The sequence below is a fragment of the Aricia agestis genome, chromosome 13, assembly GCF_905147365.1.
Source record: "Aricia agestis chromosome 13, ilAriAges1.1, whole genome shotgun sequence".
Classification (NCBI taxonomy): domain Eukaryota; kingdom Metazoa; phylum Arthropoda; class Insecta; order Lepidoptera; family Lycaenidae; genus Aricia; species Aricia agestis.
This window is the reverse complement of record NC_056418.1, coordinates 15,394,411-15,538,589: the sequence shown is the minus strand read 5'-3', so window position 1 is coordinate 15,538,589 and position 144,179 is coordinate 15,394,411. Positions and strand designations below refer to the sequence as shown.

Sequence of the window (144,179 nt, the reverse complement as noted above, 5' to 3'; positions counted from 1 at the left end):
CCTAATTTCATGTCACGTTATCGTTAATTAACGTACGCTTCCCGCGCGTGACGCGCGTGTCCCGCGTCGTGTCACCGACGCGGCACTCCGTCACGTCAGCGTCACGCGGCCCCACGCGTCCCGCGCTCGACGTAAACTTCGCGAGTTCCGGAACTCAAAAAAAAAATCACGAGTTTAAATACTCTAGAATATTTTCAGTTATATGTAACATTTTCGAGTTTTGAATTGGGACAAAAAATGTTTCGAAGTGAAAATAACTTTATCCAAACTCCGAGTTAAAATGTTATCGGGAATGAGTGAAAATGTAGTGGATGAAAATGGACAGTGAGTTGTGAAAGTAAAAAATGTACAGGTGAAGATGAGTGCGGCGGCCGCGTTCGCGCTCCTGCTGCACGTTCTGACGGAGGCGGCGACGCAAACGACGGTGCAACAGGAAGTGCAACAGACGGTGCAATATACCGTGCAACAAAACCTGCAACAGGATCTGCAACTGTCAGTCACAGTGCAACAAAGCACGAAACAGGAAGTGCAACAACCTGTTATACCGCTGACCTTGCAACACGCTGTGCCAGAATTGCAGCAAACGGTGCCAAACATGACAGTCATCACAGACATTTACCTAACAGAATCCTTGACAGAAAGGGACAAAAGAGAATCATTAATAAGCACATTCGATATATCAAAGATGTTTAAGAAGAAAACACGGATCAAAGCGGCGCCTAGTATAGCTCCTTACCAAGCTGATAAATTTTACATGGAACATCAGATAGCGTCTCTAGCTCTACTCGATGATCATCCTAATATAACATTTCGATCGCTACCATATTCGTTGGAGCTAGCCACAACACCATTGAAACCAAAAAGGCAACCCACAACAACGGCAACGACGATTGTACATACGAAACCGGTAACTCAAAATAATGTAAAAATTAGTAAAATAGTAAATAGTGATAATAAAGTTAAAAGTAAAGTAGAAAATAAAAATAAACGTGTAGACGATGCTAAGTTAGTGCCAAATAGGAACGTAACAAAAGCAAGGACAAAGAACAAGGCCTTGAGGAAGTCTAAAAGTGTGAGTGTTAGTGATAGTGTACGTGATGTGAAGCTGGCCGGGAAGAAGAAGGAGGACAACGAGAGCCTGTGGCCGGCCAAGCACGCGGCGGTGGTGGAAGGAGACATCGTACTTGGTGGCTTGATGATGGTAAGTCAGGATTACTAGTTCTGGATATTTTATAAAGTTTTCATTAGACACTTTGTTCGATACTACCAATAATTTTAGTAGTTTATACGCCACATTTTACCTTTAAGACTTTCTTGAAACAATAACTTGATACAATTATTTTAAGTTCAAATTAACCAAATTAGTCGTTCTCAATTTTCGGCAAGACATTAAAATGGTACCATATTGTACAAAATGAAAATAATATACAACATAATCCACTTCTTTTAAATTTCCCATTTATATTTTTCTGCGACAGAAACATTTTCTTTGGATACGAAAAAGAAAGAAGCGGTTTTGTGAGTTACATTCAACATAATGATGTTGTTAAAAGTACAACTGTCTCATATATCATGGTACAGCTTAAGTGACAGGTTTAGGATTCGGGCGAACAGCACAATTCTCGCTACAACAGGCGAAAAGTATATTTATCATTATTTAATGCCGCCAACTTGGAAACGTAAAATTATGAGAAACTAACAAACACCTCATATAATAATATTATAATTTGTAGTCCCTAGTTCCTTATTTCTTCAGTGGTAAACAATAAAAAATAAAACAAATTCCTTTTCGTTATAATAAATAATTAGTATCTAAGATAAGTAAATAATATAATATTGTGTTAAATCTTATTGTTTGTATAATTACTATAACGTCTCCAGTTAAGTAAAGTTTTGTCCGTGTCCTAAGACAAAAATTAATAATGAATCTCAAAGATATTTGCCACAGGAACTAATAGGAACTCTAAAGAGATAATTCAGTAATCAAATCCGTTTAGTTATTATCGTTTAGTTATTTTTATCAGGTGATTCGTTTGCTCGTTTTGTATTATAAGCCCTGAATAATCCTCGAACAAAAAGCCAATGTGGGTAACCCGAATTGCTCCAATCTGGTATGATTTATAGTAAGCCTTTATGAATCCTACGAGATTAAAACAAAAGATTAGGAAGAGGTTTTAATAATTATTTATGGATTTATTAAATCTGAAAGTTAATTCTCGTAATTACAAATGTTAGATTCGTGTTCGGCTCCAGGGTACTAAGTCAAATTGTATTCAATAATTTTGACGATGTCAAAACTGAAATGGGATTTCGTAATATTATCATACTCGTATTATGGTGTTTCCGAGGTGTAAAGTTGTATCCCATTTTTTATATCTTACTTTTTATAATAAAATATCTTAATACCTTGTGTGTGTTTCGTCTCACTCACTCGCTCGGGATTTCTTGGATGTGTGAATGCGACCGCTACTCCAAAAGTGCCGTTCCAGTGAAGACGGCAAGCAACCGCTATCGACCAAAATTACAAAAAAATCTGCCAAGTGCGAGTCATACTCGCCCTTCGTGGGTTCCGTACCGTTGTAGAGCGAAAGAAGTGGTAAATTGTGTTTTTTTTTTTTGTATAGGAGCCCCCCTTAAATATTTATTTTATTTTATTAATAATTATTAAAGTAACTACAAATGTAATTAAGGATAATGTGAAAGTTTCAAGTGCCAAGCTGTTGCCATTATTAAATACGAGCAAAAAAGGTCAAAAAAATTACGTTTATTGTATGGGAGCCCCCTCTTAAATGTATAATTTGTTGTTATAGCGGCATACATAATTTGTGAAAATTTCAGAAGTCTAGCTATAGAGGTTCTTAAAATACAGCCTGGAGACAGACAGAAAGACAGACGGGCAGACAGACGGACAGACATCGAAGTCTCAGTAAGAGGGTCCCGTTTTTACCCTTTGGGTACGGAACCCTAAAAGCCCTTTATGACCGAGGCTATAGGTTTCATAATACAAAGCAGCGGCGGCAGGGGTCGCTAGACCAATGTCAGTAGAAAATGAAATCTGCCGGCCTAATATGCACAAACGAGAAAATTTTGTCCGCATGTTTTCTCGATGTTTGATGGTTTGTCTCTTCATTTCTATTGACCTATGACATACATTTTTTCTCGTGTAGATCTGTCGTCAAAATCTATCGACATAATGTCAAAAAATGATTTTGTCACTAAGCCGATATCGACAATACAGGGTGTAACAAAAATAAGTGATAATACTTTAGGGTGTGTACGTGTTCCTTGTAGAAAGTTCAATGTACGTAACAAATGTAATGTAACACGTACACACCCTAAAGTATTATCACTTATTTTTGTTACACCCTGTATAACTACACACGAGAGTGAGAATATAATATCTCGTTGTTGTACGCGCATGCTATTCCTACTATAGTACAGTAAAGTACAGTAAAGTGGCATTTTATTAAAATTTTTGGCCTGCCACGTTGATCGGAACGGTACCTTTAGCCTGGGCGCGCACTAGCGGCCAAGCCGTGGCGGCCAGGCCACGGCGGCCATCGAGATAGATACCTTAGTATGAAACCGCCATAGACGACGCGCACCTGGCCGCAACGCGACCAGCGGCCACACTATACTTTCGATGGCCGCCGCGGCCTGGCCGCTGCGGCCTGGCCGCTAGTGCGCGCCCGGGCTTAGAAGTACCATTACTGATTTTAATAACCAGAACTGGGGTGCATGAAACTTCTGTTAGAAATTATATTTTAATTCCATTGATGGAAGTTCTATATTAATTTCAATGAAAAGCTGAAATATCAATGAGATTATTCCGCTACATTCCTTTAAATGTGGCCGTTGATTTTGTGATTTATATTCCAAAAAACTGGCGCTTTTGGCGTTCTGGCGCCTTTCTGGTCTTGGTAGCCGTGGGCTTGATTCCCGTTAAAATAAAAAACTTGAGAGGTGTCAAGGGACACCCGAATGGAACGAAGTTATTTTTTATGTTCCAAAAACCTGTGTACGCTCAAAAAAACACTAAAAAAATTTAATAAAAAACGCCATATATTGACGCCCAGGAATACTAACAACGCGTCGCTGTTTATTTTAAAAAAAATCGTTTCAAAAACGCCATCTTGTAGACGCACAGAAATACTAACTATCAACGCCCTCTGCCCCTAACATGCAGGTACTAATAAAAAAAGTGTCGAGGTCAAATCAAGGTCAAATATCGTTCTGTATAGCTTTCAGATTTACGCCGAACGCGCGATAAGGAACTTCGTTCCAATAATTTTTTGAAGGTTAGAACAATGCGGGCTGAACACAATACTGCCGAATTAGAACAGTTCTTGCCCGTGAGTTGTTTGTTGTACTGGAATATGAAAAAGCACATTTTCCAATGATGAAAACTATTTTACTTCCTTTTCCAGGTCTCAAATAAGTTCAAAACATAATTAAAATCGGCCCAGCGACTTAATCGTAAAGAGACAATGCAGAAATACAAAGATCGAATTTTTATTTCTGATATTCTTACTAAAGAAGAACATAAAATTCTCGCAACCCACGCTTATTAAAAAAAGTGTATTTTCTATATTATTATTATCACATATTATTATAATAATATAATATACTTTAAGCTCTTCTGTGTCGTATCGTCTGAGTTCAGTAATGGGACCTTATGGAAGCTCAATTTGCGATGCTGTGTCAGGGTAATCGCAATAAATTGGAGGAGAAAAATTTACGATAAGAATAATGAGTTGCTTGCGAGCGGTCGCCACAGGGTGCCCCAGGGCGTTGAAGGGCGCCGGAGGGTGCCGGGACAATGGCGAGCTGTGTCGTGATATCTTTACAACCTGTGGACTGAAAAAACTCATTATCGACTGTGTTATCATGATCAAAGCTTTGATAATCATAATGAAACTTAAAATAGTTGATATCAACGTTAACGGGTCGGGTTACGGGTTATACCTCCTGTAGACGACTCCAATCGGCCAGAACTCCTCCTTCCCGAAGGTCGGTAGATGATGCATCGGGACCCTCACCACAAAGGAGCTAAAATTCACTTTGTGGCGGGACTCCAAACGCTCGACCCTCAAGACGAAGTGGGTCTTGCTCCTGATGTAGTCCACGACCTGCTCGACCGTCGTGATGGTTGCGGATAACGAGTTTCTTCTTCTTCCTCTCCACTTTTATAAACCCGTCATCATTGCACTTTCGGTCCTTTTTGGTGATGATGATGATGAAGGGGAAAACAATTTGTAGCGAGCAAACCTCATAAAGCGACGATGGCAGTTTTATGTTGATCAGAGTGTTCCCAGTCACGATATCGATCACAATCAAACAAACAGGGACTGAGATTTTTGTCAGCTTTTTGTACTAACCCTCCTTAGAAACAGTAATGACCTCATTTTTAACCGACTTCAAAAAAGGAGGTTCTCAATTCGACACTTATGTATATGTCGCAGCCGACTGGTTTAAATAGTCGTTCAATCAAACAGCTAGCCCTTTGACTGAACAACGCCATTCAATCACACGTCTAGCTTTTAGATTGAATATTTTAGTCGCTCAAAACGTTCAACACTACAGATGATTCAAAAGCCGCCGTCTAATTGAAGTAGTTCAGCGTGCACCGCTGCAGCGCTAGGTGCGTTTTATTTACAATATGGCGTCAACTAGCAGGTGTTTGTTGGTGTTTGTGGTTGTTTTTCGGAAAGAAAGTAGTTAATAAAAGTTACAAGTGTTATTAAAGAGACAAAAATTGTGGAGGCACATACGAGTGAATTAAAATTTTAACAAATATTCGAGGATTTTGAAAATTACGGGATTATGAAATGGATGGACGCAGCCTCCCCCGAAAGGGGGGTTCGGGGGGCACAGTCCCCCGAACCCCAAAAACAAAAACAAACACAATCCAGAAAGTCCAAAAGTTGGTTAGGTTAGGTTAGAACTTAGACCACAACTCAGAGGGAGCCGAGCGAGCGTAGCGAGCGTGCTGCGGCAGCAGCCGGCGAACGGCGTCAAATAAAAGGGGGGCTCGGGGGGCGCAGCCCCCCGCTAAAACAAAAACAAACCAGTTGGCTAAGCGTCGTATAGCTGTAGTGTTGAACGTTGTAGTCAACAAGTCGACTAAAGGACGTAAAGCAGTGTGATTGAATGGCGTTGTTCAGTCAAAGGGCTAGCTGTTTGATTGAACGGCTATTTAAACCAGTCGGCTGCGACATATACACATAATTATTGATAACCTCCTTACATTTACTACTAATACATTTCCAGAACTGCCCAGTTTTCTTATATTATCTTAGTCTATATCAGCGTCTGAACAAACGTGCCAAACAAAAGTTTATGTAGGTATGTATTATCTTTGGAAGTACAAGTCCGATTTGTAATTCTTTTTCTTTTTTGTATTAGGTATGGTTCAACTTAGGGAATGCTGCAATTTTCATCAAAATCGGTTCAGTGGTTTTTGAGTTAGGGAATTTTAATTCTTAATTACATTTAATTTTGAAGTCGGTTTTAAAATATTCTTATGTGCTTGTTCCTTGAAATCATAATGAGAATAAAAAAGATACCTAAATTTACCACATCGCATTATTATACATGGGATAACAAAACAAAATGATAAAACTAGGGGTATATAATATTATGAGTCCCTTATAAACAGAGTTAACTGTTAAAGTGGAACAGTTACTTTCTTATAAATTTTACTAGCTATTTGACCGAGCTTTGCTCGGTATTCGATAAAACACGAATAAAATGACATTTTCTAAAAATGATTCCTAGCCAGATCGATTTATCGCCCCCGAAACCCCCTATATACTAAACGAGCTTTTGCCCGCGGCTTCGCTCGCGTTAAGAAGTATTATTATTGTCACCTGGCCCAGAGCAGGGACAATAAAAAGATGAGAGAGAGTAATAAAAAGAGAATTAAACAATTTAACAAATTTATTTACAAAGAAAAAAAAAGAGAAACCTAGTCAGACGGAGAGCGGGTAAGGTGGGTACGAAGCCTAGCCTCAGTCTATTTCGGGGTTCTTTGAATTCACGGGTAGGGACACTACACTTATCTTGGGATCAGACAGCGACGTGGGGGACTCCAGCTCCTCAAGTCTCCGTGATCTACCGGACAGGCGTAGGGTCGACGGCCAGCTGTTGGTGCCGAGGTGTTTGGGACCCCGTCGGTGGCAGCTAGTTCAGTGTGCGGTAGGTGCGTCAATCAGACGGCATGAGCAGCACGTGGTCGGCTCCAGGCGACCAAACTCTGCTGCAAGATAGTAGTGGTCCGTTGTCCGGGACAGAGCAGGGCAAAGTTGTCCGGGAAAGAGCAGGGCAGAATAGAGTTGTCCGGGAGTAGAGTTGTCCGGGACCGAGCAGGGCAAAGTTGAGTTGTCCGGGACCGAGCAGGGCAGAGTTGAGTTGTCCGGGAGTAGAGTTGTCCGGGACCGAGCACCCCTATAACGGGGATCAAAGACTCCTACATTTTGATGGAGTAAAAAAAAGGACGAGCGAGGATATCCGCGGCTTTTTATACTGCCGTCGGACTTTATTTTTTTTTCCTGTCACGTTGACAGGGCTAAGGAATATATCCGGAGGGCTCGTTAAGTAAAAAGGTACTTCAAATTAATATTTCTCAAACTAAATTAAAAGAAAACTACATAAAGCTACTTTGTACATTTAAATAGGTAAGTAGAATTAATTGAAACAAAGTTATTTAAAAAAAAAGGTATTTAAGTAAACAAGTGTCGTTTTAGTTCCGCACTATATCAAGAGATGGCGCACTAAGTATTGATTTAGCTTCTTGATTACAAGAACAGCTGACAAATTGAAAAAAGGAGAGGGAGATATTAATAATTTATAAGTAGCTACGCTACATTATATACAAACTTTCATCCCCTATTTTAATCCCTTAGGGTTAGAATTTATCAAAATCCTTTCTTAGCGGATGCCTACGTCATAACATCTACCTGCATGCCAAATTTCAGCCCGATCCGTCCAGTGGTTTGGGCTGTGCGTTGATAGATCACTATGTCAATCAGTGAAAATCATTGGAGCCAATTCCGAGATTCCAATTATATATATATATATATATATATATATATATATATATATATATATATATATATATATATATATATATATATATATATATATATATATATATATATATATATATATATATATATATATATATATATATATATATATATATATATATATATATATATATATATATATATTATACGAAAATTCGATTTATCAAATCATCCTACGACATATAAGATATGGAAAAATTCATAACGCTGGGGAATTTCTCATTGAAAACTGAATAAAAGTAAATGTGCCACCTGAGCTAATTATCCATCATCATAATTTTCACCGTTAGTTTTTTCGAGACGAGTAAAATATATCAGTTCGTTACACATACACAAATTTATCATTTTTCACGTCCAATATTAACAAACATCCATCCTCCCAAACGTTTACGAGAGTAATAGTATACACTAATAAACATAAAGTGTATGTACACGCTGCATTAGCGTAGCGGCCTATGTAATTAGCATTTACGAAGCAAAGTGCTAGCGACTGCCTCTAGAGCACTTTAACCATTCTGAAGTGTCGCGAAATCAGTTTGTGGTTTTTCAGTCATTTTTTCTAAGCAGTGTGCTTTTCAGTTTGCTAGATTGTCATTTTGGCGTTAGATATAATTTACTAGTTAACGCCCGCAACTATGTTGCGCCAGAATTCTTTCGCGTGGGAACCGTACATTTTTCCGGGACAAAATTTATCCTATGTACCATCGAGGAAGTTTATTCCTATGCAATTGACAGACCAACGTTATTTGGTCGAATACTACGAATAATAAAAACTAAGGAAGAGTAACTCCGTCAAAAAAAGTGAAAAGGCTACAAAATGTGACCCGAATACATGTATACTTTATGCATGTGTTCAGTACACATTTTTCGTGTATATATACTCGAGTGACATTCAACCAGGTTGACATGACAATTTTGTCAAACTCATTTTACAATTTGTTTACATAGGTTTGTTTACTTACTTTTTACGTAGCTTTTTACAATATTTTTGTTGTTAAAATGCCTAAATGCTCTGTGAAATGGTGTAGAAGTCATACAGATACGACTTTTAATACAGGAATAACCTTTCATCTGTAAGTGTATTGTTTAAAATTATGCTTAAATTTCTTGTATTTTTGTCGACCCAAAAAATATGGTTTATTTAAGTTGGATGCTAGGGTATTTGTATAAAATTAATCTGGTCTCTTTGTGTTTGTCTTATTAAATTTACATGTTATTCTAAAAGTGCAATAATCAAAAAGTTATATAATTACAAAATTTTTACAAAGTCGCCATGGACAGTGTTATGCAAGATGTAACAATTTAATCATAAACGAAATTTTGGGGTCTGGCTGACATTATAGTAAATGCATTATAAGATGATATGGGTATTCTCATATTTCTTGCTACGGATTTTTTACGACAAAACAAAAAAACCTGGGGGCAAATCTGATGGAATAATTAGGGTAGGATTGGGCCTCCGGTAAACTCACTCACTCGGCGAAACACAGCGCAAGCGCTGTTTCACGCCAGTTTTCTGTGAGAACGTAGTATTTCTCCGGTCGAGCCGGCCCATTCGTGCCGAAGCATAGCTCTCCCACGTATTATAATCTTAAGTCGAAAAATTACTTTCAATCGACAAAAACATATAAGTATTTCCTTTAATATTGTAAATGAACAAAAATAAAAAACTGCTAACTGTTATTAAAATATTATATTAATTGTGAGTTATAAACTGTACAAAATTTACGTAAGTTTTTAATTTCAATTCTGTAATAATTTAGCACATAGATTTTTGTAATCTGAAAACGTCTTCTCTAGGTGCTCGGACAGTTTTAGATTCGCCCGAGTCGTACAAGGTTTGTTCATAATTATTACATGTATAATATTATAATTATTATCGATGTCTGAAGTATCAGAGAAAAATGTTTGATTTTAAAATAATAATTATGTGCTCGTTTCTTCGTGATCGTAGGTGTGCTTGGTGTATATTGCATAATACTATCCGCTTTTGACAATTATTTCTTTCATAACTATGACAATGACAATAACCGCGCAGGCTGTCGTCCGGCGCGCAATATTATGATACGTTACCTGGGATACGACCTTGGCGAAAATCTGAATTGTCATATTTTAGTGTTCGAAAAGGAGCCAAATTTAAAACGGTTGAAGTATGGGAGTTACGTTTCCTTAGTTTTTATTAATCGTAGGTCGAATATGTCAATTCAATGTTAATTGTGATCTGTCAGCTGGGTTTGACGTAACGCAACCAAACTACTTAGGTCCCCGATTTGCATAGGAATCAACTTCTCTGATAGTACTTTCCCTGGCCTATAAGAATCACCACACCAAATTTCAACAAAATCGGTTCAGTGATTTGGGCGTGATGATTGGGCAGAAAGATAGACACAGTTTCAGATTTATCTTATTTAGCTAAGGCTCGCTATAGCTGCGTCTGCACGAACGAGCGGTTTAGCCGTTACACTTCGACATCACAAGCAATAGCGGCCACACCGCTCATTCACGCGTACGCATATAAATTATTAGACATTCTGAAAAAATTTGATTCAAATTTACTCAGAAATTAAACATTTTTTATTTTTTATTTTATTTTTATTTAATTGAGCCTAAGGCTCATACTACACGGCCGCGGAATAGAACGGAATAGAAGCGTCAATTTCGCCTCATGAAGTGGCGTAGCTTGCTATAAGTTTACCGTAGAACGGCTACGAAGTGGCGTAGCATGCTACAAGTCTACCGTAGAACGGCTACGAAGTGGCGTAGCATGCTACAAGTCTACCGTAGAACGGCTACGAAGTGGCGTAGCATGCTACAAGTCTACCGTAGAACGGCTACGAAGTGGCGTAGCATGCTACAAGTCTACCGTAGAACGGCTACGAAGTGGCGTAGCTTGCTACAAGTCTACGTAGAACGGAGCTATGAAGTGGCGTAGCTTGCTACAAGTCTACGTAGAATGGAGCTACGAAGTGGCGTAGCTTGCTAAAAGTCTACGTAGAATGGAGCTACGAAGTGGCGTAGCTTGCTACAAGTCTACGTAGAATGGAGCTACGAAGTGGCGTAGCTTGCTACAAGTCTACGTAGAATGGAGCTACGAAGTGGCGTAGCTTGCTACAAGTCTACGTAGAATGGAGCTACGAAGTGGCGTAACTTGCTACGAAAAGGCGTAGATGTACTACGAAAATATATTAGGGGGCTGTCATAAATTACCAGTGGTACCACTTCGTAGTGGCGTTGCTTGCTACAAGTCTACGTAGAATGGAGCTACGAAGTGGCGTAGCTAGCTACAAGTCTACGTAGAATGGAGCTACAAAGTGACGTAGCTTGCTACAAGTCTACGTAGAATGGAGCTACGAAGTGGCGTAGCTTGCTACAAGTCTACGTAGAATGGAGCTACGAAGTGGCGTAGCTTGCTACAAGTCTACGTAGAATGGAGCTACGAAGTGGCGTAACTTGCTACAAGTCTACGTAGAATGGAGCTACGAAGTGGCGTAGCTTGCTACAAGTCTACGTAGAATGGAACTACGAAGTGGCGTAGCTTGCTACAAGTCTACCGTAGAACGGCTACGAAGTGGCGTAGCTGTCTACAAGTCTACGTAGAACGGAGCTACGAAGTGGCGTAGCTTGCTACGAAAAGGCGTAGATGTACTACGAAAATATATTAGGGGGCTGTCATAAATTACCAGTGGTATTAAAAAACGTCTGAGGCAATTCATGGATAAGATTTTACTAGTAATTCTCATTGAAGTGATACAGGAAAGCCTGCCACGCAACAAACAAAAAAACTAGAATCAAAAAATATCTTCACTTGCTCTGCTGATCTGTTGATGGACTTGAAACATTAATACAGTAAGTACTATGTTTCCAGTCCAGCACTCTGTATTCCTTTTACTATAATATATAGTATAGCTGATTCAACGCCGAATGTTAGGTCTGAAACGGTACATTACGTGTTTAAAGTAACAATTTGTTACTAATAAATTATTATTAATTTGAGATTGTAACTAATCTTGTGAGTAAATATTCGATCATTGAAATTTAAAAATATATATTCCTTGGTACTAACAATTCAATAAAGAGATAATATGACTAAAAGATGGCTAGCGTTAAAAAAAATTGTACTAGTATTTTAATCTTGTACAAGGTTTTATTAATTAAATTTTTGCTTATATTCATATCCCGGAGATACAGTAGTAGATAGTGAAGCTACATATTTCACAAAACTCGTTCTAGTTCCTCGTTCCTCGTTGTTATATTACAAATTGAATAATCTACTACATTGCTCACAAAACTAGCGGACTGCACAAAATTTTAAGCAACAATTTTCCACATATTTAAAACCATCTTGCTAGTTTTATAAATTCAAAAGCATGTTTTGAGTTACATACAAGAACATAGATTGTTATATTTTGTTAAGGCGACGCCTTGGTAATTTGGCTGTAGCGATATCGATTTTTCTCAGCAATGACTAAAGCTAAGAAATTAAAGTCCATTGTCAGTATTCATCATGTATTGTCTTTGTCTTTGAATTACCCATAGCAGAGCACGATTGGTCAACTTTTATAACACAGAATAATCAATCAAAAAGACCTCTGTAAAAAGAGATTCCTAATTTGTCAACAGAGGAGAGTGAATTAAGCTTCCAAAATTTGTACATAAATTGGTTTAAGCATACACTTTAATTTGACCATAGCTTATATGAAATGTATTTATGGGTTTTTAAATAACGCGACAAAAACCATTTTGTCGCTTAGGCCCTTTCCATTTTTTGCTGTTCCACTGCTTGTTTTCTCATAGAAAACAAGCAATCTAAAACATATCCAACACGGTATTTTACTTTAACGCGGCGTCACTTTAATGTAAAATAGGGTTGCATTTTAATATTTTACCATCTGTGAAAATAAAATATTTTGTGTGATTTTTACTATCTAATAATGATCTCACGTCAAAATGAGATGCAACGAGACGCAACTTTTGCAGGGTTATCAAAACTAAGTGATAATACTTTTGGGGCGTGTATGAGTCCCGCGCATGAGTTCGCTGTGAAAGTAGCAACGCTGAAAGAGTAACTTTTTTCTACTTTTGTACGGAAAAATTCACTTGGGCGCTGGCCCATACAAATCACTACCACACAGTAAACTTTATAATTACATGAGGGATACACACAAACCCTAAAGTATTATTATTTATCACTTAGTTTTGTTACATTCTGTATAGAGCGGCGCTGCGCCACGTTATATCAATTGAAAATTCACTTGCAATGTGTATCTTGAGTAAAGTTCTCTGAATCTTCACATCCATACTTAATATTATATATACGAAAACGTGTCCTTCTGTTCTTCTCCTCTCAAATCGCTGCGTTTTGTTCCGGTATGATATAAAGGTTAATTTTGAATCACCGTAATACTTGTTTTCGCCGCATTCCGCCTGTATAACCATTAACCACCCTAATCTTCAATCAATACATTTAAATCTCATTTTCTCCCGTATTAACCGCTAAGAGCGCGGTGGAAAAACATCGTCACATCTAAGGTCACCGCGTCTCGCGCTCCATTAAGTCTATATTTAATAGAATTTCCCGCCGATTTAACGCCGAGGAGGTCCCGGGAAATTGCGGGGAGTTGCAGGGAATCCCGGGGAAAACCGGGGAGTCCCGGGATTGATAAGGAAGTTCCCGGCTAGCGCGATAACGTCACGTAGGAAAAGCGTATGGATATTTTCTAGAATAAAATTTCCCGTAGTGGTATATTGATGGTGTAGTTTTCTAAGATTTTATCTTTGTCTATGAAGCTCAATATAATGCTACCAATTTAAGTATCGTACCACGATAAATAAATGCAATAGTATCCACAAACCTTTAAAAAAATAGACAAATAGAAACAAATTTAAATACATATGAAAATGTGTATTGTTTTTTCCCTGGATTATTATTTTTACCGACTTCCAAAAAGGAGGAGGTTATACGTTCGGCTGTATGTCTCTTTTTTTTTATTTGTATGTTCAACGATAACTCAGCCATTTGTGATCCGATTTTCAAAATTCTTTTTGTGTTGTATAGGGTTTAACTCGAATTTGGTACCATGTTTACAAAAGTGGTGATCTGATGATGGGATCCTGGAGGAATCGAGGGGACTCCTTGAAATTTGTATGGAAATATATAGTGATTACAATTTTTTCTGAAGCATTCGAGGTAAATGCTACCAAAAAGTAATATTTCGCACCAGGTTATAACCTGGATCCGAAGGTACCCAACAGAACTTTTAAATCCTTATAGATCCTTATTTAGTTAAAACAACTGAAAGCCAACACATCAATTTATTTGATCATCATCATCAAAATCATAATTATGCAATGGGTCATAACATTATGACCCAATTATTGATGCTTTTTGTGATATTTTGCATCGAAGCAGATGTTTTTGATGATTATTTAGCTGTTTGTGGACCGATTTTCAAAATTCTTGTGTTGTTGTATAGGATATAATCTTGATTTTGTATAATAATTACGAAAGTGGTGAGCTGATGATGGGATCTATGAGCAATCGAGGGAAATCCTTGAAATTTATCAAAAGACTCATAGTGGTTAAAATGTTGTTTCTAGTTACTTAAACATATTATGTTACGAATAAGAAAAAGTTCATACGAAGGTGTCTCTTGGTCCAAAGGCACTGAACAGAACTCCTGAACCTTTAAATTGCAGCATCGCTTAGATAACTGCAAGCATTTACCACAATTTCGCTTACAGTAACATAATGTGAATAGTTAACATTCGTAGTGGTTATTTACGCATAAAGCCTTATCTTGTAGATAACTAAAAAGAGTGAAATTATTATTTTTAACAAAAAATTAAAACCGACTTCCAAGGTAAAAACAATAATAATATGAACTAAAAAGTATTAAATAACTCTTACTCTATAATAGTGCCTTTTTCAGAATTCGTCTAAATCTCAACTATTTCTGTACATACTACAGTCTTCATTACTTTGAAGTCGGTACCAGTCCCAAAAGCTGCAGATATTCTGACATTGACTGAACTCACGATAAAATTAGCTGGTACCGACTTCAAATAATGAAGACTGTAGTATGTACAGAAATAGTTGAGATTTAGACGAATTCTGAAAAAGGCACTATTATAATATAGAGTAAGAGTTATTTAATACTTTTTAGTTCATATTATTATTGTTTTTACCTTGGAAGTCGGTTTAAATTTTTTGTTAAAAATAATAATTATTTCGCAATGTGGTTTGTATATTTTAAATAACCAACCAACCAGGTTTGTTTTATTTTAAGATTATCAATATGCTTCGTTGTTAACCGAACAATAAAAATATATACAATATAAAAATATTTCATAAAATAGGAGTAAAAATATTTTGTTACCGCTTTTCATGTTAAAATGATAACGATTTATGCAAACACGTCTTTAGCTATTCTCTAAAAAACGAGGTTTCGATCATTTCGACTATGGAGTTAGATATACTGCAATGTTTGTCAAATCCCACTTTTTAGGGATCCATACCCAAAGGGTTAAAACGGAACTCTATTACTAAAATTTCGATTTCTGTCCGGTCGTACTGTCTGGCTCTCAGGAACGGTTATAGCTAGGGAGTTGAAATGTTCCCAGTAATGTATTTCTGTTGCCGTTTTGACAAAAAATACTAAGAAAAATATAAAATCAATATGCAATTATACAAGTCCACGCATATCACAAGAGGACATGCAAGTGCGTTCTTCATGTGTGGGAATTAAGCTACAATCAATAAAGCAATAAATGAGTTTACCACCGCCATAACTTTTTATTATCTGAATATAAATAGCGCAGACATGTGCCATGTACCGCTTTATATTATGTATTTGGAAACAAAATCTTTAGGGCTGGTTTACATAGAGGTGCGACGCGACGCAAGATAGTTTCAAAAGTTACAAAGAAACTGGCAATGTTACAAAATTTAAGGCTTAGTCCCAATTTCACCAACAACTGTTAAAGTTAACGCTCGAATTAGTATCACGGTACCACCTTTTTTTTTAAATGAAATAAGGGGGCAAACGAGCAAACGGGTCACCTGATGGAAAGCAACTTCCGTCGCCCATGGACACTCGCAGCATCAGAAGAGCTGCAGGTGCGTTGCCGGCCTTTTAAGAGGGAATGGGGTAATAGGGGAGGGTAGGGATGAGAAGGGAATAGGGGAGGGTAGGGAAGGGAATAGGGTAGGGGATTGGGCCTCCGGTAAACTCACTCACTCGGCGAAACACAGCGCTCGCGCTGTTTCACGCCGGTTTTCTGTGAGAACGTGGTATTTCTCCGGTCGAGCCGGCCCATTCGTGCCGAAGCATGGCTCTCCCACGTATAATTTGTTTTTGTTATGAGTGAAAGAGAAGACATGACCATTTAACAAGCTGTTAACACTAACAGACGTTGGTGAAATTGGGGCTAAATGTAACCTGGGCCATCGTTATAAATATCTACAATAATTAATACATAATAATAATATCTGTATTTATTATTTATGTATTTAATAATTTATGTATTTATTTATTCCTAGATGACGCCCGCAACTCCGTTGCGCCAAAACTCGTTTATCGCGCGGGAACCGTACATTTTTCCGGGATAAAAAGTATGCTTTGTCCTTTCCCGGGACTCAAAGTATCTCCATACCAAAATTTCAGCAAGATCGGTTCAGCGGTTTAGGTGTAAAGAGGTATCAGACAGACAGACAGACACACTCTCGTATTTATAATATTAGTATGGATATGGATATAATCAAAAAGTTTGTTTATAATACATTATAAATCCAGACTAAATTTGTTATGTAGATGATTTTAGTCTCCTATTTGTTGCAGACAATTAATGTAAATTGTACAGCTCCTTTGTATTTTATGAAGTTCTAGTGAATTTAGTGCTATATTTTAGCACATACATTATATTACTGAAATGATTTATCTTCCTTTTGACTGCGTAATCGGGTGATAAGACTTAGAGTATAGAATCATACGCTTCAATGGCTGTCACTTGGACCCTTACACGCTTGGGGGGGTAATGAAGTCAGCATATTCGCACTATTGCAGGCTGAACATACGGTCACTGCGCTGACCGCTCACGGAAATAAACTAGGTCGCATGTGACTTTATGATCTAAAGGTGACTTTCTAATCTTCGCGGAAAGTGACCGCGACTGACAAAAATTCAAATTAAATGCCACTTCATTTAGGTTTAGGTTTACAAATAGATATAAAGCAGCGGCGGCATGGTCGCTAGACCAATGTCGATTGTCGATAGAAAATGAAACCAATAGCTTACTTCATTTTGTGGCATTTTATTTAAATTATTGTCGGTCTCGGTCGCTTACCGCGTTGATCGGATCATAACTAGCAGCAGCGACGCGACGCGACACAGCCAATATTCTTTGTATGAAATCGTATGAGGTGGGAGAGCCATGCTTCGGCACGAATGGGCCGGCTCAACCGGAGAAATACCACGTTCTCACAGAGTACCGGCGTGAAACAGAGCTTGCGCTGTGTTTCGCAGAGTGAGTGAGTTTACCGGAGGCCCAATCCCCTGCCCTATTCCCTTCCCTACCCTCCCCTATTCCCTTCCCTTCCCTACCCTCCCCTTTTATCCTATTCCCTCTTAACCGGCCGGCAACGCACCTGCAGCTCTTCTAATGCTGCAAGTGTCCATGGGCGACGGAAGTTGCTTTCCATCAGGTGACCCGTTTGCTCGTTTGCCCCCTTATTTCATAAAAAAAAAGAGGTAGGCCGCACTACGTGGCAGCGAACGCGACACAAAACGTTTTATGGAACGTGAAGTGTCGCATAGTGCGGTATCATGTTATGTGTGAAAATAATTGAAAAATATGTCAAATGGTAAGGGTATACTTAACGTTACCATTTATTTATTTGTCAGAGCGGGACGTCTATACGTAGCATTAGTATTACTAGATACACAAGATGTCAAAAAGAACTATGAATAATTTTTGATGAACCAGAAGTTGTACAATGTGATCAGAATCCTCTTCAATGTATTTTGCATAACAAGCAGCCTCGGTGAGGATAACTTACAATCATTACATTTACACCTAACGATCAGTTTAAAGCGAATAAAGTCGGTAACCGTATATTTTCCCGCTACACATCTAGCTCTGTTTACTCTCTTTTGAATAAAACAGAACAAATAGAGGTAGATCCTCTTTTATGGCATATTTATTCCCTATTTCTCATGAGTGATTTTTATCAAGATAAAATGTTAGTTTATATTTTAGGCACGCATCAAAACAGCTTTGCGGCACTATAATAATCATATCATTTACAATTTTTATTACATAACAACGCTCAAACAATATTAACACAAAATGATTCATTCGTATCGATATCAAATATCTCATTAGTACAAATTCATAATATTATGTTATTTCAAACATTATATTTATAACATTGTAATGTGTACTGATAACATAAAATACTATTTGAACGCATAATAATAACTGCCGCACCGGTTTCGGTGACGGTGGCCGGTTTAATTGAAGCTAGGCCAGTTACGCCGGAGTAATTTTAACAGTGCCAAAGTGTGTGCTCAGTCCACAAGACCACTCTCTCTTCCTTTACTCTGATAACCTAGTGGGAAGGACGACCGACACGACTGGCTAAAGGTGCAAAAGCGCAGGACTGTCATTTTGCATGCTCATCCGACGCATGGATCATCTTACTTGTCAGACAATCAGGTGATCAGCATGCATTGTCCTAACTGTACAGTATGTACAATGTCTGGGCGAGTGAATTAAACACAGAAATAACGTATAACTCGACACTCGTACTCTGGTGACGGCTGTTGTAGAAGTGATCATCAGACCGAAGTCGAGCGACCACTCCAAGCACCCCTACTCCCTAAGTAGGCGTGTCCATCTTTAATATCAAAACACTACACTAACCAAACTTGGAAATGACATATTTTCAACATAGGAATTGAACCCACGACCTCCGGGTCAAGAGTCATGCTCTAAACCAGGATCACAGCATAATACATAAATTATAACACAATTTTACATACAACGTGAAGCCTTCGTGGAATCACATAATAGGTTACCCACAATAGAACTAAGTGCCTTTGATCATCACACCTGTAGTGTTATGTTCGTGTATTAAACTCCTTTGAAAAGGGATTGAAATTAATGCTCTTGGTTCACGAAAATAGGGATCAAAATATTATAATAACTTGTTAGTTTTTTTTTTTTATGAAATAAAGGGGCAAACGAGCAAAAGGGTCACCTGATGGAAAGCGACTTCCGTCGCCCATGGACACTCGCAGCATCAGAAGTGCTGCAGGTACGTTGCCGGTCTTTTAAGAGGGAATAGGGTAATAGGGGAGGGTAGGGAAGGGAAGGGAATAAGGGAGGGTAGGGAAGGGACTAGGGTAGGGGATCGGGCCTCCGGTAAACTCACTCACTCGGCGAAACACAGCGCAAGCGCTGTTTCACGCCGGTTTTCTGTGAAAACGTGGTATTTCTCCAGTCGAGCCGGCCCATTCGTGCCGAAGCATGGCTCTCCCACGTAGTTGTTACTTATATCTAATATTAATATATAACATGTTTTGCTACAAAAAAAACTATACTCTATCCCGGTGCTCAGAAGTTATATCATGATAACGTAACCGACTCACAGACAGACAAACCAAAATGCAGACAAACAGACAGAAATATTATATACACTACAGCACTTAGAAAAGTATGGATGATGTCCTAATTACAAGTTTTGTTTTAGATGATAGAGAGGTAGCGGCATTAGAAACTTAACAGCCATCACATTTACATAAGAATTAAATCCATACGTGATATCACAAATATTAAGAAAGTGCGTCTGTCTGTCTGTCTGTCTGTCTATTACCTCATCACACCTAAACAGCTCAACCGATTTTGCACAAATTTGGTATGGAGATACTTTGAGTCCTGGGCAGAGGACATAGGATACTTTTTATCCCGGAAAAATGTGCGGTTGCGTTTGCGGGCGTCATCTAGTAAGAAATATTTTAGTAGAGATGCTAATGGTAACCATTAAATTTTTAAACAATAATTTTGAATCTTTGGTAAAGCGTATTATAAAGTCAATGATTTCATTGAAGACAGCACACCTTGGGAATAGGGTGGCTCCATGCAGGTTACTTTCCTTTTATAGCTGTAAGCCGTAACATTGTTATATTATTTTATTTTAAAATTGTCATTTTCCATCTTTTTAGTAAAAGATGGCCCCGTGCGAGTTTCTTACGCCGGTTCTTCTCGCCGGTTTAGTCCCCGAACCGGTGGTAGACACCTTAGTTTCTTCGTTCTTTCTACGACGTTCAAAAAGAGTATTTATGATACCTATTTTGAATAAAAAGATATTTTATTTTGAAGAATTTTACCATAGACCAATTATTATTACACACAATGCAAAGGAACCCCACTTCAAACATTTGAAAACCAATTCTCAATAAAAGATATTGAAATTATTCCCTTTTGAGATATTCCCAAAGCACTCGAAACATCCCGACCACTTGGTGGCGATAGAAATTTCCTATCAATTTTCTATTTCTTTGTTGAGGTTACAAAAGCGGTCAAGTGTGAGCTGTCAGTCGCAGGCGTGGTTCCGAAGAGGACACATCAGTTTCCTTTTGTGTATGGAGCTGTTGTAAGCTTGACTGTAATTGCTTTAAGGCTAAAATTGTATTTCGTTTTTTTTATGAAATGGAGCAAACGAGCAAACGGGTCACCTGATGGAAAGAAACTTCCGTCGCCCATGGACACTCGCAGCATCAGAAAAGCTGCAGGTGCGTTACCGGCCTTTTAAGAGGGAATAGGGTAATAGGGGAGGGTAGGGATGGGAAGGGAAGGGAATATGGGAGGGTAGGGAAGGGAATAGGGTAGGGGATTGGGCCTCAGGTAAACTCACTCACTCAGCGAAACACAGCGCAAGCGCTGTTTCATGCCGGTTTTCTGTGAGAACGTGGTATTTCTCCGGTCGAGCCGGCCCATTCGTGCCGAAGCATGGCTCTCCAACGTCTAATTTGTTTGATTAAAACGTTGTAGGTACCTTATCTAGCAAAAATCTGGCTGGTACCCGAAGCGTGAGTCTTCTCGCTTAAAAACACTGGATTTAATCATGCTAATCAGCCCATTTAGCCAAAACTTTTTCGTTTTCGCTTCGTTAAAGAATCGCCGATCAAAACGTATGGAATTGACCTAAGACGAGTCGAACGTCAACGTCATATTAACGAACGCTTATGTCAATTCCATACATTTTCATCGGCGATTCTAAAACGAAGCGAAAACGAAAAGATTTTGGCTCACCCCCCAGATTAAAATGATGATGACGTGTCATAAGATATTTTTAGAAAATGTGGGATACTTTCGATACCGAAATAACACTACTCTTATACTACTACTACATAATAATGTTATAAATGTTTTGTCTCCGTCTGCAACCTTATATATTTTAGAAAAGCCACTTAGGGTGAAGCCAAACGAGCGTAATTTTGTGAGTCGTGAGTTAAATTATTTTTCATACAAATCATGACTCACAAAATTACGCTCGTGTGAATGAAGTAGAATTTTATATGAAACTGAATGCAGCAGAATTTCTCCCAACCGAAATTCTGCGACGCACGACTCACAAATTACGCTCGTTTGGCTTCACCCTAATGCTAAGTACATGCGGTTTTGCTCGATAGTTTTATTTATTTTATTTTACAATTTATGTACACACAAATAAAAGTTAACAAACCAGCTTAAAACTAAAAATATGTTTTGTATAAAGGTACATCTTATTCCAAAATGGAATGTCTTCCAGAAGACCTGAGTGAAAATAGGAATGTGTGATTGTAAAAATATAATATGCAAAAATTAGTGCGCACGCGTTAATTATTATTAATAGTAAAGATAAACTTAGTACATTACTCGTAATCGAGTAATAATTACTGTGTGGACCGCAAAACTGACAGCTCGAAGGCTCGCATCGAGCACCGTTGATGGAATTAAATAATATATCGATTTAGAATAAAACTATCGAGCAATGCTGAATGTGTGGACGAAAGCCCGAGCCGCGTGTTTTGCTCGACGTTATTGCTCGATCGAGCAACACCGTATGTGAGTACTTAGCATAAGGGGAGTTAAAAACCTCACGTGACGCTTTTGCCTAGCTGTAGGACAACATAAAAAAATATAATGGTGAATGATTGTCATGATGATTGTGATGATGTAAAACCCGTCTGTGATAGTTTTCCGCTTGACGTTTTAAAAGTTAGTGACAGTTTGGCACGCTTCGCACTTGACTTAACTCGCTCTAACAAGGGTTTGCACTATGAGCTTGTAAATCGTGCCGAATAAAGCTCTAGAGACGATGCCAGTAAGCGATTGAAGGCGTGAGTGGATGAACACGATAGCTAACAGTAAATAATCGGCCAAGTCGAGTCGGACTCGCGCACGAAGTGTTCCGTACTGTTATAGAGCAAAAATAGGTAAAAAAATATGTTTTTTGTATGGGAGCCAATCTTAAATTTTTATTTTATATAAATACCAGATGACGCCCGCAACTCCGTTGCGCCAAAATTCGTATATCGCTCGGGAACCGTACATTTTCCGGGATAAAAAGTATCCTATGTCCTTTCCCGGGAGTCAAAGTATGGAGTACCAAAGTTCAGCAAAATCGGTTCAACCGTTTAAGCGTGAAGAGGTAACAGGCAGACAAATAGACTCACTTTCGCATTTATAATATTAGTATGGAAGTATGGATTATTATTAATTGTTAAAGTACACACATATTTAAGGCTCTGTGAAATTTCAAGTGCATACTTACTGTGTTGCCATTATTGATATTGAGCAAAAAAGGCCAAAAAAATCGCGTTTGTTGTATGGGAGCCCCCCCTGAAATATTAATATTATTTAGTATTTGTTGTTATAGCGGCAACAGATCCTTTGATTATATACTGAACAATAAATAAATAAATAAATAAAAAATTTCAAAAGTCTAGCTGTAATGGTTCTTGAGATACAGCTTCGTGACATACAGATAGACAGACAGACAGACAGACAGACGGACAAACAACGAAGTCTTAGTAATAGGGTCCCGTTTTTACCCTTTGGGTACGGAACCCTATAAAATGCCGTTTTTTGGATAATTGGAGGCTTTAGGGCCCGAAAAATGATTTGAAATTAAAATACTGTGCATTTAATTTGTAGCCAGATATATTAACCAGGATGAAGTCGATAAGTTGTTACTTATCGACTTCATCCTGGTTATTTTTATATAGGTTTGTTCGAATTTTATGGAAAAAAATGAGTAAACGTCTTAATGTTACAAAATGTTAGTTAGTGTTAGTTATTTCGGTTAGTTCACATGGCAACGAGACGAGGCGATTCAAAATTGGAATAGGTAACCCAGCACCGCGGTTGCTAAGTCTGTCATTTGTATGCATATCTCCTTGTGTAGCAAATAAAGTTAAGTTTTGAATGGCTTTTTTAAAATTGCTTCTCTTCGCCAGTGTCATATTGCAATGAAAATTTCATTTCAATTTCACTTCTTCTTTTAGCAACGTTGCTATAACTATAATACTTGCAAAGCTTTATTAAAACACATAATTTTATTTATTGAAAAAGGAATAAAAACATTAATTTGCTCCCTTTCAACCCTTGAAACTGGCTTGATTTTAATTTATCCCCGCGTTTTCCGGAATTGGGGGTACAATCGACCCTTCGGATAAAGTATTCATTACCTTCCGATAACGTTGAGACGAACAATAATTTTTCAATTACCACCCTTTGTAATATAACTCAGAAACGATGATCTCTATATCCTACATAGCTACAATATGTGTTGTGTGCTTGGAATATTATGTTTTACTACTCTTAAATATAAAAGTATATCCCAAATTCCCTTGGTCATTACTCGTAATGTAATCGGCTGGCCCAATTTTAATGACAGTTGGAGCATTTAAAAAGGAGAAAGGACATAGGCTTTCTTAAAATATAAAAATGAATACCTATCTCTTGGTCACGGCATCACGCGTTCGGCTAGACATTTTTAAAGTTATTTGATAAGAGAGAAAACGGGATTTTTACTGTGGTTAAGAGTACGTTTCCTGTGCACTCTATTTAATAAAATCGCGGGGAACAGTAAGTTTATTATTAAAATGAGTAAAGGAGGGTTCCTAGGTTAAAAACATGTGTTATATCATGTATGAGAGGCCCGCTTAAATATTTATCAACAGTAGGAGCGCTCTCGTCTTTAAAGCCCTCGATGCGTCCTCGAATTTACGATATTCTTACCTGCCCATTTAGCCGAAACTTTTTCGTTTTCGCTTCGTTAAAGAATCGCCGATCAAAACGTATGAAATTGACATAAGACGAGTCGAACGTCAACGTCATATTAACGAACGCTTATGTCAATTCCATACATTTTCATCGCCGATTCTAAAACGAAGCGAAAACGAAAAGATTTTGGCTCACCCCCCTGGCAATGTTACGAAAATGTCACGTATTTAAAATTCTACTAATTCGTACCAAAATATTTAAATACCTGTTTGAACTATGGGTGCAGTAGCTGGAACGAAAAGATTTCCTAATGATTTTTTTTTCAAATGCTTACGCAATTCACAGTCCTTTTCTTTAACAAGCTATATTTTACTTTCGTCAGGTTTTAAAGTTTTTATTACTGCATTTCACCTATTCACTCGCTCTTTTGACCTTAGCCAACGTTTTAATTAACCAATTAAAAACGCTGTTCAAAAGATAACCTGTCAAAAAACACAAACTAGGCATACGCGGTCTAATTGGGGAGTGGAACATCATGGTGTTTTAGTGGGTAGAGCCTTTGGAGTCCCACATACCCCAGTCATGTCCCCAATCCACTGGGGATGCGCAAAGCATTTCTCAATAGAAATAGAAATAATTTATTTGATGAAATAAGGTACAATATGATGTGAAAGTTATGTGATCATTAAGCCATATTATTTTGCCTTTGGGTAGCGTGCAAATTTTATACAGTCTTTCAAATTATAATTTATTTACTTATACTACTTATAATTTATCCTTTTATCTTATCAATGTAGAAAAATTAATACGTGCGGCACACGGGGACTGCCGCGGTAAAGATATTGCATAGCATTTTTATCACCATATGCAATTATAATTCGCATACGTCTAGTTTAGACTAGACGTATGCGTAACAGACGATGCACGGCAACGATGCATGAGTGGGCGGTGTTAGGTTTTTTCGCTACGGAATTTCTTGATTCGGTCGCCGCGCTCTAAGCCCGTGATAAAAGCTGTGCAATAGCTTAAAGGTAATGCATCACTTGTCGATGCTTATCGATGTTTACTCAACTGTGCTCAAACATTTTAGTTTTTCTGTCCACCGTAATCACAATGACAACTTGGCTAAAGGCTCTGAACTTAAAGTCCTGTAAATTGACCATTCAGCTCACGAGTAATTGAATTTGCGAGCGATTCGGAATGCGCGAGATAGATCTCAGTTTGTGAATTCAGGTGCAGGACGCCAGTGGTCTTCTGATTTTGCTTTGAAATTTCATATCCGGATCAAATAACTCAAATTACTTGTAAATGAAGTAAGTAACAATTTAAAAATTTTCGTTTTTTTTTCATAAATGGAGGCTTTAGGTAAGTTATGAAATCAAAAAAATGTGGATTTCACGTGTGTATTAGCTAGACAAAGTAGGTAAGTTACAAGATTTGTTAAAATTATAAGGGAAATAATTAGTAATTTTCTTATGTTATGAAATACGAGCTTTTGCACGCGGCTTCGCTCGCGTTAACAAGTATTATTATATACAAACTTTCATCCCCTATTTGAACCCCTTGGGGTTGGAATTTATCAAAATCCTTTCTTAGCGGATGTCTACGTCATAACATTTACCTGCATGCCAAATTTCAGCCCGATCCGTCCAGTGGTTTGGGCTGTGCGTTGATAGATCACTATGTCAATCAGTCAGTCAGTCACCTTTGAGTTTTATATATATAGATTAGTTCTATCCACTTCATCCTCTTACATCTTCAAATCTTAGGGTTGGTTGCACCAACTTACTATAAGTAACAAAATGTCAAATGAACTGTCAAATTTCTAGTAAAAGTCAATAATGGATGCCATATTTGACGATAACCTTAACCTTAACTATAACAATGCCTCCGGTGTAAGTTGCAACCCACCCTTAGCTGATGTCGCAGACAGCACCGACTATTTTGTGTAGCGAAACTATTTTGAACCTCAAACTGACTGCAAAATGTAGTCCACAGTCCACAGACCGCCTGAGGCTTCGGTAAAGAAAAGACGACCTTTTCTAATAGACTTTTGCCGCAAACACGTGTGTACAGAACAAGATTTACACAAATAAGTAGGTATATGGCTACTTATTTTCCAGTATATTTGTAGTTAAAAGAAAATGTAAAAAATATACGTTTATTTCAGGCTGTTTGAACCCATATTTCGTAAACTTTATTTCTCTTATATGTTTTGATTCCCAGGACGTCTTTCCGTGGAAAGTGTTCCCAGCAAAATAGACAAAAGACCCTTCAAAATCAGTTGAGTGGTTTAAGCATGAGGAGATAACAGATAGATGTTGGCGTTTATAAATATTACTAGACGCTCCGCGCGGCTTCGCCCGCGTAAATTAGATATTTCTCAGACAAATAGTTAGTCCACAAAAAATAGCCTATGATCTTTCACGTGGTCTACTTCTTATAATAAGTGCCAAATAACAGAAAAATTGCTCCAGTAGTTCATGAGATTCTTATAATAAGTGCCACATTTTCCTGTATTTCTTTGCTCCTATTAATCTAAGCGTGATAAAATATAGCCTATAGCCTTCCTCGATAAATGGGCTATCTAACACTGAAATATTTTTTCAAATCGGACCAGAAGTTCATGAGATTAGCGCGATCAAACAAACAAATAAACTCTTCCGCTTTATAATATCAGTATAGGTGGATTGTCAAGTAGTGAGTATTGCTGAAAAATCTTCAACATTCTGTCTGGAAGAGTAACCGAGTCAATAAAATTCTATTTCGTGGAATTTTTGCAATTTCAGTTCGCTTCGGGTGATACAGACAGTTATGTTAAACCATGTTGACAATTTTCGTTTCCCTAGCTTCATGTTTACGACAATAATCGAGCCATGTTCGTGCGGTCCAATGTTTGAAAGTTATTGTTCTATATTGTGTTGATAGATTTGTCATGTTTGTCTGTCTATCTGTCCGTTTGTGACAGTTTCTAATATCATTTTTCTCTAAACTAAATAGTTCCGCAAGATACTTCCAAAGTGGAAAAATTTGTGTCCTATGTTATTTCTAAAGTTACCTTTTATTTCATCAACTCTATTATATCAAAAAAAATTAAATCTTTTTTGCTTTACAATGGTACGGAGCCCTGGTGAGTGCGAGGGTCCGACTCGCATATAGCCATTTTTTTACACCAAGACTACGTCGAAACCGTATCGAATTTATACAATATGTAACAAAACTAAATCTCTAAGGCTCTTGCCTCGCGGCGCTTGTACGTAGTGGACGTGTCGTCTGTACTTTTGAATTTTTAAATTTAAATTTAAATAAGTTGTGCTGTGCCTCGGACTTCGCCCTGTGGTTTCCTGGAGTCGCCGGTGTTCGCGCTGACCCCTTCAATGTAAGTTAAAGAAACCTACAAGAAACACAAAAAGTGCCGGGCGAGATTTGAACACGGGACCACTAGGGTTGCAGCCGGAGTGACTTAACCGTTACACCAACGAGTAGCTACCGGCCGCGTCTGAAACTTAGCAATACCTTGCTACGCTTTGGTAAGCGTGCAAACACAAAATTAACATGCAACGCACCCCACCTTCAACCGATAGAGAGAGACAGCAGCAGTCCGCCGCTAGTCGGTCTGAAACGGACCAAGAATCGGACTCGGGCAAAGTAACTCGGCGCCGTTTGAAGAGAATGCGTAGCCCCGAAATGGACTTGGATGCGACACTCACGTTTAAATTAAACACATTTAAACATGACATTACGGAGCATATTACTAACCTATTTACTAGCCTCCAAGAAAGTCAAGACAAGAAATTATCTGCAATATCGTCAGATATGAGTGACTTGAAAAAGGAAATCAAGGACCTCAAAAAATGTCACTCTGATCTAGAACAACAGGTGTCTACACTCACGTCTAATTTTGAAATGTGTATGGAAAAAAGCTCCAATACATTAAAAAAAGTTGAACAGCTTGAACAACAACAAGTAAAATATCGAGAATACATTACATTAATGGAGGACAAGCTTGAGGACATGCAGAGGAGCTGTCGCAAAACTTCCATTGAAATAAAAAATGTTCCCAAACATATCACAGAAAACAAGGAAGATCTCGTTAACATGGTGCTGCATCTTGGCAAAACAATTCGCTGTAACATCAGCAAGAATGACATCAGGGACATATACAGAGTACGTGAAACCCGTAATGGTCAGACAAGAACTCCCATTATTGCTGAATTATCCTCCACTATGGTAAAAACTGATATTTTGAAAAAAGCGAAGTCGTTCAACTCTGAGAATAAGAATAAACTACGAGCCAAACACTTGGGACACAAAAAGGACGAAGAAACTCCCATTTTTGTTTCGGAGCAACTGACTTTAAGGGCCTCACGTCTGTTCTTCCTTGCTCGGGATCTTATTAAGTCACAAAAGTACAAATACTGCTGGACGTCTTTCGGTAAAATTTATCTAAGACAAGCGGACAATACACCGGTTATACAAATTAAAACTGAAAACCAAGTTCAAAGTTTGTTTCAGGCATCATGACTGTTTTACACTGTAAGAAAATGTTTAAATTATTTACCAATTAATGTTAAAATAATAGTCCTATTTTATATACAGCGCGCAAACATAACGCACACCACATTCAAACAACATAGTACTTACAATCATCAATCTATAACACATATCTACATCACACATTATTACCATGAAATGACAACCTATCAGTTTACTATGCCATATTATGTATTATACTCATACAATAAAACGATATACTCACCCATATTCTTACATAATCCCCAATGCACCCTGACACATCTTGATAATACTGTAATTCCTTTAAAAAATCTTAATGACAAATAAAAATATAAGTGAATTAGATTGTTCCGAAATAGCCCACTCTTTTGGGTGCTCGGTTGAAGACTTATCCATCAGTTTTCCTAAAAAACACTCCGACATTAGTATTTTTACACAGAATATACGAAGTATTTATAAGAATTTTCCCGATCTAGAGTCTAACCTTACCTTGCTGAATATTCATTTTGATGTTATAGTTTTGACGGAGTGCAGATTATCAGAACATAAAAATATCCCCAAATTAACAGATTATAACTCTTTTGTAACTACATCTCACCTTAACCAAAATGATGGAGTTACAACATACATTAAAAAATGTCATAGCGTCCGGGTAGAAGAAATAATATTAATTAATGCATCTTGTCTTCAAGTTCTCATCCATAATATTATAATTCTTTGTATCTACCGCTCACCATCAAACAAAAATGCTGACAATTTTATCGACTCCCTAAATAAACATTTAGAAACGATTAAAAATTATGAAACCATATTAATAGTTGGGGATATCAATATAAATATATTACCTAGAGACTCTGAAATAACTTATGAGGTAAATAACAGACAAAATTACTTGAATGTACTATCAATGCATGGACTCTTGTCTGGTCATAATCTTCCAACAAGAGAAAACGCATGCCTAGACCATGTTATATTAAAACTAAACAAACATAAAAACTCTGCAACTATTGCTGTAGTTAATACATCGATTACGGACCATCTAACAGTGTTGATTAATATATCTAAAATACAAATCAATAATTCTTTAACTTATAGGACAAAAACAGACTATGAAAAATCACTCGAATACTTAAAAGAATTTAGTTTTGTAGACTTCCTACAAAATGATGATCCAAATTATTTATGTGATAAATTAATAACTACAATACAGCAAATTCTCACTAAGCATACAAATAAAATCCGTGTACCCAGAAGTAAACAATTGATTAAGCCATGGATTACCCCGGGCATATTACGCTGTATTAAAAATAGAAATAATATGCAAAAAAAGCTACGGATCAATCCTAATGATGAAATACTTAATATAACATATAGAAGATATAGAAACTTTTGCAACAATTTAATTAAAAAACTTAAACGTAAATATAATAGAGATCAATTACAAAAAAAATGCTAAGAATAGTAAAAATCTTTGGAAAACGATAAATGATATCACTCAGTACAAACCTACAAAAACACCGAATACCCAACTCCTTGAAATTAAATCAACACCTAATGAGTCAGTTAACATGGTAAACAAATTTTTTGCTAATATTGGAAAAAATCTAGCTCAATCTATTGATAACTGCAGTGCGAATCAGTCGTTAAGAAATACCTCTACATTTGTAACACACAAACACACATCTTCGTTTGTCTTGCTAGAAACAGACCCAATTGAAGTGAAGAGAGTCATAATGAGTCTGAAATCTGAAAGTGCGCCGGGCCTTGACAACATACCTACGACTTTCCTGAAGTTTGCTAAGGATACTCTTGCACCAATCTTATGCCATCTAGTAAATGTCTGTTTTAATAAGGGTGTATTCCCAAGACAACTTAAAAAGGCTATAATAACACCGGTATTTAAGAATGGGAATAGAGACGACATCAATAACTATAGGCCAATTTCAGTTCTTTCTTCAATTTCTAAAATACTAGAGAAACTTATAAATATTAGATTACTCTCCTACTTTGAAAAATTTAATTTATTCTCAAACTCACAATACGGTTTTAGGAATGGCCGTTCAACTGAAGACGCTATTGCTGCTCTAACCAAGCACATTGTTGATCAAGTAGACCGTAAACAGAAATGCCTAGCCGTTTTTCTTGATTTGAAGAAAGCATTCGACACCGTCTCTATTCCCGTTCTTATCAAAAAACTAGAAAACAAAGGTATACGGGGAAAGCCCCTAGATTTGATGTCTGACTATCTTCAAGAGCGAAAGCAAAGGATAAAGATTGGTGAGGTCGTTAGTGAGGACGAGGATATTTGCTATGGGGTTCCACAAGGCAGCGTACTCGGTCCAACCCTGTTCCTCGTCTACATTGACGACCTCTGCCGACTCGAACTCAACAACGCCAAAATCTTCTCCTATGCAGATGATACTGCTATTGCTTTCACTGGCAAATCATGGGAAGAAGTTAAACAAAAGGCTGAAGCTGGGCTCAGACTAATATCTGAATGGCTCAATAACAATATTCTTACCCTCAATGTTACTAAAACCAACTTTATGACTTTTACAAAGTACAATAACACACAGCGCCCCACTAACTACAGTGTAAAAATTCACTCATGCAATCGTAATGCTCCCGTATGCCCCTGTCCTGAAATCGATAAAGTTAAGACAACCAAGTGCTTGGGCATAATGATTGATCAGCGACTGTCATGGCATGCACAAATAGAACTGCTGGCGGGTAGAGTTAGGAAACTTACCTGGATATTTAAAGGTTTGAGACATTCCGCTACGAAACCTCTACTAAACCAAATTTATACTTCCCTAGCAGAATCAGTTATAAGCTACTGTATAACTGTTTGGGGGGGAGCCATAAAAAGTAAATTAATAGAAGTGGAAAGAGCACAAAGGTCTCTCATTAAAGTAATGTACTCTAAACCATACAGATATCCAACTCACCTGCTCTATACTGAATCAAAATTGCTTACGATCAGAAAATTATATACTTTACACACAGTCTTAAAAGTCCATAAACATTTAAATTATAATAATAGCAAAACAACACAGCGAAGAAATAAAAAAATTATCGATAAAGTCACAGTAAGATCCAACTTTGCTGCAAGACAATATGCATCTCAATCCACCCACATTTACAACCTAATTAATAAAAAACTGAACATTTATGGTTTACGCAAATATAAATTGAAACAGACACTAAATAAATGGCTACTACACTTAAGTTACGACGAAACGGAAGCACTGTTTGATAGGTTATGTTAGGTTTTCCTTATCCAAAATGAAATTGTTCTTACCCAGCATGAATTTAGCTTATTTATTTACATCCACATATTATACCGAACATCGTCACACACAACACAGACACCCACAACACACATACACACAACACACAACACACATACACACAATACACATACACACAATACACATACACACAACACTCACACCCACATTTCACCGACAGAAGTACATACGCGCTCGCTTTCCGAATAGCTTTTAAGATATTAGTAATTATAATAAATAAATAAATAAAAAAATTAAAAAATAAATAAATAGTAAACTTTTATACGTCCATGAGTAAACTCTATATTTCTCTTTGTAATAATTACTAGCCTCACTTAATATACGCTACTTACTTTCCAAATTTATTGTTTTCGGCAGAGCGAGATTCCCCTAACACAGGTAACTTTACTTAAAAGGGGGTCTCAAACACTGTTATTATATTGTATTTTAAGTTCGTGAATAAAGATTTTTGTATTTTTTTTTTGTAAATAATAATACTTTAGGTGTGTATCTGTCCGTTATATAGAGTTCACTGTAAAAGTAGCAGCGCTGAAAGAGCAAAATTTGTTTGTGATTTATATGGGAAAAAAAAAACGCGTTATGAATTTTTCCGTACAAAGGTGAATAAAAGCTATTTCAGCGCTGCTACTTTCAAGGCGAACTCTATGTCGGGGACTCATACACACCCTAAGGTATTATCACATAATTTTGTTACACCCAGTATTTTAGATTTAAATAATTGAGCTACTGTTCTAAACAAACCTTATTGGTATTCGTGTTGGTAACGCCGCCGTATATTACAGCCTCGACACTGAATATTTCATCCCGGAGCCGTATCAATACAGAATTAGATCGTTCGCCAATTTGTAATGTGGCCACGGTATTGCAGTGCGGTGCGGCGTCGGGGCGAAAAAATGCGGCGGACCGATAGGCGGTACAATCAAAAATTGTTTTAACAAAGCTTTAAAGTGTTTTAAGAAGCATGAACTGGCAATTACCTGAGAGGGATTTTTCTCGCTGTATTTTATGCGAGTATGTATACATATTATAAATGTTATTTGATTTAACACCTCCATCGTGAGTATCGCAGACACAATAGATTTCAATTATCATGCGGCAGCCGGCTGCCGCTTGGGGATTGATAGGTTTAAAAATTGTTTTCTGGGAAAGTAATTATAGCTCAGTTAACAAACTAAAACGCTTCACCTGGCCAAGCATACCAGCTTGGTTGTATTTGGGGTTTATGCCCGTTTTTACCAACAACACCTAAAATTTAGGTGTCCCTTAAGCCAATATAAGGGGCACCTAACGTCAGTTTTGTTTCAATAATATAGGGAATGAATTGACAACCCCGTAACTCTTAGGTGACGTATATCACTACATAGTATAAAACAAAGTCGCTTTTTCTGTCCACATGTCCCTTTGTTCCCTTTTTTTTTTAATAGATAGAGTGATTAAAGAGGAAGCTTGTGATAAATATAAAGATATTTATGGGAGTTCGCTATTTTACAAGTAAAATATCAGACGGCCATTCGATAACAGATTCATTGTCAAGGCAACCGTCATCTGACGTCGTCGTCGTTGCCACATACGTCACCTAAGTATTACGGGGTCGTCAATTCATCCCCTAAATTATAAGGGTCACCTAATGGTTTGGCGGATGAATCGCATAATAGGTTGTTTTAATCAAAATATACGTCACCTAAGTTTTACGGGCTTGTCAATTCATCCCCTAAATTATAATGGTTTAGGTGTTACTTAAACTTCGGTGAAAACAAAACTTGCGTTAGGTGCCCCTTATATAGCCTTAAGGGACACCTAAATTTTAGGTGTCGTTGGTGAAAACGGGCTTAGCTCTCATAATTCCACATCGATATCTTGCAGCAATACGTTATAACATAAAACATGGTGACAAAGCAGCTCCGACGTATATCTCTTATTTGTCGTTTTGTCATGTCCAACAACAAAACGCATCTTAGTTAGTTATCCGTTTAAATAGAAACCGGTTATGTTGTTATCGTGTTGGCATAATATCATTTAGGCGGCCTTTCCATCAAACCACACCATTAGACATTAGTGTATTTTCATAAAAAATATGCAATACGTCGTCGCTAGGAGTTAGGACCGACCACCGCGCCGCAGCCAGCAACGCGACGAATTAACGTGGCCCCAATCTTCGCCAATTGATAGTGGAAGGGAGAGAACAAATGAAGCCCTCAAATATTGAAGGTGTTCTCGTAGGTAAAGCATACGTGAGGGTATTCTGTGGAGCAAGTCATTCCGTCCTGAACCTTTTTCTAACGTTGCTATAGTATGTTAATTTAAGTTACTCACTGTTTGCACACGAATAAATGATGTTTACATGTTTAAACTTAATTAAATAACAATCTTCTATATAAATAAAAATTAATCATAAACTTAGTCTCGCTAAAACTCGATAACGGCTGGGCCAAACTCGATAACGGCTGGGCCGATTTGGCTATTTTAGTGTTGAAATATTTGTAGAGCTCCAGAGAATGTTTGTATTAGAAGAGAAGTGATACATAGGTACACCGAGACATCTAGTCTATTATTTGTATCTAATACTTAATGTACTGAAGTGTAATAATATGTAAGTGTAATAAAATACAATTGGAGAAAAATATTGTTTTATTTAAAAAATAATTAATCAGAACATTGTTTGTCTCAAGCTACCTTTTCTTAAAAGTACTGTACCTTACTTCTAAAATCTGTGACTGTGCCACATTTATTTTTATATTGAGGCTGACATAAAGTTAGAAGAAGTTTTGACAGGTCGCTAACTAAGGGTTAGATAAAATTCTCGTGTCACAGTGTTTGTGCGCGAACTTTATATCTACAGTGTGTAACAAAAATAAGTGATAATACTTTAGGGTGTGTTCCTTGTAGAGAGTTCACTGTGAAAATAGCAGCGCTGAAACACGAAATTTTTTTTTACTTTTTTATGGGCAAGGGCCCGAGCGTCACGAGTTTCCCCATACAAAGGTGAAAAAAAATTTGGTCTTTCAGCGCTGCTACTTTCACAGTGAACTCTCTACAAGGAACACGTACACACCCTAAAGTATTATCACTTATTTATGTTACAACCTGTATAGGTATAATATTCGTTAGGCCTGAGAATAGGTTTTTATAAATCTAGTTTTTATATTGATACTAGAAATAAATTACATGGCAAAACAACGGTCATCAAGTTTATTATATTTATAATTTATATCCATACTAACATTAAAATACTAATGTTTGTATGTCTGTATGTTCTGTTTTAAGCTTAGACCACTGGATTCATTTTGATGAAAGTTACAGTGATACTTTCAGTCCCAATTTATTTCAGTAAAATAATATGACACATCACACAATGAATAATATGCTTGAACTATTTTCAGTAATTATTGTTACGTAAGTAAACCGTGTTAACATGAGAGGGAAACCGCTTTAGTATGCATACAATATTAATTAATCAAACGACATTTATGTTATTATTGTATGCAAATATTTTTAAAGTATCTCTCGATCCTCTCTTATTACGCTTATTTATTATTTTATTTATTATATTTAACCCTTAGGGCGCGTTCAGACGTGCGCGTATTCTGCTTTCGCCCTTATAAATACTCGATGGCGCCCGCAACTGTATTGACAAACTCGTTAACGCGGGAACGGAATTTCCGTGAAAAAAAATATCATATGTCTTTTCCCGTTTTCACCAAATTTTATTTAAATAGCCGAACGCGCAGAATTTTGAGAATTCGTTGTATGTAATGATCAGAGATCGGAATTGGGTGTGTGAAAATACCTAAAGTTTGCAGCGGGACATAATATGGAGCTGTTACAACCACTTAAGTTAAACCGGTTTTGGATTTTACCGGTTCAGTTTTGTATTTTTTTTTAACATGTTCCTTACCTTTGAAACACCGAACTATAAACCTTTACAAGCTGCTTATACAGTTCTAAATTAATTTTTTAGTCTCAATTTTTCTTTGTCGGCCAAACACAGAATTTTACATGTCTGCAAAATGCTAATGTGGTTTTAATCTTTTTTACGGTGTGTGTAATCGGTGTTTCAAAGGTAAGGAACATGTTAAAAAAAAATACAAAACTGAACCGGTAAAATCCAAAACCGGTTTAACTTAAGTGGTTGTAACAGCTCCATATTATGTCCCGCTGCAAACTTTAGGTATTTTCACACACCCAATTCCGATCTCTGATCATTACATACAACGAATTCTCAAAATTCTGCGCGTTCGGCTATTTAAATAAAATTTGGTGAAACGATAACACGATAACACAATAAATTAATTTAGCTCTAGCATAGTAGTCACTATTATTATTAACGTTAATTCCCGTGGTGCTTCTCCCCTTCAGTTCTTTGACTTTCGGTCACTGCAACTTTGTGCTGTCTCCCGCTTTATATTGGGGAGCGAATCTGGAATTCTTCCTACTCCTCCTATTTTCTTCTGATTAATTTCGTTGCGGGTCCCAAGACAGCTTTAGCATGTCCCTCGGGCTCCCTGAGATCATATCAAAGGGTTTTCGTGGTTGGATACCGCTGTCGATCCTGGCGACACAAGAGATACAGTGGTGGGAATGTGTGGTGGGCCAAAGCTTGATAAAAAAAAAGTCCTACTAATCTCTAGTTTTTTAGACAACAATAAAACATTATATTCGACTGAATTGTTACACAAATTAGTGTAACTGAGGCACTCAGTGAAAGAACACTCAACAATGAGAAAGTCGAGGGAAGTTTCCTTTCCCTCTTTGTTCAAACAATTCTAAGCTTTATCGGCCTTTGATCAACAGTCCTTAAAGTTCCATGGAAAAACACCGTCGTAAAGATCGGGAATGCCCTTACAACTATATTTTTAGAATTTCGTAGTAACAGGAACGCGTAGGTTCACTCTACCCGTCGGTAGTGTATAATTTAACGCTAGAGAGACCGGAATTCTCAACTACACATCGCATGATACATTGCAATATTATATTCCTTCTTAACGTCATCAAATTAAAATAGTAATAACTCCCCACAAATATCAGTGAGTGAGGAAAAAGAGATTAATTTCTAGTTCAACCCCATACCCCATCGTTTAGACTTAATATTAGCGAAGATGTAAACCAGTCATTTCAATAAAATAACCCCCTATCGACATCTCATTCGTTAATAATTACTAGCTATTTGACCCAGCTTTGCTCGGTATTCGATAAAACACGAATAAAATTACATTTTCTAAAAACCGGCCAAGTGCGAGTTGGACTCGCCCATGAAGGGTTCCGCAGCAGCAATAAGGTTTATTTTTATGAAATTAAGAGGTTTTTGATTTATTTTCATATTTCAGTTGATTTAATGAAAGTTAAATTAAGGTTTACCATTTATGACGTATTAAAAAAAAACTACTGGCTAGATCTCGTTCGAACCAATTTTCGTTGGTAGTTTTTGTAGTAATGTACCATCGAGAAAGTTGATTCCTATGCAATTGACAGACCAACGTTATTAGGTCGAATATGTTAATTATTGTGATGTGTCAGTTGGGTTTGACGTAATAAGACCAAACTACTTAGGTCCCCGATTTGCATAGGAATCAACTTCTCTGATAGTACATCATATATTTTTTAGACTTATCGTGCCCCTACTTTAGAAGTTAGAGGGGGGGACACACATTTCTAACTTTGGAAGAGTGTCTCTCGGAAACTATCCAGGTTATAAAAAAATGAATTTAAAAACCTCAATATGATTTTTGAAGACCTATCCATAGATACCCCACACAGGTTAGATGAAAAAAACAATTTTTCTATTTCAGTTGTATCTACCCCTAAAAATTTTTATAATTTTTCCATTTTTGTATCAAAATCTTAATGCGGTTCACAGACTACATTTACTTACCAAGTTTCAATAGTATAGCTTTTATAGTTTCGGAGAAAAGTGGCTGTGACATACGGACGGACGGACGGACAGACGGACAGACGGACAGACGGACAGACGGACAGACGGACAGACGGACAGACGGACAGACGGACAGACGGACAGACGGACAGACAGACAGACAGTACACGACGTAACTTCGGTGTGTCATCGGTAATTGAAAATACATTGCAGGCGGAATTATGCCGAACTTCCGTCGCGGAACTTCAGCATGGTGTGTTTAGACACTTAGCGTTGATACAAACATTAAACATACATTAAACACTAAAATCTCCTCTTTTTCACGAAGACAGTTAAAGACTATCAGTCAAACTTTGCAAACAATCTACTTAAATCTGTGATAACTCAGGTACACGGGCGGGCGGGCGGCGACGGCGCGGCGTCGTCCTGCGGTCCGCTCATGCCGCAGGGCGGGGTGCAGGCGCTGGAGGCGATGCTGTTCGCGCTGGACGCCGCCGCCCGCGACCACCTCAACCCGCCCGGCGTCAGCCTCGGCGCTCTCGTGCTGGACGACTGCGACAGCGACACCAGAGGGCTGGAGATGGCCTTGGATTTTATTAAAGGTGAGTTTATTTTAGTTGCAACTAGGGTTGCCACGTAGGTTGCCACCTTTATTTTGGCAAATAAAGTAAGTACCATCGAGGAAATTAATTCCTAGGCAGTTGACGAACCTACGTCATGTGGTCGACTTAATTTGTCAATTCAATATTAGCTGTGAATTGTGATCATTTTTTTAGGTCGATTTTGAACAAAGATAATTTATAAAATGGGATTTTGGTGCGATCTCGGCAACGCGGCAAATGTTTGGTCAAGGTCGTTTGCTCAAGGGATGGCCTTAACCTTAGCCAAGGTCCACTTGCGGCTGTCCGTGTTATTGCTTATCAACGTCATTCCTTGAGATTTGTATGAATGTGACAGCGATAGGAAAAGATTGAAGATGACCTTGAACTTTATAAAAGTTAGGCATTCAGACGAATTCCTGACTCGTAATATGGTTACTACAAACAGTGGTGATAGAATCTAGTTTATACTCGTAAGCATGTAAAGTGTCTTATTTTTGTAGTGAGCCTCTTTACAGTCAAAACACAGATCAAAAAACTTGCTTTAAAAATCTTTTATCTTCCAATTTCGAAGTACGCTTAAGAAATATATAGAAAATGTCTCAAATCTCAGCTGGTATATTTTATCAGCCCCTGTAGACAAGTGGCAAAACGCTAACGCTAACGCTAGCGCTAGCGCTACAAAATGTATGGATTTGACATTAGTATTCGCTGGCGAAGCGATGACTTATGTCAAATCGCATACATTTTGTAGCGCTAGCGTTAGCGTCAGCGTTAGCGCTGTGCCACTTGTCTACAGGTACTGACCAGGCGTATCTATCCCTGTAGCGGTAGCATGGCGACCAGCGGAAATGCGAAAGTATGGACAAACTGTGGAAATAAACCTAAGGTGCCGTTCCGATCTTTTTTCGTTCCGAAAAATTCAATTGGACTGGACTGGAATATGACACACTATAGTATATGTCATAATGTAGGATATTATTTGAATTTTTAGAACTATAGTCTGTCATAAAGTGGCTTTTTACTTGAATTATTCGAAACTAAAAAAGATCGGAACGGCACATTAAGTTTATCTCCACAGTTTGTGACTATAGTCTGTCATAAAATGGCATTTTAATTGAATTTTTCGGAACGAAAAAAGATCGAAACGGCACCTTAGGTTTATTTCCACAGTTTGTCCATACTTTCGCATTTCCGCTGGTCGCCATGCTAGCACTACTGATGGGTATAGATGAAGTTATCTTCATCTGTCAAAAAGTTTCAAAGTGTTTTTACAACCAATTACAGCAAAACCTCGTCCGCAACTCTCACGTAAGTATATTTAATCAAACAAACTCTCTCCCTGCCGTTTTCTGTATTGCTTTGTTTTTGTATTTCGCGAGACAAACAAGATTACTCGCCCGCGGGAAGCGGTATTGAAACCTTCAGTGATCATCACCATCACCTCGTAATTGAGTAAAACATCTTAAGGTATTAGATTCTATTTTTTTTTTTTTTTTAAATAAGGGGGCTAACGAGCAAACGGGTCACCTGATGGAAAACAACTTCCGTCGCCCTTTAAGTGCAAGTGCGTTGCCGGCCTTTTATGAGGGAATAGGGTAATTATAGGGGAGGGTAGGGATGGGAAGAGAAGGGAATAGGGGAGGGTAGGGAAAGGAATAGGGTAGGGGATTGGGCCTCCGGCCTCCGGTAAACTCACTCACTCGGCGAAACACAGCGTAAACGCTGTTTCACGCCGGTTTTCTGTGAGAACGTGGTATTTCTCCGGTCGAGCCGGCCCATTCGTGCCGAAGCACGGCTCTCCCACACGGTATATGTTGCTCCTCCTAGATGTTGCTATTCTTTTACGGCGCTTCAAAACTTTTTAGGTGAATAAAAACTATTCTATATTCCCGGAACTCTGAGTTTGTGTATTCCTAATTTCCTCTTAATTGATCAAGCGGTGTGGGAAAACAAACAATAAACACTTTTCCGCATTCATTTTGACCATCAAACCACAGTATAGCAATATGACATAGGGACTAATATTGCTATACTGTGATCAAAACTATGATACTGAATTTTATCAGGAATTGCCGCTAATAATTACACCTGGATTTAAGGTGTCCTACTTATCATGGTATCTTTTTTTTATGAAATAAGGGGACAAACGAGCAAATGGGTCACCTGATGGAAATCAACTTCCGTCGCCCATGGACACTCGCAGCATCAGAAGAGCTGCAGGTGTGTTGCCGGCCATTTAAGAAGGAATAGGGTAATAGGGGAAGGTAGGGCTGGGAAGGGAAGGGAATAGGGGAGGGTAGGGAAGAGAATAGGGTAGGGGATTGGGCCTCCGGTAAACTCACTCACTCGGCGAAACACAGCACAAACGCTGTTTCACGCCGGTTTTCTGTGAGAACATGGTATTTCTCCGGTCGAGCCGGTCCATTCGTGCCGCCACTATGATACTGATCTATGATCTTATCAAGAATTGCCGCTAATATACCTAGATTTAAGGTGTCCTCCTTATCATGGTATCTACTCGTACAAAGCTCAAAAGATGGTCCATTTCAGGTTCCATCAGCAACATCGACGACGCGGAGTACGCGTGCAACGCGACGGCCATGCGGAAGGTGATATCGGGCGTGGTAGGTGCCGCCTCCAGCGTCACCTCCGTGCAGGTCGCCAACCTGCTGCGCCTGTTCAAGATACCGCAGGTCTGTACCGCCGGCGTTATGTACAGTGCGATGCGATGGCCATGCGGAAGGTGATCTCGGGCGTGGTGGGCGCCGCCTCCAGCGTCACCTCCGTGCAGGTCGCCAACCTGCTGCGCCTGTTCAAGATACCTCAGGTCTGTACCGCCGGCTTTATGTACACTACGACGCAACGGCCATTACGTTAAAATCCAAAAAAATTGACATGATCGACTTTCATGATCTTGAATTGAAACGTGCCTGAAGATAAACCTTACACGCGTTTACTTTCTCACTTCCTTTCATTATATTAGGACGCAAATCAAATAAACGTGTTCTTGCTAAATTAAAGCACTTAGCTATAAAATCGTAGCCAGTTAGCATACACGGCAATAACCTCACTCGTTAATAAAGCTTCGTACCCCATAGCAATTACGGTAAGGCTTCAGAGCAAATAAACAAATATTTACTCTCAAGTTATTAAATTAATATATTATACACGATATTTTATGTCCCGTATAGACCGTTTCATTAAAGCTGTCTCTACGTATCCTATATTTTTTGCCAGAAAGAAGTTTATGTGAATTCAACAACCGGAAATTTATTTCGTGAAATTCAAGCTCGGAAATTAAGCGATGGATTTGTGTTGATATAACTTCATATCAACTTCATCATCTGATGTTTTAATACGATTTCGTAGCTTTTATTGAGCTCATACAACATTCAGTGCCGGGCCCAATTTAACGATGATACAGTTTGCCAATGAGTAATGATATAAAGCAATATCACGTAGGTCTCTCTTTCTTCACGTCTTCAAATACAGCTTGCTTTGCTATCGCTTGAAGTGTTAACAATGATGATACCGATTATGATCATGATAAAAACAATGATACAATATAAAATGAATTAAATATACCTTGTCGGGGTGTCGTAGATGATATAAACGACAAAGACGACGATGACGGTGCTCATAATGATGATATTCATCTCGAAGATGATATGTCAAGTATCCTACTTTTTAACATCACCGGAGCTATCGAACAAAATACACTAGACGATAACAATGATGTTCATAAGGATAATGATTATAATAAAGATGATATTGCAGGTGTCGTACCTTTCAACGTTTCCGAAGATGCCAAAGTGCCATAGATGTTCATAGTGTTCATAAAGAGAATGACAATAATGATGAGTGATGACCATAAACCTTACGACAGTATATATTAAGTCTATGGTGATGACGATATTCCAATTTTTCAACGTCACAAGAGCTGTCTTATAAAGCACCCTAGATGATTTAAACAGATTGCTGATAATGATAATGATAATGGTGATTTTACACGGATCGATTTTAGCCGTGAGGCAAGTCACTAGTGGAATCACTGTCCACGCTAGTAATATATATAAGTCAATGGTCCAAGTCGAATCGCCACCCCATTTACACAGTTCTACAAAAATCGCTTGTGAAAATGTCACGTAAAATAGTCGCATTGCGTAGGGGAATGAAATCGTTCGACAATTCATTATTGGTAAATAATCGACCAATTAAAAATGAATAAAAAGGTACTAAGGTAAGGCTACAGAGTAGACAAATAATGTATTCGCAGCAAGCGATCGCTTGCGACTGAGCGTTTGCACGGTCGATTTTAGTCACCAGCGGCATGCGGCCAATGGACGTGCGGCAAGTCGGTTGGCAGTCTACTTTTGGGGCATGCGGCTTGCGCATGCGGCGTAGCCGAATTGCCATTTAGACAGTCGATTTTCGCCGTGCGGCTATAGTCACCCGTGTAAACCTCGGATAAGGAAGACATTAATGACAATATTCATAATGAAGATGACATTCCAGGTGTCCTACTTCTCGACGTCGCCGGAGCTGTCGAACAAGGCGCGGTTCGAGTACTTCACGCGCACCATCCCCTCCGACCTGCACCAGGTGCGCGCCATGGTCGAGATCGTCAAGGTGCTGGGCTGGAGATACGTCTCCATCATCTACGAGGAGAGCAACTATGGGATCAAGGTATGGGATTTCCAGATCAAAGTGATAATGAAACATCACCACCAACTCGCAAAGTGCATGTACTATCTAGTAAGTAGAGGAGTTAATTCGTAGGCAGATTGCGGACCTTCGTAATTTGGTCGCGTTATGTCAAACCCAAAATAAAAATTTCATTCATTCATTCATTTCAAGAACTCCTCAGTCAGACTACTGTTTAGTTCTGTCTTAAAGTCGGGTCCCGGACCAAGGCCGTTGACGTCATATCAATAAAATATGTTCTGTCGGGTGAACCGGGTCTCTTTTTCACCCGATCGGACCAAGGTCACCTTGGTCAGATGTTTTTTTCCCGACCGTGTAGAAAGCCTTTAATATTGAATTGACATAATCCGACCAAATGACGTAGGTCGGTCTGCTGCTGCCTATGAAGCAATTATTTCTTCGATGGTACTATCAGAGAAGTTGATTCCTATGCAAATCGGGGACCTAAGTAGTTTGGTCTTGTTACGTCAAACCCAGCTGACAGATCACAATTAACGTTGAATTGACATATTCGACCAAATAACGTTGGTCTGTCAATTGCATAGGAATCAACTTCCTCGATGGTACATCGCTAGTTTTAATCACGAATATAATTTGTTGCTGTCGCATGTCGCACAGTCAGTAAGAGCATGATAGCAATATTTACATGAGTGAGTGTAGAGATATAATAATGTAAAATGTTTTCTCTCTAACAAAAATAAACATATATTTTCGAATTTCGCATTAACCCATCAATCAGCAATGTTTTGCAAAACAATTGAAAATCTATTGTGTCTGCGATACCCACGATGGAGGTGTTAAACGTATTCGAATTTCGTACATAATGATGCGATTGTATATTTTAACAAAGAAAATGTTTATTTCGTAGAATATTATGAAAATTAAGCATAGATGTAAAGAAATTATAATATTACACATAATAAGATCACAAATGTCTAGGCTTTAGCGTAATTCAATATCATAATAATAATGTAAGCGTATAGTGTAGCTTGTTATAATAATGTAATTTACGCAAACAATACCTTCCAAGTACATATTCGGTAATGAAGTAATGTTAACGCGAAAATGTAAATACATTTTGTTTCGTAGAAGTAAAATAACTAGCTGTTAGCTACGGCTCTGTTCTCGTTTAGATACTAAATATACATAACAATACATAACGGCTTTTAACAATGATCGTGTTTGTATGAGGACAAATAGATCAATTTACTAAATTTTATAGAGGTAAGACGCAAAGGTCGGAACAATAGGCGGTACTAGCACATATTAAAGTAAATAATCCGACCGAAATCCGACATATTGCACACGTCATTTAAATATCAGAATATTAGTAGAAACCCACAGACATAGTTGTACACTAATAAAACACACTTTTCTTGCACTTTTTCCACTATATTAAGATATTATTATAACTTTTAACAAATAACACGACCGGTTTCGAAATTATTCATCATCAGGGTGTGAATAATTTCGAAACCGGTCGTGTTATTTGTTAAAAGTTATAATAATATCTTAATATAGTGGAAAAAGTGCAAGAAAAGTGTGTTTTATTAGTGTACAACATGAATTTCCACCAAGAACCGACAGTACAATCAATTACATATACCACAGACATAGATCAAGATAGATACCGCATGTGTATGTACTTCGCGTGCCATGTCGTGTTCCCAAACGACGAGTAATGCTCGTCTTTCGAAAGTCTGTTCTTTAGTCTGCTATCGGAATCGGACGTCAATGGGAATTTTAAAAATGCCTAAATGCCTAATATTGTTATTTATGCCGTATTGAGCTGTAGAAATTCGAATAGAAACGTTGGCCTAGATCAGGGGTCACCAAATGGCGGACCGCGGTCCGCATCCGGACCGCGGACTCATTGTGTGCGGACCCAGCATTTTCGAAGATGAACTTCGTTAAAAATAAATTTCGGTCTCGACTTACTGGTGAACATCTCTAGGACGTCAATAGCTTGCACCAATATTTTACTCCAAATTTCAGAGAGATAATTAGCAACAAAAACAGACACTTCTCATTGATAAATTAAATAAATACTTTTATAAATTCCATAATTACCTTTGCTTAATTTTTTTTTGATGTGCGGACTGTAAAGGTTGTTTCGTTTCTTAGCATCTATCTTGATTCTTGATCTATGTGATATGTCATATGAGTGGTAGAAACGTTGTCAAACGTCGAAAACCTTTTTTTTACCTTTTATGCTGGTGCTGCCTCTAACGTAAAAACCTTGCAGTTATAATAATATCCTATTTAAAATTGTTTGACTAAAAGAAATCACTTGTAATCATAATAAAATATATCAAAATAAAAATATATCACTAAACACCGCATCCAAATTCGCCCCGCATTTGAAAAATTTTCACCCAGTTCCCTCCAATGGCAAAGAAAATCAGTAATATTTTTGGTCAGCCTTTACCATTATATGAGATTGATAGGGGTACGACGGGGACACAAAGAAACCCCCATGTAACCTGAGTAACGTGACCTCACAAACTAGGATGAAAGGTTATAAATCATAACTATCATTAGACGTAAATGATGAAAGTAGATATCATTTTACAAATACAAGATGTTACAAAACAAAGTGATAATACTTTAGGGTGTGTGAGTGGTTCATTATATTATAGACTAGCGACCCACCCCGGCTTCGCATCGGGTAAGGCTGCGTCCCCATCAGACACGGCGCGGCGCCGGAACCGTGTTACGGCACGACGCCTCCACCGTGATACGGTACGGCGCCGCACCGTGTCACGGTGCCGCGTACGGTGCGTCCCTATTCAGTCGATACTAGCTGTTTGACCTAGCTTTGCTCGGTATCCGATGAAAATGACATTTTCTAGAAATGATTCCTAGCTAGATCGATTTATCGCCCCCGAAACCCCCTATATACTAAATTTCATGAAAATCGTTGGAGCCGATTCCGAGATTCCAATTATATATCCATACTAATATTATAAATGCAAAAGTATCTCTGTCTGTCTGTCTGTCTGTCTCGCTTTCACGCCAAAACTACTGAACCGATTGCAATGAAATTTTGTACACAGTTATTCTAGAGTCTGAGAAAGGACATAGGCTACATTTTGATGTGGGAAAATATCTTATTTCCATGAAAATTATTAATTCGCATTGCGCGTGGCCAGCGCTCATCCCGGGGGTCCTGGGTTCGAGTCCCGCAGGCGGAACAAAAAGTTTTCAATGTTCCTGGGTCTTGGATGTGTATTAAAATAATATTTCAAAAATCTTAAATGTATTAATTTATGTATAATATTATAAAAAATCCAGAAATATATCGATGCAATGAACATTTTAGTTCTAATACGATTCAACAGATGGCGTTTTATTTTTTACTTCATTGTAACATAAAACTAATCATACTTATTAGTTAATATGTTTTTGTTTATAGTTTTTAATACGTTAGAATATTATGTTTAATAAAATTATCACTTGGTATAATAATAATCAATCTATCTTATCTTATAGAACTCCTACTGAATTTCTAATATATGTGACAAGTTGACAACAGAAGGCGCTCTAAAATAAAGGAGTTCGAGTGTACCGTGTTGGCCTATATTCCATCCAGAAAATATATCAATGCAATCAACATTTTAATTCTAATATATGAAAACAGATGGCGTTTTATTTTTTTCTTAAATATATTTTATGTAAGTATAATATTATACAAAATCCAGAAATATATCGATGCAATGAACATTTTAGTTCTAATACGATTCAACAGATGGCGTTTTATTTTTTACTTCATTGTAACAGAACTAATCATACTTATTAGTTACTAGCTGTTGCCCGCGACTTCGTCCTCGTGGACTTCAGTTTATAAAGCGCGATGTCAACAAAATTGGTGTCAAAAGCTTTTATAAAAAAACCCTGGTACCCCTTAAATCAATACAGCCGTGCAGTGTGCACACAATAAGTATTGCATTTTTTTATATTAAACTTTAATTTTATATTAAACTTTATATTTTATGCCAAATTTTAAAGCTTATTTAGCCCCCCAATTACACAACTTTACCCATAAACTATTTATCATTGATAGGTTTAAGGTTACGTCACTGCACAGATAAAGTACTGAGTTATTTAATACCGTAGAATAGATCGAAAAAAATCTAAACTTAAATGTAAGATGATACCACGTCTTATAGAAAGACTTTTGAGCAAGCGTGAGCGCGATGTAGAAGACGCACGGCGCCATCTATTATGAATTTTTGGAACTATAATTTGAACAAATTTACGCATTTTCACCCCCTGACAACCCTTTTTTCCAGTAAAAAAGTAGCCTATGTCCTTTCTCAGGCTTTAGACTATCTGTATACAAAATTTCATTACAATCGGTTCGGTAGTTTTGGCGTTTGGCGTGAAAGCGAGACTACAAGACAGACAGACAGACAGAGATACTTTCGCATTTATAATATTAGTATAGATTATGTGCACTCTGCACAGCTGGTTTTGGGTATTTTGATTAATTAAGGGCCGCGCTACACCGGAATGGCAGCGGCGAGGTGAGCACTTTCAGCGCTGCCATTCCGGTGTAGCGCGGCCCTAAGAGCGGTACCACTTACCAGGGTTTTAAAATGTTTTTAAATTTGACACAAATTTTGTTGACACCGCGCGCTATAAACTAAAGTCCACGCGGACGAAGTCGCGGGCAACAGCTAGTTTATATATATACAAAAATTGCTCGTTTAAAGATATAAGATTTGCGCTCGAACGAGAGTGCTTGTCTGGATTATATAGGATTTTTTGTGGAAAATTTTTTCTGTGAAATATCTAATTTACGCGGGCGAAACCGTGCGGAACGTCTAGTTTTATAATATATATAGATATAGATTAGAGTATAGACGAAGATCATCTTCGAAAATACTTGGTCCGCACACAATGGGTCGGCGGTCAGGATGCGGACCGCGGTCCGACATTTGGTGACCCCTGCCCTATTCCATCAATATTTAGCTGTTGGCGCGCTCGAACATGCTTATTTGGATATAGATCACGAATTATTAAAAATTTTTGAAGTCGGTTAAAAAGAAACCGAGGAAATTTTATCTATTATTTATTATAGATAAAATTTTCTCGGTACACATGACAATATTTGCATTACGCGACTCTGATATGTATTTTCATATGCCTCGTTCAAGTTTGGACACATATTTTGTTCACCAGAATAGGGGCGCGCGGTGTACCGTACACGGCACCGTGTCACGGTGCGGCGCCGTACCGTATCACGGTGGCGGCGTCGTGCCGTAACACGGTGGCGGCGCCGTGCCGTGTCTGATGGGGACGCAGCCTAAGGGTATAAAATATAAAGCCACTGAAAAAATGATTAAAATCGATTCAGCCGTTTTGACTTGTAGTGTGCAAGCTTTCGCCAATGTTTGAGTGTAATCGGTACACCTACACACTAATTACCACAGAAATGGAGATATTTCTGTGCTAATTACTTAAGAGTGCACGCGAACACTACAATAAATACACCAATTAAGAAAAAGCGTCACGGTCACAGGGAAAGATGCTCACCCAAAAAGTGGTGGGGCGCGTCTTCTTGGATTGCACGGACTATAATATTTAGCTTCCATGTTTTTAGACGAAGTATTCTAAAAAATATTGGAGAGCTAACTAAAAGCTCTTGCTAGTTACTACAAAGGCTTGTATTTTGTTTTCATGTGACAGCCATTGTTGGCTAATCTAACGTAGTGACGTCGGGTCGACACAAAAGAACGAGGTCACACCTCAAGTGCCACATGTGCAAGTTCGGTGGGAACTTTTTCTCGGGTGTAGCGCGACGAAAAAGTTTATCTACGCTTCGTCGAAGCGTAAACGTATGAGGGGGTAGTTTACTTGGAGTTTTCGGGCAAATTATTGTGCCTCAAACTACACCTCTTATTGTGTATTTGGCTTGCCAAAGGGGAATTTTACTTTGCACATTAGGCCATGATGAACAACCATGATTCTGCTGCAGGAATCAATGTTGATCATAAGCTAAGAATGTTCTTCTACACGTTCTTCATCATGGACGAACGTGGAGAGAGGGTAAAGAATGGGAATGTATATACAATTTACAATATTAATCATTACCATCATCATCAGCATAATATGTGTGATACCTGGTGATAAATGTGCAATATTGCATGAGATGGCCGCAGAACGAGTGTCTCACGTCGAGCTAGTTCCCGAACCGGTAGTTAAAGGCATTATTTCGACTCAACGTTCAAAAAAGAAATTGGCACTGTCAGAGAAGTTCATTCATTGGCAGAAGACCTACATAATTTGGTCATATCAAACCCAGACATGTCTAACGTTGAATTAAGGCTGCCTTCACATTACGTCGCAAGAGTCGCGCGGCTGCAGCGCTGCTGCCGCACTGCTTGCGACGTAATGTGAAGGCGCTCTAATACAAGCTGACTAAGTAACGTTGGTCCATCATCTGCCGATGAATCAATGTCTTCGATGGTACAATACCATTTTTTACTTTGACTATGGCTTTATTGATGCAGGCGTTCGAGGAGTTGGAGACGCTGCTGCTGCGCGACGACATCTGCATCGCCGTGAAGGAGCGGCTGGCGAAGGACTCCGGAGCTGCAGACCAGCACGGCTACGACGCCATCGTCGAGCGCCTGCTGTCCAAGCCACGGGCTAGAGGTGGGTGGTGATGCTGGAGGAGCTATCCTTTGACGATCTTTGGCTGACGAGTAGCGTATCAAAATTAGGTACTTTTACTTATCAGTAATCTTACAACACCTAAAAGGATTAAATTATTTGACGATACTTTTTTTATGTTAGTTTTTTTCGTCAGATAATTTTCGTATTGCAGTATAGTTCCTTGTTCAATCCAGTCTATTTCATATCAAAGATAATCTTATTAATTGTCAAACTAGAGACCTTGAGATTTCATGCAACATTACGTCCTTAAGCAAAGAATCATCTAATGTTTCAGGAGTAATAGTATTCGGCTCGGACCAAGAAGTGGCTGGTGTGATGGCAGCGGTTGGTCGTCGCGGCGCAGCAGGCTCCTTCAGTTGGGTCGGCTCCGACGGCTGGAGCGCTCGCGCCCTGGTGGCAGCTGGCAACGAGCCCGTGGTGGAGGGAACCATCAGCGTGCAGCCCCAAGCGAACCCCGTGCGAGGGTTTAGAGACTACTTCCTACAGCTGACGCCTGAGAACAACTCCAGGAATCCCTGGTTTGTCGGTAAACCTCGAATGGTTCATATTTGTTAGTACTGCTAGAGACCAGACATACACTCTATGGTACTGCCTAGTTTCTGTAGTTTTTTGACAGGAATCAAGAGAATAGATAAACGGCATGTTAAAAAACTTAGAAACCGCGCACACATCATCTGATTATTGTGTGAGCAGCGTTAACTTATAGTAAGCATATATCTCTTATATCAATACAGTCCACGTGGATCTGATTAATTAATTAATTAAGTAATTCTTACTTATTAGAAAAAGACTCGAGTTTAAGTACTTAGGTCGATAATTGAACTATGAGTTATGACCCAAAAAATTACGCTGAATAAGGTCGCAGGATCAATCGTTCAATTTATCTCTGCCTAATCGTTTTTCAAACTCCATTAAAATATTTCGCTGAAAAATAAATTGGGGGTGCAATTAATAAATCAAATTGTTTGTTCAAAATAAAAAACAGCTCGACTTTCTTCTCGTCCGCGATAATTTATGAGGAATCTTCTTCAATTAATTACGGAACAAAATGCTGAAGTTTTAAAACAGTTTGCGAGTCAGTTATAAGTTATAACCGGGGAAGTTTGTTCAATTTATGCACACAGCGTTTCCGACTATAAAAGGAAAAGTTAGCGGTCGATTTTAATGCGAAATTGATTTGCCATCGATTATTCAGACCGCGGTGACTACTTGGCATTAATCGCTCTTTCTAGTTACTAAAATCAAAGAACTTTTTCTTTCTTTTCATTTCCAAACGCTACTATTTCTAACTCGTAATTTAGTGATTAAACTTCTTGAATTGGTTTTCTAATGATAGCCCTATATTGATTAAGGATAAATCACCCTCAACAGAAATTCTTCTATACCAGGAAAGTCATATTATCCATTACCATCAGTTCTCTCACGTCACGTGATATCCTTTAATTATTATTCTTCTGTAGAGTTCTGGGAGGAGCAGTTCAACTGTCGCTATGGTCGGGCGCCGTACGCACACACGCGCGCACCACACTCACACACCGCCGCGCGTCCGCCCTGCACCGGCCGAGAGCAGCTTACGGCGGATAACACGGAGTTTGAGGCACAGCTGCAGTTCGTCGCTGATGCTGTTTGGGCTTTTGTATATGCTATACGGTGAGTAACACACAAGATGTTATGGAAACGCCAAACTGCATCAGCATACTATAATTTTGAAGCCTATATCAAAATATTAAGCAGTAATATAACATCTTAACTGAAATTATTACCCAATAACAAAACATACTAGCTATTTAGAAAAGAGCTTTGATAACTAAAGCGTTTAAAAGCAACATTTGAAACGAATCCTGAAATTTCAGAATAACGAAACCCAATTTTCATGACAATTCCACATTATTATTATATTTCCCTGCTTGTATAAAGCCTGATAGTTTCGCATTTGAATTGATCATTTACCTAAAAGCCACCATAACGACCTCTCATCATAATTAGGGGAAAGTGTCCCCTAAATAGTTACGGTAATGTGACAATTAGTCCCTACTTTTACGAACTCATAAGAGACCCGTCCTTTGTTTTATAGTTTGGTTGGGTCCGGAAAACTGACCGTGGAAGGAAGACCTTCATAAATGCTTATGATTGCTTTGTAATCACTACCAACATTACATTTTGCGTTTCAGGGATATGCATAGAGATCTGTGTGGAGATGAACATGGTCTATGTGATAAGATGAGGCCTGTTAGTGGACCGACGCTGCTGCGGTACCTTAGACAAGTGAGGTTCGAAGGTACGTACTATAGATAAAATACAGGTGCAATTAAACTTTCCGGACAATTTTTTTTTTGGGGCTAAGGTATCATTAGGAGAGTCCATTTAAACAAAAAAAATAGCCTTTAAATTTTTTTAAAATAACATGTTTTGTACCACTTAAAATCGTTGCAGAACGGTCACTTCGCGGCGGTGGGTAGAGCAGGGGTGACGCGGGGGGCGGTGCGGGAGGCCCGGCCGCGTCAAGCGCCGGCGATGCGTAGTGTCCATTAATTGTGGTGTTTTTTAGGAAAACTTTCGGAAGATATTTCTCAACATTTTAGTACTGAGTGATTATAAAAGAAAAAATCAAAATCAAAATCAAAAATATTTATTTCCAAATAAGTTAACAAAGTTAACTCTTTTAGAACGTCGTGTCTACATGAGGCCTACCACCGGTTCGGGAACTACCCCGCCGAGAAGAACCGGCGTAAGGAACTCGCACGGGGCCACCTTTTACCAAAAAGGTGGAAAATAACAAAGATAGTTTAAACTTATTTACGTTAAGTATGTAAGTACTTATAGTAAGTAAAAATGTGGTACATTTATATAGAAGCGACCTATGGTCAGTCAGCTTATTTTTCCCAAGGTGTGCTATCATTGAGAAAATCAGTTACCTTATAATAAGCCTTAGCACACAAACGATCTTTAACAACTTTTTTAAATTTATTAATTGAAAGATTTTGGACGTCGTCTGGGATTTTATTGTATAGGCGTATACATTGACCTTTGAAAGATTTGCTTGCTTTACTCAGCCTGGTTATTGGTATATCTAGCTTGTGCTTATTCCTAGTGTTCCTGCAGTGAATGTCACTTTTTGTATTAAAATTATTTACATTTTTTCTCACGTATTGTCCAAAATGTATTGAGAGATTACGGTCAGAATTCTTATTTCTTTAAACTTTTCTCTGAGATATTCAAAGGATGACATTTTATAAATAGATCGTATAGCTCGCTTCTGCAGCACAAATATTGTGATAATATAAAAAAAAGGTGTACTTACTTATTTTTATTTTTAACAAGGATCAATATATCTAAATTTGGCCGGTAGGTTTAATTGCACCTTGTATACTGCGCTGTAGTTAAGTACCTATGTGTTATGCCGGTGGTGTAGCATGAATTAGAAAAAAAACTTTCCTTTTAGCCATTCTTGTCTAATGTCTTGTCTTATGTCTAGCGCAACCTACTCAGCGAGGATTTATTATTTTGTAGTATCCAGTATCCACCAAATTGCACGTTTTCATAACCTATCGAAACTTCTTTCATCTCATACAATACTTATGATGAGAACTTGCTTCATTTCTTTCAGGTCTAAGCGGCGACGAATTCCACTTCGACGCGAACGGCGATGGGCCGGCGCGGTACAACATCCTGCACTTCAAGCAGGTCGCCCGGGGCGTGTACCGCTGGGTGCAGGTCGGCCAGTACCGCGACGGCGAGCTGCAGCTGGATATGGACGAGATCCAGTTCAAGTGGGGCTCACAGCGGCCGCCGGAGTCGGTGTGCAGCGCGGAGTGCGAGCTCGGCCAGGCCAAGCAGTACGTGGAGGGCGAGAGCTGCTGCTGGCACTGCTTCAACTGCACGCAGTACGAGGTACATCACCACGACGACATAAATCCAGGTCGAGTGGGGGTCGCGGCGGCCGCCGGAGTCGGTGTGCAGCGCGGAGTGCGAGCCCGGCCAGGCCAAGAAGTACGTGGAGGGCGAGAGCTGCTGCTGGCACTGCTTCAACTGCATGCAGTACGAGGTACACCTCCACGACGACAGAGATCCAGGTCGAGTGGGGGTCGGGGCGACCGCCGGAGTCGGTGTGCAGCGTGGAGTGCGAGCTCGGCCAGGCCAAGCAGTACGTGGAGGGCGAGAGCTGCTGCTGGCACTGCTTCACCTGCACGCAGTACGAGGTACACCTCCACGACGACATAGATCCAGGTCGAGTGGGGGTCGCGGCGGCCGCCGGAGTCGGTGTGCAGCGCGGAGTGCGAGCCCGGCCAGGCCAAGCAGTACGTGGAGGGCGAGAGCTGCTGCTGGCACTGCTTCAACTGCACGCAGTACGATGTACATCTCCAGGACGACATAGATCCAGTGAAAATGGGGGGCAATAACTTAAAATCAACCACCTCCTCTTATCTAGCCTCGTCCCAATTACTGCGTTTGGAGTTCTTACTTATTTAATATTCAAGGTGGATACTGCTGGAAAATGTATGCACTAATATAAAATATTTCTTTTTCAGAAATATTTGATCGAAGTATGCAGTACCCTACATATTAGGAGCACTCTTCTTTCTTTACTCTCATAACCCAATAGGATAGTTGTTGATCTTCACAACTGGCGGAAGATCAGGACCAACTGATATGCACATCCACAATTCTGCAATATTATTCCAGATCCGCTCCCCGTTCTCGGAGACGGCGTGCATGGAGTGCGCGCGTGGCACTCTGCCAGACGTCACGCGCGTGCGGTGCGCGCCCATCCCCGAGCTGTACCTGCGCCCCACCTCGGCCGCCGCCATCGGCGCCATGGCCTTCTCCGCGCTGGGCATACTGCTCACCTTGTACGTACTTCTGTTTATTCTATTGCAAAAACGCATCATTTATTAACATATGACAATACATTTTTAAATCACAGTAAAAGCCTCAATATATTGGGCTCTAAATAGCTGATGATGAGATGCCGTCCTAATTGGATTAGAAATAATAAAGATGCTTCAAATCAAGCAATTCGTGGGCAATTACCATACTCATTCTATGCATTGACCAATATAACCCACATTATCTACTAGCCCAATTTTCCCAAACTTACCTGAGACATCTCCCGCCAGGTTGGTATGCGGTGTGTGGGTGGCGCGGCGTGGTACGCCGGTGGTACGGGCTTCGGGCCGAGAACTATCCTTCGTGCTGCTGACCGGAATCCTGATGTGCTATCTCGTCACCTTCGCGCTAGTGTTGCGGCCTACTGACTTCCTCTGTTCCTTGCAACGGTATGTTCCTTTACCTGCGAACTTATATTTGTTTGTGCAGTCTTACTTCGGCGATTGTAAAATTATGTCCATTTCAATTTGATTAACATTGCTCCAGCCATCAAAAGCTTAAGACTTCCAGTATTTTACAACAGCTTTGATACCATACGCACTTATTCCCTTATCTTGTTAAAATACTAATAATCGTGTTACTTATCCAGGTTTGGCACCGGATTTTGCTTCACTGTGGTGTACGCAGCGTTGCTCACGAAGACCAACAGGATAGCGCGTATCTTCAATGCCAGCAAGCAGTCCGCACGGAGACCATCACTCATTTCACCTAAGTCACAACTGATGATTTGCTCAATACTCGTATCTATTCAGGTAAGCTTTAAATGCGAATTAAGCCTTACGCTCCTTTCCTTCTCATAGCTTTCCAGATCTATATAAAATATAAAAAAAGTATAATACACTTACAGGGCTTGTTACGTAAGCAAAAGGCGTCTGCAACTACGGCAGCAGGCGATTCATCTAATGTTGGCGCCATAATATAAAGTAATTGCTGTTTTGCAGGTGGTGATAGTGGTAATATGGCAGCTGGCATCACCAGCGCGCGCTATCTACCACCATCCCACGCGCGAGGATAATATGCTGGTCTGCGATTCCTACGTCGATGCCTCCTACACCATTACCTTCTTCTACCCCGTCGTGCTCATCATCGTCTGCACCGTCTACGCCGTGCTCACCAGGAAAATACCGGAGGCGTTTAACGAAAGCAAGCATATAGGTCAGTTAATATCTGTAGCATTGCCTACCCGCGGCCATCCTTAGAATGATGCAAAATACAACAATATCTTACTTATTGTTTTTTTTTGCTCGTGCTTTACATGGTTGATTGTTGTTTCCAGGGTTCACGATGTACACGACGTGCGTCATATGGCTTGCATTCGTGCCGCTGTACTTCGGCACCGCCAGCCACGTGCCGCTGCGCGTCACCAGCATGGCCGTCACCATCTCGCTCAGCGCCAGCGTCACGCTCGCCTGCCTGTTCGCGCCCAAGGTACACACAGAGCAGAAACCGCGTCTATTAATTTAATATCGACTTGCATTGGTCATCTCTATTTTATTCAATGGTTTTATTTCTCTTCAGGTATACATAATCCTGATCCGACCGGAGCGCAACGTGCGGGCCAGCCTGATGCCGCACCGGTGGCGCGGGGGCGCAGCGCCAGGGGCGGTGTGCGCGGCGCTGGTGGGCGCTGCTCCCCTGCCGCGCCCACCAGCTACACCATCCACGGATCTATCCACTTTAGATGCCAATGGTATATTGATTGATTCCTACGGTGCTACGGCGATGCAAAAATCACTATGACACTTAGCGGTATACATTATTTAAGAAAACCATTCTGATATTTGCACTTAATAGGGTAATTTTTTATACTTACCTAACTAGTTTACCTAACAAATTGCACAATTTCAGAGAAGTGGACTTTAACAGACCGTCAGGTGCAGACGGACGACCTGAGTCCACCACGGAAGGAGCCGGAGAGGAACGGACTCAAGCTGGAACCGCCCAAGCTGGAACTGCCCAAACTGGACCCACACAAGGACCTTCCCAAGCGGGACCCTCTGGAACTGGATGCACTGAAACGTGAGCACCTCCAGATGGACCCTCACAAGCCCCAGCAGTTGGATCCGCTGCAGCTGGATGAGCTGCGAGCTGGTTTGCCAGTGCCGCAGGGCGCGCAGCGGCGGCGTTCCGTCGCGGAACCCACCATGAAGCTAGCTGTGGCGGTGGTGGGGGGGCCCGCGTTATAGCGCGACCTGCCCCGCGCTCCGCGCCGCCCCGTGCTCGTCTGAGATTATTCACGCTGGGCGATAACGACACGATACCTATACGATCATACGATATACGAACGATTGCTGTCGCCATCGTGAATACGCGACATTTTGAGCGACCTTGTCACACATTGTTAAAGTCATTTTGTTAAAGGGTCGGTTGACAATATTTTATTTATAAACTTTCAATTTGTACAAAATATTCTCAGGAATACCCTATGAATTATGATATTTTTAAATGTTTGTTGTGTACCTATAGTAAGATAGTTTCAGTATGCTGTATATTATTATTAATAATACATTCCTATGTGTTAATAATTTAACTGATTGTTGATTTTTGTTGCGAGAAGTTGCTATAACTAATGGACGACCGAGTGGCGATTTTTGTTACAACCGAACGTCACTAACGAACATTTTTCCGACACATCATCATTAAGAGGATACAACAGGGGCTAGAGAAATGAAAAAAAAGTACGTGAAATATCTATAGCTGTCTCCCTTACCTCAAGCCTATACCGCAGAACGCGATAGAGACAACTGCAGAAAATCCAGAAAATCGACGATTCGTTGTCCCCTGATTCCTTCTCCAAAACTTAACCGATTTAAGTACTTTTTTCATTAAAGATTAAAAAAAGGCTTGAGCTGTGTTCCTATGTTTTGCTTTTTTTGTATAATCTAGCCAAATCTGTTTTCTGGACGTTTGAACACAGCGGAAAATCTGGCCATTTTTTTGGGTTTTTGAACGTTCATATCTTATTTAATAATTAAATTATAAAAAAAAGAAAACATAGGGACATTGTATTAGTGGCCGTAGATATTCAGGAAAAAAATTATAACTCTACTAGCATTATCCAGGGAGGAAACAGGGGACAACGTTTGTATGGAAAAAAGGGCGGTGTGGAATCCTCTTAAATAGCCGCGTACTGACCAAGCAAGCAGCCTCGCGCGGCAGCCTCGCGAGGCAGTTGCTCGGTCGGTCAGGAGTTCAGGACGTGCCTAGTGAACGCGGCAAACGTACCAAGGCGCCTTTGAGCATCGACAAAAACCGACAATGCTTGGCTCGGGCCACGGCACGTTCGGGCGAGGCAACGCATGCGTTTCCCTCGGGCGAGGCACGTCCTGACCGACCGAGCAACTGCCTCGCGAGGCTGCCACGCGAAGCTGCTCGCTTGGTCAGTACGCGGCTATTAACATTTGATTTGAGTTATCGCGGCTGCCTATATAATAAATGCCTATAGGCGTCATGGGTGCCGGTCACCTAATAAAAATAGAAATTATTATTCTGAAGCCACAAACTCACGACTCACGACAGCTACCGATGTATAGATATTATTTTGGTCGTCCGTTTGTACGCCTCAGATTGATGGCATTAATTGATTATTATTTTTAATATTCTAAAAAATGTTTACGAGATTACCGATTGTGTGATATTATTATAAGCTGTAAGTATAATTACTAGATAATATTATTCTTTTGTGATTAAGTAAATAAAGAATATAAAAAATTAAATAAAATGGCTATTAATAATTAGTACTTATGGGATTCATGTTTACTTTATTATAATTACTGAAGCTCTCTCCAAATTATCCTTTATTATATCGAAATAATAATAATAATAAATAATAAAACACTTTATTGCTCACAATTACAAGAAATTACACGTAACACAAGCTCAAATTAAAACAGTTAGGTATCTAAAATATGTGGGCAAAGGCGGTCTTATCGCTAAAAGCGATTTCTTCCAGACAACTTTTGTGTTAACTGGAGAACTTTAATGTAAGCGGAAGTAGGTATAGTAATTATTTGTATACCATTCGATTCGAAATCAAAACCATTGATATAAGAAACAGATCGAAACCTGTAAGGTACTGGTGACTGGTGACATGTATTTTGCGTAACGTAACTGGTGACGAGCGGTCTGAGAGGCCGCTACCGTTCTATTGCATAGAAATTAAGTATATTGGCTTACCGCCATGTTCAAGAATAGTTTGATACTCGTATCTAAGTTAGAAGCATTTTGTACATACACAAGGAAATTTGATGTTACAATGAGAACAGTCTTTACAATCATGAAAATTAGAGATGGGATGAATAATGTCTTTTTATAAAATTATTATCAACATAAATCAAACGGTAACACTTTTTCCATAAAATTAACACAATAATCAACTGAAAAAAAAGAAAACCTTTAATTACAGCTATCATTTCACAAAACTGACAATGGTAAAACTTTACTAATTCTGAAGGCTGATTCTCCTGCCATGGCTCCTGATTTGTTGATCGATGTAACCTACGTCGTTCTCTTCGGTTCCTGAATCATGATCACTTTACTTTGGGATGTAATTTTCGGCAATATTTTCGGCTTCCTGTTCAGTGGAATTCTTGTGTCTATCATTCTCCTCTTCTATAAATTTCAGATAATTAAAGCTATTTCTACGGTTTAACGATTCATTTCTGACTCCCGATTCCCTTCGCCTCTTGTTTGGATGACAAGAATTATCCATCGTAAATAATAGATGTAAAAAATGAAAAAAATCAATAAGCGATGTAACGTAAAAAAGTTACGCTACTGGTGACGTAAGGTCTCACAGGCCGCTATCGAACTTTGCATCCATATAACTTATCGATTTGGGTTAGTCCGATGCAACTGCCTCCTTCTACGGCGCGGTGGCAACCAAACTCGAAGCTACACAGACGCTCAAACCCGGAGAATGCGGGGAAGTGGGTGAAAAGACGTTTCACTGACGCCGTGCAGCCTGTGAGACCGCTTGTCACCAGTTAAAGGTTAATTATAGCGAGACCACACGTCTAAACGATGCGACGCGACACTTCATGTTCCGTAGAACTGACGCGGACGTTTTACAAACGTCAGTCGCTTCGCTGCAGAATAGTGTCGCGAAGTGCGGTGGCACACCTTTAGACCAAATAATGTTAGATTACTAATCTAATATATCGACGGTCCCTACGTATAAAGCGACATGTCAAAAGTAGTGGTTTTCAGGAGAGCGTTTTTAAGATTCAAACTGTTACTGTAGATTACCATTAAACATAAACACAATTATTTTTATTGATCTGTAAAGCTTAGTGTAGGCCGTTTGTCATTATATAACACAATTTTAAATATTTACAATATTTTCGCCAAAATTGCAAGGTGACCGTTTTTACGGTAACAATTCAAGACTGCCCATAACGGTTAAGTCGTATATGTCCGTTTTTACTTTGGAAGATTAAAAATATTATATTAGGTCCTAAATTCATTAAGCACTATATAAAATGGTTCCTATTGTCATAATTTATAAGTTTATCATGTATAAGTAATACAAATTCTGCCTCTTCAGTAAGAAAAACTAAAAAACACAGACATATACGCTGCTAATTTAAGAAGTTTTTTCTATGTTATAATGAACAAATAAAAGGACATGTCATCAATAACTATAGGTTCATAATGAAAAATTCTAATAATATGTGATTATTTGATAAGTTAAACTGTTTAATTTACCAAAATCTACAAATTTTAGCATAAATATATTTCACTGTTTTCACAAAACAAAAGCATCATAATGTTGAAGATGAAGATGATGAGAATGATGAACAGATTTTATTTACAAAATGCATCGGTGCTATGATTTAGATCTAGTTTAAAATATTTTTGCAAATTTGTCAATGATACCTACTGTAAAAAAAATTAACATATTTACATCTTGAAGATAACAAATGCCCAGATCATTTGCCTTTTTCTTCTTCTTGGTCTTTTCGTATACTTGAGCAAGGTCAAATACCTTTTCCAATTTTGAGACCCAGGTGACCAATATTGACGACCTCAGACTTTTATTGCATCTTAATATTAATAAATTCTTTGAGGCTTCATTATAATTTCTACGGTGGACAAGTCTGGACGGTAGAATATAATTCTGAGTCTATTATTATATTCAGCTTTTACTGACTCTGGAGAATTTATGAAGGTCGAAATTTTCAGCATTACTATTGAATGCTGCAGCATTGATGCATCTTACATGTTCCTCGCAGGAACAAAATAGTATTTCATCCCAATTTGCGACTACCAAATTGACAGAACACCTTATATTATTAAGCTGAAGAGTTTGTTTGTTTGAACGCCCTAATCTCAGGAACTGCTGGTCCGATTTAGAAAATTCTTTTAGTGTTTGATAGCTCATTTATCTAGAAAGGTTATAGGCTATAAATTATTACACTATGATAAATAGGAGCAAGGAAACAGGAAAATGGAAAAAACGGGGAAGATTATTTGAAAGGGCTTCTTTTACCGTCGTTAGTCCATCTATCGAGCAAACAAGGAGTGTTCTTTATAGTTTTTAATTAATGTTACATTATTTATTACCTGTGTTATATAAAATAAATAGCAGTTCACTAAATACATAGCCAATTTAACGCCTTTTGTTCGCAAAACAAATCGCCCATGACTATTAACAATGTCGGATGTGCAAAATCGTCATTTTCGTTTTATTTCATAAAATATGTCCTTATAACCCCAAGGCTATCATGAGCTGAAAAGAAAAAATCTATATTATGCGTAGTTTCTGAAATAGCCACATTAAAAATGTCGTATATTACTAAGATTGCCCGCTAACAATGTCGGATAGTCACTACCTACGTTATACCTAGAGTGCACGATGTGCCACATCCGACTATATTAACGGAGGGAATGGACGTCGCGCTGTCACTTGTTTTTTTGCTACCGTAGTTATAATTTTTTACTTTTCGACGCCATTTTCAATGTCTACAAGATCAGCAATTAATACTTGGTACTCAACGAAATGAAGAAAAATATAGTAAAAGGCAAAAAATGCTGATGGTAATATTATGTCAAAAGCAAACGCTAGTGAGGAAAATGGTATTTACTATTCTTTATAATATTTTAAATATTTTTAACAGTATAGCTTATGTTTTATTGCTTAAGAATTGATTATGAGATGAATTCTTAACCCATATAGACCCACCGTGCCCAAACGAGGACACTTTTAAAATTACTTAATTTTTTTGTCTTTCAAGTTTATACTTATTTTAATTGTAAGTGTCAACTTGCTAAAAGTGTATTTTTTTATTCCTAGAAGGTACAAATAATATTAAAATAGTTCACAGTGTTTTATAATTATTTTTCTGAAGCAGTTTCTAACATCCGAAATGACGCCAAGTTAGTATTTTTTATTTTTAAGTTTTTCTTTTAGGCATTTATATTTTTTTACTTGAAAGAGCTCATTACTCTATAACCTATTAAAAATATACATATTAGTGTGAAAAGCTTTAGTCTTTATAAGATTAGGAGTAGTTTTATACAAGTGTCCCTATTTGGGGCCAATGGGCACATTGGATGTAAATTATTCCATTTTTTGGCACCGATCAATTTCGTATAATCAATGAACTGAAGGGTATTCAATAGCTATGATAAATACTATGGACTTCAGGAAGTTACTATGATTGAAGATGACAGTGGAAAGATATATTTAGTCGTATTTCCTTCGCAACCATGTGTTTCTTTATCAGTTTTTCACAATTCTAAGGGGTAGCTGGCTATTGTGCAACTGATACTGTTGGCCAAAGCAGTACAGAAAAGTGTCCTCTCGTATCCGTCAAGGATATGAAAAAAATAAGAAAACGACGAGTTTGACTACCGTTTCGACCAACTAAATCAGAATTTGTTTTACATCGACTGGATTATAATGCCTATGCGATCGGGCGGAGCCATTACAGCGTTTTTCTTTTGGGAAAAGTAAACAGATGTATTACTGTTGAAAGAATGTGGACGTTAGCTTCCTACATTTTTATCAAAGCTATAACAAGGATATGCGTGGGGTCAAGTCAACTGGTCAATCGATTTTCTCGCACTGTTATACGAAACAAAAATTGGTGGTAACTGGCAAACGCATGGCGGCTGCATCATCAAAGTAATAAAAACAAGAATTGAATCAGCTCCAATTTCGGTGGCATTTGGTCGTCATTACTTGAGACATACAAGCGGTAGAATCCTGCAACCAGCAATACATATCTGTACTGCCAAACCTGCAGAATGAAGGGTCACTTTCCCGAAAAACTGTCCCAACAATCGCGTTGTTATGGTGGGCTAGCATTACGTCATGAAAAAGGTCAAAGGCAATTTGAGAAATGTGTGAAAACACGGTACATTCATAAAATATGTATCGAAAATTTTCACACCGTATGATCCCATTGGCCCCATTTGAGGACGGCAATTTTTTTAATATAAAAATTAAAAAAAAAAAGTTTTTTTGTGTTTTCCTAATAATTTTATTGGTTTCTATAAATGAATAAAGAAATTTCATATTTTCCATGGCTCAGTTTCATTTGGGTCTAAATGGGTTAACTTTATCAACATTAATTTATCGTTGGTAACTTAAAATTGTAGGATGTACCACATCCAACGTTCTTAACCGGTTTTTCCAATGTGTAAAATGTCGGTAGTACCACATACGACATTTTTAATCGGTTTTATAAATGGTTAAATCGTCGGTAGTGCCACTTCCGACTTTGTTATGTGGATTTATAAATTGGTAAAATGTCGGTAGTACTAAATCATAATCATTTCATTTACTTTTCTTATTGATTAAATGGCGCTTGTAGTTTGTACCATATCTGTCGATACTTACCGACTTTTAAGAAATTTCAGAAGGCTTTAAAATGGGTAATTTTTGTGCGAAAATTAGGTTTTTGTTGGCACATGTCATACATAATGAATTAATATAATTTTTAATTTATTAATCGTATTTTTCATGGTTTTGCGATTTGGTGACTAGTAGCCGCAATAAAGCCAGACTTCCTTGGCATTTTGCTATTAAGCAGGTAGGCAACAAACACAAAGATTTACTCAAATTAGGAAAAAGTGACATAATTCCCAAAAATAATATCTATAATGCTATTTAAAATACCACAATGGATCAGAGAAAATCTCGCATGAAGAAGACTGCTTTTGAATAATAAAGCTAATAAATACTAATCTCAATTTTTCATGTAAACAAAGGCTGTGGTGGTACGTAAGTGTCCTAAAATGTAGAAATTTTTAAGAACTACTTGACTCCGCGAACTTCGTTTCATGGGCCTGCAAAACAGTCAGTCCTTCGTCAGTACTTTCTGTATTCCCCACACATTTAGGCACTATCATCTCTCCAGCATATCCCGTCTCACACCAAGCTTCATCTCAAGAACCGCAATAGTAGAAATTTTCACAAATTACGTTTTTTTGTTGGCAATAAATTAAAATAAAAATAAAATTTATTGATTATTGTGGACCTCAAACAACAAACACGATTTTTTTGCTCTATATCCATAACTGTAAGGCACTGATGGTTGTTCATGATGAAAAGAAGCCTCAGCCTCCGTTGCAGCAATTATTTCACATCGCTGATTATTTAAAACACTTAAATACTCATATTGGTTTGAATTTGATTGAATGTGTGGCACTAGACCCAATAAAAACGAACAAAAATCTCATAATAGCTGAACGTAAATGATAACAAGTCTAAAAATAATTCGCTACCTTAGAAGTAGAAACGGACATGTACGACATGACGCGGGACAGCGCGTAATTTTCAACGCAGTACAAGACGGTAAGTATAGATGTCCGCATTTACCACAGTAAAATCTAATACAACCTCCGACTTGTCGTCATTTACGTCTTTTTATCTTTGGAATTACTTGTGATAGAAAAATAATAATAGTGTAGGAATATGCGTCTCATTATATAAGCATTATATGGAAGTGCATGATGCAATAAAAAAAAATTGCTATTTTGGACATGACCTTTTATACGTAGGGACCATCGATATTATAGGTATATAAAAATAAGTCGAGTTTTTCTTCCGCTCCTATATCTAAATATAACTCCAGAACGCACAAACCTATTTCCACGGTTTTGCATTCGTTGGAAAGGTCTCGGGCTTCGTGAGGTCTATAAAAAAAAGTCAGAAAAAACTTCAAGAGAAAAGCAGGAAATCAGGGAAAATCATTTTATGGCAAAACAACGTTGACCGGGACAGCTAGTTAGATTATAGATATCCTAAAGAGTAGGATTTTATTTCTTTATTCTAAATTCAAAATATTATGCATCGGAAGCTCCATAATCGTAGCGCAAATTCGTGCCGCGTTATTTAAAAAAATATTCTACAGTCTGTCAATGTCATTGAGGTACTATAGACTGGAGAGAGTCTTATATCGGTGCATAAGCGTCAAAAGCGTGTAATGTTATGTCCTACTTACTAGGACATAACAAATGAGTCGGTCTGCATATTTCATGTAGTAATAAAAGTGTTAATAAAGGTTTTTAGTGAACATTTAATGCTAGATATTGTTGAGTTTTGTGGTTCCGCTAAATAATAAACCATAAGAATGGTCAAAGAATGTCTCAAACACGTGGACTTAACATTAAATACGTAAGTTTTGAACAACGTTTTTTGGGCTTTTCAATCGGTATTTTTGTAAGCTAAAAAGATAATTTATAAGTTTATTAATCCCTTATTCGTGCTATATAAGGCATTAGTGCTAAAAATGCCACATCAATTAATAATTTGGCTATAAAAATTGCATAGCTTTTTACATGTGTTTACGGATTCTCATAACTTGAACTATAGTTAATCAATATCATGAACTAATTGACTTTCTTTCCTGTATCATAATGTGCTTAGAAATAATCGACAAATAGAAATATTCAAGAAAATAAACGCACACTATACTCCACTCGGGCTAACTTGTCGATAGCGGTCGTTGACTCCCTGTCAAAAACTTGTCATTTTCCATATAAACTGCGATTGACAATGAAGTGACACGATATTGTCAATCGTGGTTTTATATGGAAAATGACAAGTTTTTGACAGGGAGTCAATGACCGCTAGCGACAAGTTAGCCCGAGTGGAGTATACTTGTATGAAAATAAGCACTAAATGGCCACGCGATGACGGGCTAAGACTACATCTATACTATAATACTTTATCTATGGTCAATGTCTTATCATGTCACTTGTGAGTTGTCAGATTAACTGACAATAATTGACATCCATTGACATCATTGTTTTGTTTTGATTACACGAATTTTTATTTTAAATGTCCATATTTATCGAAAATATGGCAGAAGAACATGTAAATATTATAAGAAAAAGTACCAGAGACCTACTCAATTATAATCGTAAAATTCAAAGAGATGCGGTAAGTGATATTCACCGTCCAGTAACTGATATCACCAACCACCACCAATCACCTAGGAATAAAAACAGTTGAGACCCCGATATACATATCTGAAAGCCTGACACCATTGGCAGCCCGACTGTATTTTCTTGCAAGAGACCTGAAAAGAACAAAAGGATATAAACACTGCTGGACAAACTACGGAAAAGTATTCCTGCGTCAAGATGATACTTCGCCAATCATCCCTATCAAGTCAGAAAATCAAATTCATCTGCTAGCTTGTGATTGACTATTTCAATACCAATCTCGTGAAATTACTAAAAATATTATTGTTATTAGTGCACAAAGTGTCAAACCTCAAGTAAAATTAAGTTTACTAACCAGGAATGTACTTTGCCACGTATGTAACTTTGAATTACTTACTTTTCTTATTATAATCATACACTTATTACAAAATACACTAAACACACAAAACAGAATAACTTCACAAAAATATTTACAAAAAAACGTGCTCATAATATATTTCATAAATAATATACACAAAATATGTGCATCTCCAAAATATTTATATTATTATCATTACATATATATTACAAATCAAGTACACAAATATAATATTATTCTATATTTATTAAAGAGTTCCGATTATATATTACTGTCACGCGATAACATAACTACTCCCCTATGCATGCAAAAACTTGTAATACTAAGTAAACAATTTATATCGTTATCTGTCCATGAATAATAGCAATAACTACATAATAAACGATGTAGATAACACAAGTAATATTAAAGCAATTCAATGTGAAATTAATAACTTACAAAACCACTTACCTGCTCATTTACCTAGCCTTTCAGTTATCTCACAAAATATACGAAGCATACATAAAAATACAAATATTGATGACCTTGAGGTCAATTTAAGTTTCCTAAAGAATGACACTGATATAATCGCGCTATCAGAATGCCGAATTAACTCACAGAAATCCCTACCACATAGGACAGGTTATATAACATATCATTCAATTAGAAAAGTTAACCAGAACGATGGAGTAGTATTATTTATTAAACAGACACTCGAACATAACGTCAAAGAAATAACAATTGCTGGAGCTTCCTGTCTAGAAGTAACCACGCCATATCATTTTATTGTCAGTATTTACCGGCCCCCATCAGAAAAAAACCCAAGTAACTTTATTACTTCACTAAATAATTACTTAAATTCTTCATATTTACGTAGCAAAAACATAATTATACTAGGAGACATAAATATAAATATAATAGAAGGTCATAATAGTACTTACACCGAAAATTATATCAATATGATGGCATCTAATGGATTGCTACTAGGACACACATTTGACACAAGAAAAAACAGCTGTTTGGACCACGTAATTACAAACTTAAATCCTAATAATTACTCCGGATTAATCGCGGTTCTTAACACAACTATCACTGATCACAAAATGATTTGTCTATTTATTTACACAAAAACTAAACAACACATACGCAGTAAAACTAGAATAAATACAGATTACAAGGCAGCACTGCAAACCCTCAAATCCAAAATTACAGATGACTTATTTACAATTAATGACACTGATAAATTAGCTACGAATTTAACATCTATTATCTCGGACTCTCTTAACCTAAACACCACAGTATCTAAACCAGCGAACACTAAAATAATAATTAAGCCATGGATTACGCCTGGTATATTAAAGTGTATTAGAAATAGAAATAAATTACAATATAAACTTAGGCAGGACAAAAATAACGAAATTCTTAAAATAACCTATCGAAGATATAGAAATTATTGCACTAACTTAATTAAAAAACTTAAAACCAATTACGAAAGAGAACTTATCGACAAAGCTAAGTCAAATAACAAATCTTTATGGAATTGTATTAAAAATATTACTAACTTAAATAAACAAAAAAAAACACTTAATAAAGAATTAATTACACTAAAAAACAATCCAACAGACTCCGCGAACTTTGTCAATCATCATTTTAATAATATTGGCAAAAGATTAGCTGAAAACATAAAAAATAATCAAAATACAATCAATCAATACATAAACTTATTACCATCATGTTTACACACAATAGGCATGGTTGAACCCGACGCATTGGAAGTAAGTAAAATAATTACTAACCTTAAGTCCGAATCCGCAGCAGGTTGGGATAAAATACCGACCAAATTCATAAAAATGGCTAAATCCACACTAACTCCCATAATTACACACTTGAGTGTTATTAGCTTCAGAAATAGAACATTTCCAAAAATATTAAAGCGGTCAATAATACACCCAATCTTTAAGAACGGTAATAGGCAAGATATTAATAACTATAGACCGATATCGGTATTGACAGTAATAGCAAAAATTCTTGAAAAATTAATTAACATACGCCTAATAAATTATCTTAATAAAAATAATCTTTTATCTACATCCCAATACGGCTTTCGGCAAGGACTTAGTACTGAAGATGCCATACATGATCTGGTAAAGCGTATTACAAAAAGCATTGATAATAAAAATAAAACACTATGTATCTTTCTAGACCTAAAAAAGGCATTCGATACGGTTCATATACCACTTCTTCTTCGAAAAATGGAGAAAATGGGAATCAGAGGTCCATTTATGGAACTTATGACCAGCTATCTGACTAATAGAACACAGCAAGTAAAGCTAGACTCAAACATCACTAGTGATGAAATGTTAACTTCTGAATATTCTGTCCCTCAAGGTAGTGGGCTCGGCCCAACCCTATTTTTGATGTTTATAAACGACTTAACAGACTTAAAATTACATAACTGTACTATAATATCGTATGCAGATGACACAGCATTGCTATTTGAAGACGTAAGCTGGTCTACAGTATATAAATGTGCGGAAACCGGACTATATAAGGTAATTGAATGGCTAAACTTAAACTCACTTACATTAAACACAAGTAAAACTAACTATATCCCATTTGCTATCAATGCGTCAACCCTGCCCCCTAGTAATCTTAATATAACCGCTCATCAATGTAACTTAAGACCAAATAATAACTGTTCTTGTCAAAAAATAGATAGGGTGTACTCAACTAAATATTTGGGTGTAATTCTTGATAGTAAATTGTCATGGATCCCGCAACTAACAGCGGTCTCAACCCGCATCAGAAAATTAACCTGGATATTTCGATACTTACGTAACATTATGGATAAAAAACTTATAACAAATATATATACCTCCTTAGTACAATCTGTAATTCTTTATTCCATAACGGTCTGGGGAGGCTCATCAAAGACACATATAATAAACCTAGAACGTGCACAGAGAGGGCTACTTAAAATCATGATAAAAAAGAAAATTATCTACAACACAGAACAACTCTATAAAGATTGTAATGTGCTATCTGTAAGAAAACTATATATACTTCAAACTATACTTAAGACACATAAAAATACAAAAATAGAATCAAGTGTACTGAATAAAAGAAACCCTCGTTGTGTTATCACCCTACCAACAGTGCGTACATCATTTGCAAAACAACAATTTTGCATATGTTCTATTATACTTTATAATAAAATAAACAGACTTAAACAGATTTACTCAATTCCATACAGTAAGTGCAAAAAAACATTAATGAATTGGCTTAAACAATTAACCTATGGGGAGATTGAACAACTACTGCAATAACCGTTCAAATATTCATTTTTATTATGTAATATATATTATTTATTACAATAATATTTTAAACACATATAGATGAGTATATGTGTATACATGTTTGTACTCAATAATTTATATTTACAAAGAATACATAATATTGAAAAATAAAATATATAAGTACACCTTTATTATTACAGCACCTGTAACACAAATAAATAGAGCACTAAAATGTACACACACACACACACACACACACACACACACACACACACACACACACACACACACACACACACACACACACACACACACACACACACACATACACACATACACACACACACACACACACACACACACACATTGAAACTAAAATATAGAAATATTATTTAATTTATACTAGGCCTTTATATCTTAGATAAAAAATCAATTATTATGGAACAAGCATAAATCACTGTAATGTCATAATGTAATTCATGTTAGACCGATAGAGCGGGTCTCTCCTAATACAAGTTCTACTTAAAAGGAGAACTCCACCACATTGCAAAAATGTAAATTTAATGAAAATAAAGATTTTTTGATTTTTTTTTTTTTTTTTGATATAAGGTATGGTCATAGAAGCGATGTATTTCCTTCTAGTTTACTCATAAAACATTTTACGCAATTTTCTGTAAATATATAGCCCTCTTATTAGCTTTTTGTTATAGAACTAGAGGGAGTTCTCATTATCATAAGTTTTTGGATGAATCAATTTAACTTTTAAGTTACCTACCTGAAATTGGAATTATAACAATTTTACAGCGTTAAAGAAGAAGACATAGTAACAATAGCGAACAAATTGAAAACAAAATCCAAAGTGTCTCCCCATGAGCTGCTGACGGTTAAAAATGGAATAATGGACAATCTCAGGTGTATAGAAGTCATCTTGAACGTACATGGTGCCTTGAGAGGCATAACAAGGGAACTTACCGGTACGTTATGTTCAAAATTTGCCTACAAATATATTATTATAACAGAAACTTGTATATTTCCATTTTGAATTCAATTAAAAAAAATTTGGAACCCTAAGAAATAACTTTTATTGAGGATTGTGATTGTTGGATAAAGTGTATTATAAATGCGAAAGTGTGTCTGTCTGTCTGTCTTAACCTCTTCACGCCCAAACCGCTGAACCGATTTTGCTGAAATTTGGTATGGAGATACTTTGAGTCCTGAGAAAGGACATAGGATACTTACTTTTTACTTTTTATCCCGGAAAAATGTACGGTTCCCGCGCGATAAACGAATTTTGGCGCAACGGAATTGCGGGCATCATCTAGTTTACCTATATTTTTAATCAATTTCAGGTAGAAATGCCGAGAACAAGCTAGCAGCGGCAGGCTGCTGTTGTAATCTAGCTCTGGGTGATGAAAGAGCCTGTGCAGTTGTGGCTAAAGTGATGGGCTCATATTTGACTACAGAATTGGACAGCCTGAATAATGAATTAGCGGTATTATATACTTTTTATTACATTCTTTGATTCATGGATGTTGTTAATTCATGCAAGTTTTTTATGCCACTTTTTCTCTTTCTCAAACTGGTGGTAGGCATCATTGTAGACTCAATATGTTCAGAAAATGTTTTGTGTCATATTCATTGTAAATAATTATATATATTTTTGATGTGTTAGAAAATTGAATTAATTTAAATGTTAGAGATTTAAAAGAACTTACTTTGCTTAAGTTTTAAAAGTTTTTCCAAGTGTATAGAGAATTTTTTTTTCAAAAAAATCTAATATTACATACAATCTAATTGTCAATCTATACTCATAAATTTCAGGTAACCTGTGCTTGGGCTCTAGGTAACCTGGCTGGATCTGGGCGGAAAGCCTGCACCGTGCTGACAGACCAGGGAGCTTTTGCCAAACTTATTCATCTTCTTGCAAATGAAGATCTAAAGAATGCAGCGATATATGCTTTAGAACATTATGCTTATCAGATGAAGGATGATTTGAGGTAATAATATTTACATTAGAAATGTAACATTCTTTTAATAAAAGAAGTGCGCTTGAAGCATTATAAGACTGCTTAGAGATTTATAATATTTTTTACTATTGCCAGTGTATTATGAAATCATCACATAGTTTTTTTTTTATTACAGGCCCGAACACCTCTCCAAAATGATATCTTCAATATCACAGATTGGTGTTAACACAGAGACAGTTAGGTTACTATTCATACTGTCATGCCATAATGATTTTGTAACGAACATAACAGAAGATCTACTGCTAAAAACACTACAATACTTACCTGTGAGTATAGTCAACAATGATTTACAACTTGTATACATCATCAGGACTCTAGGTAATAGTGAAAATTATAATTTTATTTTGAATTATTTCCTCTCGAACAATATGAATATAGCTTTTAAACAACTATTAGCAGTAGATAATGCAGTTTTAAATAACTCCTTGATGTGGTTTTTAGGAAATCTGTACAAATATGATGCTAGTAATATATTTTTCAAATCTTTGTTAAGTTCATAGTTAATAAAATAATATAAAAGCATGGAGATGCATTTTAAATCTTATATTAAGATCCTTTTAAGACTTAAGTCACATAGAAACTAAATGATTAATGTATCTTATTAAATGAAAGACCAATAATTCGCAATAAATATATTAATATATCAATTATAATACATTATACATAATATTATATTTTAATAATTAGAATAATATGGATAAGGCTACAAATTTTATTATAATTTAATAATCTTTCTCTCAACTGGAGTCCACACTGGAGCCAAAACTCGCGCGACTCAACTCTTGTGTCGATCACTGTCACATTTTTAATTTTAATCAATTAATTATACTTTTTTTTTTCATAAAAAGAAAATTAAAAGGTCTGCTTGTGCTATTCTGTGGTAAAGTTAATCCTGGGTTAAACATATTCGGTCTTACTACAAAAGATTGAAACACCCGTTGAACAGTTGATTAGAGAAAAATTCAGTACGTAAAACAACTGTTCAACAGATGTTCAATCTTTTGTGGTGAGACCGTACATCTCTTTCTTCGTGTTAACAAAAGAAAAGGCATGATGACACAGGATAAATTTTAACTCAGATTGGCGGAGCTTAGTTTTTTTTTGGCAGTACGCGACTGGTCTTGGAATGGCTATATCACGGAACTTAACACTTCGTTAAGCTACCATATTGAGCATATATTAACAACAAATTATATAAATAATAACAGAATACTGGCTTTCCCTATCTTCTGCGCATATTCTATCGATGTGTCAGATTTTTTAAAAAGGTTTGTCATTTATAAAATAACATTATAAGAGCAACCTTTTAGTTTTTCATGAATTCTATTGCGACTGTGGCGCCCCCAACAAAATTTATTTGAAAAAAATAACTTTATATGACGAACAAAAGACACAGACGATAGATTAATGCCCTAAAGTTATATTCGATGTGCTATAACAAAATAGAGAAAGCCACCATTAACAAGATAACTTGCAAAGTAAACTCTGTGATCACTCACTTTTGATACATTTTCAAATGTGGTATACCTTTCCTGGGTACTTAAGTCAAGTTGCATTCAAAAATTTATGTTATTAAGCAATTCAAGTCAAATCTCATATAAAATATTCTCGTTTCTAACTTCTCTGTCAAAATATTGATTGCAAATAGACTAAGTATCTAAAATCGTTATCAGTTCTTGAAACTTTAAAGATAATATTTGTATCATTGTGAAATCATTACATACGGGTTCCTTCATGTAACTTTCCAATGTTGAATAACAATACAATTGACGAATGGAAATCTAGGCACTTAATCACTATGTTAAATATACTCAAAACTTGGAGCGTTTACACATTACACGATATGATTAATCGGTATGATTAATCTTTATGTCCTGTAATTAAGAGAGCTATTCAATTTCTTGTCAGATATCGCGCTAAAATGACATAAATTGGCTAAAATATGTAGAATCACACTAAAAGTTATCTTTCTCACTCCTATGTATTTCATCTGGACTATTATAATAATATTATCTGTTGTGAAAAATGTCTTGGTCATTTTTCTCGCGATAGCAGACAACATTTCAATATTGATCTCTTAAATTACATACAAGATAAAATACATAGGTGTGACAAAGACAGTCGTATGTCTCATACTAATACATATATCGCTGACCCTTTCACACTTATATTGTGTACTTGTATTATAAAATTAGCTCGTCTGTCAAGCGCCCAAAATGGGCGTCTTACTCTAAGAATATTCAAAAGTAGGTATTTTCGAAAATGGTTTGACAGTTCGTGACAGATGAAAGGATAATATATACGACACACGATATCGCGTCGCGTAATGTGAAAACGCTCCTATGCCATGGATTCATAGGCGACTGTTGACGCGCGTTTCGGTGCAGGTAGATATTGTCTTTGCACTAACTGCTTTTAAATTTTTAAGCAAAAACCTAGTGAATTCATAGCACTTCTAACAACTAGTTCTAACAAACAGTTGTCTAAAAATTTCAAATTGGATTACCTATGCCGATTTATAATTTCGTTTCAAAATTTGTGCACATAATGATTTTTGGTGTAGTTTTGGCGAAGCCATCGAGTATGTAACCATAGAAGTAATGTGAGCTAAATATTCGATTAACCAATCACGTTCGTATATAATATGCTGCACCAATGGCAGCACAGCCGCAGTTGTATTGACCAATCAGAGCGCAGCGGACTGGCGAAATTTTATACAAATAACATTACTGTTTTATTGGTTATGTACTCGATGGACAAAGTACTGTCTGAGAATTTGATTCAGAGGCAAAACCTACATGTTTTGGTCGAGTTATTTCTAGTCATTTTGACATAATCTGACCGAACTACGTAGCTAGGTACGCCTCTGAGTGAATTTCTCTGACAGTACGTCGAGCGGTACACTACGGGTTTTGTAAAATGTATATAAAATTATCGTCAAACGTATGTATACATTCAAATCGCAAAATACAAAACAAAACGTAATCTAATGCAGATTACATTTCATAATTGTTCATACGCTAGGAAGTAAAATTTTGTTGCATCTGGAAGTTTAAATAACCCCTTTCAATTCATTTTGATGTAAAACCAAACAATTTAAATGTCACTAAACTAATATGCCTGCATTTTATATTGCTCGATAAATAAATGACATTTAAATTGGTAGCATTATAGTCAGGTTTTGTCTGCAATTAGATCAAAATGATTTGAAAATAGAGTATAGACAAAAGATTGTAAAACATATCTTGTAGCTCCAGATTTACTTTATATACTAGGGTGGCTTATTAAGTGCTCGTCAGCATTTTGTTGCAAAAAATGTATTTTTCTTTGTAGTTGCCTAGATTTTTTTTTTCATTAAAAGGGGATTTGTTTGTCAAGAACTGAACACAAAATTAACATAATATTCTCTCTGCCACCCCTTATATTAAAGTCTTGAAATGAGCGATATAAATCCAAATAATAGTGTACTGAGGCCGTAGCCAAAGTCCCTTTCGTTAAAAATGATTACTTACGAATTTCGTTATCAAAATGTTACATGGGATTTGACATTAGTCTTCGCAAGCGAAATGTCATTTAGCGATGACTTATGTCAAACCGCACACATTTTGATAACGAATTTCGTCATCGTTTTTAACGAAAGATACTTTGTCTAAGGGGGCTGAACCCAAGCTGATGTAACACACTAACACATGCTGACAACTGATGAGATGCCCACGTACGTCAGTCTGGGCTAAAGTAAATCATAGTTTATCATAGTTCTCTCTCTCATTCTTCGTTTTTTATGGAGTGTAGATAGAGGAGAACTATCTCTGTATGTAAAAAGTGTCCGCTGAAATGCGTTAAATTAGGGTGGCGCTACAGTAGCAACAGGGTAAATTTTAAATCATTTAGCAGCTTTTATTTCAGCTATTTTAGGTTATATTTTTCAATATATATTGGTATTAACCCAGTAATTCTGTGACTCGGCTATTCGGCTAACTTCAATTTATATTTTGTCACCAACGGCTACATTCATTCCATACCCTTTGCTGCAGCTAGCGCCACTCTTGGAGGATTTTTCAACTGTTATTTACTGCGTACAACTGGACACTTTTTCAAATATCCCCCATATAATACAGTTCTCCTCCATCTACCCTCCATAGTTTTTTTGTAAGAGAAGACATAACATTGTAGATAAGCAATAACCCAGATAAATGTACTGTCAGAGAGGTTAATTCATAGGCAGATGGTGGACCTACGTAATTAGGTCACGTTATGTCAATCTCAGCCGATAGCTCATGACTAATATTTTGTATTGAATTGATATAAATGAACCAAATGACGTGGGTCCGTCAACTGCCTTTGAATCAATTTCTTCGACGGTATAAAAGCAGTTAGAAGGGAACACCAACAATATTTTATCCAGATTTATACCGCTCACACTGTAGTGTTTATGCCGAAATATACATTATACTGGCCAGATAATGATATTACACATCTATTAGATTTAATATTGAATAGTTTCAAATCACCTCGAAAACCAGGCTAATGTTTGCCAAGGTCCACTTTATTTAATCCTATACAAAATATGTATTATTCTTAATTGTAGTCATAAAAGTGAATACATGATTTCTAAACTGGATCAGCGGGGCTAAAATGGTCGCTTTGAAGAATCATGATATGAATCATATTATGATTAATTTTTCTAAAATCGCAAAATGCAACTCTGCTTGCAATTCATTTCTGTATTTTTGTACTGATTTGACATTTGTCAGTTTGACAGTTTTGACAATTCATTTGCTGAATTGATTGAGAGGATTTGCTAAATGTGACCATTTTAGCCCCGCAGGGCCTTTGCTACCATATCTGCAATGTGTGCAATTCACACGGGCGCCATCCTCTAGGGGCGCCAAATCAACGCCATCTTTAGGGGCGCCAAAACCAAGGACCCAAAAAATTTGCCTAAAGGGGCGCCAAAATCCTTTTTTTGCACACAGGTGCCAGTAGCCCTTACGGGGGCCCTGAACTGGATAATTAATATATTGCAGTATATGTATAGACATAAAGTGACCCAGGCACATTGTATATTACATAATGTATGCAATATGACTGACCAGTACATATATATTTCGGTATATGTTGTTACCTAACTAGTATTGTGGAGTTATGTGTGGTCGGGGTTGTGTTTCCGGTGGTGCGGGCGCCGCGCGCGCGGCCTTTCACCGCCTGTACTCACTGAAATATAGGATTTTTGTTAATCAATAATTAAAAGAATCAGAGCCTGTAGCCAAGACGTTTTCTTTATCCCTTCTTTATAGAATCGCCGATCAAAATGTATGGAATTTACATTTGACGAGTCGAACGTCAACTTCATATTAACGAACGATTATGTCAATTACATAGTACATTTTGATCGGCAATTCTATATAGAAGCAATAAAAATAGTCTTGGCAAAAGGGTTATTTATAAAGCGACAGGAGGCCTATTCCCAAGAATCGAATGTCACCCCAAGTGCAGCTACTCGCGTATTCTCAAGTCTGACGCAGAAGTTACAGAGCCTGTGATTTCGCGTCATGAATCCTCAGCAGACAATTTTCAATACGAAAGTGTACATATTATGTCTGTACTGTTTGTGACATCTGGTATCCCTTGAATCCCGGGAAAGTATCAGAGAAGTTTATTCATAGGCAGATTGCGGACCTACGTAATTTCAAATTTGTTTTCGTTATGTCAAATCCAGCCGACATATTACCTCGACTACTATTAAATTGACATTACTCGACCAAATGACGTCGGTCATCTGCCAATGAATCCATATCTTCGATGGTACAAACAAATATCCCGGAGCATATGTCGCAGTCGACTGGTTAAAAAAGCCATTCTATCAAACAGCTAGCCCTTTGACTGAACAACGCCATTCGATCACACGGCTATACGTCGTTTAGCCGACTTGTTGATTGCAACGTTCAATACTACAGCTAGATGACGCTTAGCCAACTAGTAAAATGGTAAATTAAGTAAGGTGACCATTAGTTTAGTGCTATTATTACACAAGCGTAATGATAACAAGCAGATCAATTGTATTCTAACCATATTGAACACAATTATTGCAAAAAATACCTTGGTGATGCATTTATTAATCCGGTGATTTCTCCTCGAATATTAGTTTAAATTTTGATTCACTCGTATGTGCCCCCATAATTTATTTCTTAAATATAAATATCTTAATACAACCACAAAACACCGGTAAGTTGACGCCATATTGTAAACAAAACTCACCTAGCGCCGCGGTGGTGAGCGCTGAACTAAATTAATCAGACGGCGGCTTTTGAATCAGCTGTAGTGTTGAACGTTTTGAGCGACTCAAATATTCAATTAAAAAGCTAGATGTGTGATTGAATGGCGTTGTTCAGTCAAATGGCTAGCTGTTTGATTGAATGACTTTTTAAGCCAGTTGGCTGCGACACATATACGTTTACCATGTAATAGTCATATTAAAAAATTATTTCCGTTCGATGACCGGACTATAGCAATATATCTCGCCGCACTCAGAGACACTTAATTATGATTAACCTTCAATTTAATGAAGAGTTTGACAGATAATGTGTGAGATTTATGTCAACATTTTATAATTAATTATAATTAAGTAATTAATCTTCCAGACTGAGTGCGGCAGTTAGACTATTATAATTACCTTCTTGCATTTACTTAAAATGAAACCCACGAATTTTGTTAGTGAAAGCAAAATGCAATTAGTTACAGATTTACACATGGTCCATATTTCACGCTAAAATAATATGAGTTATTACCAAATATTACTTAAATTTGATCTTATCTGTAAATGAAAGCAGACTAAATAATGTATTTAACTGTTATACTGTAACATGTCCGTGAATGCAAAATAACATTGACCCCAAAAATATTGCATGATATGAGTGTGTTCACAAGAAAGCTTAGTTTTAACAAGTCTAGTTATTATTATAGTATTTGGTAATGTTAGAACAAACCTGATTAATTTTAACCCCTTTATAAAAATCTATATCCGTGAATAACTAGTCAAAAGTTGTTGTCTTTCGCCGTAGAGTGACTTTTCTAATGTGTTAAAAAAACCCAACAACATTAATTTTATAAGTTATGGTTTGTTAATATTTTTATAAGACAGAGGAAAGGGTATGCCCAGTAGGTACAACCTTTTCCCCTTTCAGTTCCCCCTAGTATCTTCCACAATCTTTCCATTTTTTGGTACACAGGATATTTTTATTAGTAAAGGTGCTTCATTACTCATTACTCATTAGTAGATAGTGTTAGTTTGGCCCCACACATACAATCGGAAAATAATCATGCTTATTATGATGTATCTCACCATTTCCATGTGGTATCACTCTACTGACCACGACTTTCAGTTCGGGGTACGTCTTTAACTGTTCACTATGTACTCTATTGTAACTATTGTGTTCTGTAATCAGATTTCAACGATATTATTTTGGCAGCCTTGAAATCTTTTTTGTTTGGGGTTAATGACTTCAGGCTTTTAAAGAGCGCGATGTGACTCAATTTTTTAAACTATTTTTTTGCCATTTGACCTACTGCTTATAATAGTCTTAGGCTGGTATAAATAGTCAGTACCTAAGATGCGACCCGGTCTCAAGACGCTGTTCGACTTTGTGATTGGTTCAAATGTTGACAGCCAACCAATCACAGAGCCTGAACCGTGTCTTGAGACCGAGATGCATCTTGAGTACTGACTATTGATACTGGCCTTAGAGGATGTTTACAAAAAGTATTGTACTATCGAGAAATTGATTAGTAGGCAGATGACGGATCCATACGTTATTTGGTCGGTTTGTGGCAAGTGAATACTAGTCTTTTATCGGCCAAATAACGTAGGTTCGCCATCTGCCTTTTTCTCTAATGGTGCAATACTATTTTTTAACTAAAATGTTGAGTCTGAGACGTTTCAGTTTAGGCAAATACTTATAAACTGGAGAGTGGAGACCTAATCTCAAATATTAATAATGACCGTTAGTTACCTGTTTCTTCAGGACTCTTCCCGTTGACTGGATCTCCGTTCGGCGGCGGTTTCTTCTTCTCGCTGTACCCTCTCCCTCGGGCGTAATCTGCAATTGGAAAACATTTTGATGCAATGTACGCATGATCCGCCAACCCTGAAAGACCTAAGCATTTCTAAGAATATTAATAGTGAAAACAATGCCCTTTTTCAACAGAATACAGGACGCACCCTAACCACTTGCCACTCTTGGGACATAATATTTAAACTAACTATTTTACTAGCTCGGTATTCGATAAAACACGAATAAAATGACATTTTCTAAAAATAATTCCTAGCTAGATCGATTTCTCGCCCCCGAAACCCCCTATATACTAAATTTCATGAAAACCGTTAGAGCCGACTCCAACACAGGAAACTTAATGGTTGTTGGTGAAAACGGGCATGAGACTAGCGCAGAGTCGAAGCGCATCGAATCGAAATTTAAAACTGAACATAACGAATTCAACCTTAACACCAATTCAGCGTTAACGCACATTATTACTGAGAATTTAAAAAGGCGCGCGCATCCGCGCGAATTCGCTTGAGTGCGCCCGACCAACGTTGATTAACCTCGCAGAAGTAATGTGTGCGTTAACGTTGAATTCTAACCCCCTTACTAATAAACGCTGTATAAGCTTTGAATTGTTATACAGTGTTTTGTCTTTTTCAAACCAATTAAAAATGTCACTTGTGTGACAGGAACAAAACACTGTATAACTATTCAAAGCTTATACAGCGTTTATTAGTAAGGGGGTCTGTGTTCAGCTTTTGGGAATTCTCTTCGCTGAATAGTTATACAGTGTTTTGTCTTCTTCAATCCAATTAAAAATGTCACTTGTGTGACAGGAACAAAACACTGTATAACTATTCAAAGCTTATACAGCGTTTATAAGTAAGGGGGTCTGTGTTCAGCTTTTGGGAATTCTCTTCGCTTCGACTCTGCGCTATTATAAATTGACCCTTAGGCTCCTAGGAAACAGGTTATGGTTGTTAAAAACAGGCATGTGCTACTTGCTGTGTGTACTCACTATTGGCGTAGACGGTGGCTCTCAGCGGTTGTCCCACGGCGTTGAGTTCGGGCAGCGTCAGCGGGCGGCGGTTGTTGCGCCCTCGAGATCCCATGCTGTATTCCCTGAAAGAAGTAACATGTTTCGTTATGATTGGCACAATAAACACGTCATAAATTTTTTCAAAACGCTCAAAATGCCTCATATTTTGAGCGTTTTGATCATTTTTAACGCTAAATGGAACGCGGGATTGGTTAGTACTAAGAAGTTTAGGTTGGACATTTTTGTAACACATTCACCATTTTGTGAATGTATTACAAAAATGTCCAACCTAAACTACTAACCAAGTAACCAAGCAACATTGGGTATTAGGAGTGAACTAATGCGAAGAAGTCAAAATAGATCCATTTGGTCGAAGTTACGCTATAGCTTTATAGACATAGACCTGCCTCGTCTCCATTCCACTCTCACTCTCTGACACTCACTCTCTAAGCGGGTCCCGCCACAGGTCTTGCGGGTGGAGCGGCAGGTAGCTGTAGCCGTAGTCCAGGCCGCCGGCGCGCAGGCTCGCGTGTAGGGAGTTCTTCATGCACTGCAACTGTTGTGGAATGTAAGCCTTATTGTTGATGGCGTAAGATTGACTTTCCAGGCACCAGTGTAATAACGAAACGATAGGAGATTCGAGGCAATAAAAGAAGTACAAAATTATAAATAGCGTGATGCCGCTTAATATAACAATTTTGTAGAACTTTTAGGCATCCTCGCCTCGTCTGTCGTTAGGTCTTGTTTGGATGTGATCATAACGCTGGCTTTGAAAGTATTTGGCCAAAAAAGGCCTTGGTGCTTTGTCTATTGAAGGGGTTTTTATCTACAAAATGTGTCAATAGAAGGCATACGAAGGGACTCTAAATTACAGATCCATGCACTTTTGGATGTAGACAAGTCTAAATCTACCCAAGTACATGATAATAGTTCTTTAAGAAAATTTGGAATACCTAGCTAAGTGCTAACCTAATCATGACCACTAAAAACACCTACATGGAAGTTTATAAATATCTAAACTTTAAATACTACACATAATAAAGAAAAGAAAGAAGGGGGAAGAAAGAAAAAGAAAGAACGACGGTGCGGAAACGGAACAGCGTCACCCGCACACAGTAGTAAAGCCACTCTACAGACGGACTTCCGTCCGCGCCGTGGCTTGTACGGGTGGGAGACGGGAGTGGTGGGATATGCGGTAGTGGGTAGGATAGAAAACTGGTTAGGCAGCTGGTAGGTATGGTATTGTCTTATCGTGAAGCACGTAGAAATTCGTACTTATCGCTACTTGTATTTAACACTCTCGTACAATAGGAATAGTTTCGGCGTTGGTGATACAGGTAGCGGTAGGTCAATGTACGAATCTCCACTTGATTCAGTATCTCAAATGGTTGAGAAATTGGTAGGACGTAGGACGCGGGAAGGCGGTTCTACGTAGGATGTGGTAAGGTAGTTTCGCGTACTACGCTGGAGGGTGGTATTGCATACAACGCAGTAAGACGGCACTGCATAGGATCCTGCGTAGTATGCGTAGGAATAGGATACAGAAAGGAAATACTGCTTAGGTAGGAAGGCGGGACTTTGTAGGACACGGGAAGACGGTAGTGTGTAGGGAGGAAGGCGGGATTGTGTAGGACACGGGAAGGTAGTACTGCGTCGAGAGGAAGGCGTAGGACACAGGACGGTAGTGTGTAGGATGGGCGGTGTGGGACGAACAGCGGGCGGGGTGAGGGTGTGCGTGTGTGTGACGTACGTGCGCCGCGCCGTCGAACAGCAGGTTGGTGACGCCCGCGCCCCCGAGTACCTCTCTGCGCTGGCGCTCGGCGTCCGCGCGCAGTCGCCGCACCAGCCGCTCCGCCTCCGCCAGGCGTGCCCGCAGTTCCGCCCGCCCTTCGCCCTCGCCCGACTCCGAGCTGGCCCCGGCACCGATGTCCCGCGCGCGAAACTCCAGCTCGCGGATTTTTCTAGATAGATTAATGAGGTTGAATGAGAAATTTGGTACGAGTTGCATAATACTGAAATCGAAGGCTATTTGTTATGGAAGTGTGTCTTTATTTTCATATAATATATAGGGAACGACAGCTACAGGCAGACCGAAATTTACATCATAGAAGTCACCTTGAGAAGAGCATTTGCATATTTATGAATGTTTCTACAACGTCCAGCAAGATTTATTACGTTGAAACAATAACATAAAAGTGTATTAGTACTCTATCTATTCTGTGGTATTAGCCACGAAATAATTAGCCCAAAAGCAGGGATATATACCTACCTAATATATATTATAACAGCCCCAAAAAAATAAAATGACAGCAGAGTTTCCCGCACTTCCTTATCCTAGTCTCATCATTTCGTCAACGTCTCAGCATCTTCAGCTACTCCAAAGACACTTAATGATGGATAAACGCTCAGGCACTTTTGGACGTTTATCCCTAGATGGTAAAATGTATTTTTGATATTAAATGGCCATTCTGCCCAACTCACAGCTCCTGTTGGGGTACCACAAAGTACTTTATTATATACTGTGGGGTACTCACTCAGCCTGCGCGTCCACTAGCTCCTGCAGCTCTCTCGCCCGCGCCTCAGTCGCTTGCACCTCGCCCCGGGCCGCTGCCGCCTCCAGCTCCAAGCGGGCAATCTCCGCACGGAGATGCTCCTGGAAAAACACTTTGTCATCATTGGAGATCCAAGTAAGAGCCACGAAGCAGTCCCCCTCCCCCTTCGTCTCGGGTGCTCCAGCTGTCCATCATGTGTGCGTTTAGACGACGCAGCGCCCCGTGTGAACACCTTGGTTATTTGTATATAAAAGAACGCAACGGCAGCACTGCGTCGACGCAACGCGCCGTGTGGACTGGCTCTTAGGCTTCTTACAGACGAACGGCACTTGCCAGCGGCAGATACAACTGCAGCCGTCGACAGTTGACGGCAGCCATCAACAAGTGTCGACGGTTTCGCTACTGGAGATTTAGAGAAATAGAGTTCTCTCTATTCTTTATATTGAAATCGCCTAGAAGTTTTAATGGTACAATCAGACAGTAGCCTGAAAAGTGAAAATATTAAACTTTTTTTAATTCTCAGACTGTTCTTGGGACAGGCATTGGAGAGATTAAATCGAACCCGATGTAAGAATCAAGATCATTTATTCACATTATTGTCTCATATATTTTAAGAGAATATCCGGAGTGATTATCTTGCCTTAAATTCTTACAATGCAAACATAGTTAATAGTTATTAAGTATAAGTCTTCTACCTCTAATAATATAGTCATAGCCCATAGGCCCATTGCCAAAACACGTTGTTTCTTAAAATTTCTTCTGGATAGATGTGTGGTTTCATGAATAATCTGATGTGACATTAAAAATAATTGTTGTGAAGCTTAACCATTGATCTGTGTAAGAGTTTAAATGGATAGTCGTAACCTTGCAGTTGTTATGATTCATCTGGATTACCTCACGACACAGCTGCCGTTTGTGATCTGACGGAAGTGTTGTTTGTTACTCTTAAAGATGATATGAATATGAATGACCGAGGTAATACAGAATGGCCGTAAAGCACCTGGGGCTCACATCTCACTATGACAAATGCGAAGGTTTCTGAATTTGCTAATGTCTTTGATTAGTCTTGAAATTATTATTATTTTTTCGCGAAGGATTTAAAGCTTGGAGAAATATTGCTTTGTACGCTATTTTACTATTAATTCAGCGTTATTTTGATACTGACAAGTCATGCTGATAGCAAGGGCTACTTTAATCACTTCGTCACAAACTCCGTGATCAATAAGTCTGGCTGAGGGCGTAACTTGTAACCAACAATGGAGTCGGGGACTGTTTCACCACTTCCTGACAACTGCCGGATAGGGTATCTACAACATATCTGACAGATACAGTATGGAGTAAGTATATATCTGTCAGATAAGTTGAGGATAGCCTATGCGGCACTTATCAGGAAGTGGTGAAACAGATTTGCTTACCTCGTTGCTCTCAGCATTTTCTTCAGCGACCGGACTGTTCTTGGCAGATGATTCTTTGTTGAAAATCAGTTGAAACTGCAAGTCTGAAATTATTGAACATCACAATAAGGACAACCTTTTTTCGCGAAACAATTAATATCACGCCAAGCAGCTTTGGATTTATAAAAAGGCCGTATAGGCTGCGTCCTAGAGACGGCAGCATCTTAAGGGAGCGGCAGCGTCCTGAGTGGCGTGCAGATTTCGTACAGGGGCGGCGGAAATAAAGTAGTCTAAGTGTTTAGTATCTTGAACTTATATTGGACGACTATCACTGCTTGTCTTGTGATTCTTATGTCATACTAATGGTCAATTTATACTAGCGCTCCGTGGTCTAGTGGTTAGAGCGTGGCTCTTGACTCCGGAGGTCGTGGGTTCGAATTCCGCGTTGGAAATATGTTTTTCATTTCCAAGTTTGGTTAGGACAATGCAGGCTGATCACCTGATTGTCTGACAAGTAAGATGATCCATGCATCGGATGGGCATGTAAAAAGTCGGTCCTGCGCCTGATCTCTCGCCAGTCGTGTCGGTCGTCTGTCCCACTAGGTTATGAGAGTGAAAGGAAGAGAGAAAGTGCTCTTGTGTACTGCGCACACACTTGGGCACTATAAAACTACTCCTGCGTAACAGGCCTGGTTTCAATGAAACTGGCCACCGTCACCGAAACCGGTGCGGGGAGTATTATTACTAGCGCAGAGTCGAAACGCATCAAACCGAATGTTGCATTTGTTAAGTCTTTTGTAAGAGGCTTCGATGCGCTGTTCGATGTTCCTCTCAGAGAGATCGTACCCCTATTCCGCTCTCTCAGCGCCTCGATCTCAGCGTGCAGACCGCTCAGCATGAGCCGGTGCTGCTCCTGCAGGAAACGCACGCTGTGCTCCAGGTGCGCCACGCGGGCGGTCGCGTCGCCGCCGATGATGAACCCGCTACCGCCATCTGGTGGGGATTTCTTCACCTGGAACCGATGGCCACATAATATCTGAGAAGTTTTTTTTTTTATGAAAAAAGGGGGCAAACGAGCAAACGGGTCACCTGATGGAAAGCAACTTCCGTCGCCCATGGACGCTCGCAGCATCAGAAGAGCTGCAGGTGCGTTGCCGGCCTTTTAAGAGGGAATAGGGTAATAGGGGAGGGTAGGGAGGGGAAGGGAATAGGGGAGGATACGGAAGGGAATTGGGCCTCCGGTAAACTCGGCGAAACACAGCGCAAGCGCTGTTTCACGCCGGTTTTCTGTGAGAACGTGGTATTTCTCCGATCGAGCCGGCCCATTCGTGCCGAAGCAAGGCTCTCCCACGTATAGTTGATCCGTAGGCAGATTGCGGACCTACGTAATGAGGGTGTTTGATATTCTATTTGCCATTTAGGCCTTACCTTAATTCCAAATTTATATGGATTTGACAGATTTGCAAGACGTCTCACGAAATTGAAATCTGTCAAATCCATACAAATTTATGCCGCGCCAGTCGCCACGTCTCGCCTCGCCTCGTCGCATTGCGGTCTGAATTGACCCTTAGGGTCTATCGTGTCAAATCAAAGACCTTAGAATGTAGATACAAAAACTTTATGGCTTATTATGTCACTGTGTCAAATAGCCATATTATCGTAATACATGACAGCTATATCGTGATTTGTGACATATGACAGCAGTTTGACACGATAGACCCTAAGGCTACATAGCGGCACCTGGTGGCAAATAGAATATCAAACACCCTCATTTTGTCGCGTTGTCAAACCCTGTCGACAGATCACGACTAATATTGATTTGATATGACCCGATCAAATAAAGTAGGTCCGCCAGTCGCCATCTACTTGAATGAATCTTATGGGCAGATGGCAAACCTATATTTCTTGGTCGAATTAGTTCAAAACAATGTTTGTCGCGAAACGAGGCATGACTTCGGCAGCCCCGGATCTAGGGGGGGCAAGCCGGGGTCTGTGCCCCGGGCGGCAAATTCAGGGGGCGGCCAAATTCATACTTCACGGACCAATGGACAACTCATCATTGACCACGTAATAAAATATATAATAGCACAAGTACAGCAATTTCATGGCCATATCAACTTGACCGATACCCTGAGCGCGGACTGCGGAGTGAGACGTGCTGCATGAACATTTATTATTCGCGAGGCGCGTAGGCATAGTTCAAAATACGCGCCCGGCTCTCGCACGCTTTTAAACCCTACCCTGTTAATTATATTATAATATATCCTACATAATATTGATAGCTGAAATTATATGGATGATAAAGGTGAAAATAAACATAAGTAGATAGGGGGGGCGGCATGGGCGTATATAAGGGGGGGGTCCTGGGGGTCCGGACCCCCCACTTTACTATCCATCTTACTTGTCCAATCGACAATATAATATTATTGTCATCGATTGTCATCGGCCGCCTCGGCGAGGTACATTATTGTATTTTTTTTTCTATTTACAATAAGTATAATAAAAAAATTTATACTGTGGAGCGTGTCCGTAGGCAGAGTAGGTATTTAGGCTGCTGCAGAACCCTTCATGGGCGGGACCCCCCCCCCCCCCCCATCAAAGCTATATATACGCCCGTGGGGGGTAGCATTTTTCAGTTTTTGCCCCGCCTGAAAAAAATTGAAGATGCGGGGCTGTGACTTCCACATTTCGTGAACTGGGCATTGGGCAATAACAACCGAAATGAGTGACCGAAGTCAACGCACTTTGTTCACAAGTTCAAGGCCCTTTGCGTGTTTACATTGTGGTTATGACTTATGAGGCCACACCAAGCGTTGTACTGAAACTTAATACAATTAAATTATGGTAGTAGATGGGTACTAATTTATTAAACTGACACCACAATACAAATATATTATACTTAGTTAGGTAATGAAATAGAGACACTATCGACATCCATCCAGAATCCAGATGGATGTAGTTATTTGTAATTTTGTACCTACGTAACTTACCATCGAATAAATTGATCATTAATAAGCATTTGATGGATCTACGTATTTTGGTCGCGTTTTGTCAAACCCAGCTGACAGTTGACGACCATTGAATTGATTATTGATATACTTAAATTACTAGCTGCCCCGGCAAATGTTGTTTTGCCATAAAATGATTTTCCCTGTTTTCCTGCTCTTCTCTTGAAGTTTTTTCTGATTTTTTTTCTATAGACCCCACGGAGCCCGAGACCTTTCCAACGAATGCAAAACCGTGGAAATCGGTTCGTGCGTTCTGGAGTTATAGCGTCAGGGCCTCTATTATGAGCTCTTAAATCCATTCACTTTACGTCCTTATACAGTCAGTATAAGGACGTAAAGAGAATGGATTTAAGAGCTCATGATAGAGGCCCAGGAAGGAAAACCCGACTTATTTAGATAACCCGATTAAATAACGTAGACGTCCGCCATGTGTCTATCAACTTTTCTGATAGTACGTGCGTTTGGATTGAACCTCCGACCATCCTGTTTGTATTTCATTACGTTGCGACTTGCGAAGTCTTCTAAACGGCCGTTCAGTCAATGCACACAAAGAACAATGTGCATTGTGCATATTATGTTTAAAGAATGTTGAACTAACAATTAACTTAAACAGACGCTGATTAAATTGGCACTTAACCTTTTAAACTCTATCTTTGATCTAGTCGCGATCTTTGAGATAGATCGCGCGGGAACCGTACGTTTTCCTGGGCCAACGGAGTTGCGGACGTCATGTAGTAATTTATAACAATGATTCATCCATTGTTCTACGTTATCACCTTGCTTCCTTATTTAATTCAATCTCAACTAGATCGTTACTAGGTATAAACAATAGGTGCTACCGCTAACCGCGTCTACATACAGAACAAAATATAATCCTTACTAACATTATTGCGAAAGTACCGTGTGTATCTGTCGGTCTGTTACTCCATCTCCTCAACTGTTAAGGCTTAACTGTGGCTTAACGTAAAAGGCTTGTTATTTTTTCCCGGAAAATGTACGGTTAAAGGCACACTTAGCCGAACCGAACGAATCGAATCCCCAGAAGGCCTTACTGGAGTTCTGACTTCTGCTAGATTCGACCGATTCGACGCGGGCACATGTGCGAGGTTTCATAGGATTTCATATACTTACTTAAAGAATTCTAAAATACGTTTCTTTGGGTTCGTTTCACTCTTTCGGTTTCGATAAATGTGCGTTCACCTTTTCGGTAGCCTCGATAAACAAACGCCACAAACGTGGTTGCGGACAAAAAGTGCTTACAGCTGCTTGCGCGGCCCATCGGATTGGCCATGGCCCATGGGCCATGCTGCATTCATCACACTACGCTACTTCGTTTGAAGGTGCGCGATATATGGGCTACTTCTTCACGCTTAAACTGCTTAACGGATTTTTTTAAAATAAGGGGGCAAACGAGCAATCGGTTCACCTGATGGAAAGCAACTCCCGTCGCCCATGAACACTCGGAAGTCGCAACATCAAAAGAGCTGCAGGTACGTTACCGGCATCTTTGCCAGATTTTAGCATGACTTTGTGATACGTACTTCGGAGCAAGTGACATAACATAGAATAATTGAATTTTAGCGCGTACAAAGTTGCAACTTGCAATGCCAACGTATTTTATAATTTTCCGATCGATTCGATATAAAAACTTAGACATGCTATGCTGGTTATAAAACCAATTTCAATAGATTAATTAGACATAACTCATTAAAATATTTTCGTGTCTACCTACCCGTAGAAGTCATTGACCTGAAAAGTCTACTCGAGTTTTCAGAATAAACGAAAAATGTTAAGTGGTTTATTTTTACAATTTAGGTAGAGTGGTTCAATGTATTTTACTAAGAGGGTTTTAGGTAGGTATTAACAAGCTGTGAACAATAACAAGTGTTGGGAAATTCCAATTGGTTTTCCCGAACTTTTCCCATTGTTCTCCCTTTTTTTTTGTTTTACCCACCCACTCTGGTATAATATTAAAACATGATTTTATTAATGAAAAAAATACCAGCATATTAAACACAAAGTACCTACTAACCAAATTATTATGCAAACTTGCGAAGAACAAAACATCGTCATCGCGTTACGAAAATTTGTACCTACCTATTTAGAACATGAATATTTTCTAAAATTAAAAACTGACGGTTTTTTTTCCCTTCGAAGATAGCTTAGCAATAATGTTTTTAATCCTATTGAAATAACTAACCATCTGAGAATTAAAATTAAATAAAATTACTGAAATGGACGTACAAAATGTTCTTTGTTTATTTTCGCTTCTTAAAACATCCGTGCTGTTTTCTACGGATATTTCCTCTAGTAGGATCTTAATGCTACACATTAATACTCCTTCACTACCTACCTGTAACTTCGTAAAAGGTGCCGTAGGCACCAGAACTTTAGAGGCCATCCTTACACTGAAAACTCACACACACGAGCGTCCACGAAGGAGATTCGACATTTATGCGCGTCGCCGGCCTTGCAACGCGCAATCATTAAAAATAACACAAAATGTGTGTATTGCTTCGATACTTTGAGGTAGATAGTGGTTGACAACCGAAACCTTGAACTAATGACCAATTTCAGTGGTTGCGTTTGTGCAGGCGGGTTGCGCGGGGTTGCGGGGGAGGGGTTATTGATCGCGCCGTCGCACTCCAGCCGTGAGTCACGGGGTTCGATGCCGGCCGTGGCGATCTGCCAAACGTTGCAAGACTCAACAGGGATAATAACTTTATACAAATAGTTCGCTCTCACTTCTCGTAATAGATCACTCGGTAACGAAGATTAATTATTGATGCGAACGTTTTCCATGCAAAATACCATGAAATATTAATTTTTCCAAGAGTTCATTACTTATGCTATAATAACACTTAACTAATCGTCTATTTAATAAGACATACAAAAAGCAAGTTAGGTAATCACTAATCATCACATAGCTTATTACTGTACTGGACAGGATGGTACTGGTCCACAAACGAGCTGAAAATCGTCTAATGGGAAATCTTCTTCAGACACCCGGAGAAACAGGAGGCTACAGCTTACAAGTGCTTTACTCGTCAATTTAGCTCATTAGAACCCTGGAGGTTGGGGTTCCAGTTATCATAATACCTATGCAGTTAACTCAATACTTACTGAGCGTGGAAAATGAAAGGGACCAGTGAATAATCGGAAATTAATATTATTACATATGCACATACCTAAACTATTATAATAATTATTATTTTTATTTTGTATTTTAATTTTAAACAATCCTTTTTTTTTGTATAGTTATTAGTAAACAATCAAATAAACAACTAATTGCGTACGGTACGCATAACTCGTATCAAGTGCTCTTTGCCATAATTATATAATAGTTAAAAAAAACACAACCACCAATCACAATCCACTAGTTGCAACCAACTGTCAATGTCAAAACTCAAAAGTCAAACGTCAAATTCAAAAATAAGAATTCAAATTTCAAATCAAAACAAACAAACAATAATTCGTCGATTTATTATTTTAAGTTTATATCAATGGATGTTGGTGAAAAAGGATGTGTAACTAAGGTGCAGGCAACTTCAGATTTAAATTTGAAAGTAAGTTTCAACAACATTCTAGCAAATAACTCCAGAGCTCAGGGCTAGACAGTACTCTTTCCTATTTCTTGCAGTACGTTCAGCCTGACGAACTGGAAGTGACATGGAAGGCAGAGAAACGAGAGAGGATGAAGCAGAGGGAGCAGAGAATATGGGAGCAGTTTGTCCAGGAGAAAGATATTGTGAATGTAATTTGTAAAGGTAGGTCACCTGATCATGTTTCACTTTAACTCAATTAAAATTGCATATGATGTGAATTTATAATATACTAGCTAATCGGGCAGACATGTTCTGCCATATTATATTATAGTGTTAAAATATTCTTGAGAGTGGAGTTTGGACTAAGCAAGTTCTCAACTTTGGTAGGGTTGATTTAGGATTGTGCGCTGGTCTGCTTTGTTACTCTGAGTATAAAAAATATGTGTTGGCTGATTCTCAGACCAGACAGGATAAGCACACAAAGTTTCAACAATATTGGTCCTGCAGCCTGCCATATCGGAGAAGTGTGGCAAACACCAAAATAAAAGTTTTTTGGTAAGATTAAAATAGTGGAAAATATTTTACAGATGATCCCTACTATTTCAAAGAGGATCTTCCAGAATCATACATATTGGATTTACTGGAACAGGAATTTCAGAACATGCATAATGAAGAAATTGATATTGATGTTCAGGTAAAAACTTGAAGTTAATTAAGTTAAAACACAGATATTCATGTTAAAAATTTTGGGGTAAATATCATGATAATAATATAATTTATGTTGTTACATAATAAAATACATACAAAGACTAACAAAACTAGACAGGTAACCTTGACAAGGTTACCTGTCTAGTTTTAAGGGCGAGAGAAATTGAAAATAGGTATTTGAAAATGTATTGCTGTCTCACCAATCTCAAGTCTCCCACCGCAGAGCGCGATAAAGACAACACGACAAAAGTTCTAATAAAAGAACAGAAAATCTTTGATTCGTTGTCCGTTGATTCCTTCTCCAAAACTTAACCGATTTAAGTACTTTTTTCATTAAGAATTAAAGCAAGGCTTGAGCTGTGTTCCTATGTTTTATTATTTTTTTTGTACATTCTAGCCAGTTTTGTTTTCTGGGTGTTTTGTTTTATTTTTTGGGATTTTGGACATTCTTATCTTTTTTAATAATAAAATTATGAAAAAAAAGAAAACATAGAGACATGCTAATGCCATAGATATTCAGGTTAAAAATCATAACTCTACCGGCATTATCCAGGGAGGAAACAGGGGACAGCATTTGTATAGAAAAACTGTGGTGTGGACTCCTCTTAAATATTATGTTATACTATGAAACACATAATATCAATTAACCAGAGTTAACCCATCAATCCCCAAGCGACAGCCGGCTGTCGTATTGCAATTGAAAATCTATTGTGTCTGCGATACCCACGATGGAGGTGTTATTAGTAACAAAAATATTTACAAAGTGGATAAGTTAACAAGGTACTGTTTTTGTCTGCCATTTGACTATTGTATCAGACAAAGACTGGGGTATTCATTGCAGTGTAGATATTTTTATATTTAAAGGGTTAACTAGTATGAATAAGTCATTAAATGTGTGACATGATTACCAGATATAATTAAAACAAAATAAAATATAATAGTCAGGGAGCTGTAGAACAAATTTTTTTGTGATTACTAACAAGCTAATTTTTCGTGAGTAGCTACTCAACAAAACTTGGTTGACTTCTGTACCCTAAAACAAAACCCTAACCAGCTGATTTTTTGTGTATTGGTAGGTTAATTATATTGACCAATAAACTACTTATATACAAAAGTATTATTAATCCGATCTGGACTTACGGTATAGAACTCTGGAGCTCCGCAAGTAACTCAAATATAGAAATACTGCAAAGGTTCCAAAACAATGTGCTCAGAACTATAACAAATGTACCATGGTTTATTCGGAACTCAGAAATCCATGAGCACCTGCAAATAGACAATAAAGGAAACTGTAAATTCATACAACAATAAATATAAGAGCAGACTTAAACAACACCAAAATGTGCTTGCGCAAAATCTCCTCAATACAACAGGAGACACTGTTCGCCTTAAAAGGAAACAGATTTTAAACTTGGAATGATGTTCAAGGGAACAACATCCACTTACTCCTATTAAAAGCGACCTCATCAGATTATAGCTTCAACTAAAGCTGATTGCTGATAACAAAAAGGGAAAAAAATAATAATATAGTTATATAATTTAAGAGTAACCTTGTCCTACAAATAAAACAATCCATATTTTAGGACCATCAAGTCAAAGTATGAAATCCTTTCTATCTCTGTTAGCTACCACTTTCGAGATTTTTTGAAAATAAAAATGTTCGTCTTATCAAAATGTAGCTACTTACAAAAAATTTGCTTCTTAGTAATCACAAAAACTTTTGTTCTAGGGCTCCCTCACTATAAAGAGAATACTTTTTAAAATTAAAGTTAGATGTAATTAAAGTTACATTTTATCTAAAATTATTTCAGAATGAAGATTACTCAGAAGGTTCAGAAGACGAAAATGATTTAGATGCAGCATATTCTGATGTGGACAACACATATTACATGTATCATGAAGACGACGAATCAGGTATAAGAAATAGTACATTGAGAGTAGTTAGGATAATGTTATACATGTAACAAATTCGACGACCTCTGTGGCTCAATTGGTTGAGTGTGTGGCAGCTCAAGCCGGGGGTCGCGGGTTCGAATCCCGCCGACGGAACAAAAAGTTTTCAATGTTCCCGGGTCTGGATGTGTATTAAATATGTGTATCATATAATAAAAATCTTAAATATATGTATAGTATAAAAGTATTAAATATATTTCCGTTGTCTGGTACCTGTAACACAAATCCTTCAGGTACTTAGCACGGGGCCAGACTGACGTGGTGTGAAGCGTTCATAGATATTAAAAAAAATAATAACAATCTATACATGTAACGATTCTCTTGGGTATTTTTTGAGTATGAAATAAAGGGGCAAACGAGCAAACGGGTCACCTGATGGAAAGCAACTTACGTCGCCCATGGACACTCGCAGCATCAGAAAAGCTGCAAGTGCGTTGCCGGCCTTTTAAGAGGGAATAGGGTTAGAGGGGAGGGTAAGGAAGGGAAGGGAATAGGGGAGGGTAGGGAAGAGAAGGGAAGGGAATAGGGGAGGGTAAGGAAGGGGATTGGGCCTCCGGTAAACTCACTCACTTGGCGAAACACAGCGCAAGCGTTGTTTCACGTCGGTTTTCTGTGAGAACGTGGTATTTCTCCGGTCAAGCTGGCCCATTCCTGCCGAAGCAGGGCTCTCCCACGTATATTATTATATGTATATACATATATATGCATTACAAAGAACAATATTAAGAGGAGTCCACACCACCATTTTTGCATACAAATGTTGTCCCCTGTTTCCTCCCTGGATAATGCCGGTAGAGTTATGATTTTTTTCCTGAATATCTATGGCCACTATTAGCATGTCCCTATGTTTTCTTTTTTTTTTTTCCTAATTTTATTATTAAAAAAGATAAGAACGTCCAAAAACCCAAAAAAATGGCCAGATTTTCCTCTGTGTTCAAACACCCAGAAAAAAAAACTGGCTAGAATATACAAAAAAAAAATAAAACATAGGAACACAGCTCAAGCCTTGCTTTAATTCTTAATGAAAAAAGTACTTAAATCGGTTAAGTTTTGGAGAAGGAATCAGCGGACAACAAATCGAAGATTTTCTGTTCTTTTATTAGAACTTTTGTCGGATTGTCTCTATCGCGGTCTGCGGTGGGAGACTTGAGATTGGTGAGACAGCAATACATTTTCAAATACCTATTTTCAATTTTTCTCGCCCCTGGTGTATCCTCTTAACACTGCTGGTATACTGTGCTATTCACAGCTTGTCACTTGCCACTTACAGATGTTTCCATTTGAAGGACTTGGATTATAAAAGTACTTTAAATATTGTTTGATATTGTAGGTCAAGACGAAGAATGTAAAGAATCAATAGATAGCGCACCGTGCACTGTAAGAGAAGCACACAAGGAGCCTGACATGATGCCATCATTAGTAACACCTAGATCCGACCATGAGAATAAGATAAAAAGTAAGATCAATGTGTTTTATGTTCTCTAGTAATAGTGTTGTGTGTTTATATGTGTATGCATTAAAGAAAGCTGCTAAGAACAAAATCAATAATATGATTATTGCTTAAATTATTAGTTAGTATAATAATTTATAAAACCTTTGTTTTTTAGGTCAATCATCAGAGAATATGATTGAGAGCAGTGTTTACTGCGCCAAAATAAAAGAATTACAGGAGAATATAAATAACGAAGCTGTTAAAATGATGTGAGTATTTCAGGTACAACATTGAGTATCATACTGAAATCCTATTTTCTAAAATCTTACCCCCTTACTAATAAACGCTGTATATGCTTTGAATAGTTATACAGTGTTTTGTCTTCTTCAATCCAATTAAAAATGTCACTTGTGTGATAGGAACAAAACACTGTATAACTATTCAAAGCTTATACAACGTTTATTAGTAAGGGGGTTAATCTATAACGGACACATTTTCTTAGTACTTTTGTCAAAAAAGTCATTCCTTTTGCAACTTCAACTTATCAAAGTATTTTTTCCTTCCAGCTCATTTTTAGAGACAACTGTCATCAACATAGAGCCAGAAGATGTGGCAAAGTTGACAAAGAGGTCCAGCGAGTTCTGTGTGAGATTCAACAGGGTGCATGTGTACCAGCTACAGAGACAGGTACTTTAAAATAAGTAAATATTAAGAAGTAATTACGAAAATTATATTAAACTAGCTTTCCCGGCAAAGTATCTTGCCCATATTATTTTATTGAAGTGACAAAATAAGTATGTCACCATGGCAACGTCCATCGCTATCCCGTCTCACAAACAATGGTCGCCGTCAGTCTCGAGTTGTAATAATTTACTATAATTTTTTTTTTTAATGAAATAAGGGGGCAAACGAGCTAACGGGTCACCTGATGGAAAGCAACTTCCGTCGCCCATGGACACTCGCAGCATCAGAAGAGCTGCAAGTGCGTTGCCGGCCTTTTAAGAGGGAATAGGGTAATACGGGAGGGTAGGGAAGGGAAGGGAAAGGAATAGTTGAGGGTAGGGAAGGGAATAGGGTAGGGGTTAGGGGATTGGGCCTCCGGTAAACTCACTCACTCGGCGAAACACAGCGCAAGCGCTGTTTCACGCCGGTTTTCTGTGAGAACGTGGTATTTATCCGATCGAGCCGGCCCATTCGTGCCGAAGCATGGCTCTTCCACGCTATTCATTCAACAAAAGCACTTATCAATATAAAAAGTACCCAGTAGCTGATTTTCAGACCCGCTGAATATGCATATAAAATTAGGTAAAAATCAGTAAAGCCATTTCGGAGGAGTACTGTGACTAACATTGTAACACGAAAATTTTATATATAAGATACCATTTAACTATATAAATTACATGTATACTCTACAGATACAAAACAACAAAACACTTTTGTCAAATTTTGCTGCTTGTCTCTTTTACTCGCATGCGAAAATACTATTACTTCGTTTCCGTAGACGATAGCTATATCTTTGTACGTGAGTGAAAGAGACAGGTAGTGATAGCTATATAGTTCATACCTACTATGTTCACGAGATAGTTATCCAGAGCCTTTCTTCATTCAGCTTCGCGATATAACTCGTCACGCGGACACGGCGCGTGCGGGGGGCGGGGCGCGACATACGCACGCGCGCGCGCTGTGCGTACGCCTCGTGTCGATGCTGCAGAGTGTCTTGCAGGCTTTACAGGCATGTATTTATTTATTTATAAAAAAGTAGAGCTCAATGGGGCAGTAGACGATATACAGGTGTAACAAAAGTAAGTGATATTAAGGGTGTGAATAGGTCCCTAATATGTACATATATACTTTGTTGTGAAAGTGGCAGCACTGAAAGAGTGACTTTTTGTGCTTTTGTAGCGGAAAATTCGACGCTGGGGCGCACAAAAAAGGTGTCTTTCAGCACCTCTACATTCACAGTGAACTTTATAATAAAGAATCACATACATACCCTAAAGTATTATCAGTTAGTTTAGTTACACCTTCTATAAATTCTGTGTCTCAAAACTTTCAAAGTACGTACTAATGATGTAAAATACTATGTACAATAGGTCCTATTGACCATTTATCATGATATTTATATTATTTTACAATTACAGGCGGTAAGCAAGCTGTTATCAGCGGGTGGGTGGTGCGACGCGGGGGGCGGAGCTAGCACGGGGGGCGTGGCCAGCGCGCTGCTGTCCGTACTGCGGGACAGCGCCGCGCCGCACCTGTACGTCGCCGCCGGCGTTGACGTCGACGTAGTGAGTATTCAGTCCACGCACCGCCATTATGTGATGGAAAATGTTTTATTTCTATCTTCAAATTTTAATATCGCCTAGGCAAAAGAGGTTATAACTATTCACTGATTTTCCACAATACGTATGCACGGTTTCAACATGAATGGCGAAATTCTTACAGTGTTCAAAAAAGTCAAAGTGACACTAGTGTTTTTCTTTACTTAAAGGTTGGCATTTAACTGCAGTAGCTTACTTTTTTCCTTTATTTTTTAGAACATGGCGTCCATCTGCGAGCAACTAGACGCGGCGTTCAACGCACACGCTACCAGAGTCACGGAATATCTGAACAATCTTACCACGGTAACTGAGGTTAGAGCCGAATTCACCGTTTGGACTTTACTTACCATTACGCAATGCATAGCATGCATAGTAACAGACTTCAATCTGTATATTTTTAAATAATTGTCAACTTAAAATGAACAACATTTTTCTATGAGAGCAATGCTGGAACTCAAAAAAAGAAAAGCCGTCTTCATACCCATACGAACGCCCGGATCGTCAATTTGTATGGGTATGAAGACGGATTTTTTTGAGTTCCCAGCATTGCGCTCATAGAAAAAGTTGTTAATTTTGACAGACTCATTTGATGGTTTCAAGGATAACGGTGTTTACACTAACATCTTGTATATTTATCAATTTGCCTATTATTCCAGTTCCGCAGTTCTTCATATGCTGATAAGACGAGTAGATCCAACAAGAAGCGATTTATTGGAGCTCGTGCTAAGAATAACACACGTAAGTATCGGCTTCTATTGTGTTTTTAATATTCTTTAAAATATACTTACTTACCAAAAAAACCATTCAATTTAAAATGTAGCAGGTAAAGCAAAAAATTATACAAAGAGATTTGTTTGTTTACATCCAAAACCACCTGACCTAATTTAATGCACAACTCACTCGGAAAAAACGGTTCCCACTCAATTTTCTTTTGTGGGTAGTCAAGTTTATTTCAGTCACGGGGAACATTTTTTAGGTACTTAATAATGACATTGATTATTTTGTTTGTTAGTGTAAAAATTCGCCCATAGCACAGGCTGCGCCTAGTTTAGGGGACTGTCACTTTTTAAAAACATTGTAAATTATGTATGACAATAACGATTTTGTATTTGTATTTGACTTTAGGTGCGGTAGACCAGCGTCTATCGATGTACTCGATGGACGCGCCGCGCCCGCGACGTCTCGCCACTGCTCGTAGTTCGCTCAGGTAAGTACCATTGAGGAAATTGATTCCTGGGCAGTTGACGGACCTACGTCATTTGGTCGGCTTATGTTAATTCAATGTTAGCTGTGATCGTTCGGATGGATTTGACGTAACGCGACCAAATTACGCAGGTCCGCCATCATGTCTAAGAATCAACTTCTCTGATATAGTAGGTACTATTCATAAAGTTAATATACCTAGCGGAATAGAGCAACAATCTCGAGCTGTCAAACGTAACCAAAATTGGTTTTCATCTGTGTGAAAAATATGTGTACGTATACACTTACACACTACTACTTGGTACTACACTACTTGGTACTACACTACTTGGTATTATTAGAGATGTTGACATTAAATTTGACTCAGGTTGATTACTTAAATATCACTGTTTTATGCCACGGGAAAAAAGCAGTAGACGTGTTTTGACGTACTATCAAATAAATTAATTACAAATTAATATGCGATCTACTTAATTTTGGTCTGGTTAACACTTAAACCTTCAATTTAAATGAAATTAAAATCTAAATATAACTAAAAAGAGAAATATAACTCACCTTATGCGGCAGTTGATTAAAAAGCACTTTTACTTTATTGTTTCAGCGGCATGTCCAAATCTCGTATGAATGCGGGAACTCAAGACGTCAACTCCAAAGACACACCAAAGAAGACTGAGTCTAAGCCTAGGTATTCCTCTTAAGCCCGGGCGCGCACTAGCGGCCGGGCCGCGGCGGCCATCGAAAGTATGGTGTGGCCGCTTGAAAGCGCGGCATGCGGCCAGGTGCGCGTGGTCTATGGCGGTTTCATACTAAGGTATCCATCTCGATGGCGGCCGCGGCCTGGCCGCTAGACGTGCGCGTCCGGGCTAAATATTGATACAAGATCAAGGTCACCGAAAAGAATGAATGCTACTTGAATGCGACTACATATTCAATTCTTATGCGGAATATCATCTTCAAACATTGTCGCCCCACCTAATAGATAAATATTAATACTTGCATAGGTTATTTTGACTGCATTTCTTATCTTTACAGACTGCGTCGCCGCCCGCTCCCTGAGCCGCAAACTCTAGTGGAGGCTGTTGACTTAGTAAGTTACTTACTTATTCTGTAACTTTTACAATGAAATGGACCAGGGTCTAAGCTTTTGGACACTTGCAAAGTTGCCCTTCTTTTATGTGTATAATTGAAATTTGGAACGAAGTTCCTTATCGCGCGTTGTGAAAGGGGGCTAGACAGAAAAAAACATACGAAAAGTTGTAACGACACTTTTTTATTAGTACCTGCATAGTATGAGCAGAGGGCGTTGATAGTATTCCTGGGCGTCAAGTAAATGGCGTTTTTTTTTTATAAATTCGTTCCATCCGGGAGTCCCTTGACACCTTTCAAGTTTTTTTTATTTCATGTTATCGTCTAATCTTTTGATCCGAATGATAAATGAAGTGTCATTGGTCATTATGATTACATTAATAGTAAATAATAGATGTTTAAAATATATTATTGTTATTACTTTATTACAGAATTCACTCAGCCAAGTTGCGACTCCACGCTTATCGGCGAGAAGCGAAATCGTCCCACCGCTGAACATAACTACACCTAAAACTAACATCAAGAAGAAAAGTAGCAGAACTTCTGTGAAGGAAGAAGGTGGTAAAGAAGAGAAGAAAGTAGAAGGCTCAAATCACGATGGAGATAAAGTAAGTGGATATTTCGAGTATTTCTTAAAATGATCATTTATAAAGTTCAGACTGATAAGTGTGTGAGTGTATTACACAAACTTACCACAGTCTTCGAAAGGATTTCTAACTACACAAGGTATTTCACTCGCACGTAGATAATTAGATATTGCATCTCTTTTGCATAGTCCTGGGAACGCAATAAAAAATTTTCGACAAACATGTGCTGTCTTACTCCCGACAGAATCAGGGCCCGTACCACGAAACCGTTTTGAGACTCAAACAATCGAACAAGAATGCCGCGTCCTACTGTAACAAACGTAAAACGACGTTGTTAGAGCAGGACGCAGCATTCTGGTTCGATTGTTTGAGTCTCAAAACAGTTTCGTGGTACGGGCCCAGAATCGAATCAGCTCGATATCAACAGCTTTTGCTACTTTCGACATATTATAATATGCTAACGCTAAATCGTGCAGCGGCTCAGTTTGAAACTAATCAAACTCATAATTCAAAATGGTATCAGTTTCGGGGGTGAGATTGATGTTTAAGTGCCTCCTATTTCAATGATGTTTGACAATTAAAAACAACATATCAACAAACTGGTTTATTTAGAAAAATATCGCAGAAGCATTTAAATATAGCTTAAATAACAAGTATCGAAGCCAAGCGTGAAGCGTTCGCCTAACTTAACATATGACTTTGTAATAAATAACGATTAATAATAAAAATCTCTTTGTCGACATCAAGTATATGACAAGGTGGCGTTGCTAGAGAGTGAGGAATGAATTATATCTTGTAAAACTTTACCATGAATTATCTGTTCAAAGAAAATACATGTATTATCTCTTTAAAAAAAAGGTTTTCGACTCTGTCGACTTTAAAAAGTACCCTCATATAAAAATATCTCATACTTGACTACATTAATTGACAAAAAGAGAGTTTAACTCCTGTAACCAAGTTCTTATTCTTACTTAAATAATAGTAGGAGCCGAAGACTGAAACGCTACTTTAAATTGCACCTTTAAATCTCTTTTGCCTTGTTTCGTTTTTTTCCTTCATTTATCTATTCAAGAGGGTTATTGATTGGTTATTTTGACGTTAGGCAATCAAAAGCGTTAAGATGAACCTCAGTCAAATAACCTCAGAGACTTTTTTGCCTGGCAGAATATGGGTAAGTGCCACTTAGTTTAAGTTGCGTTTTTGTGTCAAATATTATATAATTAATTGTGTTGATGACACTTAAACCTTTAACTTGAGCAGCGTTTCAGTGTTCGGCCGATATAAATAAATAGTTTTGTGCGAAGTTCGTGGTGTTGAGCGGTGAACGGTGTGAAGTTAGGCGCATTTGCCGCAGATGGGCTGGTTGTCCATTACGGAGAACGTCGGGTCTGTTACTGGGTTTCTGCAGAGCTGTGGACAGAAATTTATTATTAGATAGTGATATTAGGAATCAAGTACAGTCGCAGAGCACGTAGATTTGTACTCTGACCTGACGCTAATTGTTTCACTCGTGACATATAATTGTTGACGTATGTAGAAATGCAAAAAAATGCTATCTCAATATGTGTACGAGAGAAAACGATAGATAAATTCAATGTACGAACTTCAACGTGCTCCGCAACCAGATTGTTTTAGGGCTTATTATTATTATTGCTTTATTATTTTTTATGTAAATTATTTAAAGCGCTGGCGCTTAATATGCTGCCTAGGGGTTAGCTCCTACTGCAAAGTGACGCTTGACGTGAGAATATTCTTTAAATTGCGTACATTTTGACAGACTTCAATGTAACTTTTGTGACATCCCACACATTCCTTGTCTGTCATAGAATCACACTGCATCTACGCGTCACGTTGCTAATGGGAACCAACCCTAAGGCGAGTATTTCGGTTAGAAGTGGCTAAGCTACGTTTAGCTAAGCCGTTCTTAGGTTTAAGATTTCGCTTTTATTTTTACGCATTTATTATCTTTAGGGATTGTTATTTTTAAAGCCATCCTAGTCATGTCAAATGATCTATAATTCATTCTATCAAAACTTATTGTCACAGCAAATAGTTAATTTCCTTTTATTGCAAAATAGTGCAGTAAAAAACTCAAAAATTGTGTGTTTTTGTGATACTCTAATTAGATTTGTTTGTATGATTGAAATTTTGGCTTTAATGTCCAAATAGTCTTAGAATGATGATATGATTTTATGATCTATCCTATGAACAAAACCTAGCATTTAGGCTATTAGGCAGGCTTTGCCGTAGCTGATAGCGAGTTAGTGCCTTCCTGCCACCTGCCACCCTGTCTCACCTCAAATTCTAATGCTTTAATGAAGTTGCCAGTTGCTGGAAATAAAATTGTGCGTTCATAAAGTGATATGGCTCTCGGAAATTTTGATAAATGTGCCAGTTGATGTCACAATAAAGGGTTCCCACACAAAACTGAAAATTCGCATCGCATCGCATCGTAATGCCAATTTTAATATCAGTTCTGTCGCAGATATTTGCGATGCGATGCGAATTCGCAGTTAAGTATAGGAGCCCAAAGTTCTTATTGACACATAATATTTTGTAGTATGATATTTCAGTGTATACTGTATAATATGCCACATTGCAGTATAGTGAAATGTCACATTTATTTCTATGTAAAGTAACATTATTATGGCCATCGATATACCATAGTATGGAAGAGTAATTACTGAGTCAAAAAATATGTAGTTCCACACCAAAGCATAGTACTTTACTCGGGAAACGAAAATTTTTTTGACGGACCCGAGTATGACGAGCAATGTATGTCCCTAGCCGTGTTTCAGGCTAGCCCCTGTCACGTGTAACGTTTGGATTCATTCAGCCAGTGATGGGCGAGCTGTAGCTGTACCTTTTTGCCCTATCTGCAATGTAATGTACCACGTACCTTGCAAGTGAAGCACTCGCGATGCCACTTGGCGTCTAGCGCTATGATCGCCTTGTCGACGATGGGCCGGCCGCAGCCCGCGCACCGCGCCGCGAACTTCTCCGCGTAGCACACAGAGCAGTACGGACGACCGGCCTGGAATTACAGTCGATTAGTTATTTAGTACAGTGTTGTCTCGCTGTTGCTTTGAATGTGTGAAAGAGAAATAAAACCCAGAATAACACAAGAAACCTCATTGGAATAGTGGTATAACTACGAGATGCGATGCGAAGAGGTCCTATCGTATTGCTAACTTCAGCAAACTTCGCAAGTATGAATATTATGAATGTCATAAGTTGGCATTGAAAACCACTGTAAACCAGGAGGGCTACAACGAAACTAGTGACTCAAACGAACGAATCACATAACCGCGTCCCACTCTAATATCATCAGCGTTTGTTAAAGTGGAACGCGGCTTTCTGATGCGTTCGAGTATCAAAACGGTTTCTTTGTACGGCCCCTTGATTGACTAGCAATCGAGCCAACCACTAAAAGAATAAGAATGCATTTATTTTTAGTATCACACAATTCATCATAAGGGAGATCGCAGACGACAGACTTTTTGTGCGATCGAGTCTGCGGCGCCCATACAGTCGGCATGGCGCGGCCATGCAAACTGTATGTGCGCCGCAGACTCGATCACACAAAAAGTGTGCCGTCTGCGATCTCCCTAATATTAAGTCAGTGGTACAGTTCGACCATAATATTAATACATTTCTAAGTACTATAATGACTATAATGCTGTGTGACGCCAAAAATTAGCCCCAGCTCAACAAACGCAGCAAGCAAGCCCGCTGCACTGATATTCTGAATAAAACCCTTTGATGTAATCTCAGGGAGCCCTAGAGACAGGGCCCGTAACACGAAACGGTTTTGAGACTCAAACAATCGTACGAGAATGTTGCGTCCTACTCTGACAAACGTGAAATGACGTTGTTAGAGCAGGACGTGGCATTCTCGTCCGATTGTTTGAGTCTCAAAACCGTTTCGTGGTACGGGCCCTGGGCCGGACCGTGAGCTTACGAGGCCCTAGGCTGAATCTACTTAGGGCCACAACATTTTAACTGCCAGTTCGTACTTCGTAGTACCAACACCTAAATTATAAAACCTTGATCGTAGGATTCTCAGGGATACCAACAAAAATTTTATAAAATTATGAATTCTTTCACATTATCGTCTATTTTTGGGGAGCTCATGGGGCCCTGGGCTTAAGCCCAAATAGCCATATAGTAGATCCGGTCCTGCTCAGAGAAGGTTATAGGTGAAGGTTATTTCCACTGACCTGCTCCATGAAGCCACCACCTCCCAGCTCCTTCTTGCAGCCGCCGCACACGAAGTGGTGCGCGTGCCACGACACTCCCAAAGCTTGGATCACGCGCTGAAACATTTCAAGCATTATCATTAGCATCATAATAATCTTCCATCGTTTTATTAAAGGCATCTTTTAAATCTATAACCGCCGTACTAAGAGACATATAATTATGATTAACCTTCAATTTTATGATGAGTTTGACATATAATATAACTAGCTATTTGACCGAGCTTTGCTCGGTATTCGATAAAACACGAATAAAATGACATTTTCTAAAAATGATTCCTAGCTAGATCGATTTATCGCCCGCGAAACCCCTATATACTAAATTTCATGAAAATTGTTGGAGCCGATTCCGAGATTCCAATTATTCATATATATATATATATATACATATATACAAGAATTGCTCGTTTAAAAATATAAGATAAGATAAGATGTAATATGGGGCTTATGTCAACATTTTGAATTATTTATGTAAGTACATTTGAGATCTAATTAATTAAAGGTACAAGTTGGACCGAGCGACACACGACAACTGCAGACGACATAATATTATGTCGGCGCGACACTATTGGTTCGTATGTATTTATATTATGTAATACCCTCCGCAGCTAGCGACACGAAGCGAGTGACACTTATTCATAGAAAAACATAGAAACCAGTAGTGTCGCGACGACACATCGTCTGCTGCCGCTTCATGTAGCCGGCTTCCAACTGTACCTTAATGATCCACTCTGAGTGCGGCAGTATAAATCCTGAAGACTGTCTATAATAGTCTTTTTATAGAATCTAGATTTTCGTATAGCCTACCATCATGAAAACAAACACCTTTTGAATTATAAATGTACGTAACATAAATAATTCAAAATGTTGACATAAGCCCTATATTACATTCTTATCTTATATATTTAAACGAGCAATTCTCATATATATATATATATATATATATATATATATATATATATATATATATATATATATATATATATATATATATATATATATATATATATATATATATATATATATATATATATATATATGTATACATATACAGGAATTGGAATCTCGGAATCGGCTCCAACGATTTTCAGGAAATTTTGTATATAGGGGTTTCGCGGGCGATAAATCGATCTAGCTAGGAATCATTTTTAGAAAATGTCATTTTATTCGTGTTTTATCGAATACCGAGCTAAGCTCGGTCAAAAAGCTAGACTGTCTATAATATCTAGTCTTTTTCTAGAATCTAGATTTTCGTATAGCCTATTATCATAAAAATAAACACGTTGTATGCTATTTTTTAACTATGGATACTGAAAACTATTACATAGGCTTTAAAACTCAAACTATAAACTATTATTAAAGATATTGCTAATTTTATTCTGTTTTGTATTGTTAATATTCTGGAAATATATTTTAATTTTTGCGAACTATTCTCGTATAGAGGTCGTCGTACTTATATTTGTGGGCTTATATTAGAAGTTGGAACAGGTGAGAGCCAGAATATTATACGAGGTGAGGTGATAATATTTCATATATTTTACGATGTCGTTAAATAGGTCGCACAATTTCAAGTATTTGTGTCTGTTTGTCACTGGAGTTGAAATGACGGTCTCGAGAGAAAAGTTTAGTGCAGTAAGGGTGATAATATGTGTTGCTTGTGTTGAGTTCACTGTGAAAGTAGCAGCGCTCAAAGAGCATTTTTTGTGAATTGTATGGGAAAACTAATGATGCTGGAGCCCATGAAAATCTAAAAAAAAATACTCTTCAGCGCTGCTACTTTCACAGTGGACTCTTAACAAGGAACTCATACACATTACACACCCTAAAGTATTGTCACTTAGTTTTGTTAGGCATCCATTACACGATCATACAAGCGACAGTCAATTCCGTCAATCATGAATTATGTTTGACTGATGGACTGACGAATGGTATTAGACGGTCACTCAATTCTCTTCAGTTTTATGTCAGTCAAAGCCAAAATTTTCTCAGAGAAACTTTACAAATTTTTTTCCTATTTTGTCAGATGTGATCACTCACTCAAAATTCGTGACTGATGGCTGCATGAAGCAAAAATCAAGATATCCAGATTTTCGTCTGTCACGCTCTTAAACGGTAGGTTATCCATCAGTTACAGCCATGACTGGTAAAACTGACAGCAAAACCTATCGTGTAATGGATGCCATACAACCTGTATACACGGAATGTGTTTTTTTATTAGTAAGGGGTTACGAATAATAAAAACTAGTAAGGGGTTAATATTGTATCTCATTTATCGCGCGGGAACCGTACATTTTTCCGGAATATAAAGTATCCTATGTCCTTTCCCGGGACTCAAAGTATCTCCACGTAGGTTTACCGTTATGCTCTTGTTCTTAAAGCACTAAAAATCAGAAGCTCAAGTTTGTTCAACACAAATATTATATGTATTAATTGTTTTGAAGAATATTGTAAAACCGAAGACTGCCAAAAAGATCAAATGTAGGAGTTATTTATATGAATGATTCATTGACAAAATAGCGTTGTGTTTTGTGGTGTTATCTTATTGTTAGCTAAAATTTTCTAAAGGCCTTTTTCACCACTTCCTGATAAATTCCGGATAGGCTATCCACCACTTAACTTGACAGATATATTCGCTACACATTTTCATCTCTACAATTATTTCTCATATATTATACAGGCTAGCTGGAAAAGCCTTTGCCACTGTATACACATACTAATGTATGCAAAATGTAATAATTACATTTTGTTCTTTGACAGGTAAATGTTTACAACAACATAAAACTTAATTTAACATGTTGTACTTTCCAGGTGATTCTTACAAACAATTCACTTTTATTTGCGGTCACTTTGTGGATAATTATTATTTGATCAATTAGCATATATTCGATAAATCACACCTTTGCTGTCAGATGTTTACTTGACGCACCGGTAGGTGACTCAGAGGACCTTATGGCATAGAGCAGCAGTTCTCAAAGTGTGATCCGCGGAGCCATGGAGCTCCGCAAAGGTCTTCTGGGGGCTCCGCGAGCGATACATAAATTGTTTTTAGAAATGTCACCAGCTGCAGCATAGAGACAATTTATTGAAAAAAAACATTATTTTTTGGGTCTGTCAAAAATGTCACATCTTAAAAGGGTTCCACTACAAAAAATGTTTGAGAACCGCTGGCATGAAGCGCTATTTGACGTATAATCGTAGTATGTACTATTAGAGACATTGATCCATTGGCAGATGGCTTACCTACGTAATTTGGCTGGTTTATGCTAGGACCAGTATCCCGACAAATGAATGAATCAAATTCCTAGTCTAATTTTATAAAGTTGACGAACTAGACTTTATTGTTATGGTTAAGATCACTTTCAAATTGGCTTACTTATATTATATCAAGTATATTATATTGGGTAACTTTGGACACCAAAACTGGGACGACCTTTCGAATAAGGGAAGAGGCAAAAATTTCTCATATTATGGGTCTGCCTTTGATTTTTTGTGAAACAAACAGTTGCTCATGAATTAGCTTCTAGTATTATTACTTCCATGTTCGATAACTACTGTGAATTATGAACTTTATGACTATTGTAATAGGGTCGTTAAGACCAGCTTGTATGAGTCAGCGACGTAGGATGTGTGTGGTCTGACCGTACATGGTCACAACGAAAGCGCAGGTTGTGCATTGTCTCAATTTGTCCTCTGAAATTGAACTTATAGGCTTGTGGTTACTAGCGCAACATGATAAACTACTAGTTACTATACTGTACTCGGCGAAACATGGCGGTAGCGGTCATTGACTCCCTGTCAAAAAAAATGTCATTTTCTATACAAAGCCACGATTGGCAACATCTGACACTTCATTATTAATCGCGGTTTATATAGAAAATGACAAGTTTTTGACAGGGAGTCAATGACCGCTACCGCCATGTTTCGCCAGGTACAGTATAGTCATGTATAGTAGATCATCTAACGCAGCTATACCCAACCTGCGGCACGCGCGCTGGGCTTTATCACTGGCCCGCGTGATGTTAAACCATTTTGAAATTCACGCCCATCGGCAAATAATATTGTAAAGTCGTCGCGAAAGTCGTGAAATATTTTCCACTTTTAAATCGTTAATTTTGAAGAACGTTATTTTTTAATCCTTAATTTTTTTTTGTTGCGGCCCGCGAAACCAAGAGCAAAACATGTTTGTGGCCCGTATGAAAAAAGGTTGAGGACCACTAATTTTACGTGTCTCTGTGTTAAGTATGTTATATTTTAAGAACACGGCTGTTAGTAACTCTTTACTCTACTTTATGATAGTTATACTTATGAGGGAATAGCATTATAATACTAACAATTTAAAGCAGCCTCCACACGTTGGCCGTGTTTGCCGAACAGAAGAGGACGGCGCTATACTAAAAAAAGAGATCGAATTATTTGCGTCCTTCTTTCTGGTATAGCGCAAAAACGGCCAACGTGTGGAGGCTGCTTAAGAGGACAACACTTTCGTTTTCATTCAATTTATTCAAATATTTCAATGAAAATAAAAGTGGTATAATTAATTTTGTTGCCTTTCGATTTTTTACCTTAATATTTAAATGCTTAATATGATGGTGGATCTGGTGTTGCAGACTACGCCCCTGATATGCAGCGCAAAATCCCGTGGATACTGTACATTATACAAAGTAAGCCTATGTCCCCGTCCCCTACTCTACATCTGTCGATTTCATCAAAATCTGTCATTTTTTCTTTTCACTGGAGGCGTCCCAATTTTTACGTATACATGGGTCATGACATTAAAGTATATTTATAGATTAGCTCATGCTCAGACATTACTATATTTGCCAAAAAACGTATCGGCGCCGCTTTTGACTTTATACTTATAAGGAGACGACGAGGTTATCATATAGAGTCTAAATAACAACGTGTCTTATTATATTACACTAGCTATTTGACCGAGCTTCGCTTGGCATTCGATAAAACACGAATAAAATAACATTTTCTAAAAATGATTCCTAGCTATATCGATTTATCGTACCCGAAACCCCCTATATACTAAATTTCATGAAAATCGTTGGAGCCGATTCCGAGCTTCCAATTATATTATTTATATGTATATATACAAGAATTGCTCGTTTAAAGATTTACATTGTAATTTGCAACAAGGAATAAAAACGGAAATCAGGATGCGAAGTGTCGCTTGAAAGGCAGCTCTTTTACACCTCTGTGGGGAAAAAACTTTAAGCTTTTATAAAATGACGAGAGCTTTTATAAAATTACGAAAGCCTGGCTCTCGCTGGCTCGCGGCTTTGATTCACTGGTTTCTTGGCTATGATTTTGCAGGTTGCCGGTTAAAGGTGTGATTAAAAAAAAACAATAATATTCTATATTCATATACCTACTGTGATTGGTTTTATGACAAAGTTAAGTATATTTTAAAAAAATGTTCGAAGGGGTTTTTGAGAGAGGGAAAACCGTATACCTAGGTTTAACTAAATGGCAAAGACATTTAGACTTCAGAGGCTCTTATTTTATAAGTTGTGAATATCCTTTTTATGGAAAACTAAATTATATCACACATAGAGTTAAGAGTAGGTGACACCGGTGTATCTTAATGTAAACACTACTTAAGATAATAAGATGAGTCAGCCAGTCGACCGGTGAATCAAATTGTTTAGACTACGATATTTGTATGACATATACATATACGATAATTGTTTACCGGAGGCCCAATCCCCTACCCTTTACCTTTCCCTACCCTCCCCTATTTCCTCCCGTACCCTCCCCTATTCCCTTCCCTACCCTCCCCTATTACCCCTTAGAAGGCCGGCAACGCACCTGCAGCTCTTCTGATGCTGCGATTGTCCATGGGCGACGGAAGTTGCTTTCCATCAGGTGACCCGTTTGCTCGTTTGCCCCCTCATTTCATAAAAAAAAAAAAAAAAATACTAGTATGACAATTGCTATGTCAAGAACTCAGCGAATGTATATTTATGCAGGTCTAAAAGATGGTATTATATTGAAAATGGCAATTCGCATATTTATGTAATTGTTATCTTTAAATATAGATCCTATCATAAGGTCGTCTCCTACCTATTTGTAGAATCCATTGCATTGTGAGAAGTTCAAGGACAGATATATACATTATGATGTTTAAACATGCCCAGTCTTTTGACAGTTATTGAATATGATGGAGCCCTTTCTACTACCAGCCTCCTTAGCATGACCCGGGATAATTGGATTCCAGTCATCGTAGAGAAGAAATAACTATAATTTCTTGGCCATGCTAGCTTAACAGATGTAGTGGCAAAGCAAAAAATCGAGGACCGCGGTCTGCGTGTCGCGGAACGTGGTCTTAAACCCAAAATTAATGTCATGCCCTTAAAAGGGCGGTATATTTTGAGATTTGTCATCGACAGTCATCACACTGTTAACACCAAATAAAGGCCTAATAAAATTCTTGTTAAATCGACACGGTAGGGCTGGCAATTACAAGAATATGATGTTGATTCATGTCGAGGACTCGGAATTACAACACACGAAATATAAAGTAATAATTTTGCCAGACGAACGAGGAATATTTTACAACAAAGCTGAATAAAATTAATTGTTGTTATATATTTTAATTGAATATAATATAATGTATTGTCCAAAATCTAAACCAATTAAGTACTATAACTGTAAATAGTCAATAAGCATTTATTCCATTACTAGCTGCTTGACCGAGCTTTGCTTGGTATCCGATGAAAATTACATTTTCTGGAAATGATTCCTAGCTAGTCAATAAAGTATGTACGACAAAACTATAGCTAGATTAGTAGATAAGATTCTTGGTATACTTTGTTTGTAAGTTCTACATAAAAGCGATCGAGCTTGCTCCCTTTTAAAATCTTCGATTATCGCATTATTTATTTTTGGCATATCGGTTATTCGTCAAAATTATCACCTGGGCAAAGTCTTTCCTTTAAAATCAACAAACATCTTATCTGCTGGAAATGGAATGTCGACAACCCTATAATTACAAAGTGTTTCATTCCGCCTCACCATATCGGGTGGCTAATGTATTCGATATGGCTTTATTGTCGATTAGTTCATTCGTTAATTCCTTCGAGTGTTTACAACTGAACTAGATCCTTGGCATTATTGCGCGGATTGGGTGCTGGTGCGATAAGAATTGAGATGTTGTCTGCAACTTTGATCGTTCATCGCACAGAAACCGCTCATTTTCGAGAAAATACTATCATATGTCCTTTCCCAGAACTTAGTTTCTGCATACCTTTCATCAGCGGTTTAAGTGTAAAGTGGTATCAGACAGATACACTTTATAGAATTTATAACGTTAATCTGAATTGCAATTTAGTACTGCAATTCCCTGCAGCTTATGGCTAGATGGTCGTTTAGGTTCGCTTGTCATAACTCCATATTGCCCATTTCCCTGACGAGCGCCCATGCACGTACTCGCCTACCTCCGAGTCATCACAATTAGCTCATAATTTCTCGGCAGTAGGCGGTATTATCACAAACCGTTCTATATTAGGTGGCATTGCGTCATATATTTTCGTATCATTTTCCCCGACACGGTATTAGTCATTTCCACATGGTTTTTAATGTAAAGTGCAAAGGATTACATTTTTTATTGACCCTACTTCCGGTGGAACCGGATTGACTCGTCTGTGAATACTATTGTTTATGCGTTTGCTACTATTTAGCATTTACCAACGATATCAGTTGACCTTGTATCTTTCAAAGTATTTAAGAACGCTCAATGGGTTAAATCGTCTGATGAACTCTGATAGAAACGTTGAAAGAGATCTGTATGTGTGTAAACGAAAGCGGAACCTTGACTCTATGTAACGTGTCTGTAAGTCTGTTAAATCCACATATCACATAATATTATAGTCTTGAAAGTTTTTAGCTCACTGTCACAATTCCATAGTGACGTACTACATAGGGTCTTTTTGAAGAATGAATTGGCAGCTCCTGGGAGTTATATATAGGTGGTTTGTACGGTATTCTTCGCTAGGCAATAAAATTTGCCGTTCGAATCATCGAAATTGATAGCCAAACTCATTTTCGTTGACACTCAGAACCCATTCCAGCCTTTCATTACTCATAACTCATACCCCATAGCTGCAACTCATTGCTGACACTACAATTTGCTTTAGAATTTCCTCCTTTGCGGCAGTGACGCATCCCAAAATATTTTAATGGTCCTTTACTTTTAAGAGTCATATTCTCCAATATTCAGCCTCAAAAGGTATACTCACATCAGTGATGGGGTCCCCGCAGCCGTGGCACCTTGGGCTGTAGTACTGAGCGTAGCACGGCACGCAGTGGACGAAGCCGTCGTGCTGGTGGAACTTGGCGCCGTCGATGGGCTTCCGGCAGCTCTTGCACGTGAAGTGCTCGGGGTGCCATTTCTTGTTCAGTGCTGTCACTATCTGGAAGGAGATTAGTTGGTTGGTTTTAGGGTATATATGGGAAGATCACATTCAATTGCAGCAACAGTGCTGATGTACATCAATACTTCCATATGGTGTACCAGAATCGCTGGGACCTGGCCAGAGCCAGGTTCCAGTGTTTCTCCACTGGGGTGATCCAGAGGATCAGCCCTGAATCTGAATGTATGTCCAGCATTTTAACACGTTTCGACCCAGTTTTGCATCAAGTACGAAGGGCTTTCCGCTATTGGAGTGTAAATTAGTGCTGTTGAAACATGCTTAATTGGGATGGTACTTAAAGCTGTAATATGGCTCTATTAGAGCTTACAGACATTCGGTCTCAAACCTTTTGTATGGAATGATCTGGAAATATCCCAAAAGTTACTTACTCTGCCTTGGATTTGGGCGTTGCAGCCGTTGCAGATTGCTGGTCCCGCGTCTCTGGTTGCCTGTAACAAATAATAATAGTTTTGGTATTCTGAATTGCTTACAAATTATTTAAAACAAAGATTTAAGTAAAGTTATAGTTCCTATATTGGTTAGAGCATAGATTTCGCTGAGAGATGCTGATAGCTGGCTAGTAGCTGACAGAGTTAACTATAAGTAGAAGGGCTTAGCTAGTTACTGGCTAGAAATTGTTAAAATCAGCTGTCAGCTCGAACTTGTAGGAACTCCGCAACAGTAGTTCTTGTCTCCATTTAAAAAGCCTCACTTATAAGAGCTACTAGCATGACAATATTGCAGACTCATTCCTTACTCGTCTTAAGTAATCAGGCTAATTTAACGCTCGTTTATTCGTCCTAAAATAGCTGCACCGTCCTTGTAGTCGAGTGCCGATAGCAAGGCGATCAGTGTCGATTTTAAAATGACATCATCCGATAATACTCCGAGCATATGTGACTGAAGTACTGCTTTGGTTTTATGATCCCCGCTGACTATCGAGTAGGTATAGTTTAGTATCACTGCATACTGAACAAAGTTCCCTCTGTCGTTCCTATAATATTATGATTTGAAACAACATAATGGATTTTGGTGCGGTTTTTTAGTAGATGGTGACTTGAGAGAAAGGTATAAACGTTCAAAAATAAGGTTCAGCGATACTAAAAGGTTAACATCAAACTTCAACGGAAATACGTAATAATCCTATATATAAAAATGGATTTTCAAATGTGTTAGTCGCGCTAAAACTCGAAAACGGCTGAACGGATTGGGCTGATTTTAGTCTTAAAATATTCGGAGAAGTCCAGGGAAGGTTTTAAAGTAACACGCGGTTCACCGGGATAGCTAGTATGTGATAAAGAAGTCAACATAGTATAAGTGGGTAATGGGTATGCCATAAAATATTTCATAATTGACTGTTTATTATGTTGCAGTTATGTCACGGCTATGTTACACGACATAACATTAATTGTATGACTACTTGTATGAGCAATTAAACGATCACAGAATGCACTTATTTAAATTATTACAGTAATTAATAGTAATTAATTGATACATAGTTGCTAAGTGATAATATTAATAAAGATTAGATTAATCGTATGTAACAAAAAGTTCATAATACAAAATTGTTTTTTGTAAACGAGTTTTGTTATTATGTTTAGTAATTTAAAACTGAATCGCTACAGACCTACAATTTTATAAAATTGGCTGGCTGGCTAGCTCAAATTGCTATATCATACCCGGTGGTTATGAAAATTGGGCACATAATTTATAATTTACAGTAACATTGGTCTAATGGTTGACACTAGATCAGCTGCCTTACTCCCGACCGCGACAGAATAAGAATCGAATCGAGAATCGAATGAGCTCGATTCATTTGCTACGTCCGACATACTCTAGCGCAAAATCGTGCTGTGGCTCAATTTGGAAAGTGTAATTGGATCTCAACGGTTTTTCCCACTCCTGACAGCAGGCTATACGATCATGCTGCGGCTCAATTTGGAACTAATCAGACTCGTAAATCAAAATCGTATCAGAGCTTGTGCCACGAAACCGCTTTGAGACTCAAACAATCGTACGAGAATGTTGCGTCCTACTGTAACAAACGTGAAATGACGTTGTTAGAGCAGGACGCGACATTCTCGTCCGATTGTTTGAGTCTCAAAACGGTTTCGTAGTAGGCGTATAGTTTCGAGGGTAAGGCTGCTGGTTGAAAAATCAATGGGAAAATAAATAAGTACAAAATTTTAGTTCGCAGATTCTTTGCAACTCTCAAGTATTTTAGACAGTTTAACACAATATAATATTATGTGCGCAAGCGCTATATTTGTGTGTGTTCATAATTGTCAATTTTTTTGTTATTATAGACATTACGCGGCCCGTTTAGAATTAAATTGAACTTCCTATCCATACTAATATTATTAATCTAAAAGTGTGTCTGACTGACTGTCTGTTACTCTTCACGCCTAAATTTTTGAACCGATTTTGCTGAAATTTGGCATATTATATTGGGCATATATAAGTATATTATTTGGCATATATAAGTTCAAAGTATGTATACTTTGAACTCCGAGAAAGGACTGTATAATAATATGATACTTTTTGTCCCGGAAACACTACGGTTCTTGCGCGATCAAATAATTTGGCGCATCAGAGTTGCCGGCGTCATCTAGTAGTCTATACTTATATAGTAGATAATATACACATCGGCTTATTTCCTATCAAGTAATGGATGACAAAGAAAGCCAAGGAGTCACGCCGACCGCGCCTTATTAGTACACTATCGAGAACTCGTCGCTGTGTGGGACAGGTTAGAAGCTGATAGCTTGATCGCTAGTGGTTACACTTGTTGCTTTTGAATCGATACTTCAGCTTCAGTCTCGGTACTTACTTAACGGTTAATATTGATCTTTAACGATTTCAAAGTTTAAGATTGAAATAATTGTCTTACATAAGGTTTTTAAAGTTATTTCTCCCTTAATTGACTATCCCTATTTCTGTTTTCTCTGCCTCTATTTCATGTTGCAGAAGTCTAAGTTGCAGGTTTTACAATACACAATATTTAAAGATTAGTTATTTTGTCAGGCATTAATGCTTTTACCGTTTGGTGTCCGTGTGTAAAATAACAAGAACGGACTACAATGTGTCCAGTGCAAGTGTCACGACCAAGACTAATTCTTATGATCTTAAGCCCATATCCGAATGGCGTTTAGGTTCTACGCTTTATATCTTACATTTGAAAATATAATTATAAATACACAAAACGCACAATGCTACTTTTCGCGCTGTAACACAAAAAAAAATCAAAGTTGAAAGCCATGTTCGCTGTAAGCTTATGACGTGTGCGGCGGATGTGGGGCGCTCCGACACAAGGTCAAGGCGAGGGCCGGCTGTTGTTTGTACCACGTGCTCATCATCACAACTGCAGTTGACAATCTATTACATGTTTCCTTTTTAGATTCAATTGAATCTAAAAGCACGACGATTATATTCGATTAATGTTTGAGTAGTTATTTTTATTAGAGTAGTGTATGCCGCTATTGTTTCTTTGTTTGAAGTGTTTTTCCTGATGAGAAAAAATGTACGGTTCCCGCGCGATAAAGATATAAGATTTAGATGCAAATACTTTTATTCTTCCCTGCCTTACTTGCTAAACTGTACGTGCGCGTGCGCTGTTAAACTATTAAAATAACATTGCTTGCGTATGTTTAATTTTAATTCTTTTACCCAATGACTAGATTCTAATTTCAGAAAAGATGCTATTCCATGGCTCAAGGTGGTGAGAGGTGACAGTTGATTGTGGTCCCAATAAAACGTAAGTCACCAGTAACCACTGGCGCGTCGCCAGACGGTGTCGACCTTGGTGACAACGATGTTCTTACTCCAGTTATTGAGGATTTGAGACTATTTCTTAATAGTGTTCTGACTATTGTTTATAGTAATACTAGATGTTGCGTGGGAACCGTATACTTTCCCGGGACTCAAAGTATCCCGATACCAAATTGGTTCAGCGGTTTAGGCGTGAAGAGGTAACAGATAAAAATCAAAATGAAAATAATTTTTATTCCGAGCAATTTTTTTACAAAAATATTTCTGAACGTAATAGATAAGATAGACAGACAGACACACTTTCGCATTTATAATATTAGTATGGATAGTTAGTCCCCGATCTTTAAAATCTTCTTAGTATTGTCACTACATATTATAATATAAGTACATAATATATCCTGTGGTATTTTATAATAGATAGCTTCTTAAGCATTTCCACAGTATACGAAAGTGTAGAAACACTAACAGACTTAGAAGCAAGCTGACAGATTTCCTTCGTCAATCTATGTTCTACCTTTTTAGCTTTTCCGACTCTACCGTACAAAGAAACTCCTGCTGCAGTTGTGCAGAGCTTGGCTCTCGACTTGGGAGGACGTGGGTTTGACTCCGCGTTGGAACAACAAAACGTTTCCTGTGTAAGACAATGCAGGCTGATCCCCCATTTGTCTGATGACGATGCATAGGCACGTACAAAGTAGATCCAAGTTCTCTTGCCTTTATTTCTTACTGAATCTTCATATTATTAAGCTTTTGAGTGCTCTGATTTCTCAACCTTTGGGAATTATTGTATTGGCAACAGATAGTGTGGCTAGTAATGTGGCATTATAAGACTCAATTTAAATTATTGCTTCATATACATGGTTAGTGATGATGAATGATGATTTACTCCTGGCCAGGGATTTAGCTCGCTTTATATTCTAGCAACAGAAAGCTAGAATACAGAATAATTTTGCATATTCTAATAACTAATTCAATTTCAGTATTGGTTTAAGATTCAAATAAATTACAAACAAGAATAGAATACGGTGGGCGATTTTGAATTATGAAATTACCTTACATTAGATGTAAAATTATCGTACATCTAGATATATTTATCTTTTTTATGTAAAGAAGAAAATATGGTCTTTTATAATCTTCATAACATTAATATGGTTTCTGAAGTTAGCAACTACGCTTAAAATGGTATTTTACGGACGGAAAAGGACTTTAGGTTTCTTGGAAAATTACAATCAGAAGGAAAAAAGGAATCCTTAAGGTGAGACCACACTTCGCGACACTTCATGTTCCATAGAACTGAAGTTTGTAAAACATCAGATTAACGTTTATAAAACGTCACTTCCATCGTACGTGAAGTGTCGCGTCGCGTCGCGTAGTGCAGTCTGGCCTTTACTTGAGCTCAATAATAGTTGTTTTCGTAACTCAATAATTAGTTGAGCTCAATAATAGAGTGTTCAACAAAAGATTAAAGCACGTCTTAACAGCCATTAAAAGTTGCACCGTTACTAGTAGTGGATTTAAAAACGCCTCCCACGCAGCGTATAAATCGCAACGTAGGCGCATAAAAATCTATTTGTAAGAGTCGGGACCGAAATACCCCGCGACTATACACACGGGCCGTACGGTTCACGTGGGCAGGTACGTCGCTGGAACGTTCGAATGCCACATGCAGATAGTATCAGAGATGACCTGCAGTTTGGATATTACCATAGACTACTTAGGCATCCATTACACGGTAGGTTTTGCTGTCAGTTTTACCACAGTCATGACTGTGAATGATGGATAACCTACCGTGTAAGAGCATGACAAACGGTTGCATGAAGTTGATTGACGAAAATCTGGATATCTTGATTTTTGCTTCATGCAACCATCAGTCACGAATTTAGAGTGAGTGTTGTCTCATCTGACAAAATAGGAAAAAAATTAGAATCGTAATACCTTTGAAAATTTACTTTTAAATACCTTTGACTGACATAAAACTGAAGAGAATTGAGTGACCGTCTAATATTCATCAGTTCATCACTCACCGTCAGTCAAACATAATTCATGATTGACGGAATTGACTGTCGCTTGTATGATCGTGTAATGGATGCCTTAGGGATAGATATTACAGAGAATATTACGCAAAGGTCGGAGCAGCGGGAGCTCATGTCAACAATTCCACCGAAATCCGACATGTCGCAAACGTCATATCAGAATATTGACAGAAACGTTGTTAAACGTCGAACGAAACTTTTTGTTTACTGTCTATGCTGGAGCTCTGCGTGAAAACCTGAGGTGAGAACGTTGCAGTTATATTATATCCTTAAATAAATATTTATGAAGCTTATTCTAGCTTATTATACTAAATCGCTAATTCATTTCTGAGTCAGACTTTTTGCGCTTGTCCGTTGTCGCGATGTATGAGTTATGACATATAGTTCAAAGTTTGATTCAATTTAAAATCCATCAATATTGACAGGATAATTATGTAGTGTTAAGTAGGTATACCTACGACAAGTAAACAAGATGCGCTTGAGAGCAGAGATTGCACAATATCCGCTATCTGTCAGAGGCAGGCCACAACACTGCTATGCCTTGCGGCATCGTAAAAATCTGTGACGCCGCAGAACGCATCGTGAAAATTTTGGATGCGGCACCTCATCGTATAGTGCTATCTCTTGCTTATCGTACAATGTCGTATCCGATGACATTTTTGCGTTGCGACATCGCATCTTATTTCTGTGCCATGTTGTTTTTGTAATAGGACGCCGCGTCGCTATCTTGTGGGCTGTGGCCTGGCCCTCAGAAAAATTATATACGAAATTTTCGTTGCAAGATACGTCAAAAGCTACGCCTTTTAAAGAAAGGTGAGAATGAACGCAAAAACATTTTTTTTTTCTTAAAAATCTACCAATAAACCAACCAACTACTCGACAATATTTTATCCATGTTAATAATTTAAATTTTATTTAAAGAGAAACAAGATTAAAACCCAATTTACTATTTTGTCAATTATTCGAAGATTTTTACAATCTTTATGACTTTTTGCAATCTTAATGGATTTTTTATTGAAATAGCCATATTAGTGGACACCTGACTACCTCTTGATAATTTATTACATCCTAAACGTCAATAACATGAATAATTATCAATTAAAATAAGCCAAACTTCTAGACTCAACAATATGTGAGGATCTTTCTGCATAACACAACAAAATGTGTAACAATTTACAATACAAAGTGATAATAATACTTCAGAAGGTGTCTGATGTATGTGTCTTTTACATTATACATAGAGTTTACTGTAAAAGTGGCAACACTGAAAGAGCAATATTTTTTGTGATTTGTATGGCCAAGCGTCCCATAGCATAATAATTTTGCATGGGCCTTGAGCGCGGCGCCCGAATTATGAAATTCCATAACGAAAAAACCTAAAACGCTTCAGCACGGTGTTTGTGTGCGTGCGACTAGACAAATGCAAATCATATTAAGTGCATAAGTTGATAATTAATGCTATGCAATGGCTTTACCGCGGCAGTCCCCGAGTGCCACACGCACGTATAATGTAGGTACCTATTATTATTGTTTTATTATTGTAATGAGTGTTGTAAATTGTTTTGGCCCGAGATACGTTATCATATAATTGACCTTGGTATAATCGACAGTTCATAGGTACATGTTCGTAAACAAAAACATCAATTTGGGTTCAGTAGAAAACAGAGTACCTATTACTTTAGACCTTATTGTATAATATTATAATAAGGTTAGTAATTACTAATTACACTTATATCTCAATGTTAGTAATGCAGTTTCATTTGGGACTGTATACGTATAGCCACTAGCCGCCTACTGTCTACGAGTTCGAAGTTTTTGGTTCGGTTGAGAAATAGGCTTTAAATTTTCAGAAGCGTTACGTGAAGTGAAAAATTCTGAGTGAAAGAGAAAAATGAACGTAAAATGATTCGTCAGATCATCAGATATCAGCTGTACAACCGAATCGTCGCAAGTTACCGGATACTCAAATGTTGTCGTGGGCCGAACGGCGAACACAAAATTAGCGTTTGCGCTCTACAAACATTTTTACCAGTCTGTAGAATCACAGAAAATACATTAGTTGGTAGAAGTTGGAGTGACGGTTCAGTTGGCCTAATATTTTTCGTGGAAATATGATGAATGATTTCGGAGCTATGTTGATTATAACACATGACAATCAATATAATTCAATTATGTTTTTTACGTTAAAAAACTGTGATTCATCTAGTAAAATTAAAATTATAACCAGTGGCGTAACTATCTGAGGCCAGTTGCAAATTGAAGGGAAAATCTTCACGTTAATAACAAAATATAATTAATCCATACTTCCATACTTAGTATCTGTTAATGTATAATAATTTAATTAATATTAAAAATGCGAAAGAGTGTCTGTCCGTTTGTCTGTTACCTCTTCACGCCCAAACCGCTGAATCGATTTTCCTTAAATTTGGTAAGGAGATAATTTGAGTATCAGCAAAGAATATAGGATACTTTTTATCCCATAAAAATGTACGGTTACGAATATTGATATACGAATTGAAAAAAATATTTCTCGCTCGCGGCCTCTGCCGGGCCCTCTTGGGCCGGGGGCCCGGGGCATTTTGCCACATACGCCATTCTATTATTATATTGCCACTGATTATAACATAGATTTAAACTATGATTAGTGATTACCTTATACTAGGAAATAGATGTCAGCCCTTTCAATTCGTAAACAAGACGGAAAGGATTAGTTTTATGATATTAACCTATTTAGCCTATGATAAGATAGATAGCACATATTACTATTTGATAATATACCTACATCCTTCAAAATTGGATTAACTATTACCATTGTTGTTTTGTCCGTTTTGAGCCAATCTTATCAGCAGCTTATCGTTGGTTTCTATTAAAGTAATTTCGATCTTGTAATAGGACTTAGATCTACCCACAGAAACTATACTTACACTTTCTGTGGATAGATCTAAATAATAATTTAACTAAAATTAAAAGGGAAAAAGTAAACAAAAAGTTTTCTTCGACGTCGCGGCGGCACATTCTAAAGCCGGGTCCGCAGCGATGTGTTATCGTGTTTGCTAACACGATAACATGTTTTGCTAACCAAATAGGGGCGTGGCCTAACAGTTTTGTTAGCAAAATCACAATAACATGTTTGCCAAGACGAATGGATAACATCCCCCGCGTTCGCCTGCGGGGAGGGGAAGGAACGCATTTTATGTTCGCACTCACGAGAAGAAGACGTCCGTCCTAATTTATCTATGGTCCGTCCGCCTATATATCTCATATCAGGAGGAATCACATCGTTCCTCCATGTTGTTTTCTTCTCTTTATCTGGTAAAATCATAGTCAATAGCACTTGAAAATCGCTTTCTGAACATCTAAAAAAAATTTTTATACCGAACCTATCATCAATTTTTAGTTCTTGATAAATATTGAAGGAACGAGGTTGCAGGTATAAATTTTTGCGTGGTAACAACGCAGCGCATTTCTGTGCGATGTTTTTGCGATACGACACCGCAACGCAGTGTTGTAGCCTGGCTCTTACGGGCAAAACAATATCAATGTTACCATTCTCCAATAGACGCAGTCGGAAATATAATATGAATCATTACCGACCTCCACGGTTTCCCTTTAAATATAAATATGACAATGCTCCTGTACTCCCATTTTATACTCGTTTGCCAAAATAGTTGGTAACGAGTCAATGTCCATAAAATTACTTGGCAGACGGTCTGAGAGATAGGACAGAAGAACAATTCACAAAATAGTTTCGATCCAATTCTTACTAGAATATTAAAAATGCGAAAGTTTGTCTGTCTATTTGTTACTCTTCACGCCTAATTCCCTAACCCCTGAACCGATTTTGCTGAAATTTGGTATGGAGATACTTTGAGTCCCGGGAAAGGACATAGGAAAGTTTTAAGTATCCAGTACGGTTCCCGCGCGATAAACGTATTACTTTCGTATTATTAAGTACGTATTATTTTATTATCTTTTAATTGCAAAACTCAGGCTCTGATCATTTTACGAAAGCAATAAGATGAAATATAATTTCAACAAATTATTGTGATTGCGTAAAAAAATGTCATCTCTTAAGTGGTTTTAACTTTATCTCGCAGTACAAGGTGAATAAAGTATAAACTAATAAAATATTATCCACGCAACAAATTTTAATCAAAACCGGCCTAGCCTTATTGCTAATTGTTGTGTCGAAACAAAATGTTACGAGCTGATAAGAGAATTTGTTATGAATTATGATACATGTAGCTACTAGAAATATATACCTTTAAAAAGATATAGAAGAAGTAATAAAGCCGATTGTGATGTACCCACGAATAATAATATTATTATTTTTAACGTGGGGAAATATTTTATACGTCCTCGGCAACTTTGGTCCTCCCCAAACCGTACCGTAGTAGAGTAAACAAGTCCCACGACTAAAGTTAGATTACGTACCTCGCTGCAAGCGACCGCGACCGACAAAAATTCAATTAAAATGCCACATTATGACCCGGGCTTGTAGGGTCCAATGTTAATTTTCTCATTTCTACCGACATTGGTCTAGCGACCCATGCCGGTCGCTTGCCGTGAGGATCGGAAAGTTGCCTTTATATCAGTGTTTCACTGTTTCCCAAACTTCTTCAGCCTATAAAATCAAGCACGGTTTTCATGGACCCTCTTAATAAAACAAACTGCAAAAAATCGCATTATGTATGGTCCAGAGATGACACCGCGGACCCCCATACATATACTCCCGGACCACCAGGGTTCCGCGGACCACGGGTTGGGAAACTTGATGAATATATTGGTTCAAAATTTAAAATCTCGGTGCATTTAGGTGAAAAACATAATAATTATAATCTCAAAATATTGCATTAGCAACAATAAATGCATGATATTATCACATAGATAGTACAAAATTCTCCGATACGCCTGCGATAATGTATCATCATTATCGATCCAGGCGATAATATAACACGAATTACTGTTGGCGCAATAACATTTCAGTAGATCAACGCCCGCTTCTTTATAATCGCAGATTTTTACTGACTTTTCTATATGACATTCCCGGAGACGCCTCCTGAAGGCTAAGCAAAGCAGCAGAAGAAATGTAGACAAATGGATGTACTAACAGATTTAAAGGCCAAACTCTGTCAATCCTTTGTCAATTAGAAAAAATGCTTTTCTATGGTGGCCATGCTGAGTGTACTGGTAATACGGTTGTCTTTATATTTTTATTGAAATTTCTAATATAAATGCCCTTTTGTGGTTCTTTGTGGATGACGTTAATCACTTTTGTATTAGGCGAAGCGTTTGCTCGTTTAAAAAAATACCGTCAAACTAACCGATGTAAAACGTCAAGACATTGAAGGCGCAAGGAGTGGGACCTGAGCGCACTGTAGCGAGCAAATGACTACACCAAATAAACTCTACTAAATATAAATCAGTAATCACAAAGTGAAAGTGTTTCTTGTTTGTTATGGTTGCGGGTTGCCGGTATTGATTTTGTCAACACTGTTAAATGGGAACGAATTCAGCAATTTGATGAGCAGAATTATTTAAAACGCTACTTTTCAATTGAACGGCTCCAACGATTTTCATGAAATTTAGTATATAGGAGATTTCGGGGGCGATTAATCGATCTAGCTAGGAATAATTTTTAGAAAATGTCATTTTATTCGTGTTTTATCGAATACCGAGCAAAGCTCGGTCAAATAGCTAGTTTATCAATTAAATGAAGATTTTGATACAAGCCCCATACATTATCTTTCAAACTCTTCATTAAATTTAAGTTTAATCATCATTAAGTGTCTCTGAATGCGGTCGTAAGACAATAATTTTTTTGAGATCTTTAATACAAAGAGTTTTCTACACAGATTCCGCCGTACTCAGAGACATTTAATTACGATTAACCTTCAATTTAATGGAGAGTTTGACAGATAATGTATGGGGCTTATGTCAAAATTTTGATTTAATTAATAAATATAATACAATATATTTATTAATTAAATCAAAATTATAATCATAAGTATAATACAATATACGTTACTCAGTGTTTTATATGGCAGTATATATGAACCTATGTATATGTATAATAATATGTATAATGTATATATTGTATAGTATTGGTTATATATAATATCGCCATAGTAGTATTAGTATATTGTAACTTGATATATATGTAGAATGCCTAGTCTTTGTTATTATATGTATCAGTATTTATTGTTTATATATTTTCATTATTTATTTCTTGAACATCGATTATCTTCTCCAAACAGGAAGCACCTGTGTCTTTTAGTTTTGTCTCTGCTACCACCCAATGGTTGACTGGTAGAAAATGCCATATGGCATTAAGTCCGCCATTGTACATTGTGCAAAAAGTATAAATAAATAATTACATTTAAGTAATTAATGTTCCACTCTGAGTGCGGCAGTTAGAGTACTCTTAAGTTAGTAACTTAACAGTGGAAAACCAGTTTTTTAGAAAGCCCTAGCCGGTGTTATTTTAAAACTAAATTATAATAAAAACAATAACGGATAAGTTATTGCGATTGGAATGAAGTTACAGGAACCTAAAGTTGCTACTTACTGCTAAATTCATAAACTTTTCATTTTTGTCCAATCCAGTGTGAATAATTGCATTCCAGTGCATTTCAGTATCCGTTTACATTATTCTAATAGTAATCAAACGCTGGATTGGATCACTGGATTGGAATAGTGTAAACCGGCCATAATATAACGAGGAAAATGACAGTTTTAACATGCATTTTCATTACAAAATTTTTCACTAGAGGACACTGGCATGAAAAATCTTATGCCGGCTCTTGATATAGGCGAACGCGTTGGCCAACGCGTCTGCAGACGCGTTGGCCCAATGTGTAGAACGGGCGTTCGCGCGTTGGCCGTAGGTATTTAGACGTTGGCCGACGCATCTGCGAGCTTGCCGCGCGGGTCGGAAATGCCGGCAAAAGATCAAAGGACATTTGTCGCAAGCTTCGCGCTCCATCCACACATAGGCCGCGCGATCAGTTCGCCCGGAGCGGCGATGAAGAGTGCACGTTTCCTTCTTGTGGCGAATTAACATCTAACTTGACGAAATGGCGAACAATATGAGTATCGAGAAAACATTTAAATTTATTGGGCCCTATGGGTCTATACAGACGGACCGCATTTCAACTGCAATCCAACCGCAAATTGCAGTTGAAGTGCAGTTTGAACGCAGTTGACACGACTGCAATAGAACTGCAAACCGAACGCGCAGTCGGATTGCAGTTGACTGCAGTCGTGTGAACTTCATACCGACTGCATCCAAAATGCACTATCCCACCCACCCGCACGCTCCACTCTCCCGCGCATGGAATCAGTAGCAGTGCAGTTTGGATGCAGTCGGTATGCGGTTCACACGACTGCACGCCAACTGCAACTGAACTGCAATCCTACTGCGCATTTGGTTTGCAGTTTTATTGCAGTCATGTCAACTGCATTCAAACTGCACTTGAACTGCAATTTGCGGTTGGATTGCAGTTGAAATGCGGTCCGTCTGTATAGACCCTATCAGAGTAAAAACTGCCTGTGGAACCAAAAATCGTATCAAAAGTTGCAAAAAAAAAAATAAGGTTATTGGACATTCTATTTTCCTCACGATGTTTTTAGGGTTCCGTACCCAACGGGTAAAAACGGGACCCTATTACTAAGACTTCAACGTCTGTATGCATTTCTGTCTGTCCGTCTGTCTGTCTGTCCATCTGTCTGTCCGTCTGTCTGTCTCCAGGCTGTATCTCAAGAACCGCTATACTTAGCTAGATTTCTGAAATTTTCGCAGATAATGTACCTATATCTGTTGTCGCTATAACAACAAAATATACTAAGAACAAAATAAATTAAATATTTAATAAATAATAAATATATATTATTAATTATTAATCATGATAATTATAATAAGTAATAAGTAGATAATAATTTTTATATATAATAAATAATAAGTAATAAAAAAATTAAATTATTTTAATATTAGGTATAAAATATGTAAAAGTGAGTTTATTTCTTTGTTTGTTACGTTTTCTCGCCTTTTACTTATTTAATTCGAGAATACCCTTTTAAAACTTTTTCTTGTCCACATTTACAAAGTAATTATAAGCTGTGAATAAATATACAGCTGCAGCTGTTAGCGACTCAACATCCATTTTGAATCCGTCCGCACATTGGCGCGATCCAAAGCATACTGAACGACCTTCCTATGTGTGGATTACTCACAAACGCCGTTGCAAGCGCACTGCCAACGCGTCTGCAGACGCGTTGGCCAACGCGTTCGCCTATATCAAGAGCCGGCATTAGATATATATCAATAGGAGCTTTTAATTTTACACAAATGTTCGCGTGGGGGGGAACTCTGACGTGAAAATTTACAGATCTGAAATCATTTAGATGTATTTCGCTACACATTTACACCGAAACCCGGGTTTTATATCGACCTTGCCGTTCACAAAATATAAATAATTTAATTGGCACAATAGATGCTCCAGCGGTCCTTGGTTGTAATATTAGATGTTTACTGTACATTGCGATGTGCTATTAGATCTTACGCCTATTGTAATAACGTCGAAAATGATCAAAGTCGGCTACCGTACATACCAGTGTCTAGTTGTATTAAATTTAGTTATTGTTTATATTCTGGAGTTAGTAGTTACTAATACTTCGTTTGGCGCAAGGAAAATACTTTCATATAAATATTATATATATATATTTCCAGGACAAAAGTAGCCTATAAGTTAATCTACCTTCCAAGGGTTATTGCCATATTAAGTTTTATCAATTGATTCTGCCGCCTTATAAAATTATGATCGTATAGTATTACACATTTTTCTTGGAATATATATGCGTAATATTTTCTAAAATTAAGCTAAACAAATAAAGATATAGTCACAAAAACTTTAATAAGTTAACTGAAGATTTTTATGATGATTTTCTAGTTCTCAAACATTACTTTAAAATACACACTATGTATTTTTGTTATTGTTGCTATATGGAAATATAATGTAGTAATTTTTTTTGTTTTAAAATTCTGTAATCGTTTTCATTCACTATTGTTTTGAACCAAGTTTAAATATAATAAAATTGCATTAATTATAATGGGTATTCTTTATTAAAACTATTATTTATTTAATTGCATGTTATACGTAATTTAAATACTAATAATATATGTTATAAAAATATATACTACAGAATAAGGAACTTCCTTTTTGGAAGTCGGTTAATAAAAGTTACTCACCATGATGTCTGATATCCGTGCACACACCCAAACACCACTGTTACAGAGTTACAACTGAGCCTCTTCGCGAAATGTACTAGTGATGTATACCATTAGTCGATGTTTTGCAAGGATTCTCCGTCCTTATTGTCGATAAAGTCGATATCATTGAGTGGAGCCTCTTCGAGGAATGTGCTAGTAATTTGGCTGTCGATATCGATGTTTTTGCGAGGATTTCTCTTCCTTATCGATCTTCCCATCTTATTAAAGATGGGAAAAGTTACAAAAACTTCAATAAAGTCGAAATGTCTTGTAACAAGTCACCACGATATTGTATAATAATGCAAATTGTAGTTTTTAATTAGGCGCAAGCTTAATGTGTTTTTTATTTATGTCACTGAGAAAGCAAGCGCTAAACATTTTATGAGTGTCATAAAGTTTCTTGAGTAATAATTATATTTATAAACATTTTATTACGGTGGTAAATTTAGATGCTGCTAAATTCTTGCAAAACATGTATCTATGTCATCAGTATCGCGCATTCTCCGATGCTTTTATTACATTCATTTGGAATATCCTGGCGCCGAAACTTCAATGTAGAAAAACTTTAATGGGTTTTTTTTATGAAATAAAAATTTAAGAAAGGACTGTCTCAGTCAAATGTCCTTTCCAACATCAACTTGTAACATTGTAAACTTAAGTAATAAATTCTGAATGAAGCGTGTAGTGTCGGATTAAAACGGCAAAATATACCAACAAAAAAAATATCCAAAGTATGTAAGTAATATGTATTTTTGTGATGTACTACGTTTCATAAGCCCTATTACTTTAACGACATTACAGCGAACAGTGTTTAATATATATACTGTTTATATATCACTAAAATTGACTATTACTCAGGACTCTTATATCGATATCGACACAAACTGCTCGCATCACTAGCCGCGACCGAAAATAAAAGCGCGTTATCGCGCGGGGTGACGTAAGCGATGCATTCGCCGGCTGCAAACTGCGGGGGCGCGGGTTCGAATCCCGACTAGATTATATTATATAGACAAAAATTTGAAAATGTAACTTCTTTGACCTACCATAATGGTTGTAGCTCGACTCACAATTCCGACTATAGTTTAACAAAATCAACATAATTCATGTAAAATGTATCAGGAAAACGTAGAGTCTACGTTTTCTACATTGTAGAGTATGAGAAACTTAAGATACAAAATATTATAATAATTCCGAAGCCATGCTGGAAGCGCTAAGGTGTCCATTTGTAACTCCCCTATTTTCGATCCAATAACTTAGCTTTGGCAGCGGTAACTTTCATCATAATCGACCCAGTAGTTTCCGAGCATATTCGATGCAAACACACAAACTTTTGGAACGAAGTTCCTTATCGCGCGTTCGGCGTAAAGGATGCTAGACAGAACGATATTTGACCTCGACACTTTTTTATTAGGTAATGTTAGTGGCAGAGGGCGTTGATGTAAGTATTCATGTGCGTCAACTAGATGGCGTTTTTTTAATACTTTTTTTAGTGTATACAGGTTTTTTGAACATAAGAATCGTTCCATTCGGGTGTCCCTTGACACCTCTCAAGTATTTTCTTTTTATAATTAGTACTAGATGAAGCTCGCAATTCGTTTATCACCGTACATTTTTTATGATAAGTATCCTATGACCTTTCCCGGCACTCAAATTATCTCCATACCCAGCAAAATTGGTTCAGCGGTTTAGGCTTGAAAAGGTAAGGTAAGGTAAGGCAACAGACAGACAGAAACACTTTCGCATTTATAATATTAGTATGGATAAACCATATTGGATTGCTCAAAATTCAAACTCAAACTCAAAATTTTTTTTATTCAGAATAAATTTTTGAAAATGTTCTCTGAAAGTCTACATGAAGCCTACCACCGGTTGCTGATGATGAATTATCCTATTACTTTAGTTGATTTATATGTTATCAGAGCGAAGGTCTCCCTGTGGTCATCTGTTTACCGTGTGAGTCCGTGTACGTATTGTCTACAGTAATGAGCCAGCTCATGTGGTGAATGAATAATGTCTAATTATATTGTTTACTAGTTAAGTCGTATCTAAATATAGTGTAGAAAAAAATCCACCATTCATCGAATATTGGCAAGTCTTCTTTCATAGCCGTGTGCGAACGAGATAAGTAAATATTAGAGTGAGAGACAATAGTAACGAAAAACTACGAGCTTATACTTTTTACATTTTCAACACAATTGCGTTTATGTTTAGTAAACGTGCCGAATCTTTTGCCATTTTCTGCCATAATATACGTATTGCTGAAAAGTTTCTTTACTTGCAACGCACCTGCAGGCTGCAGCTCTTCTAATGTTGCAAGTGTCCATGGGCGACGGTAGTTGCATTCCATCAGGTGCTCGTTTGGCCCTTTATTTTATACAAAAGAAAACATCGGCCGGTAAAATTATTATATTAAAGAGATATTAAATATGTGGACACTTAAATAATAAATATTATGTCCTTTTTTTAGGGTGGCGATTGCAACAACGGAGAGAACAAAGCCTCAGAGATATCCAACATCAATGAAAGGTAATATTATTACGTGCTAGGGTTCGAAGGATTTGGAGAGAAAGACCTGGTGACTCTCTTGAAGACTTTATTCACTAAGTCTAGGTCACACAAGCACGCACTAGGTCACACTTAGCACTAAGTCCAAACACTAATCACTAGGTCCAATCACTAAGCACTATCACTGTCCTAGGTCGTAGCCAAGTCGCAGGTTTCACTGGTTCACTCACTATTGATCACTTGTTGTCGCTATGAAATCGCCTCGAAGATCGCTCAGATCAAACTGAACTGCCGGGCCGTCTACCTGCGGCTTTTTATATGGCGAGACGAACTCCAGAAAGTTCTCGATACACGTAAACAAGTAAACAAGTGTGGGAACTTTCTAAGAGGCTCGAGCATGTACCACAATAAACATAAACATGTTAACACGTAAACAAAATAAACCGGTAAACACGTAAACAAATGTTGGACTTTTCTAGAAGGTTCGAGTATGTACTTGCGCACCTCATGCCATCTAGTATTGAGTAGGGGATTTATGTTGTCGGTGTTCCCTCGATAAGTTTTGCTGGTTTGACGCTAGATGGCACTATATGTCCGTGAAAATATTTTCCTATAATACAAAGGTAACGTAACAACTTTTTGCCATTAGGTATAATAATGTAGGTATTATACTCACTAATGGGAACAGATATTGAAATAGTCGTCAATAGGTACTAGGTACAATTATTTAAGAAAATAATATTTTTAAAATCTCACTCTTAAATCATGCAGGTCAACATTCAAGGTATAGTAAAATAATTCGAAGAACCTGTAACCTTGTTTCGTTTACAACAAAAGTTCGAAGTTTAAAAATGCATTTAAACATTGCGTGCTACCGAATTCAGCGGTTAATAAATATCGCATAATTAAGAGGATACACCAAGGGCGAGAGAAATTGAGGTATTTGAAAATGTATTGCTGTCTCACCAATCTCAAGTCTCCCACCGCAGAGCGCGATAGAGACAACACGACAAAAATTCTAATAAAAGAACAGAAAATCTTCGATTCGTTGTCCGCTAATTCCTTCTCCAAAACTTAACCGATTTAAGTATTTATTTCATCAAGAGTTAAAGCAAGGCTTGAGCTGTGTTCCTATGTTTTATTTTTTTTGTATATTTTAGCCAGTTTTGTTTTCTGGTTGTTTGAACACAGAGCAAAATCCGGCCATTTTTTTGGGTTTTTGGACGTTTTTAATAATAAAATTATGAAAAAAAAGAAAACATAGGGACATGCTAATAGTAGCCATTCAGGAAAAAAATCATAACTCTACCGGCATTATCCAGGGAGGAAACAGGGGACAACGTTTGTATGGAAAAACGGCGGTGTGGACTCCTCTTAACATCGGATAACTGGGCCTTTCTTAATGAACAGGCGCTCAGAATGTACAGTTCCAATTTCAATGTACAATCGTCGCAACATCCATACTTATATTATTATAAATGCAAAAGTATGTAAGTATGTTACCTCTTCACACCCAAATCGTTAAACCGATTTTGGTGGGTATGGCGATACTTCGAGGAAATTTCCCCAGGAAGTTGTGTGTATCTGGGGGCACGGCAGTGCCCCAGCCAAGCTTTTTAGCAAAGGCACGGCCGTACCATACTTTTCTCGAAGCGGTTTGCGGCTATTTTAGACCCCCTCTATCTTCTGTGTTAACAAAGCTAGGGATTTAGAATTTCGGTGACTAAGAGCAAGTATTAAGTTTTAATACTTGCTCTTAGTCACCGCTGAACTTACAAATTACATAATATTTTGATAAATAGTTTAATAGTTACGGATGATCAAAGTTACTACATTTTGTCACTCACTGACTGACAGATCATCAAAATTCTAAGGTACTTCTAGCAGACTTAGAATCTTGAAATTTGGCAATAAGGTAGTTCATTATCCACAATGAAAGGAAAAATTATGAAATCGGCCAAGTGCGAGTCGGAGTGGCGTACATAGGGTTCCGTACCGTAAATTTGTATGGGAACCCCCCTTAAATAATAAGTTTATTTACTTTTTACTATTTATTATTGAATTTGAAATACAATTGAGTATTTTCTAAAATTTTGGAAATCAATAATTTTCTTTATTTTATAGTTATTATAGTGGCTTGGCAATTTATTTTATTGATACCTTCACTGAATGTTGATTTAAATTTCAAAATAAGTTGAAGGCTTGGCTTGAATGTGATCTGAAAACTTTTTACGATAGATATATTGCATAGCTATGCAATATTTTGCTTGGCTCCTTTTTATATTTCATGTTTTTGGTGGGATAAAGATTTAAGACTTGTTTAAAGATTGACATGAGTAGGTATATCTAGTTTCATTCTCTTGAGCCTATGCTACTATTTCCAAACAGAAGTCAAATAAATGTAAATGTGGGAAAATGTTGTACGTGCAACTTTGTCATAGATAGAGATTTTGCCAAGCAACTCTAAAAAAATCCCGATCGTTCTGCTCTTTTTGTCATATTTTATTGCAAAACAGACGACGCTATTAAAATACATTTATATGCATTTTCTATGTTAGTTAGGTAACATCGTACACAGGAAGAAACAATATCATTCGGTGTAATTTTCTTCAACAAAATTTCCTCGTCGACTATACGCTGCGATGTCACGCCCACATATGCCCATATTTGGTCATCTGTGAGTTAATGCTGAATTTGGCCGGCTCCGACCCATCGGCGGCCCACGGGCTTGAGTCAGGTGGTCCACGAGGGACCAGCTATATTTGATAGCGATTATGTAATACTTTGTGCTGTCTAGCTCTAAGATCCCTGCATTTGATAGTTCTGATAGCGAAGTTAGGTGCAAATGCGCTTGCGATGTGCTATGTCAAATCTCATACATTTCTGATATCTAACTTTACTATCAAATCTGCCTCTTTCTTGTAATAAAAGTGCCCCATATCCTTCTCCGTAGATTACTCTATATTTGTGCATTTCATTAAAATCGTTCTAGTTGTATGGCATATTTAAAGCCTTAAGGTTAGTTGCTATTTAGTAACATTACGTATTTGATGCTAACGAAATGGTTATAACATAATAACTTCCTAATAGTCAGCATATGGTCGCATGGCAAGGTCAATTTTGATGTTTCTTGTAAATATAGAGAATCTCTACATTCCAACACAGTACGCGGTGACTCACATACGACATGCATTTTAACTGAAAATACACCGCCTTTACAAAATTAAACATCTAATAATATTCCTGAATATTATGAAGATATATTAAATGGTAAAATATGCGTCTGTCCGTCTGTCGCCTCCTTCACATTTTAACCGCTGCTGCCCTGAACCGATTGAGATAATAATATTTGGACTGTAGATTTTCAATGCTTTTCGTTCCGCAAATGGACGTAGGATGGTTTTAAATTTAAGGTTACCCGCCATTGACTAGCACCCGGTTTCTGAAAGGCTGATTAACACTAAAATTAACTAATCGCCTGTTAAATCTCTTGTCAAGTAACAATTGGGTTGCTAGAAGCACGGTTAGTTAGTTTAATTTGATCAGCGCGTCAGTTGACGGTAGCTGTTCAATTTGACTCGGGAACGATATGTCAACCGCCATTTTGGGTTTCCGAAACGCTTGTCAAGCCGTGATCATAGATTAAAGGTTTGTCAAAAGCTGTGTCAACTAATCGGTAATTCTGGGTGAATTAACTTGTGAATTCAATTTATTTTTTATGTGAATCTACATTTTCTCTTTGAAACTACGTTATTATAAGGTTCGTAAACACATTTATTATGAAGTTTTAATAAAAATTCGTAAGAAATACGTTGATTTTGCAAATAAATTGTTTATTTGCAGTACTCGTTTTACTTGCAAAAAATGTATATTATAATCAATTTCATTTCTATAATGAAGAAGAATTTAGGACTCGATATCGTCTGAAAAATTGAAATTCGGAATTCTGACAAATGAACGAAAATAAACAAATCACATGTCAAATCAAACTGATCACAGATTAGTTAATTTTCGTCTGATCAATGTTTCAAAAAGTATCAGATTTGAAATTCGCAGAACATTTTTGAAAGCAATGACAATCTGCAATTCCTTCTTTTCACATTTAATTTGCATTTTTGATAGTTAATAGTGAAGCAATGAACGAAAACAAACAAATCGCTAGTCAAATTAAAAATGATCATAGATTAGTTAATTTTTGGCTGATCAATGTATCAGAAACTCAAACTGATTTGACATCCATGCTAAATTAACAGCAGTGTTAGTTGATCAGTGATTTGACAGACCTTTCAGAAACCGGGGGCTAGTATAGGGAATATTACGCAAGGGTCAGAGAGAGCCGCGGAGCGGAACAGAGAGGATGATCCATCCTCCATGGAGGATGGAGGTGGAGGATGGAGGATGGACAGTCCTACGGGATGGGAGTGCGGAGGCGTCGTTACGCGAACCTCCAAACTTCTGTTTAATCCAGGGCTCCGGGCAAGGATAGGAACCTGCCCGGCTCAGCTAGTCCCGGCGCCGAGGGGAACTGAAGCACTTTGCCGAAGCGCTCCCTAACTTTGGTGGAAGTCCGGTCCTTTAAGGTAGACCGGCCGGTCGTGGAGGGAGTCCTCCGTACACGGCTGAAGGCAAACCGCAGATGGTTTTAGTGGGTAAGAGTCCCACATACCCCCGGGGGGCTTCAGCTTAACTGAGCCACATCCCCAACCCGGGGCACCCATAAAAGGTTTCCCCTGCGCATCAAAAAAAAGGGTCAGAGCAGAGGGCGCCACTAGAAGATACAGTAAACCATCCGACCGAAATCTGACATATTGTTGCACACGTCATATATTGGATATTGACAGAAACGTTCAAAACTTTTTGTTTACGGTCTGTGCTGGTGCTGCCTCCAGCATGAAAACATTGCATTTTAGCAACTACTGAATTCAAAGTGCCTATATTGCAACGTTGATAATGAAGTTACGGCCAATGTGACAATATGCTGTTGCCCGCGACTCCGTCCGCGTGGACTTCAGCTTATAGCGCGCGGTGGTTCCCGTTTCCGTGTAGGCTACATTACTGCAAAATTTCCACGACATAGTTGCTTCCGCGGTACGCTTACTTCAAACTTCAATGTTTACAGACAGACATACACGTCATACTTAAACCGTCTTTTGCATCGGGGGTTAAAAACTGGGGTCGAACATCAACTCTTCTTATTACTTCCAAATAAAAAACGTGAATGGATTTTTCATCCTTACCACGTTATAAAAACACGTTAGAGTTAGCGCTTGTGCGATGTAAGTGACGTACAGCGCCATCTATTATGATTTTTTGGAACTAACTTAATTTGAACAAATTTACGCATAAACACCCCGTTCCAACCCCTTTTTCCAGTTAAAAAGTAGCCTATGTCCTTTTTCAGGCTTTAGACTATCTGTGTACAAAATTTAATTACAATCGGTTCAGTAGTTTTGGCGTGAAAGCGAGACAGACAGATAGACAGAGATACTTTCGATTTATAATATTAGTATAGATAATCCGGATCGTAGGCAAGCGCCAAGCGGATATTAACCATATTTCCATGAAATAATTCGATAAGCTATCATTTAGCTTCGTATTGTTTTTCCAGTAATAATGATAAAGTAGATTATACTGAGGTGGATAATATTGTAGCCATGACTGATTATTCGATTACATTGTACTAATATTTGGAATGCTTTCATGGAAATGGTGGAAAGTCGATATGTTATCAATATAAACAATAATTATATCAAGTGCCTACGTGCGTTTTTATTATCGCGTCAAATCCGTATCTGTATCGAATTCTAGAATGCTTTTATTAAAAACTAACTAACCTAACCTAACCATATAAAAGTCTAACTATGCTTATGCACCATGCAGTGGCTCTCTCACCTCACTAACCTCTTGAACCTATTAGTTTCAAATATTACAACTGCTCAGGGCGAGCCGGGCATTTCTCCAGTGCGGCAAATATGAGGTCCGGCAAAATTTACTTATTCCTATCTTCCAACTAGCCATTTGTTGGATCGTGGAAATATTTGAGTAAAATACTTAATTTCAAGGGCGTCGCCAGCCGATGGCGCAGGGGTGTGTAAAGCTACGGGCACGAGCTCTTGACCATAAAAAACTTGTAAATAAGTTATGAACACATTGTATTTATTTTAATTATCAGATTTTAATTCATAGTGGTCGTTGTTTGCATTATATTTGGCAACTTTTTTAGAATCTCTAGGGGGGGGGCAGCTGCCCCTCTTTGCCCCCCCTTGGCGACGCCCTTGCTTAATTTCTCCCATTATCCCCTAACAAAACTAGCTCATGACTTATATGGTTTTCTGTGTATAAAGTGCAACTGCTTACGCCCTAAAGAAGCAAAAAAATATAAATATGTACCCACGTATTTTTATTTTCTTGCTTAGTTACTACAGTCGATAGACATGACTTAATCTGTCTAGCGCACTCGGATATCTGATGAAGGAGAGCCGTAATATCATGTTAACTCTCACATTCTTCTAATTGGCGCGCTACAACATATATTTTTCTCAAAGTGGCAGTAGACAAGATAAGTTTGGGAACCCCTGGGTTAGACACATATAACGGATATTGTAATTTATAAATTATTAGGACGCAGGAGATTAAAGCGATACCATGATATTAAACCCAGGGTTAACTTTAACCTCCAAAAGACCAAGACGTTCCAAATTAGGAAGGCAGGTTCATTAAGCATTAGATGTAACTTGCATGCTAATGCAGTATGGTAATGCGGCTCTATTGGCCATAAGTTCCTCACGTATGACCCTACGTGACCCATTGTCTGCCCGGCAAGGGCTGGTGAGCTCAGCACTGATATCATCGCTTTCTATTGCCTGCTGGAATGCTGGATCTTAGACGACTTAAGTCTACCCCTATGAAGACTATCGAATATCCTCTATAATAGTCAGCTGATACCATTTTGAGACCATTCCGATATGATTTTAGTTTCGTGTTTACGTAAAGATGAAGGAGTAATAGAATAACATGGGTGGGACCTCAGGGTGGGACTTTATTGAGACGTTATTACAATATCGCATACGGCTGATAGGGCATTCCGTGTTCAAAAGCTCCCCAGTCAATCTGGTGTTACAAACACAATAATGCAAAGCTCTTTTTTATAGAAAGCTAGATCAATGCACAGGCCAAATCGTTCCAGCAGGAAATTTGAAATTGAGCACATGCATTCCTCTTTTGACATAGGCATCCACAAAGAAAGGATAATTCAAATGCCACCACCAAGACGTTTAAATACTATAATATCAAATACAACATATTTCGTTCGGGCAAAAACTATTATAATATACTCGTTTTAGCAAACTGTAATGCTGCGTTTCCATGTTTGCCAAGGCTTGTCCCACAAGCACAAGCGTGTAAAGAGAGTATCAGGCTTGGCTTGCGTGAGCTTGTGGACGATGGTATCCGATCCGGTGTAGTGTCGGTTTTTGGACACAGATCAAAGGGCGCTTGCTTGGATACGTAATTTGTACAGTGACGTATTCACGAGCGTGTAAACGACTTCCAAAATATGCCAAGCGAGATTTGTGGACGCTTGTGCCTTGTGGATGCTTGCCAAGCCTTGGCAAGCGTGGAAACGCAGCATAAAGTTTCCAATCAGAGGTATATTTGAATCTGCTCCAACTTTCAGTACCAGTCGGATCCTGTCTCGCCTTTCCGTGCCAATGTCAAGGTCATTTCCGCTGTGAAGGGCGTAATGTCTGGAATGTTCCACGCGGAAACTCACAACTGCCTTTAATGGGGTTAGGCTGAGTTTACAATGTTGCCACAAATAACACATTTAGTATTTGAAAAGAAAACAGACTTCAAAATTGTACGTAATTGAGAATTAAAACTCTCTATCTCCAAAACTACTGAACCGATTTTGATGAAACTTGTACTATTCCGTAAGTTGAACAATGCCTAATACAACAATAAAAGAACTACTAAAATCAGACTGGTAGATCCAGAGATGTGCGAACACAAACATAATAATATACATACATATTACATACATACATTTACTTTTGAAATTTGGCACATTTGTCCAGACGGTGATACAGGCTAACATATATACGAAAACGGGGAGTTCTGGAAATATAACATACATACGCGTTGAATTGATAACCTCCTTTTTTGAAGTCGGTTAAAAATAACAGAGAATCGGTACTTATAGGCGAAGTAGCTCGGCGACTTTCGTGTTCCCTGATGAATGATTGCACTATACTTATGTATTATAAATGGGTACTATTATATTATATACAGAATTTGGTAGAAACGTCCCTTGAATCCTTTTTGTGTGTTATGTCATATTTTAAGTGTTGCTGAATCATTGTTATTTTACACAGACTGATGTGATATTGTTGCAATATTCATTGAGAGTCTGAAGCCATCTGAAGTATTGCACGATGGAGCCACATGGTCTAGATCAGGGCTGACCAAACTGTGCCGCGGTGCCCTGGTGCGCCGTGGAAAGGCAACAGGGGCGCCGTGAGTCGATCCTCCATCCTTATCCGAAACCACAAATATCAAAAAAATAAAATTATAATATTTTTAGGTGAGGCAGGTAGACGATTCAATATATTTTGTTTATTATTATTTACCTGCATAACCTAGGTATAATCATTAAAGGTGTTTATTTATGCAGCTTTTTCTAATAGCTAGATAGAGTAGGGGTGACAAAATATTGACGTGCAACTGCGCAGCAGGCTGAAAAAGTTTGGGAGCCCCTGGTCTAGATGCATTAAGCTAAGTAGCGCCACAAGGCCGGCACATAACGAGCTGGTGTCACGCAACTGTTAAGCTGTTCGATATCTGTTATTGTGTGAAATATCCCTCCGCTTCCGATGTATCATTTGTCAGAATTAGCGTTTCTGATCTTTTAAGGTTTTAAGGAACGCCTTTGGGTAGATACGCCCAGAGAAAGAAAATGGCTCTAAGACCGGTATAAATAGTCAGTACTCAAGATGCATCTCGGTCTCAAGACACGGTTCGGTTCTATGATTGATCGTAATTTTGGCAGCCAACCAATCACAGAACCGTGTCCTGGGACCGAGATGCATCTTGAGTACTGTCTATTTATACCGGCCTAAAAAGTCTCACTCTCCTAGCCTCAGCCATCTTTTTATTTGATTGTATATATCCGTCATTTGACTATGTATATACGTCCTTTTCTTAAACTGTGACTTCTGGGTTAACTGAATGTGTATTGATATGTACATGATATGATATGATATATGACATGATATGATATATGTACTTAATCTAAGAAGAAGTAGTCTCAATCATAGAGACTTTTCAATTGATTTTTGAAATATCCATCCTTCCTTTTGTCTGTTACTACTGTTAGATCTAGACTAAATCTACACTACTATTATAAAGAGGAAAGATTTGATTGTTTGTTTGTTTGTCTTGAATAGGCTCCGAAACTACTAGACCGATTTGAAAGATTCTTTTAACATTTGGAATCCTACATTAATTCTGCTGAACATAGGCAAAATTTTATTTTGGAAAAAAATAGGGTTCCGTAAGATATTTGGGATTTTCGGACGCAAGGTGTAAAAAATCAACCAGAAATGTTATTTTTTTTCGCGTACGCTACCTAAACTATAAAAGATAGAACCATAAAATGTTTTAAGTAATTGTAGATATTTTAAATATCTACAAAAAAGTCCGGGACACACTATACCTATCTATGTTGAGTGAGGCACAATAACCATTTTTTTATTAAAAAATCTTGAAATGTTTTTGGACTACATTTAAATGCCTTTATTTTACTCATGGCATTTATTCTTATCAAAATAAATTATTTCATTACTAAGTACAGTTAATGTAGATAATATTTGGTCTTTGAATGACTAAAATTGGACGTTTGGTTTTGAAGTTATGGCGAAATTAAAATATGTATTACGATTTCTACTGCACGGCCCGTTGCGAAGTGGGCGTCATCAAGGAGGTCGCGTGCGAGAGGGAGTTTAGATCCATCAGTTCTTTTCAGAGTTAGAATATTACACGCTATTAACATTTTCTTAAATATTTGAAAATGCCTAAGAGAGCCAGGTCTCTTATAAATATATTAGTCACTTCAATAAAATAATATGGGCAAAACAACGTTTGCCGGGACAGCTAGTCATACATAAACTTATAGCCAAGTTTATGTATGATTCAGTCTAGATCTGACAGATTTTACAGAAGCCTCAATCATAGAGACTTCTCTATTGACTATTTAGTTATTCATCCGTCCTATTGTCCGTCACTAGGCTGTAAGTTTATGTGTGATCTTGTCTAGATCTAGCCGTCTCTAATGTCTAGATCTCTCGTTACCGAAATAACAATAAACAACATTGTTAACGAAAATGACATCAACATCCAAGATGGCCGAGGTCGTGTCAATCAAAACGTCTGCAATTGCTCCATAAAGTCTATCATTGTCATTATATTAATGTACTCCCACTAAATAACATTATAATTATGTAACGCCTACATAAAGATCTTAACTGATTAGAACAGTATCATCATTATACTGAACTGTACACTTCTTGAATCTTGATAGACTGATGGCTGAACTCTGACGAGTCAGAAGTCCCTTAAGTTAAGGACTAGCTCCTAATTTATATGCTATCTCTTTTTCGCAGGACAAATAGAGAAGGATAGACCGTGACTTAAATAATCTCAATAAAGCACCATTGAGGAAACTGATTCCTAGGCAGTTGACAGACCAACGACATTTGGTCGGATCATGTCAATTCAATCTTGTTTGTGATTCAAATGTCAATTCAATTGTGATCTGTCGGCTGGGTTTGACGTAACGCGACCAAACTACGTAGGTCCCCCATCTGCCTAGGAATTAACTTCTCTGATAGTACATATTTGTTTTAACGCTCAGTTTGTGCACACGGAAAAAGAAGTTACATTTAATTAATTGCTAAATATTATGTCACCGATGGCGATTAATTTTAGAAGTTAATTCTATTATGAATATAGTTACATACTTCTTAGAATAAAACTTAAAAACAATTACATTAGCACCGCACCTAATAATGTTATCATATCCAAATCCCACTTCAGAAATTAAACATATACCACGCAATTATTCTTCGGGGAAAATATTAAATTAATTAATAATAAAAAAGTGACAACGTTTTGTCATGAGCACTAGGGTTTAGGCTCGGCATACACGTCTAGACACAACCCTCTGGAGCCGAGTGCTCCCCTAATGACGTCACAAATATTAATTTGCCAATGCTAGATCAACTTACATTAATTGCCTTGAAATCTTTCCTGCGGATATTTATTCCGCTGTTTGCTATTCGAAAACGAAAGGAGCTTTTGTAAATTGCAATAATATTATCTTTTTTATATTTGCCATATATAAAATAAAACAGTAATTGATATAATATTATGTTATTTTCTTTATCAGAAAAGTTGATTGATTGATTTAAAGTTTGAGAATAGGTATGACATTAAGCGTTTTATTTCAGTACCAGAAACGACTGCGCAGAAGGAAAAAAAAATGTTCAGCTCATTTGCGTTACAGACACTAATCCACTAAAATCCACCCCCAGAAAAGAAGAGGTACTAAAAATTTATCACATTAATTATGGCAATTGTTGTAACAATTAAAAAAAAGTATTTGCAATAAAAATGAGAATTTTGGGCAATTTTCCAGATATTAAATAAAGATAATGTGAAGTCACCAAAAGAGTTACAAACCGGCACATTGAACGTAGACAAATACCGAATGACTTTGGACGTGCCAGAGCAAGTGATCGACAAGCTGATGCGGTACAGAAGTAATTACATGCAGTACATGCTGACTAGTGCTTTGTATGCCAACAGTTCGTTGGGGAAGCCGTTAGAAATGATCAGCAGGTAATATATTTTTTTAATGAAATAAGGGGGTAAACGAACAAACGGGTCACCGGATGGAAAGCAACTTCCGTCGCCCATGGACACTCGCAGCATCAGAAGAGCTGCAGGTGCGTTGCCGGCCTTTTAAGAGGAAATAGGGTAGGATAGGGAAGGGAAGGGAATAGGGGAAGGTAGGGAAGGGAATAGGGTAGGGGATCGGGCCTCCGGTAAACTCACTCACTCGGCGAAACACAGCGCAAGCGCTGTTTCACGCCGGTTTTCTGTGAGAACGTGGTAAATTAAATCTTCTTGTGAATGTAAAGTTCCGTACCATTATAGAGCAATATAGGTAAAAAATGTGTTTTCTGTATGGGGCCCTTAATTATTTATTATTAAAGTACAAATATAATTAAGAATATTTTGAGTATTTCAGTGTCTACCTGCTACCATTATTGATTACGAGCAAAAAAGGCCAAAAAAATCACGTTTGTTGTATGGGAGCCCCACTTAAATATTTATTTTATTTTGTTTTTAGTATTTGTTGTTATAGCGGCAACAGATATACATAATCTGTGTAATTTTCAGAAGTCTAGCTATAGCGGTTCTTGAGATACAGCCTGGAGACAGACAGACAGACAGACATCGAAGTCTTAGTAATAGGGTCTAGTTTTTACCCTTTGGGTACGAAACACTAAAAATGAGAGAATAATATGTTCCATGGATGTTTTACTTACTAAAGTAATAAGTAAAAGTATAAAGTTCGCGTTTGGTAATATTATAAACCATTTTTAATCCTTATATACATATTTTCATTCATTTCAGCGTGTCCGAAAAGATTGTCGACGACCTTCTCCTGAATTGTGTCAATGAAATGGAACTGAAGGAGTTTGCTGAGGAGCTGTGCAAGAGTGAGATGAACTAAATTATTTGTTATTCATTTTAAATAAAACATTTTTCGTATTTTTAAAATAATTCAATCTTTTATTACCATTTCATATTTTGATGCTTCAGTCTTTTTGAGTTAACATACGTGGTATATTACCAAAAGTTTTTTCATGTTCTTTATTATAATTATAACGGTTTCAAGAAAAGTTCTCATAAAATATCTATTGACATATTTTAAGAATAAACATTGAACAGGTATAAAAGACATCGAGTACCTACTTACCATCTAAATTATATCTTAGATAAACTCTATATAATTAG

The 144,179-nt window shown here is 37.7% G+C and overlaps 5 protein-coding genes across 8 annotated transcripts; 3 read left to right on the top strand and 2 right to left on the bottom strand.

Moving 5' to 3' along the window:
- Positions 1-38,458: 38,458 nt before the first annotated feature.
- On the top strand, positions 38,459-57,289 carry LOC121733133 (metabotropic glutamate receptor 2-like). Its single transcript, XM_042123297.1, has 16 exons — positions 38,459-38,653; positions 41,204-41,262; positions 41,397-41,480; positions 43,169-43,339; positions 49,873-50,017; positions 50,313-50,564; positions 51,499-51,688; positions 52,210-52,316; positions 53,646-53,929; positions 54,722-54,888; positions 55,156-55,314; positions 55,515-55,677; positions 55,867-56,080; positions 56,202-56,353; positions 56,444-56,615; positions 56,774-57,289. Exons 1-16 carry the CDS (start codon positions 38,491-38,493, stop codon positions 57,109-57,111), a joined length of 2,820 nt encoding a protein of 939 aa, XP_041979231.1. The 5' UTR covers positions 38,459-38,490; the 3' UTR covers positions 57,112-57,289.
- Positions 57,290-66,190: 8,901 nt separating this feature from the next.
- Positions 66,191-72,482, top strand: LOC121733350. Its single transcript, XM_042123564.1, has 5 exons — positions 66,191-66,317; positions 70,760-70,929; positions 71,305-71,447; positions 71,777-71,952; positions 72,098-72,482. The coding sequence occupies exons 1-5, from the start codon at positions 66,313-66,315 to the stop codon at positions 72,480-72,482; spliced, it is 879 nt and encodes a 292-aa protein (XP_041979498.1). The 5' UTR covers positions 66,191-66,312.
- A 4,456-nt stretch (positions 72,483-76,938) lies between these two features.
- On the bottom strand, positions 76,939-90,656 carry LOC121733138. Of its 3 annotated transcripts, none has more exons than XM_042123305.1 (10): positions 90,368-90,656; positions 85,853-86,018; positions 85,028-85,110; positions 83,595-83,713; positions 82,811-83,021; positions 81,504-81,616; positions 81,040-81,143; positions 79,992-80,078; positions 79,325-79,417; positions 76,939-77,196 (listed from the first exon to the last, which is right to left on the bottom strand). In XM_042123305.1, the coding sequence occupies exons 1-10, from the start codon at positions 90,413-90,415 to the stop codon at positions 77,126-77,128; spliced, it is 1,095 nt and encodes a 364-aa protein (XP_041979239.1). In that variant the 5' UTR covers positions 90,416-90,656; the 3' UTR covers positions 76,939-77,125. The 3 variants fall into 3 exon arrangements, with proteins under 3 accessions (XP_041979239.1, XP_041979240.1, XP_041979241.1); XM_042123306.1 differs by having other exon boundaries at positions 82,862-83,021; positions 90,368-90,654; XM_042123307.1 differs by lacking the exon at positions 79,325-79,417 and having other exon boundaries at positions 90,368-90,655.
- Positions 90,657-91,487: 831 nt separating this feature from the next.
- Positions 91,488-143,939, top strand: LOC121733134. Its single transcript, XM_042123299.1, has 19 exons — positions 91,488-91,580; positions 91,655-91,781; positions 92,147-92,253; positions 94,079-94,181; positions 95,551-95,676; positions 95,828-95,921; positions 96,219-96,339; positions 97,262-97,384; positions 97,794-97,940; positions 98,190-98,285; positions 98,630-98,711; positions 99,099-99,180; positions 99,778-99,861; positions 100,209-100,263; positions 100,694-100,870; positions 131,062-131,120; positions 142,604-142,697; positions 142,792-142,994; positions 143,796-143,939. The coding sequence occupies exons 1-19, from the start codon at positions 91,518-91,520 to the stop codon at positions 143,893-143,895; spliced, it is 2,043 nt and encodes a 680-aa protein (XP_041979233.1). The 5' UTR covers positions 91,488-91,517; the 3' UTR covers positions 143,896-143,939.
- Positions 101,441-128,674, bottom strand: LOC121733140 (transforming growth factor beta-1-induced transcript 1 protein). 2 transcript variants are annotated; one of them, XM_042123309.1, is made up of 7 exons: positions 128,571-128,674; positions 113,912-113,971; positions 113,349-113,522; positions 105,070-105,165; positions 103,749-103,883; positions 103,146-103,180; positions 101,441-102,259 (listed from the first exon to the last, which is right to left on the bottom strand). In XM_042123309.1, exons 1-6 carry the CDS (start codon positions 128,571-128,573, stop codon positions 103,154-103,156), a joined length of 495 nt encoding a protein of 164 aa, XP_041979243.1. In that variant the 5' UTR covers positions 128,574-128,674; the 3' UTR covers positions 101,441-102,259; positions 103,146-103,153. The 2 variants fall into 2 exon arrangements, with proteins under 2 accessions (XP_041979243.1, XP_041979242.1); XM_042123308.1 differs by lacking the exon at positions 103,146-103,180.
- Positions 143,940-144,179: the final 240 nt, after the last annotated feature.

Bases quoted from the DNA above. Each gene is read 5' to 3' on its own strand.
- LOC121733140 (XM_042123308.1), bottom strand. The intron at 105,166-113,348 runs GTGAGTATACCT...GAAATGTTTCAG, and splicing joins GCGGGGACCCCATCACTGAT to CGCGTGATCCAAGCTTTGGG. The intron at 103,884-105,069 runs GTCAGTGGAAAT...CTGTAATTCCAG, and splicing joins GTGGTGGCTTCATGGAGCAG to GCCGGTCGTCCGTACTGCTC.
- LOC121733138 (XM_042123305.1), bottom strand. From the start codon at position 90,415: ATGGCCTCTAAAGTTCTGGTGCCTACGGCACCTTTTACGAAGTTACAG. The intron at 85,111-85,852 runs GTACGATCTCTC...CAATAATTTCAG, and splicing joins GCTGAGAGAGCGGAATAGGG to ACTTGCAGTTTCAACTGATT. The intron at 81,617-82,810 runs GTACGTCACACA...ATTCCACAACAG, and splicing joins TGTTCGACGGCGCGGCGCAC to TTGCAGTGCATGAAGAACTC.
- LOC121733133 (XM_042123297.1), top strand. From the start codon at position 38,491: ATGCCGCAGGGCGGGGTGCAGGCGCTGGAGGCGATGCTGTTCGCGCTG. The intron at 38,654-41,203 runs GTGAGTTTATTT...GGTCCATTTCAG, and splicing joins GGCCTTGGATTTTATTAAAG to GTTCCATCAGCAACATCGAC. The intron at 56,354-56,443 runs GTACACACAGAG...ATTTCTCTTCAG, and splicing joins CCTGCCTGTTCGCGCCCAAG to GTATACATAATCCTGATCCG.
- LOC121733350 (XM_042123564.1), top strand. The intron at 71,448-71,776 runs GTATTATATACT...CATAAATTTCAG, and splicing joins GCCTGAATAATGAATTAGCG to GTAACCTGTGCTTGGGCTCT. The intron at 71,953-72,097 runs GTAATAATATTT...TTTTTATTACAG, and splicing joins CAGATGAAGGATGATTTGAG to GCCCGAACACCTCTCCAAAA.
- LOC121733134 (XM_042123299.1), top strand. From the start codon at position 91,518: ATGGATGTTGGTGAAAAAGGATGTGTAACTAAGGTGCAGGCAACTTCA. The intron at 98,286-98,629 runs GTTAGAGCCGAA...CTATTATTCCAG, and splicing joins ATCTTACCACGGTAACTGAG to TTCCGCAGTTCTTCATATGC. The intron at 99,181-99,777 runs GTAAGTACCATT...TTATTGTTTCAG, and splicing joins ACTGCTCGTAGTTCGCTCAG to CGGCATGTCCAAATCTCGTA.